The sequence below is a fragment of the Gallinula chloropus genome (assembly GCF_964237585.1).
Source record: "Gallinula chloropus genome assembly, chromosome: 6".
Lineage (NCBI taxonomy): Eukaryota > Metazoa > Chordata > Aves > Gruiformes > Rallidae > Gallinula > Gallinula chloropus.
The window spans coordinates 1,907,419-2,011,798 of record NC_140091.1 but is presented as its reverse complement, the minus strand read 5'-3'; the positions used below and the strand labels follow the sequence as shown (position 1 = coordinate 2,011,798).

General features: G+C 52.0%; 2 protein-coding genes across 3 annotated transcripts; both read left to right on the top strand.

Moving 5' to 3' along the window:
- Positions 1 to 37,110: 37,110 nt before the first annotated feature.
- AK4 (adenylate kinase 4) lies at positions 37,111 to 46,267 on the top strand (the record flags this gene model as incomplete). The annotated part of the gene is given in 5 exon segments (XM_084265918.1): positions 37,111 to 37,295; positions 42,905 to 43,022; positions 44,284 to 44,456; positions 45,194 to 45,312; positions 46,153 to 46,267. Coding segments are annotated over 5 exon segments (669 nt in total). The 5' UTR covers positions 37,111 to 37,151.
- Positions 46,268 to 63,168: 16,901 nt separating this feature from the next.
- DNAJC6 (DnaJ heat shock protein family (Hsp40) member C6) lies at positions 63,169 to 103,205 on the top strand (the record flags this gene model as incomplete). Of its 2 annotated transcripts, none has more annotated exons than XM_084265984.1 (19): positions 63,169 to 63,397; positions 77,640 to 77,790; positions 78,736 to 78,785; positions 78,892 to 79,040; positions 82,929 to 83,051; positions 85,943 to 86,076; positions 86,800 to 86,994; positions 87,759 to 87,876; positions 89,495 to 89,574; positions 89,821 to 90,018; positions 90,113 to 90,189; positions 91,503 to 91,949; positions 93,655 to 93,807; positions 95,146 to 95,214; positions 95,977 to 96,111; positions 98,024 to 98,284; positions 99,111 to 99,256; positions 101,172 to 101,348; positions 102,356 to 103,205. In XM_084265984.1, 19 exons carry the CDS (start codon positions 63,169 to 63,171, stop codon positions 102,455 to 102,457), a joined length of 2,994 nt encoding a protein of 997 aa, XP_084122110.1. In that variant the 3' UTR covers positions 102,458 to 103,205. The 2 variants fall into 2 exon arrangements, with proteins under 2 accessions (XP_084122110.1, XP_084122111.1); XM_084265985.1 differs by having other exon boundaries at positions 95,977 to 96,115; positions 98,043 to 98,284.
- Between the last annotated feature and the right edge of the window lie 1,175 nt (positions 103,206 to 104,380).

The following is a 104,380-nucleotide window of genomic DNA, read 5'->3' as shown; positions in this document are numbered from 1 at the left end:
AGGAACACCCTGATATTCTTCTAGTATCAGCTTTATCTCCCAAAGCAACTACAGCAACTGACAAATTAGTGTTTAAGTGCCAGCAGACAAGCAGCTTGTTCTGTAGGAACACCAGGCTGAGAAGAAATCTGTAAATCCAGTGGTCTCCACCACCTATTAACAGAGACACAGGCACTGCCCCAGTCTGCACATGCCCAGCCTGCTAACCTGAGCCAAGCATCCCGGTGTCTCCAGGCTCTGCAGCAGCGATCACAGATGGTTTTTCAACCAACTTAAGTTTCAACAATTATTTTCAGCAAGTTCTCCACTGAATTCCCACTGCCCCATTTAATCATGAATGCTACAGCTTGGCTCATTATGAGTAAGAGAACTGCTGGTGTGAGTCTTTTGTCAGCCATGAGCTATACCCCAGTATCGCCCCGTCAAGCAAATTAAATATTTACACTCAATTCATTCAATCTCTTGGACAAATACATAGGCTATTTTTAACTAACCAGCTAAACAGGAATAATTTTGACATGTTTACCCTGAGAATTGTGCCAACAGCAGTTCAAAGGTGGGGAGACACGTTGGTGGCTTTAGCAGCCAATGGTGACCAGTGGGATTGTCTGTCTTTTCTTGGGGAGTCCCCATTTGGGTTACAGATTTGGGAGCTCCTACCTCAGAGTGCACTATTATCCAGTTGCTGATGGTTCAGTCCCAAAATGAAGCTGCCCTTCACACTCACCCAAACCAAACAGACTCTACTACGCTTTGCATTTGACACAGAGGTGTGGCAGAGGATCTCACCTCACACAGTTTCAACCTAAGTACTTACTTCTCTGCCTAGAAAGTCTTACACCTGGTTTACCACGCCTCTTTTAACTCTTCTACAGGATTCTGGCAGGGCTGAATCTTCTCATGCTTATTCACAGTTCACTAATTGATCTTTTTAGGTAACATTTGCATGTCCTACTTCTGCAGTTGCCACCTGGTAACTCGGTGCTCTTCCCTTCAACCCCAAAACCGTCCCCCCTGGGAGCCTCACACAGTGCCTGAAAGCTGAAGAAAAGGCTGAGTAACATTTGTATTTCAGACTGCTGTGTGGCACCCCTCACAGCACACTGCAACGGTTCTCCAAAGTCAAAAGTTAAGGGAGGAATATAAACTCTTATGTTTCCAGTAGTATATCTTCATCAGGAGCATCTCTAGTGTCTTTACATGATGAGACTTCACAGGAGCTTGCTGTTTCTCAATTCCCAGCTTTGGCCAAGAGCAGGTTCATAGAAGCTCATGGCCTATTCACTTTCCATTCCAGGAATACTTTTATTCCAGTTCTCCAGAAGCACACAGAGCAGAACTGACCCTGCTGAGGTTCTTCTGAGGCTGCTCTCCCAAGAGCAGCTCTGGATGCAGGCCCACTACACTGCTGCTGTGGCTCAACACCCCACAAAACCCTGGGTCTCACTTTGCTCCCCCCTGCACTGATGAGTCCCAAGATGTCAGCTGCTCTTGTTCCAGGTCAGCCTTTCTTCCCAAGAGGCTTAGAACAAGTTATCTTGACTTCAACCTTGTGTAGCTCCAGGCCTGGAGGTTGGTGTCCCTGCCTGTGGCAGGGGGTTGGAGCTCTGTGATCCTTGGGGTCCCTTCCAACCCAGACCAGGCTGGGATTCTATGATTCTATGATTCAACAGCTCCAGAGCAGCCCCAATTCACCCACACTCAGCCAAAGAGTCTCTGGTCTGAAGGGCTGTGACCCAACCTCCCTCCCCAGCTCCAGCACCACAACAAAGCTCCAGGAACCTGGCTGTGCACTGGGAAATTCTGTTCAGGAGCAGGAAAAGCAAGTGACTTCCAGCCAGCACAGTGACTCCACTGCAGTAAACACCCCAGCCCATGGCTACAGCGGTTTCTGCAGCACCTTGGCAAGCCGTGGGGAGGGTGGGGGAGAGGCAGGGCCAGACCTGTGTAACAGCAAATCCACAAGCCACACTCTTGCACCTTTCTCTGGCTCAAGCCCAAATCCTCCCTGAGCAGCAGTAAACAGGAAGCCACCACTGAACTCCATGACACCTATGAGCACCCCAAGCAACCTCCTAAGCCTCTTCCTCCTGCCAATACCACTGTCAGCACTGGTAAAGAAGAGAATATCCCTGTCTGTAAAGAAGGGAGCTGGGGCTGCACCGTGCTGGCCATCAGAGCTGCAGGAGCTGCTGCCATCCCAGCAAGGGCAGCACCCTGAGGGCTATGGAAACCACAAGTAGGGTTTTACAATGGAAGAGCTGCCATGTGCCTATTCCACTGTGGCTAAAAACCCAGGAATATGCATTTTTAATACATTAAATCATGTCCCTCATGAAACAGACTTCCACCTGGTGAGGTAGAAAAGCACCCCGAGGTACTACCAGGCTACTCAGCACCATCCCACCTCGCCAATCCAACTGTGCCACTGCTCATCTGGTTCCAAGATCTGGCCTTGATGCCTGTTTATCCACCCAGGTGCAGATGCAATGCTGTGAATCCTGGACTGCAGCACTTCTGGAAGCATCAAGCAGAACAAGTCCCAGCATTGCTAAGACCTAAGCCAGGACTGAAGACACCACTCCTAGATCAATAAAAGAAGCTTCTACCTTCCTACAGCTTTTAACTACCTTTCCAGTAAAGGGCTCAGTACAGTAATTGTACTCAAGCATTAAAAATAGCTAAGCAGGGCTCTTGTTCAATCGTTCTCAGCGCTGACTCAAACGTGTATGACTCACCCCACATACCTCCTGCCCTACGTACGTCCCCAGTGCTTGCTCTACTCTGACTTTACGTACTGGACAACACGACTGCCAATCTGTAGACCTCCCAGACGGAGGGGTAGTGTGTGTCAATACTCACCACTAAAGCTTCACCAGAATTTTCAACACATTCCTTCAGTGGTAACTTCTAAGTAAATGATTCACGGGGTTACGCTGCAGGAGGACTGAAAGCCAGCGGTCAAAAGGGTGAGAAATTAAGGAGCTGTCATGCTTAAATAGCTCTTCAAAAGTCTGACAGGCAATTACCAAGCATCTCCCTTCAAAAAAGCCTCTGTCCCTCCTCGGTACAGACATGCTGAGCTGTCCTCTGACAGGATCATCCTCCTCGAAATCCTCCAGCTGTGTAGACAGGCTTTCTGCAGGCAGTATCTCTGCTGTTCTTTGGTCAAACCACCCCAAAATATCAGAGAAAAACCCTTCTAAAGCACGTTGTCGCCTTATTTACTGGAGTTTACAGGAACTTGTGGCCACATATAGGGAATTTCCACATAGTTCAGTTCGTTACTTTTAGGCTTCGATTGTACATTTATCATCAAAACATCAGAGGAGAATGGAAAAGCCCTTGCAAATCCTTCACAACAGACTTAATCCAGCTCATCAGATAGAATTGCAATTGTTTAATACTACTTCTACACTATAGGTGGCAATATGTGATCCTGTAGTAGCCCCCCAGAGCTATTTATGTGCTTCAAAATCCTACACACCAAAGTCTTGGCCAGATTTGCAGTAACATCCCCTGAGCCAAACAACTGAATTTGGACACTTATCCCTTAAAAGAGATAATAAAGGAAACAACAACATAGACAAAAAGGGCAGGGGGATCACTAACCTAAAGCCTTTAAGAAGAATATTCGGTGGTTTAGGGAAGTCCCAGGCTGCTGAGCGCTACATCAGCACTACTTTATTAGCTTTCTTATGCATCAGCTATTCATAGTGTTTTTTTAATCTACATTATGTTGTTCCAGCCTTAAAAATGATCACTTTCTGCTCTTCTTCGCTAGGGAAAGCACAACATGACTGGTTTGGGAGATGCTTTCTGCACAACTTAGAAGAAAGAATGGGTAAATAAATGTTGTACCCAGGCCAACTCATTTGCTTAACTATGAAAGAGCATTTGCCCACTCCAAAACTAACAAAACCCAGCAGTAATAAAGTCCCAGCTCAAACTGTCAAGTCAGCAAAACAGGAACTGTGTTCTAGAATCGGGGTTTCGTATTTCCCCTTTTCAACTTGATACCAGAACTAACAACGTATTTTGCGTCTAAGAGACCATGAGCCACCAAATCTTCTGAATTTGGGGTGTGTGTGTAAACTTTAAATCAGTTATTTGCCACAAGGACTCGGTTCTAACTTCAAGTAGCCAGTGAGAGTAACTTCACACACAGGGTCCTTCTTCTAATGCCTCTACAAACCAGAAGACACAGAGGAGTGAACGCAGCTGAAAAGGAAGGGCTACCAGGGAAGTCCTCCTTTGAACCTCTCCGATGAGAAACGAAAGACGGACGGGGTGGGGGGATAAAAGGAAGAAGAGAGGGGCAAGTTTGAGGAACTTCAAATCATACCCCTCTCCTCTGTCTTTATACCCCGTGATGAAACTGCATGTTTTACAACCATAATTCCAGAGCTGGGTTTTCAAAATGATAAACTACAGAGAAAAGAAACTTGGTAAAAAAACAGCTGGGCATTTCATGCTTCCCTCCAGGTCCACAGCCAGACCATCTGCAAACACCACAGCGCAGCTACCCCGGGGAAGAAACATGTAACTGCAGCAGGCAAAGACTTCCTACAAGTAATATTTCAGAGGGGAAAAAAAAAAAATATATATATATATATATAAATCTTTGGGAAGCAAATCTGCCTGGTAGAGCACATGCATTTCTGGAGAGAACAGTGCAAAATAAAACCTGAAGGCGCAGGGCGCGTCCGCGAGCTGCCGGGTAGGCAGCCGGGAGCTCCGCAGCCTAAGATGGCTACTCAAGGCTCGTAAAGTCATAACCATAAAAGTACTTCCTTTTTTCTGCCTTTAAAAGCAGCTTCGGAATGGAATTGTGAGTTAACACGTCAGATTCTTAACAACAAGACTTCTTTCATTATGCCATCCCAACGGACAACTAGCCCCCAGTCTTACGCTGTTTAACCCCCTGTGAAAGTCAGGGTTACACCAGGCACTCCTCATCACTCAGAGGAGCCCCGTGGATTTTAGGGGGATGAGAAGCTTCACTCCAAACCACAGCTCTCAGTCACTGTCATTGCCAGAAAGCAACGTTATCCCATGAAAAATTGACTCAAAACACCCCAAGACATGAAAAGAATTGTTCTGTTTGAGTAGTTTCAGCCTTTAGTTAAAAGGCCAGTCAAAAAACCCGATTGATTCATAGCCTGAAGTGCTGCTCCAAATTTGGGAAGCTTGCTTCTGAAGAGCATTTCAGTAAACATCAAACAAATACCAGCTACCTTAAGCAGATCTCTGTAGCAAAAGGTTAACTAGAGCCTTCAGATGCACAACCAGCTCAGGAAAAATTATCTACAAGTGACTTCCACGCTTCTTTTTGTAAAGAAAAGATCCTCATTAAATCCTGTAGTAATTTGGATGTATCACCCCTCCAGCAGTTTTCTTAAACAGTCTGCAAATCAGCATACAAACTTCAGGGAGAGGAAATACCCTGTTTTCCAAACAACTAATCCAAATCTTTCCTTGAGTCTTACAACCTGGAGATCTGGCTGTAAGGGAGCTGCACTTCTCCTTGGTGTTTACTTCTACACTGCCAAGTAAAATCAGTTCATTTTCTGAAACGACGCAAGTTGTGCTTAACCAGGAATCACAGAGCCAACCCTTGTTTTTGCATGTGCAAACTCTGTGTGTATGAGCAGCTATCTGGAATTTATAAGCTTATCTGCAGTTAAAAACAGTCTACTCCACTTCTTTGTGCCGTTGTAGACTCAGTCTTCCTATGCAACTAGAAACAAACCCATTATTGCCCTCACTCTTAAGGGGAAATAAGCTCAGAAAAACCCCAGCGCGATGTGGGTCTGCAGACCAGTAAGTCAGCAGTGCAGAACATGTCACTTCCACGTCTGTGCATCACGATGACTAACACCACCACAACCCACCCAGGGAACATCACCTCTGTATCTCCCCCAACGCCGTGCTGGAGGCTCCTGGCATCATTTCCTGAGCATCCCCAAGGATTACACAGACCATACTGGAACCCAGCCGACAATCCGATGACAGCACTCCGACCTCAGAGGCATAACGCAGGGGAAAGAGCAGGTTTCAGTGCTCCTCATTCCTTTTTCCTCCTTTCCACTCCAAACTGCATCTTACACCAGCCCTCAGGATGGGAGATCATCTCTGGAGATCTATAGAATACTTTCTGCTCTGGCAGGATCTTCACCCCCACGGAACAAGGGCGCTCACACCATGCCCGATCACTCCGCGCGGCTCCGCTCCGCTCAAACCACAGGCTCATGAGCAGCAGAAGAGGTTCTCAATAATGACTGTGAAAGAGGCTCAGGCACAACTTTATTCTTCTAAAAATGTGTGACACCTACAGTTGTGAGAACCTCAAATTTCTCATTTTCCGTTTTCTTACCAAGCTGCCACGAAACCTGACCGACTCTCAGCACCCGCTGCCTTCCAGCGTGCGACCGAGCTCTCCACCGCTTGAAAATCCGGCAGTGTGGTGGAGCAAGGCATGCAGAGAACGCTCCCAGGAACAAATTCACCTCAACTGAAGCAAAAAGGCCATGAGAGCCTCTCCCACAGAATCACCATAAGCAGGATTCCGTTCCTGACACCACCATGAGAGAGCAACCTGCGTGGCACTAGTCCCTTAGCATTCCTAACAGGGAAGCCAAAGCACACCTCCAGATTTGAGGGATTCAAAGAACTGCTCTGTGTTTTCTTCTTTGATTTCATCATGGTCTGTGGCTTTCTGATGAGGGGGAGTGAAGGGGCAGGTTCCCATCTCTTCTCTTTGGTGACTCGGGATAGAACCCAAGGGAAAGGCATGAAGCTGAGATAGGGAAAGTTTAGTTTGGATGTTAGGAAGAGGTTCTGTACTGAGAGGGGGGTCTGAACTGGCACAGGCTCCCCAGGGAAGGGGTCACAGCCCCAAGCTGGGCTGAGGGCAAGAAACATCTGGACGATGCCCTCAGTCCCTCCTCTGATTTGACTGACCCAGTGTGAAGCCAGGAGTGGGACTCTATGATCCTTACAGCTCCCTTCCAACTCAGGATAGGATTCTGTAACAACACAAAATTTGGCCTGTGTTAAACACATCAGAAATACCAGACTACTATTTTCCTTCTCCTCAAGAATTTCTGAGGGCTAATGGATCACGACCCACAGCCACTGAAATGAGGGCAGAGGATGCCATTTAGGCTGCTTTAAACTTTGTTTTCACTACTTATTATCACATACTTAGCCTAGACTCCTGAAAAATACACTGGATAATAACTCAGAAAGAGCTACCCTGTCATTTCAGCTAGGAATGATGAAAGCTGGGTTGAGAATTGCAGAAGACAAGAGCAGTGCTTTTTAAATCTTGTAGATTCTTCTCTGTTTACTGTAACATGAGACCAAACAGATGTGGCAAGGGAAACAGGACAAGCAGACCAGATATCCCAATTAAAGGCATTCCTTGCTAGCTATTATCATTTGCTTTCTTTTTTAGAGGACTGGAAGACACAAATTTAATCTGGCAAATAAATCCAGCTACAGGATGAGATCTAAAATAGGCGGATCGGGGCGTTCATCTCATTAAACCACAACTTCCATGTCACAGAACAGCTGGGACAGGAAGGGACCTCGTGTGGTGCCTTGCTCAGGGTCCAGCTGCCCCAACAGCCCTGCTTCAGTCGTGAATGTCCCCACAGACAAGGCACTCCAGAACACCCCTGGGCAGCCTGGTCCAGGGTTTGACCACCAGAAGGGTTGTCAGAACATACTCCAGCCCTTTCATCGTGAAGGAACTGTTAGCAGCATTGTTTTCTTAAGCATAAGCTGATATTCTGCCTTATAAAGAAATAAATCAGGATCAAACTCTGAGTTTTCTTTGCCTAAACCCAGCCCCTTCCACTTGGAAGATCCCAGCTATAAAATCAGCAGATGAAAGAGAAATGTGCACAGGATTATTATTGCAAAATTAATTGGCCTGAGCTCTTCCCCTCTCCTCCCCCTCACATTACTCATGCTCACACATGAAAAAGTACAGAGTTATCTTTTAAGGTCACAGCTTCTGGAAATGAACAAGATTACAGCTGAGGTTCGTCTTCCTGAATTGATTTGCATGTGAAGTAAGGAAGCTGGAGGCAGGACTCAGAATGCTAAACTCAAGCCAGGACACTACAACAGCATTTTTCTAAGGCATTGATCTCTCACAGAATGCATACTACAGCCATCACATTCAGCTTCTCCATGTCATTTGACTTCTCAGACCAGATTCCCTCCTACATTTACCCTTTGAGACATTTTACAGCTGATCCCTGATTATGGATGAGACCAAAACATGAGATGTATTTAAAAGACAGGAAGATGAGGTGCTCAGGGATACAGTTTAGTAAAGGACAGGTAAGGTTGGACTCAATGATCTCAAAGGTCTTTTCCAACCTGGAGACTGTGTGAATTTCCCCATTTTGGCACATTTTATAATGAGATCCTCATGGAGTAGACTGCCTGCTGCTCTGCAGGGCTGTGCTGTATCATCTACCCTTAAGAGAAGCTGCATTCTAAAGGGAGTCCTGAAAAATAAATCCCTGTTGACACAGACACAACATATTAAGCTGCTGCTTAAACATTTGGTCAGGGCTTAAAAATGTTATGTTGTTTGTAGGCTGTGCCTTCTACACACACCACAAGAAACCAGTACAATAGCTTTGTAGGACCGTAAGGTTGTGTTTCTTTACAAGATTAGGATCACTATGTCAGCCTTGCCTGCTAATTAAACTACTCCCAACTTTCCCTGTCTCTCACAGTAACAACAGGTTGTGAAAAACAAACACCTTGAAATGCTCTGGGAAAGCATTTCAAGATCTCCACTGCTTTTAAAAACTACTAAGCTGCATCTAAGAAAGAGGATTTTCTTTGAAAGCCTAATTCAGTTATTAGAACATACAGAACATATTAGAACCCTACAATGTTTCTAAAGTTACTCCAGCTGTGAGGAGATGCACATGCTTTGTACCAGCAGCAGAGCCTGATGAAGATACTAATGTTTTAGTGGTGGTTACCAGTCCTTGCTGGCAAAAGAAGGAAGCGTACGTGGTTCGGCTGTGGGGAGGGTGGCTGTACCTTCCAACAGATCTGGAGTAGTAAACAACCTGGGGATGTACAGGGATGGTGGCCCTGGCTGTATGTGCAGGCTGTCTTGTCCTTGAATGCAGAACTCATGCTGATCGAACTGCATGAGAAACATGAGCTGAAACTCAGGGCAAATCTCATTTCCAGCTGGAGCCACACAAAGAAGTTGGGAGTTGCAACAAAAGCCTTCGCCAGCTTCAGGAGAAGTATCAGGAGGAGATGGAGGTTTGTGGCTCAGCTGTACTTTTAAAAGGCTAAAGCTTGTAAGAAACCAAGCTCCTTGTGTAACTACTCCTCTGATACCCACTGGTTTGTGCAGAGCTGAACTCGTGCAGAGGTCTAAAGACAAACAGGAGTTAGCAGTGTACATGGACACAATCCAGCATGGCACTTTACATTGACTGCCAACCAAATTTTATCAAGATATTAAGAAACAAAGATAAAACGGTCTGAAAAGGTCCTAAGGGATTTGTTCATCAGAAAAAGGTATGAAACAATCTGTAGTCTCATCACTGGCACACAACAAGTCAGCAGAGCAGAGGGGAAGGCAACGTGCAGCTCTCGTTTTTCTCCCTGAAGAAGTGAAGTCCTACCACAGATTTATAGGTCAGCAGGTCCTGCCCTTGTAGGATTAATTAATTAATTAATTAATTCACCAAGTACAGCAAGCAGAAGGGTGGCTCTACATAAATGCATGATCTCCCCTATGAAGAGAGGCTGGAGGAGCTAGAGAAGGCTGTGGGGGGACCTCACTGCAGCCTCCCAGCCCCTGAAGGGAGCAGAGGAACAGGAGGGGAATGGGCTTGTTAAAGGGCAGAGACTGGCAGGACAAGGGGGATGGAGTGAAGCTGGAGGAGGGAAGGGGGAGAGGAGATATGAGGGGGAAGTTCTTTGCAGAGAGAGTGGTGAGGGGCTGGAAGGGGCTGCCCAGAGAGGGGGTGGGTGCCCCATCCCTGAGGGTGTTCCAGGCCAGGTTGGCTGGGGCCCTGGGCAACCTTGTGTAGCTCCAGGCCTGGAGGTTGGTGTCCCTGCCTGTGGCAGGGGGTTGGAGCTCTGTGACCCTTGGGGTCCCTTCCAACCCAGACCAGGCTGGGATTCTATGATTCATTCTATGCTCAATGACACACAATGCACATCAAGAGGTATACGCAGGGGTGCAAGTCAGGCCTGTGCACACCGGGCTGTATGAAGAAGTTCAGCATACCGGTGTTTCTTGGGCAGGATTTCCACAACACAGCGCCCAGGTCCAGCACATCCCTGCGGAAGGCAGGGGCGGGAGCTGCTGAGAAGGCTGCTGAGCACCAGGTACCCATCCGAGCGCGCTGGTTGCTCAAGCACAGGGATGACATGCCAGGGCAGGAGCAGCTTCACAAAGCGCTGGTGTGATCCGCAACGTGAAACCAGGGCCTGGGTGATACCCCAGCAGCAAGGCTTCACCTCCTCCCTCTGTGCACACACCCTAAGCCAAGAGAAACACGGGCTCATTTTTCACTTAATTCCACAGCAGACTTAGGAGAACACAGAGGTATTAGACCACTGCATTAATCACAAGGTAAACAAAGAGTAGATACTAACAAAGGGCAAGCAGTTTACCGATACACAGCCAAGCTGACGTGCCCAGCATCTCAGGTTTTAGTTGTTTCAAGGCTGTGACAGGCATTCAGGACTTTAAAGGTCTCTTCTTTTAAGCCAAGTGAGAGCTCTGGTTGCTGCTCTATCTTGCTTATATAGACAGAACTTGTGAAGTCACGTGCACAGGAAGCTGAAAGGGCTGCAAAATCCGCAGAACTTTTTTCTTTCTTTTTTTTTTTTAAATCTTGGCAGAAGATAGTTGTTGTTCTTCTGTAAAAACAAAGCCCTAAGTCAGCTATCCCTGTATATCCTTTCACTTACCACCTGTGGATCTGACAGTGAAATCAAACCCATTTTCTCCTGTATGAATCAATTCCACACTCATTTATGTATTTAATTTTTTCCCAGGATGCTGGTGGGTAAGACAAAGGCTTCCAGGTGGGAATCCCAGTTGGCAAAGCCTGTGTTAGCAACTTGCACCTATGTACAGCACGATCATCAGGCTAGGGGGAATTCTTCCATACCATCAATAAACCCAAACTCAATGTTCCATTCATGAGGGCAATGATATGGCAGCATCAACGAATGTAGAAGTTTTCTTGGCAATAGACAGCTTTGAACCTAAACAAACCAGGGATATGACAGGCTGCTTTCATAGAATCATAGACTGGTCTGGATTGGAAGGGACCCCAAGGATCACAGAGCTCCAACCCCCTGCCACAGGCAGGGACACCAACCTCCAGGCCTGGAGCTACACAAGGTTGCCCAGGGCCTCATCCAACCTGGCCCTGAACACCCCCAGGGATGGGGCACCCACCCCCTCTCTGGGCAGCCCCTTCCAGCCCCTCACCACTCTCTCTGCAAAGAACTTCCCCCCAATATCTCATCTAAACCTTCCTTTCTTTAGTTTTAATCCATTCCCCCTTGTCCTGCCAGTCTCTGCCCTTTAACAAGCTGATTCCCCTCCTGTTCCTCTGCTCCCTTCAGGGACTGGGAGGCTGCAGTGAGGTCCCCCCACAGCCTTCTCTTCTCCAGGCTGACCCAGACCAGCTCCCTCAGCCTCTCTCCCTAGGGGAGCTGCTCCAGCCCTCTGAGCATCTCCGGGGCTCCTCTGACCCCTCTCCACCAGTCCCACATCTTCTTTGTCCTGGGGCCCCCGCTCTGGCCACAGGACTCCAGCTGGGGAGGGCAGAGCAGAGAGGGACAATCCCCTCCCTGTCCCTGCTGCCACCCCTCTGCTGATGGAACCCAGGATCCCATCGCCCTTCCCAGCTGCAGGAGCCACTGCTGGCCCATGTTCAGTTTCTCATCCATCATGAGAAACTTTGCTTTCCTCTGACTATACCAGCACTTTCCTCGATCTGGATGAACTCTTGGCTACTCCCTGACTTCAGGGGACAGCCTTATTAAGAGACTTTCTAAAAATCAATACACAACAGTCAAATGAACCACACTGAAGCCATTCTCTGGCTGAGCCAGACACTAACGTTTCTAATTAAAAACACCCAGAAAAATCCCAAGGTTATAACACTTTCCAGAAGAATGTTACAGCCTGTAGACCAGTCAAACAGTCTTTGCCATAACAAATAGGAGGCAGCAAGTGTTAAGTTTTGGGATTGCAGCTGTTATTTCAGTCACAGACTCACAGAGTGTTGGGAGTTGGAAGGGACCTTGAAAGATCTTCTAGTCAAACCTCCCTGCCAGAGCAGCATCATCCAGACTAAATCACACAGGAACACATCCAGGAGGGGTTTGGGTGTCTCCAGAGGAGACATCCCTCTCTGGGCAGCCTGTCCCAGAGCTCTGTCACCCCTCACTATGAGAAAGCTTTCCCTAATGTTCACATGGAACCTCCTCTGCTCCAGCTGCACCCACAGCCCCTTGTCCTGCTGCTGCTTTCCCTGAGAAGAACCTGGCTCCATCCTCCTGACTCTCCCCCTTTACATATTAACAAACATCAATAAAGTCACCCCTCAGGCTCCTCTTCTCCAAGCTAAAGAGACCCAGCTCCCCCAGCCTCTCCTGAGAAGGAAGGGGTTCCACTCCATCATCTTCAATAACCAAACGCACCTTTCTCCTCTTCCAGCTTAAATCTTAAAACCAAGAAAGGAAGGAAGAAGATTCAAAAATAATACAGTGGAATGTGACACAAACCAACAGCAGGAAAAAGGCAGGCAGTGAATTTGTAACCTTTTATTCTCAGAGGAGAGGATAACTCCTGGTGAACAGAGAGCTCCAGCACAGGTTACAGTGATAACAGACAGACAGATACAGGTCAGGCTCCCTGACTGAGATGTCTGGTTCCTTTTGAACTTTTATACTCTCTAAATAGGTGGGCTGGGACAATTTCAAGATTATTACCATCTGTTTTGCCATACTTTGAGGAAAAGCAGACTGCAGAATGGTTCAGGAAGTGAAAGGTTCTTTCTCGTGCCTCTTCAGTAAACACGAAAGACACAGAGCACAGAAGGAAACCAAAGGAAGAGAACTGCAAATGCCAGCTGACGGTTGCTCTTCATCAAAAAACCTCAGAGCTGAGGGTGGCCACACTTTCTTTCCATGCAGGCCACCAGCAGCAGCTAAGAAGCAAGAGCTTGACATCCTAAGGACCAAAAAAAAACACCCCTAACCCATGTAAGAGAGCAAATTTAAACATAAAGCACTGAGCTTAATGCAACACTTCAGCTACACAGTACCTGTTCTTCTCCCCCCCAAACAAATACAGCTTTATAAAAAGAAACAAAACTCAGAAAAACAACACACCCCCCCCCCTAACCCCCCCAAAAAACCTAAAAAGAACCCCAGCAAACTTGCTTTGAATTTGCTGTTAAACCCTGGGGAGCACAGCCAGGTATTTACAGAGGGCAAGCAACAGGAAGTTATTTAGACAGTACAAGGCTTTTAAGGTTTGTTTTGTTTGACGTTATCTCTTTGTGCTGCTGGAGTCTCAAAACGAGCACCAGAGTGGGTTCTGCCAAATTCATTTCCTGAAGAACCCAGTCCAGACACAAACCAATTTCTCCCAAGCGTTCCCTCTCCTCCTCTCACCCCCCCCAGCCAAGTCACAGATGGAGCAGGAGCTGCTGTGTTTTCCTTCTCTGAGAGGACAGGAGTGCCCTTCCCTTCCCTGACACGAAAGGTGTAAGGGTTGTTCCCAGAACCCCTGTCTCCAGCACAGCTTGGAGCCCAGCACCAGACCTAGCTACAGCTTCCTACACTGTAGAAGACGTTTTTCCCCCCTGTTGGAAATTGCATGAGTCAATATTACCTCCAACTCAGCTTCCAGCCAGTAAAATTAAGTCATTAAAAAGATCTGAAGCGGAAAACTAATAAAGTTATTTTGACAGAATATGCCCCAGACTGAAGGGTAATTATTGCAAGTGCCGTTAATAAACTATTTCACTAGGCTGCTAAATTTCAGCTGGGCCACGTGATGGGCAATCCAGGCTCTGCTCAGTCTTCAAACAGCTGGAAACAAAACAGTCAAGGAACAGTTTAAACAGCATCTGGTGTCCAAAATTGCTCAAAGATTGCTCTATATTCATGTACTGCAGCCTTCCAGTACCCAAAGGGAACGTACAAACAGGAGGGGAATCAGCTTGTTAAAGGGCAGAGACTGGCAGGACAAGGGGGCTGGAGTGAAGCTGGAGGAGGGAAGGGGGAGAGGAGATATCTCTTTGTAGAGAGAGTGGTGAGGGGCTGGAAGGGGCTGCCCAGAGAGGGGGTGGGTGCCCCATCCCTGGGGGTGCTCAAGGCCAGGTTGGCTGGGGCCCTGGGCAACCTTGTGTAGCTCCAGGCCTGGAGGTTGGTGTCCCTGCCTGTGGCAGGGGGTTGGAGCTCTGTGATCCTTGGGGTCCCTTCCAACCCAGACCATCCCATGATTCTATGAGTGGTGCTTCCACAAGCCAGTGCCCCTCTCAGATCCACTCTGAGAACACAGGAGATGGCATACCCAGGGAATGAGCACAATTCCCTTAAGGAGTTTTCTCCTGGAAGCCCAAGGAACAGCTGTCACTTTGATTCTGGGTTCAAAGGGAATGAAGCCTTTGGGGACCTGGAAGAGAAAGCAGCACTTCCAGGAGAGAGAGAGAGGGGGGATAAATGTTTGGAAGGAAGAAGGGGGTTGTTTAGCCTTGGTCAGGCTCTGGCCAGTGACGCAGCTGAGATGAAACCACCCAACGGATGCTGAGTTACAGGCTTATCCATCCACACAGACTCCTCCTCTTCATGAACCTTCCTGTTCCCTCCTCCAGTGCTCTCACAGGCCACCAGCGCCTTGACACACGCTTCACAAGTCAGAGAACACAGCACTGAATTTGGAACTTATTAAATTCATCAGCAGACCCTCCTCCACGTCACAGAGCAACTTCAAAGCCCAAAACACTTCATAGAGCCAAGCTACTGGATAGGTGCACTTCTGATGGAGGAGTTTCTTGGAGCCAGTTGCCTTCCAAAAGCCCATTCCCTACCAGCCCTCATCACTGCCTGGGAGCTCCATAGCTACAGCAGAACAGTGACTTGGTATTTTTGGAAGGGGGTCTGTTTGCTATCAGAACTGCTGACACAGCAGAATCAATAGCAACACTGAGCTATTTTCCTATTCTTTGGTAGCTCTGACTGCCCTTGTTCCAAATTTTAACTCTTCAGGCAGGTTCCTCCTCAAATAAAACTCTCCCTATCTGCTTTTCCCCCAGCCCTGCACCACCACCTTGCTCCATAGTTTGGGATGATGTATACACCCTCCACTTTCCCATTGACTTCCACATCTTCTCCCTTCATTCCCTGCCTTACCTTCCACATCCTGCAAGGACAAAGAGAAAAAATTTGAAAGGAAAAAGAGAACAATTTGATGGGCTGGCTGATTTAAAATGTAATCATAATCACAATCACAAATCATGCCCAGAGCCATATTCACACCACCGTTATCGAACGGCTCGTAGGGTGTTGGGAGGATGGCACAAGGTAATTACAGGCAATCCAAGTGCTACAGACTGTACTTTTCCAAGCAGAAGCTGCTCATCCATTTTCCCATCACTCAGTTTCTCTCAGGGTTATGCAACTTATGCTACATTTATATAACCAGTTCCGGGGAAAAAGATAATTAATCTAGTCAGCAAAACGCTCTGAAGTTTTATAAGCCCTTCAGCATGAAGAGAAATAAGAGTCAGGACCTGTTCCTTAAAAACCCACCTGTTCTCAACGGGCCAGGAAATTAAAACCACTAAATCACACTTCCTTACTTCCCCACCCTCCAATTCTAATCAAGAGAAACTGCAACCGATTTGCCCAAGAGAACCATCACCAACGTCTTTTTCCAGTAACCCAGAATTTTTTTTACCATTGTTTCAGGGTTTTGGGTTTTTTTTTTTTAAGGAACAGATAAATGAGGAAAACAAGTACTGGATGGGGTACCTAAAACGCTGCTGAAGAGATGAAGAGACCCCTAATCTGTCACTTCTTGTTCTTATATGATGCATTAATGATGAATGGAAGTAACAATTTTGCTGCCAGACACCCCAAAATGCTATTCTTTTGAGAACCCACTCCCCTTCCTGATGAGGTTCAAGCATCTCTCTCACCCCACCAGCAAAACTGAGCATGCCAGTCCACAGAAGAGCTCAGCAGGCTCCAAGTATTAACTGCCCAGATCCTGTGCTGAGCTATAAAAGCCATTTTCCATCCATTCAACAAGTGTTTGCCATTGCCAATACCTGAAATCTAATTGCATTTTAAGTGCTTTAGAGATCTAGAGCAACACTGGAGTGTGTTTACAGGAATAACACCCCATCTTTTAGGAAAGAACAACTTGAATATCACCAGTTTGATCATCCAGAGGAAAATACTCCATGGTTTTTACTGCTGGTGGACAAGAGAGGCAGGAACCAAGACACAGCTCAAGCCTCCTCTCCATAACCCAGCTTCACAGCACACTTTCTAGGTCACAAGTTCTCCCAAGAATCTGCCTCACATCTAAACACAAGCCAGTCTCAAGGGTTTGTTTTCATGCCTAATAGCTTTAATGTCTCAAAACAATTCAAACACCTTCCTCCTAATGTAAACACAGAGCAGCTCTTTCTTGTGCAATTCATGCCCAACATAGCCCTACAGATTTCTCCACTGGGGTTTGTGCCATGTTCTGAACCTCCCTCCTTCAACACCACGTCAGGCAGCAGCGAGGTGCCAGAGGAATTCAAGGATGGATCTGCCTCTCCAAATCGAGAGAGGATGGAAAGGTAGATGGTAGGACAGAGATGAAACCTCTCTGCCCACGACAGCGGGCACCACTGTCAGGATGCTGTGGCAAGATTGTTTTTTCACCCTCTACACAAGAGAAAAAGGAAGCTGGTTTCTGTGAATTCACTCTATTATCTAGAAGACTGTGCTGCTACAGAAGTATCTGCCCAAACTTACTGAATGAGTATCACTTATTCTTCCAACTGAGAACCCTGGACTACTTCCAGCCCCCCCAAAAGAAAAGGTAAAAGAATCAAAGTTTAAATTGCAGACTCTGGTTGACTAAGAGAAAAAGGTGTTTAAAAGGCATGGTGAGTTCACCCACTGAGTCTGGCTCAGGTCCACTTCGCCTCTGTGCTCTGCAACTGATACAGGTTTGTTTTCCAAAGCTTCTGTGCTAGACATTCTCTCCAGATCTTGCTTCTCAGTTGTTTTTTAAATAAATACACTGAACAGACAAGTCAACTGGACATAGAGAAACAGCATATTCCTGAACAGTTCGAGACTTAGAGAATCTGCCTCTCAAAAAAAAAAAAAAAGGCCACTCTGAAACCAATTCTGGAAGATTTCTACAGTGCAGAGACTTCCAGGAGTTCACAAACAAAGTTTCTCCCAGTTCTGTGTTTATACTTTAGTGCAAATTTAAACCCACTCACCCTGGCTTTTTCCAAGTTTTTCACCTAACCTTTCCCAAAGGCCAAACATTAGCAGTTCTGCTCAGGACGAGCACAGTGAAGTCTCTGTTCCTTGGGGCAAACGGCTTGAACATACTTCAAGGAGTCAGATATTTCAGGATAACTGAATTTTCAACGCTGCTGCAGACGACAGCGAGAGGCTGATGGGATCTGCTGTTTGCTCGGAGGCGAGCGGCTTGTCCTTAACTGGCTGGGTGTTTCAAAGCACCTGTCTCAGCGTCACCTAGCCCAGACCCAGATCAAGGTGCAACTTCCTGTGTGTTTTAAAAACAAGTGCCAGAAGGAAATGCCTACCGCTCCCCATGTATGGTCAAAACTGCACCGAACGCTGAGCTCCAGCAGCCGTGAATGAAGAGGTACCGACCTGCACATTCTGCCCCAGAATAAAATGACAGAGAGCAAGAGTTCAGCTGGGCTAATTGACATCTCATCACTGGTGCAACGCTGGATTATTTCCACACACTCCCCAAAGACGACGACAGCAACAACAACAGCAGCAGCAGCGCCTTTTTGGCACTGCACTTATCTACAACCCAAATCTCTCTGCCTCAAAATACACCCTTCCCATCCCCAAACACCATCCCATCAGCCACAGGCTTCCCCAGAACCTTCCTCCTTCCAAGCACAGGCTCAACGTCGGGGCTTAACAGAGCCGTGTCCAGGCTCTCCTGCCCCGCCGAGCGACTGCCATGTTGCCTTTCTGCCACCGACCCGCACGCTTAGCAGCGGGGTTGGGATGCTTCAGAGCTCTGTGTCCCGGCTCTCCCCCGTGTATCACCTTTCTGTAGGCGTTTTGAAAATCCCACCTCAACAGGATTATCCCAGCAACGTAAGCGGGTTGCTTTACCACACAGACATAAGGCAGAATTACGCTTCTGGGTGTAGAGAGGAGGTGGAAAGGAGGCGCAATGTACCTGCCGGGTTAGCAGCTCGGCAGCCCTGCTCATCTTTCGGGGTATCGGACCTCCAGCCCCCCCACTGACCGGCTGTCACCAGCCTGAGGGGAAGCAACACCCACCGACAAGGGCTGGAAGGTGCCCCAAACTGTCTCTGCCCCAAACAGAGCAACACCTGCCAGACTGACAGCCAGACTCAGGCCGTTTTTCCAAGCCTCCAACTCTCCTCTCCCAGGAGCCCAGGGCAGCAGCGTCTCTAAGCAGCTCTGCTTGTCAAGGCGGCCAAGGACTCCCGAGATCTCAGCGGGGCAGTCCCAGCTCGCTCACGGGCACCACCGGGGTATTTTTTAATCTCACCGCGTTCCACCAGCCCGAGTTATTTTCATTCCGGTTCCTCTTACCGCCGAGTCCCGGACCCCCCCCCCCCCCCCCCCCCCCCCCCCCCCCCACCCACCCTCCGCCGCGGCCCCGACGGAGCCGCCGCTGGCTGAAACGTGGCTCTCGGCCCCGCTCCCCAACCCGGCCCCGCGCCCACGCCGGTCCCTCCGGGCCGAAGGGAACCCAGGCGGCTCCGCCACGGCCCAGCCCAAGCGCCGGGCCCGTCCGCCGCGGCGAACCCGGGAAGCGGCCGGCAAGGCCTCCGGGGAAAGCCCCGCGCCGGCCCCGCTCCCGGCGCGGCCATCTCGGAAGCCTCCCTCACGGGCAGCAACCGCCCACCCGCAGCCGCCTCCCCGGCTCCCCTCGGCGCGGGGCCCGGCCGGAGGGTGCGGGAGTCCCCGCTCCGGCCCCACTCACCGCTTCCGTCGCGTTTCGCCGGGCGGCAGGACGGGCACGAAGCGAGCACGGGGGGAGGCCGTGCCGCTCGGCCGCGGCCCCGCGGGGCTGGGGGGGGGGGCGGCTCGGCTCGGCTCAGCCCAGCCCGACCGGGCCCGGTGCGTACGAGAGAGAAGGAAGCCCACGGAGGTTCAGCGAAGACAGGGCGGCGGTCCCGGCGCGGCGGCGGCGGCTGCGGCGTCCTCCCCGTGGAGCATGCGCCGGGCCTGGCCCACCCGGGGGCGGTGCCTCGCCTCACCGCGGCAGCCTCCTGGGGCTGAGTGGGCGGCCGCGACCGCCCCGTCGGGCTGCGGGGCGTGTGGGCTCCGATTAGCGCCTGGGTGGGCGGCGGGAAGGGGGCCGGGCCCTCGGAGGCCGTCGAGCAGCGCGGCGGGGTGTCCGGAGCCCGCTCAGCGAGCGAGCGAGGGGGTTTCCGCCTGACCCGCCCGGGGCGAAGGGAGAGAGAGGGGGGACTAGAGCGGGAAGGCGGGGGGGGGGCAGCGGCCAGGGCGCAGCGTAGGGCGGTGACAAGGCCCCTCAGGCACCACACAGCGGGGTTGGAGGCTGGGGGGTTGCCTTCACCTCAGTGCCGAGGCTGCGGCCGGTGTTTCCCCGGTGGCCGGTGCGTGCCGTGATAATTGGCTGGACTAGCGAGTAGTTTGGATCCTCTTTCAACACCCTCCGGCCCCCTGTGCCGCCTCACGGCTGGTAAACAACTCGGGGTTCAGGGCGCAAGGAGGAAACGCGCAGGATTCTTCCGCCTGCGCCGCCATCGGCTTCTCCCTTGCGGTTTCGAACTCAAGACGGGCAGGAAGCGGCACAAGGGGAAGTCGCATCGTCAGAAAATGATTCAGTTCAATAAAGTGATTCCCCCTTTTCCCACACACCCCCCGCTCACGTATCTGGCGTCTTCTGCCGAAAGCCGAGCCGCTGGGCCGCAGCCTTTTGAGGGGAAGCGTCCTCCCTGCCACGTCCATCAAGAGAAACAGCTGAAAAAAGCGCCCTGGTAAACGTGCCTGCTCGCCATGTAGCTGTACCTTCACGTAATTCAGGCTAACCAGAGCAGGCCAGTAACATCACAAGGTTGGAAAAGCCCTTTAAGCCCATCGAGTCCAACCGTCCCTGTCCTGTGCTGCCCCAGCTCCCTGAGCACCTCATCTCCCCTCTGTTAAACACCCCAGGGCTGGGGACTCAGCCCCCTCCCTGGGCAGCCTGTGCCACAGCCCCACAACTCTGCCAGGGAAGAACTTTGCCCTCCCAGCTGAGCTGACCCTGCCCTGGGGCAGCTTGAGCCCATTGCCCCTTGTCCCACCTCCTGTCCCCTGGCTGCAGAGACCATCGCCCACCTCTCTGCACCCTCCTGGCAGGGCAGGGGAGGTGGGGAGAAGGGCTCCCCTCAGCCTCCTCTTCTCCAGGCTCAACACCCCCAGCTCCCTCAGCTGCTTCTCAGAGGATTTGCCCTCCAGCCCCTTCCCCAGCCTGGTTGCCCTTCTCTGGACTCACTCAAGGACCTCGATGTCCTTCTTATGGTGGGGAGCCAGGACTTGAGGTGCAGCCTCACCAATGCCCAGTTTTTGTCAAGGTCTTCTCACGTGTGGCAGCACAGGGATGCACAAGTCCCCTTGCTGTTACACAGTGTTTATAGGCTCTTTACAGATACCGGGTCCAGCTCATTTACCTTCTGCCTCAGCCACAGAGACCTAAACCTGTCCTCCAGAAAAGCACACCGAAGCCTTTCACCTCCCGCACGGGACCTGGCAGATGGGAGCCAGTCGCCTGTGAACACACGTGTCTGCACGTGGTTGTAGTTTACAAATGCCAGATAGAGAATCGCTGGTTATTATTTTTCCCCTCTCACAAGAGGAAATGCTCCGGCCCTTCCCCACCTGTTTCCACAGCTGCTGAGGAACCAGCAGAGCATAACTTGGATGGTTCTGCACCCTTCTTAGCTTTTTTCCCCCAGCCACGTGGCACGGTTGGGTCTGGGCTGAGAGCGCTCTGTGGGTGCGTGGGAAAGCGCTGGAGTCTCACGCTGTCTCTGGCAATCTTCACTGGGGTTAGAACAGAGCCCGAGGATGGAAGGACAGAGGTCAGACGCTGCAGATGTGGGTGGCTGTGCCACGGAGCTCAGGTCCAACCTTTTCCTGTCGCCTTGTTCCCTATCCCCCATGATCTGCCTGCAGTTGGCTGCGCTTCCACCGATAGATTTTAATTCTCACTAGCCCTTTCCACCAGTTTGCCTTTATAGTGATAAAACCCATTCTCCTCAGTGGGTTTCCATGCTCAGTAAGACACCAGACCTTTATTTATGCTTTGCTGGCAGGGCTCGTTTGCCAGCACAGCAACTGATGCTGCGAATGTCCTTAAATCCTGAAGCTCAGAGCTGCAAATCAAAGCCAAGCCGAGGAGGCGGCTGTGACGGAAGGATTGCATAAGGGGCTTAGCCTGGTCCTACGTGCGGCTGCTGCAGCTCAGAGAAGAGCAGCTTTACTTCTGCCTCCATCTAAATCGCTGCTCAGAGCCCAAGACCACGTCCAGGAATGACCCAGGCTCCCAAAGGCTACGTCCTTCAGTGAGAATTAAACTCTCACGTGCTCACACGCCTTGCTTTACAAAGTCAGGGCTGGGCTCTGCAGCACTGACAGCGTTCACCCTCCTAGCCCTGCCTGTGATGGGAGCTTTGTGCTTCTTCATTTCAGGACACTACTGTCCTTGCTAGTTGTTCTCTGACATGTAACTGGGATGAAATCAATGTGCTTCTAAAAATCGCTCCAAGAACTATGTTAATAGCAGGGGAAGATTCCCAACGTAGCCCCAGAGCGGTCTGCTTTAACCACAACATACCAGCCTATGGGAAGGATGGAATATTGTATCAAAACCTTTAAAGTAGCTTTCTCTAAGTAATTAATCACACCTATTTGTAGCTAAAGGTGTTTTCCTGCTTAGGAAGAGCCTAGGCTTGCGAAGAGCTGCAGAAGAAGCCTGTGATCCAATAGAAGTTTTTCTTTCCCCTCCAAGTATTCTACTGGGGTGCTGTGACAGGTCAGAAGAATCATTTTCTGTCTGATGTGCTTCTCTAGTTTGCAGCTCTCCAGGATGCATGGATGCCCTCCACCAAAATCTTAAAAGGAAAAAAAAAAGGCAAAATGCAGATGACTGGATGTGACCACCTTGGTATTTGTGAATTAAAGCCCAGCTAAACTCCTGAACAGAGTTAGAGGTGCCATCTTTAAATAAAGAGTAAAGATGGATGTGCAAATTACCCCTTGTCTGCTCTGCAGTTTGGTTTTTAAGCTTCCAGAAGCCAAACCTCACCCTTGTCTCTGGAAGGGTGATGTTTTCACACTACTTCAAGCAGTGGAAAGGTTTAGAAATCTTTTTCATGGTCCTTCAAGCTACAGCAAGGGGCCCTGTACATAGCAAAGGGCTTTAAATCACTGAGCCCATCACCTTGGGACTCACCAGGCCTTTACATAAAGGTGATTTAGTGCTTTATCAGTGGTTTCAGCTTGTCATTGAACTGTTCCTGGCAGTGTTTCTGGAGCCTGGTTCTTCTCATATGTACTAGTAAGAATCAGGATGAGGTCGCAGGCGCAGTGTACAACAGGCTGCTGGCTTGTCAGTGTCAGCAATTCCTTAAACTGTTGGTAGAAAGTCTTCTGAGATGAATTCTCTGGGCTCCTGGATGCTCCTGCAGAGTGTCAGGCTACGTTCAGTGCTCCTCAAATTAGCCTTTATTTTTTAAATTATTTTTTTTCCCAAAAAAAAAATTCTTCTGTTTTTATCTGCAGGGGAAAAAAAAAAGGAGTTACAAAGCAAGTAGAGCATTTTTTTTCCTTCAAGATCAACAAAACCTGATTTTTTCACCTTTTTTCTAACACCAAGAGCAGAAGCTGTTCCCAGCTGGGTTTGGTTTACCCTGTGGGTAGAGCATGGAGAGTAGCCAGGCTGGGAGGAGCAGGAGAACCCAGCTGCGGGTCAGTGCAGAGCTGGACCAGGAGAAGGGGATCACCCAGCAACAACCTTAGGTGCTCCAAACCATCTCTTGAGTGCCCAGAGTTCACCTTGCACCCTCCTCCCTGCCTTGTGTCCCCATCAGCGATGCAGAGAGCGTGGTAAGGCATGAGAGTGCCACATCTTGGAGCCTGCGAGGCCCCCGGATGCTGCAGCGCTGGGGTGGGACTCGCAACGGGAGCTGTATAAATAGATTCATGCACCAGTCCTTTCATCTGATCTGGTGCTGAATTTATCTTAAGCTTCCTGTGCTCACATAACACGCGTGAACCCGTGTTTGTGACACTGTTTGCAGAGTCCTTGCTTGGAAAAGCAAGTGAGAGAACTTATTTTGAGGCATCGGGAATGTGTGAACTGCTTCTCCATCACGACCCACTTCTAAATATGGTGCCTGACCCTTTTCTTGAGCTAAGTGGGGTCCCTAATAATGTCCACTTGGGGAAGGAGTGCTACCTCATCGCGATAGTCTGGATTTAATTAGCAAAAAAAAATAGGATTACATTTTGCCCATCCAAAGCAGTCCTTGTTCTGAAGGTGCCACAGCAGCTGGTGCTGAAAGCCAGGCTGGGGTGGGGGGGATTTCCTGAGCAGGGCTGAAGCGAGCTGGCAGAGCGGCGCGTAGGAGGTGTAACACACAGCTCCATTTCCCCACTTCCCTGGCCAGGGGGCTGGAGCCCGCTCGCTTTGCTCTGAGCTCTGGAGCGTGAAGATACTCCTGGCACGTCTCAGTCCTGCATCAGGCGTGTTCATGTTGTTGCTTGCCTTTTTTTCCCCTCTTGCCAGCTTTCTGGATCTTCACTGAATCAACAGCATTATTTGCCTTCCCCTCCCTTTGCCCCCTCCAGATTTCTCTGCTGAAAAATATACCGTAGGGTTTGCTGTTGCAAAGCAAAAACTGGGTTTAGTGTAAAGAGCTGTAGAGCAGCTGCAAAGGCACTGTTACACCAGTGCCCAGGCAGCTGGCACCCTGCAACCAGTGCTGCCTACATCTGCCTGCTTGTCTCTGCCCTGAGACGTAACGGAGCGGTGTGGTGGTGGTGATGATGACGATGGTGGCCAGCTCCACATCCCACTTCTGGCTGCCCCTCCCCTGAAGTCAGACCCAGTCAACGAGCACCTTTTTAACTGGGCGTCAAGCAGACAAATCAAATAAACAAAGGCAAAGCTGTACTGCCCAAAACCTGGTGCATTTTCTTCAGCTCATCTTCTTTCTAGCACGGCCGTCTCCAGAAGGATGACTTTGGGGGTGGCACTGTTCACAGGTACCCACTTGCTGTCTGGTTGTGACACCACCAGCGCCAGGCACACTTGCTTATAAACTATATAAACTAGCTCCATATATATATATATATTTATATATATATAAAGCAGAACCAGCTGCATGTGCAACAGTTGTCTTGAGTAAGGGCAAATCTAGCACTAACCAGATCCAGAGGTGGGACTGCTGGTGGGAGGGACGAAACAGAGCAGCGATCTCAACCAGAGCAGTAACTAAATGCTTTAGGACTACAACTACCACGTTTATCACCAAAGCATCTGGCTTTCCAGAACAACAACCAACATTGATTCACATCCCTCACGGTCCACAGGTCACAGAGCTTGTTGACATGGCTGGGGGCATTTCTCGGCTGGGTGCCCACCATCCAAGGCCAGGTGTGTATTTCTTTCAGGAAAACACACGTAACCAGGAGCACAACAGCATTTCTAAAACCTTTAATGAATCACTAGCAGCCAGGACACACAGCCCTGCTTGGACAACATCCAAAGCACATTCTGATTTTCTCATGTACACTTTTAGAAACTACATTTCCTTGGTCTATGGTTTAAAGCATCATTTGCTGTATCCCCCCCCTCCTGCTGTCATACAGGGATAAAGACTTACCGTCATGTTTCCAGGCACAGCATTGCTCAGAACGGCACAGAGGGTTCAGAAATACAACCAGGGTGGCAAACAAACTCCAAATATGTGGACTTTTTCCCAATCCCATTGAAACCAAGCAAACTGGGCTGGTTCAGCCTGGAGAAGAGAAGGCTGTGGGGGGACCTCATTGCAGCCTCCCAGTCCCTGAAGGGAACAGAGGAACAGGAGGGGAATCAGCTTGTTAAAGGGCAGAGACTGGCAGGACAAGGGGGATGGAGTGAAGCTGGAGGAGGGAAGGGTGAGAGGAGGTATTAGGGGGAAGTTCTTTGCAGAGAGAGTGGTGAGGGGCTGGAAGGGGCTGCCCAGAGAGGGGGTGGGTGCCCCATCCCTGGGGGTGTTCAAGGCCAGGTTGGCTGGGGCCCTGGGCAACCTTGTGTAGCTCCAGGCCTGGAGGTTGGTGTCCCTGCCTGTGGCAGGGGGTTGGAGCTCTGTGACCCTTGGGGTCCCTTCCAACCCATGCCATTCTATGATCTCACCAGCAGCAGCTTAGTTCCCCACCATTTACCTTTGTCCTGCCGTGCCACTTAACCACGTACATCGCGGATTCGGCAGGACCACGCGGCTGCTGCGGAGGCATAGGGGAAAACTGAAAGATGCTGGTGATCCCAGGGCCAGGCAGAGGTGAGCTTCAGGCTGGTCTCTCTCACCCTGGGCTGTGTTTAAACAGTAGAGGATAATTATTACAGTGCATGTGGATGTAACAACGTTCGCTGTGGGTTTTAAACATACCCAGAGCATTCAGGCTGTAAAATAAATCTGGTGAAAACAGCTGATGTTACCGCTGCGTCCCATGAAACCCACTGAGGTGAACAGGCAGCGTGGGGTTTTACTCCTGTTTTATGTAACTCTGTTTGTCTTCATTTCCTCTGGATTTCACATAATCCCTTTAAAAAGGCTGTGGTGTGTCTCCTTTAGCTGAGTTCAAGGGGTGAAAGAGTGAAAAATCCTCAGACTAAGGAGGAAGGAAATAGATACCATTGCTCCTCCAGCACCTCTCAGATAAAGCACCCACCGTTGACTGAGATTCAAATGAGTTTTCCCTTAATGGGGATGCAAATGCAACAGCATGGCACATTCACATCCAAAATTAATTAGGCTTCATTAGCAATAAACCTCTGGAAACTTTCATTTCCCCAGTCCCCTGGAGCACTGCAGAGCACAGCAAGGCTCTGGAGGGGCAGCATCACACGCTGCCTTCAGATGTTGTTGTTCTGCACCGGGTGGAAATTGTTCTAAACCAAACATGTGACATTTTTATCACTCTGGGAACATGAAGCCAACATGTTTAAGGAAATGGCTTGTAAATGAACTGCATCCAATCAGCATGTAACCCTGGGCACGCATCAGGAGCACTGGCACGGAGCCTCTCACGTTGTCTCTGCTGTCCCGTGCCCATCTGAACCGGCGCAGCCTTTATCAGTGTGCTTCCACGGGAAAGGTACCGACTCCTCCTCATCCTCTTCCCTCTGGGAAACTCCTGCTCCGGCGCCCTGAAGCACTGACCCCAAAGGGCAGCTCTGCCTTCACGTTTCTGTGCTCCTTCTCTGCAAGCAGCAAGACTCCTGGCCATGGAAAACAGTCACCTCTAACTTCAGAGGAACAATTAAAACTGCTGATGTTCAGACCCGTTACTGACCTCTCCTGCTCCACCACCAGCCCCTTCTCCAGGGCTCTTCCCTAGGCTACCCCCAGACCAAACCCTGCCCTTGTACGTGCAGCCCTCCACTCATTTCCTTGAGCTTTCCACCAGTCAGCCCCAGGTTGGTCCCAGCAGCAAGGATGAGACCCATGGATGATGTCTTCTTGCGTGGAGCAGCATGATGGCCTTGGGATAGCATCCACAGCTCTGCTGTCCATCCACCAACACCTCCACCAGGAATCATTTGCTCTCTCAGACTTATTTTTAGGCAGGAGGAATCTGAAGCTTGTGCAAATGTTTAAACACATGTCTCTCTTGAATTATTCAGTGTACTTTGCCTGCTTCTGGAGTTAATTAAAATTGAGGGCAGTTGATAGCAAGCTCTCATGTTCACTGTAGGGAGGAGGCAGCACACTGGCAGAGAGAGTGGTAATAAGCCCTCTCCACCCCTCTGCACCCTGAACTGATGCTGTAACTGCTGTGGTCCCTCAGCAGTACCCACCAGCAGCAGAGAACCAAACCTTCAGGAGTCTCTCTTCATTTAAGGTGCAGGGGTTCTGAAGAGCACCAGGCATTGACATGTCCCAAGCTGTGTGTGAGGCTGGTGCCTGATTGGAGAAGATTCAGGTAACCACCCAAACAAGAGCTGTTTCCCTCCTGAGCAGCATCACACCTCTTTTTTCCCTGTTCTCTGCTACAGCCAAATGAGTTTTTTCCAGTCTCAGATGCACATCCCCACGTATCAAGAACCCCTGACCATGCAGCTCTTGTCCTATTGAAGTCATAGAGTCAGTAAGTTGAAAAGACCTTTGAGATCATTGAGCCTAACTGTTCCTCTCCTATGCTAAACCAGATCCCTGAGCACCTCATCTCCCCTCTGTTAAACACCCCCAGGGCTGGGGACTCAGCCCCCTCCCTGGGCAGCCTGTTCCAATGCCCAATAACCCTTTTGGTGAAGAACTTCTTCCTAATGCCTGAGCTGACCCTGCCCTGGGGCAGCTTGAGCCCATTGCCCCTTGTCCCAGCTCCTGTCCCCTGGCTGCAGAGACCATCGCCCACCTCTCTGCACCCTCCTGGCAGGGCAGGGGAGGTGGGGAGAAGGTCTCCCCTCAGCCTCCTCTTCTCCAGGCTCAACACCCCCAGCTCCCTCAGCTGCTCCCCAGAGGATTTGCCCTCCAGCCCCTTCCCCAGCCTGGTTGCCCTTCTCTGCACTCGCTCCAGGACCTCAGTGTCCTTCTGATGGTGAGGAGCCCAGAACTGGACCCAGCACTCGAGGTGCAGCCTCACCAGTGCCCAGCCCAGGGGCACAATCCCCTCCCCAGACCTACTGGCCACACTGTTTCTGACACAAGCCAAGATGCCATTGGCTGGAAGGGGCTGCCCAGAGAGGGGGTGGGTGCCCCATCCCTGGGGGTGTCCAAGGCCAGGTTGGCTGGGGCCCTGGGCACCCTTGTGTAGCTCCAGGCCTGGAGGTTGGTGTCCCTGCCTGTGGCAGGGGGTTGGAGCTCTGTGATCCTTGGGGTCCCTTCCAACCCAGACCAGGCTGGGATTCTATGAAGGTGCTCTACCTGAGCAGTTTGTGAAGCTGGCATGCCAAGAAGATACCTCTGCACCTGATGAGAAATAACACCACATAGCTGAGCCACTAAACACTTTTGATCACATAGAGAGACTTCACCAGAGTCTTCACTAACTCAAGTTTCTTCATTCTACTTTGTCCAACAGGCTGACATTCAGACACTGCTTACCCTGACCTAACACCAAGTTAATCATCCTTACTTTGCAATACACCCAATATTTGCACATCTCAAGACACTGCAGTTAGGCTACCCCATTTAGAAAGATGTTTAATCAAGAGGGCTTGGATTAAAGTTCAAGTGCTCTGTGCTGGCCAGAGATGCTTTGAGTGAACAGTAATTACAACACAGTCTAATTCATACAGGGCACTGCTGGGCTTTGCAATGACGTCTGCATACTCGAAACTCTTTTGGGAAGGATTCTTTTCATTTAGCACAACTAAAGTGGGGCTTTTTGGTACATGTTGAGCAGTGAGGGAAGTCACAATGAAAACAAAACAAAGGCATTTTGGGAAAAGGCAACATCTTCACCTGGTTTCAAGGCTGAGTGCTAGCAGACAATGGAGGTCTTTTATCCTGCTGCTGTCAGAAGCTGATAGTGGCTGGGCAGCTTGCTCAGAGCAGAAACTTCGACCCTTAAAAGGAGGATTTGTGGACCAGAGCCAGGAAGAGAACAGCCCTTCTTGTCTGCAGCCTCGCAGCCCCGAGGAGCCGTCGCAGGAGAACTGCTGTTCTTCTCATGTGAAACGTGGACAGGAAGGCGACGGCCTCCAGATGGGAAAAGGGACTTTCCTGATGAAAGAGCCTGAGAACCACTGGGTTAGAACAAATCCATCTGGAATGACAGCTGAGACACGTCACCAGGCAACTGCTCTGCCTTGGGATCCGACCCATAAATTGCAGAAAGTTTTATCAGAAAACGGATGGTCCTCAGAGACCTTATTTCTGAGCAGAAAGTGGTGTGATGGTCGCTGCACACCTGCTGCTTACACCTCGCTTTAACAGGCTTGGTGGGAGGAAGTGCTCCTCTGCCAAAAGAGCCTTGATAGTTGTAGTGTTTGTGCATTGCAATATGTAGACATAGCAAACCCACCAGTATTTATAACTCCGTCCCACCACAGGGTCAGTAGGAAGCTACAGGAAAGAGAGATGGACTCTAAGTCTGCTGAGCTAGAGAGGGAGATAAAGGCTCCCTGTCCATCGGGTGGCAGAGGTGCTGTTTTCAGGCATGGACAGTGCTTCAGTTCCTGCCCCATGCCAGGGCTCGAAGTGGCACTTGTAACAGGAAATTTAGAATCACAATCAGAAGCCAGAGGCACATGTCACCCAGAGAAGCTCTCTGCTCTCTCTTGGTACCCGACACGTCCCGCAGGACACAGACAGCAGCAACGCTGCACGTCCCACCAAAGGAGCCGGGTCGGGCATTAACCCTCCCCCCTGACCCGAGGCTGGGGAGGTGAGGAACCTTTTCCCTTGGACCTGATCCATAACAAACCTTGTCTGTGCCTCTGGGCAGTTATCTTCTTTCCCGTGGGAAGGACAAGAACGTTTTGGGTTTCTAGCACAAGTCAGCACCTTCGGCTCTGTGCTCATCAGCGAACACCCACAGCTGTCCCCGGGGCAGCACCAGGAGGACCTGCCCAAACGCCCCACCACTTCCAGCTCCACACTCCACCAACACCTGCCTTCCCTCAGCAAAGGGGACACACCTTCCCTGAGCACCTCCTGGCTCTGAAACCAACAGCCTAAATAACTCAGACCCAGCCTTGGCCAGCCCTCAAACCCTCCCACCCACAAGATCCCACCACCCCGGCTCATCCTGTGACCCAGACAGGAGCACAGCACAGCACAGCAAGGAGGAGTTCCAGGCATGTTGCTGTCATACAGCTGTGGAACCTGCAGCTGCTGCACCACAGCAGATGACCACCCCTCCTTTATGGGATTCCTGCTCAGGTGAAGGGGTCCCTGCACGCTGCAGAGAGAAGCAGAGAGGAAGCTGAGGGTTGACTCTGCTCAGATTTTTATCTATCTAGAACTTAAACTCTCAGTAGCAGGATGTCTTTTTTATCATTTGCTGAGTTTCTAGTACAATAGAGTCCTCCTCCAGACACAGACTCGAGTCGTTATCGTAACACCAGTAATAATTTCCCCTGTTTAAGTGACGCACGCTGGCAAAATGTTCCATCACAGCTGCACAGCACCAGCCCTGTCTGGGGCCCACAGACATAGCCAGCAGCACGGTCTGGCAGAGACACTTTCTGCTCAAGATGATCAGAGAAATAACATAAACCATGTAATTGCCACCCTGGAGCAGATCAGTGGTGTAGCTAATCCCTGTCCTCACCCCAGAGCAGTGAACAGCAGCCAGGGAAGCACAGGGCAAGACCCTGGACAGTCATGAATCACCCAGTCCTGAAGGAAGAGTTTCCTGAACACTGCTGGGTTAATAACCACTTAATGGCAGCACCAGGAATAAATTGTGACCTCTGGAAGTTGCTGCATCAGCTTCCTGCCTCTGCTGCCCAAGGGCCATACGCCCTCAGGGGGAGATCTGGGGAACAGGCACATCTGCAAGTCTCTGCTTTTTTTATGCACACACCCACCCCCCTCATAACTCATGCTCCCCAAAACAACCTGGCCCATGGGCCCCCTCTGCTATCCCATCCCAGCACTGCACCCTGGCTCTACACTCCCCCACCCAGCACCACCCTCCCGCTGGGAGCTGCCACACTGGGACAGGTAAACCCTCAGCATCACAAATCAGACAGCAGGTTCAGCCAGGAGCCAGTTCCCTGAAAAACCTCGGCCTTTCTACGCCTTTTGATGAACTGGGTACAGAAATCACCCGGGAAATTTGCTGTCTCCCACTCAGCAGGGTGGAGAAGCCCCAGGCAAACCCTGTGAGGGGCTGTTCCAGCTGCATCACTAGTAACAAGCTGCGCTCGGTGCAAACGGCTGCATCACTGAGAACAGCCCAGTGAAATAACCTGCGTCCTGCCAGCTACTTCCAGGTATTGAGACACAGGGAAAATGACTTGGGAGACTAGTTAGCCAACACCACTTTAACAGCAAGTATTAAAAAAGGCTTTGTTTTCCATGCTGTGTGTTCTGGGACACAGTATTAACCACTGCCCTGCTCCTCCACTCTTTCAAACCTCACTACAAACCATTTTTGAAGCTCTCCAGAGCAGTGGATTTATCCTCCCAGGCAAAGCAGTCAATTAACAGGCAAAACCAATAAAGTGTAAGACTTTATTCAAATAAAATATAAGCTTTCTTACCCTTTTTTTCCCCCCCCATGAGAAGGGGTACAACTGAGTACACTCCACTTCAGGATGCTGCAGCGTATGTACAACAGCCCATGTGTCCCTGGGAGACAGCGAAGCTCAGATGGCTGCCATCCTTCAGTTATCACAGTACTGTACCTTTACAAGAGACAGCATCAGCACTGTGATAACTGAGCCAGGGCAGCCTGTCAGTCATTGCGGCCCATCCACAGCGGTGCCGAGCCCAGCAGGCGCATCCTCCAGTCTCCTTGTCCCACACGGGTCTCAAAAAGCCACCTCAACCCCCAAGAGATGCCCAGCTGCTGGATGAAAGGCTCAGGAATGCTTCACAGATGTGGCTTTGCATCAGAGGTTTCAGTCCAGAAAATTATGCAGGTAATTAGTGAAGTCTTAATGATCACAGTGGCTTCTGCAGCCCAGCTCAAAGTGTTTTTTCAATAGCAGCTTCTTCTGGCCAAATCCACCAACGCTGGGTTTCATGGGGAAAGGGTCACAGCCACCACTGGAGAACAGGGGTATCCCTCTCTCCCCACTAAATCCACTAGGAAGCAGCACTTGGCTTGTGCTACTCAAGCCCTGGATGTCACAACCCAGACAGTCTGTGGGTATAATGGCAGAGAGCCAGGTATGGTAATGGAGCTGCACCACGTGCGACAGCCAAGAAGCGGGATCGGTTACAGCGCGAGTACGAGGGTAGCACCACACCGTGACCAGGCTGCACACTGCACCCAGCCTGCCAGGCGTGCACCACCCCAGCACAGTGTCACAGTGCTTGTACCACACCGTGACCAGGCTGCACACTGCACCCAGCCTGCCAGGCTGGCACCACCCCAGCACAGTGTCACAGTGCTTGTACCACACCGTGACCAGGCTGCACACTGCACCCAGCCTGCCAGGCTGGCACCACCCCAGCACAATGTCACAGTGCTTGTACCACACCATGACCAGGCTGCACCCAGCCTGCCAGGCTGGCACCACCCCAGCACAGTGTCACAGTGCCTGTACCACACCGTGACCAGGCTGCACCCAGCCTGCCAGGCGTGCACCACCCCAGCACAGTGTCACAGTGCCTGTACCACACCGTGACCAGGCTGCACACTGCACCCAGCCTGCCAGGCTGGCACCACCCCAGCACAGTGTCACAGTGCCTGTACCACACCGTGACCAGGCTGCACACTGCACCCAGCCTGCCAGGCGTGCACCACCCCAGCACAATCTCACAGTGCCTGTACCACACCGTGACCAGGCTGCATGCTGCACCCAGCCTGCCAGGCGTGCACCACCCCAGCACAATGTCACAGTGCTTGGGCCACCCCAGCACAATGTCACAGTGCTTGTACCACACTGTGACCAGGCTGCACCCAGCCTGCCAGGCGTGCACCACCACAGCACAGTGTCACAGTGCTTGTATCACCCCAGCACAGTGTCACAGTGCCTGTACCACACTGTGACCAGGCTGCACCCAGCCTGCCAGGCGTGCACCACCCCAGCACAATGTCACAGTGCTTGTACCACACCGTGACCACGCTGCAGCCAGCCTGCCAGGCTGGCACCACCCCAGCACAATGTCACAGTGCTTGTACCACACTGTGACCACGCTGCAGCCAGCCTGCCAGGCTGGCACCACCCCAGCACAATGTCACAGTGCCTGTGAGCATGTTCAGCTGGGCTCAACCTGAGTTAGCACGTGTGTTTCTGGAGACGACATCGCAGGCACCCTGTTTCCTACGCTGTTACCCACTGATGGCAGCGCCCAGCTGCAGGCTCCAGGGAGGGGAAGAGGGGCCCTCAAGGCTTGAGATGCTTCAAGTACACAGCTGCCAGTTCTGTGCCATCAGGTTCAAATATAAGAAAAAGAGAAAAGTCAAGAAATAAACAATTCCACCACAAGCTACTTCAATTGTAAGCTTACATCCACCTATATTTTACATGCACACCCCCCTTTTGTGGTTTTTCTTCCCCAAAAAGACATTGCTGAGGGGATCCCAGAGCTATTTCCACACACATCCCACCCTTGGGTTAAGGGAATCACTCCGAGGTCTGAATGAGTTTAAAGAGACACAACAGTTCTACACCATGAAAGTCAACATGTCACTAAGCTCCTACAAGGAGTTTGTTTATACCAATGGACTTCACTGGTAGAAGCTGCTCTCACGTTTCTACTAGGAGGAAGCAGAAGCTCCAGCAGCAGTGTAACACTCTTAAGTAACTTACCCAGCAAGGGGCACGTCCTGAGATGGAACGGGGACTGTTTGTAAGAGAGGAAGGTGTAGCACCCCGCCGGGTCCAGCTCCCGAAACGGGGCCGTACCAGCTTGTGACTCAAGAGGGCATTGGAGAGCCAGCACACGGAGTACCCGAGGAGCAGCACGCAGTGGAAAAAGATATTTGTACGTTTTAAAACAAACTACAAACATACATTACATAAAAAAAAGGGGGGCAGTCAACAGATTATGCAATACTGACGTAGAGATGACTTCAGCATCCATCCTAAAGCTTGCAGGTTTACCCACCATGCGTGGATTAGTCATTACAGACGCTGCTGTTGCTAGGAAAGAAAACAAACAAGCAAAAAAAACTTAGTAAAAAGAAGAAAATATCCGTAAATCCTGCCCCTACAACGGTGAGTTTTGAAAAGGAAGGAAGCTGTGTGGATAATGAGCCGTTTGCTCTCACCCTGAGGTGTTTTCACACCACTGGTACTATTCCAGCAGAAAAATCCTCCTGATTTTGGTATGGCATAAACACAGGATGGGGAATCCTGTTTCTCACAGGCTGAGGGGATAAGAGAAGAATCAATACTTCACAGTCCCAGGACAGCTTGACCGTTGTCTCCAGATTTTAACCCATCCTTCAGCAGTTACTACACTGCTGTTTAAAGGGAGAATCACAGAACCACAGGGGTTGGAAGGGACCTCGAGATCATCCAGCCCAACCCCCCTACCAAAGCAGAAGACACCTGACTGCAAAGGTGAACACTTTCCCCCAACACCCTCAGGCAGGGCTGGGCTCACACACCTATTCTTAAGGCTGATGCCATTTTCTCTAGCGAGGATCCAGCTCTCAGCCCAGCGCAAATACGGCTCGTCTGCTCACACCCTCTCACCCCAGTGCAAACAGGGTTCGTCTCCTCACACCTAACACACACCTGATTGTTTTGCTTTGCTTCAGACTACAGATACACAGCCTTCAGGCAAAAAGTCTAAGCAGGCTCCCCATTATCTGAAAAAAACCCTGTTTTTAAGCAAAACCCCCATTAGCTTTGGAGCCTGGTAGACATTTTTTGTTCTCCTTATGGCTAAAACACTTGACATTTCCCTATGCTCTTAAAAAGACCCACCCAACCCTCTGGCTTCCAGTGCTTGCTTCTGAAATGAAGCCCCACACACCTGTCCAGCTGTCGGTTTGAACTCCAGCTCCAGCACCTGCCCTGCTGGGGCTGCCACCCTGGGTGCTGCTCACTTGCCTCACAGGAGCAGGCAGGATCCCCCGTGCCCCCCTGACCGCAGCCCCCAAGGCCGGCAGCTCCCCACCCCTGCACAGGCACTTTTGGGGGGTGTCAGCCGCTGTCCCACCGCCTCTGTGGATGATTGTGGGGCACACAGGCTGTCAACCCCCTTTTCCACCCCCATCAGCCTGACACTAACAACAACCGCTCTGCTGGAGCCTGAGGAGGGAAGAAAATAAAGACAGCGAGTTAGGGGTTGGGGGGTACGAGGGTCTGAGGAGCGGTGAGGCAGCGTCGGCGACGGGGGCAGCGGCTGCGAGAAGCGACGGCGCTTGGCGGGCCCGGCGGCTGCTCCCTCCCGAGCCCCCTTGGACGGCGCTTCCCCAGACGCGTTACCTGAGAGCGGGAGGGGGCAGGCGGCGGCCTTGGCAACCCAGCCGCGGGGCGCACGGGGAGGGAAGGCAGCGCCCCGACGGCAAAGCGGGGCCCTCCCCGGCCCCCGCCGCGCCGAGACACCGGGGCAGCGGCCCAGGCCCCCGCCTCGCCCTCCCCGCTCCCCTCGCCCCTCGGTCCTCCGGCCGCTCAGGGAAAGGGGGAAAAGGGGGAAAGGGGGGTAGGACGCGGTGGCCCCGCTCCTCCCGCGGTCTGGCCGGGGCCCGGCGGGCGGCCGCACCCCCGCGGCGGCAGCAGCGGCAGGCCCCGCCCGCGTAAACATCGCCGCCCGGAAAATAATAGTGCGCAACGGGGGAGCGCCGCGCCCCGGCCCCGCCGCGCAGCCCCGCCGCGCAGCCCCCCCGCTCCCCGCCCCCCCCCCCGCCGGCGGGCGGCGCCAGGCCGGGCCGGGCCGGAGCGGCAGCGGGCCGGACCCACCTGCGGGCGCGGCGCTCGGCGGGGCCGGGGGCGGCATGACGCAGCACGGGCTGGCGGCGTGAGGGCCGCCATCTTGGTGTGTTTATGGCAGCGCCGCGCGGCCATGTGACAGCCGCTTCCGGGGGCGGGGGCGGCGGCGCGCGGGCAGGGAGGGAGGGAGGGAGGGGGGCGGGCACGTACGCGCGCGCGCGCAACCCCCTCGCGGACGGGCGCGCGCGAGGAGGAGGGAAGGAGGGAAGGAGGGAGGGGGGCGCGCGCGCGCCGGGCGTCCCGCGGGGAGGGGGTGGGCGGGGGGGGGGGTGTGTCCCGAGAGCCGCGCGCGCGGCGCGGGCCGAGCCACGCGGGCAGCACCCGCGCGTCACCGCACGGGGCGCGTGGCCAGGCTGCGCGTGGGCAACCCGCCGTGCACGCGCGGGCCCGCGGGGAGCGCCGTGCGCGGGATGCGCGTGCGGGATGCGTGTCCGGGCACGCCGTGCGTGTGCAGACTGTGTGCGGGATGCGTGTGTGCACACGCCGTGCGTGTGCGGGCTGCGTGTGCAGGCTCTGTGCGCACGCCTTGCGTGTGCGGGCCGGGTGTGTGTGCGGGATGCGTGTGCGGACGGGGTTTGCAGGCTGCGTGTGCGGGCCGTGCGTTGCCTGCCCGCAGCTGCTGCCGCAGCCATCGGCCCCTGGGCTCACGGCCCGTCCCCGCACGCCCCGCAGAGCCGGCGCCGTGGCCGTGCCGTACGTGCCGCGGCCGCCCCAAGCGCCGCCGGGCCCGCCCGCTGCCTCCCTGCAGCCTCGGGGCGGGCTCCGGGCCCCCAGTGCCCGCCCCCTCTCTCTACCCAGGAGCACCGGGGCCGTGCGGGACCCGTGGGGCCGCGGGCGGGCCCGGCGCGGCTGCGGGACTACAAGTCCCAGGGTGCCGCGGCCCGAGGGGGCGGGCGGAGCTCCCCGCCGGTGCTCCCCCCGCCCTGCTGATGTGTACGGGCCGCGGCGGCGGCTGGATGCGGGGGGAGCGGCGCGGCTCGGCACGGAGCTGCGGGCGGCGGGGGGGGCCGGGGCCGTCTGACGCTCTGTGCTGCCCCGCAGGCACCCGGGCCGGGCTCCGTGCGGCCGGGCCATGGCTTCCAAGCTGCTGCGGGCGGTGGTGTTGGGCCCCCCCGGCTCCGGGAAGGGGACGGTGTGCGAGAGGATCGCCCGCAGCTTCGGGCTCCAGCACCTCTCCAGCGGCCAATTCCTACGGGAGAGCCTCGGCGGCGGTGAGTGTCCGCCCCGGCGGAGCGGGGGACCGGGGAGGGCGGAGGGGGGGATGACGCCTCCATCCCCAGGGCATCCCGAACGGGGATGGGGAAGCTCATTCATCGGCCGCTTCCTCCAGCCGGAGCTCCCGCAGCTGCCCGGTACAAGCGGGGTCGGCACCCGCCGTGGTGCTGCGGTAGCATCATCCCCGTGCTGGGGGGCGGGGGGGGGGGTGCAGATCTGCAGGAGCCCCGGTGAGTGACCCCCCAGCCCCCGGTCGCACACCGACGGCTACCGGCTGGCCTGTGGTTAATAACTTCGTCCTGCCACAGGTTGCTGCATGGGAAGGGGGTGGGAGCCGCGAAGGGGTGGGCGGCACATGGACAAAATGTGGGTGCATCTCCCACGGTGGGAGGGATGGGTGGGGGACCTGCCTTGGTCCACAGGGGAACCCACGCAAGGGAACATCGCTGTGGGTGGCAGGGTGCTGTGGGGTGCCACGGGGTGCCGGCGCGTGTCCCCTGCTCCTTCCAGAAAGCAGGAGGCAGAGGAGGTGGGTGGCAGCACCCACCCCGCACAGAGCACCCCCCTCCCGACCCAACATTTAGGGCTTGAGGCAGAGAGTGCAGCGGGGGCAGCCCATGGGGCAGGGTGATCCTGCCCATGGGAACAGGGCTCCATCTCCACTGTGACATCCAGGCCCAAAGCCCCTGGGGAACTGACTGTCTTCCCCATGTTTGCCCTGCCTGGAGCAGTATTGGCAACTGGTGGGATGCTCCGTGGCTGGTGGGATGCTCCACGGCCCCGCTGAGGCTTGGGAGCGAGTGTGCTGCACCCCACCTTGTGCTCCAGCTCTTGGGCAATCCCAGTGTAGTATTTTTTTGTCCCCCAAACAGTTCCTTCTCTCTCCTGAAGTGCGAAAGCCTGGCCCGGAGGGGAAGCTGACTCACGGGGCAGAGGAACGGTAAAACAGCAAAACAACCCAGAGAGAACCCAGAGGAGGTTTTTCCCTTTGCAGGAGAGTAACAGAGCAGTGGGAGGGGAGAAAAAGAGAGAGAGTAAAATTTGGGGAGAGCCGAGTCCTCCAGCAAGGGTGCAGCTGTGCTGCTGGTCACTCGTTTAAAAATACCCAGATTTCCTTTTATAAATATAAAGGACAATAATATTTCCTTTGGAGAGAGAAAGTCCCCATGGCTGCTTTGGCTGAGGCTCAGAGGGGCTGGGTGGAAAGCCAGCAGAGGCGCAGCAAGGAGCGTGGCGCTGCCGTCAGCCTGCGTGCCCACCCAGGGCCTGGACAAGGGGCTTCCCTGGGGTTTATATCCTGTCGAGCTTCTCTGGGGACACCGGGGAAGGGAGAAGGGGCTGTGAGTGGAGCCAGATGAAGGCGTTTCCCAAAGGGTGCGGGGTGAGGGCGGTTTGGGTACGGTGGGTGTGCCATCCAGGTCCCACCGCGGACGCGGGCAGGGGCCGCAGCGCTGGGCGAGCTGCGTGCAGCTGGTTGCTGGTTTCTCTTGCTGTTTGCTTTGGACAAGCTGCTGCACGCCGGCGCTGCGGTGTGCCAGCTCCGGGGGGGAACTAGGTGGAAGTAGAATCTCCAGCTCAGTTTTATCATCTGCGCCACTGGCTTGGTGTTTTCGGGGAGCTGGGGCCCTCGGGAACGAGCAGACCCGTTACAAGGCCATCCCAAAGGCACCCTCCGGCCCTGGGGGTTGGGAGTCTTCCAAGGACAGCAGGCAGGCTGGGGTGCACAGGGGATTTTCCTGCTTGGAAAGGGCCCTCTGAAGAGTTTGGAATACTCAGGGGCTGTGTTTTTGGCACTGGGCAGGGGTGCTGGAGGGTGGCGAGCGATTTCCTTGGCCAGTACCTGCCCCGGTGCCCAGGGGGATTGTCTCCGGTGTTGGCAGCATCCCGAGGTCTTCACAGGGCACAGCAGTTAATTTGTAACAGGGCTTAATTTCCTTCCCAAGTGACTTTGGCCAAGGGTCTGTGTCCCCCCCGAGACATGTGGGTCACCTGTCTCCTCACTGTGCTTCCTGATGTCCTGCCAGCAGGGATGGGCTGAGGGTCCTGGGTTCCCAAGACTGGGGTGTTGCAGCCTAACTGGGGTGCAGTCAGCATCCCATTAACCATCCGGTGATTCCCCTCTCTGTTAACTCCAGATCGTGCTGCCAGAGCCTAAATCCAGTGTTGTTCCACGGGACAGAAAGTCCAGGGTTGCTGTGTGGGGTCTGGAGGTGGCCACGCGCAGTGTTTGGGAACAGCCTCTCCCCCTGCCTGGTCCTGGGAGGCTGTTTTGCCCTTGGTGGAGGGGGACGTCCCTCAGGGGTGGATCTCAGCATTGCTTTGATGAGGAGGGATCGGGGGGCTCCTTGGGAGCCCCCCCAGAGCCTGGACTCCTGTGCATTCAAGGGTGGATTGAACTCAGGGTCGTTAGATTAATGGGATTGAGCCATGGAGCTGAGCACTGCACGAGCACCCACTGCCCGTCCTGCTCAAGCACCACCTAAGCAGCCCCTTGCTACCTGTAGTAATCACAGAGCAACCCCTCTCTGCACCCAGCCATAGCAAAGGGGGGTTATTTTGGTGCTCACATAGGCACCGTGCAGCACAACAGGGGTGAGCCCCAGCTCCTCGCTGGGGGCAACCAGCATCATCCACCCTGCTTGGGAAGGGCTGCCCAAATCCTGCTCCCCTTCAGCTGGGGAGCGCTGTGTGGAGCAGGTTGAGCTTTCAGGGCTGGGAAAAGGAGGGTGAATGTAAAAGTTTGGAGGTGAAGGCCAACCTGAGGAAACCCCAGGGGAGCAGGGCTGTGCTGCAGGCAGGATGTGCTCTGGCACATCCTGGAGGTTGGGGGTCCCGGGTCCAGGCAGCTCTGCAGGTCCTGCATGCAAAACAGGTGCCTGTTCCTCCATGGTGAGAGGAGGGGTGGTGGTGCCAGGATGAGCAGGGAGGGAGAGGAGGGTCAGCAGTACCTGTTGGGAGGCTGTTGGCACACTGTGCTGGTGCACACTTCCCTGTGCTAGGACACATCCCCCGTGCTGGGGAGCACAGGGGAGCATCAGCATCCCTGGCAGCAGAGTTATCCATCCTCTGCCCGTATCGGGGCCGTGGGAGAACAGCATCCTCCGCGGTGCAGGCCTGTGGGCTGCCACTTGTGTTTGCAGATTTCAGAGCTGTGGCTGGGTGGATTGGGGGTTTGCAGTGCCAGGCCCAGCTCCAGCAGCCCTGCCGAGCAGCAGCCGGTCCCGTGGATGCCCTCAGAGCGGCCGCAGGACCTTCTGGTGCAGCTCCAGCCTCGTCGCCGCGGGGCTCTGCCCCACGGGGTAGGGGGGAGCAGCCTCCCATTCCCCTCTGGCAACGTGCAGACCATGTGAATGAATATTACAAGCTGTAGTCAGATGGGATGATACTTATGCAGGTCTCCACACCGGTTGCATAAGACACCAGGCGTTATTTCCATCCCTGTGTCCTTTGCTTTCCCAGGCAGGAGGAGCTGCCAGCGGCCCTGCCTGCTTGTGGGCAGCAGCAAGAACACTTGGCACTGGAGAAATAAAGGTGTTCTCTGCTCCTGCTGCCTGGCAGCCACCCTGCTCCGAGCAAAGAGCTGCTCAGCGGGGCGAGCCCTGACGCCTTCATGGAGCGGAGGGAGGGGGACGCAGGTCACAGTCCCCGTGATGACTCAGCCCCGCAGGACGGTGACTCAGCGCCTGCTGCCTGCCCCATTTCAGGTGGCAGGTTTCCAACTGGGGAGCGTGGCTCTGCTGGCAGCCCCCATCTGCCCCAGTGTCCTGCCAGGCATCCTCTGTGGGTCGTTTTGGGAGGTTCCCTGTGCTCACCCTGACCCTTGTGGGGTGACCCATGCAGGCTGCATCAGGTTCCCATGTTGGCTCAGATGGAGCTTCTCCACAAAGCATCTTGCCAAAAAACAGCCCCTCCTGCAGCTCAGGAATGACGCCCATGGCTGGGTGCACACGCCTGGCCTGGAAATCCAGAGCCTGCCTCCAACTGCAGGACCCTGGGGGGCAGTTTAGAGAGGACTCCTACTTCTGGGAGGGCTGAAACGTGCTGTCCTCACCAGAAACCTTGCAAACACTGATTGGAGGGTCATTCATTCCTGGTGACAAATGCTATTGCAGCTGTGGTGGGACGTGAGCAGAGGAGGTGGTGGGTCTGGGTCCAGGGGGAGCTGGATGGGGACTGGGCACATGCCCCATGGGCACGTGGGGCTGAAGCAGGATGGGGACCGGGCACACACCACAGCAGAGGATATCTGTGCTGCCCAAACCATTTCGTTCTGCCTCTGAGCAGCTAGAAGAAAACTGCAGGCAAGAAGCAGCTCAACTGGTTGCATCTCTCCTTGAAGTCACACCTGCTTTACCCCAGCTGCAGTAAAAACAGAAGTGGGGTAACCCCCCCGTTATGGGGGGCTGCTGGGGTGATGCCAGGCTGGAGGTGGATCCAGACATGGTGTTACCTGTGTGCAAACCCCCGCTGGCTTCTCCCCCAGCTCAGTCATGTTCTCAGGGATGTGATTGTGGAAATCATTTCCTTACCTGAGCGTATCTGGAGCCTTAAAAGCTCCTTGGGTGCTTTGAAGCCGTCTGCTGCTTCCAGAAGCTTTGAGGTTGGCTGGTGGTGCCAGTTTGCTCACACAGTGGTGAGTTTGCACAGCCACAGGCAGCTTGTGAGCGATGAGACCGGCTTTTCCCCATGGTGCCTGCATGTGGGAACCTTGTGCCTGTGGCCCAGATGCCACCAGAACTGCAGGCATCCCCCAGGGTTTTGCTGGAAACCCCTAAGGCACCAGACGAGCCCCTGCAGCAGTGCTTCAGTGCCTGTAGGAATTGGCATCATTAGCATCCTGTGTTTGGCACTGATGAGCCGGGTGTGAGATGGGTGAGGGGCTGGAAGGGGCTGCCCAGAGAGGGGGTGGGTGCCCCATCCCTGGGGGTGTTCAAGGCCAGGTTGGCTGGGGCCCTGGGCAACCTTGTGTAGCTCCAGGGCTGGAGGTTGGTGTCCCTGCCTGTGGCAGGGGGTTGGAGCTCTGGGACCCTTGGGGTCCCTTCCAACCCAGACCAGGCTGGGATTCTATGGGGGCCAGATCTGCTCTCCAGGATGCTGGAGTGACCGTCCCGCCGCATCCCTTGGCGCTGCTCTACGTCTCCATGACGTGGACTGTCCACACCAGCATCACAGAATCACAAGGTTGGAAAAGACCTTTAAAATCATCAAGTCCAGCCCTTCCCATCCTGTGACCACATCTGTGCCCACACTGGTGCCTTTCTCCAGAACCAAAGGAGCTCCACACCTCACCCATGGTGCACACGCGTGTCCATCGCGTGCCCCTTGCTGCCAGCATCCAGCTGCCAGGGCTGTGAGGGCTCAGCTGGTGCTCACCCTGTTCCTACTCAGGTATTCCAGGCATCTCCATTTCAGCAGCACCAAAAGGACCCCTGGCCCCTGGCTGCCAGGAGCAGCAGCTTGGAGCAGAGTGATGCTCCTGGATGAGTAGCTTGGGAGGACAGGCAGAATTTGAGGGGGAGGGATGATTTTTTAAGCAGAAATGTCATGGGGTGGGGTTTTTTTTTGGTTTTTTGAAGGTTTTGTGGTATTTTTTTCTTCTCTTGAACAGAAGTTGGTGTCTTGGCAAAGCAGTACCTTGAGAGAGGCCTTCTGGTGCCCGACCACGTCATCACGCGCGTGATGATGACGGAGCTGGAGAAGCGGCGTGAGCAGCCCTGGCTGCTTGATGGTGAGTGTGCTGCCAGCGTTCCCTCTGCATGGGAAAATCCCACCTTCCCCCGCTCAAAACATCCCTTTGCTACTCATGGTTTGGCAGCATCAGGAGAGAGAAAAGCCCGGAGGTGTCTTCAGTGGTGGTGGGAGGAGAGGGAGGAGCTGACGTGCTGGTGGAGGCATCTGCCCCGGGGTCTGTCTCGCTCTGTCCCCCCCGAGCAGCCCCACGTGCTGTGCAGCTGAGCCTCTGGCAAAGGTGCCCCTGGTCCTTCCCTTCCAGGCAGGGAAGGAGATGGGTGGAGCCCAGGAGTGGAGTGGGGCTGGCAGCAAGCTGGGAAAAACCTCTCGCCGCCTCCGCAGGCGTGTGATGGAGCTGCTCATCCCAAGCCCAGAAGCCACCCGAGGTGTGGGTGGAGAAGACACCTGGTGATGCCAATGCCAGCAGCCCTGGTGCATCGCTGCTGGTGGCCTGGGGGCTGCTGAGGACCGACAGCAGCTCTAAAGAGCTGCTTTGGGGTTGGTCAGGGGACAGGACAGGGCTCAGCAGGGGGTGCTTACCTGTGGTGTTGGACAGGTGTGATAGATGGGGACGAGTGGCCGTGGCTGGTGGGGGGGCAGAAACCCTCCCTTGCCCACCTGCTGAAGCTCTGAGAGGGGCATAGAGAAGACCGAGGGAGTTGAGTGATAAGAGGCTTTCAGAGAGCTCTCAGGCTCTCTGTGGTTCCCAGCTAGCACAAGTCTGTGGTTTAGTGCCATGGGCTGGAGGGTGGCTGGGTCTGGACTTGGTCCCCCATCCTCCTGAGCCCACCCCTCAGGGATTTATAAGTCATCCCCCCTCCATCTTCTCTGTACAAACCATTTTACTGCAGCATCCTTTATGCCTTCTGTGCGTTCCTCACCCCTTGCACAGCATTCCATTCCCTTCAGCTTTTCCTCCAGCATTCCAGCATTTATCCCTGTTTTGCTGCTGCCTGTGCCCTCTTACCCACCTCCAGCCCCACCAAGGGGACACCAGCCCTGCTCCAGCCCCAGCTTCCCAAGGAATAACGAGCCCACAGCGACCCACGTGTTGTATTCCAGGAGCCAGCACTGCAGGAGCTATTTTTTCTTGCAGCCATATGGTGGATGCCCATCTTTCACAGCCTGGGTGCGACAGCGAGGAGCCGCCGCGCTGCCCTAGCTCTGGGGATGGGTGGGTTTGGATCCCTGGGTGCTGCTTTCCCCCCCCCCTTCCTCTCCTCTCATGCCAGCCCCCCTCTGCTGCTGTACTTGCACAGGTTTCCCTCGGACGCTGGGGCAAGCTGAGGCACTGGACAGGATCTGCGAGCTGGACGTGGTGATCAGCTTGAACATCCCCTTCGAGACGCTGAAGGATCGTCTGAGCGCCCGCTGGGTGCACCCCGGCAGCGGGAGGGTCTACAACATGGACTTCAACCCCCCCCACGTCCACGTAAGAGCCCGGCCAGGGGCAGCTCGTGGAGGGAAGAGATGGGAGAAACCTTTCTCTGCCCAAGCTGGGGCAGCTCCCCTAGGGAGAGAGGCTGAGGGAGGTGGGCTGGGTCAGCCTGGAGAAGAGAAGGCTGTGGGGGGACCTCACTGCAGCCTCCCAGTCCCTGAAGGGAGCAGAGGAACAGGAGGGGAATCGGCTTGTTAAAGGGCAGAGACTGGCAGGACAAGGGGGCTGGAGTGAAGCTGGAGGAGGGAAGGGGGAGAGGAGATATCAGTTTTTTCCAGAGAGAGTGGTGAGGGGCTGGAAGGGGCTGCCCAGAGAGGGGGTGGGTGCCCCATCCCTGGGGGTGTCCAAGGCCAGGTTGGATGGGGCCCTGGGCAACCTTGTGTAGCTCCAGGCCTGGAGGTTGGTGTCCCTGCCTGTGGCAGGGGGTTGGAGCTCTGGGACCCTTGGGGTCCCTTCCAACCCAGACCAGGCTGGGATTCTGTGATTCTATGAGTGTGTAAAAAAGCATTGGGGAAGAAATCCTGGGTGGTGAGAGCACTGGAGGGCTCTGCCTGAAGGAGCTGGGCTAAATGTTAATGAGGAGAATGGGATTTATCCTGAACGCTGTCCAAGGATGCTCGATGGCTGTGGGGCAGGATGAGGTATTTGGAGGCAGTTGTGTGGCAGGGAGCTGCAGTGTGGGTGGTGGGGCTGGGGGCTGCATCCCCTTGATGGTGTTTGCCCTCCCACAGGGTGTTGATGACCTGACAGGCGAGCCGCTGGTCCAGCGTGAGGATGACAAACCCGAGGCTGTTGCTGCCAGGCTGAGGAAATACAAAGATGCTGCAAAGCCAGTGATGGAGCTGTACAAGTGAGTTGGGCTGTACCCATTAACCACAGTGTGCCCCTAAAAGCAGGCATGGGGGCTGTTCCCATAGCTGCTCCCATGCCCACATCCCCCCAGCATCCCCCCAGCATCCCCTCAGCATCCCCCCAGCATCCATTCCCACAGCATCCCCCCAGCCCACAGAGCCCCAGCACAGACCAACTCACCTGCCCCACGCTCTGCTGATCCAGGGCAGTACATGCTGAGCTGTCACCCTGCAAAACCTCAGGGGTTTTTTGGGTCCCAAGGGGTTTAGGTGAAGCACAGGGTGACTGGCAGGAGGGCAGGAGGAGGGGGAGCCCCCAGGGCTGGCTGGGATGGGGGTGCTGTGAGCGCAGCCGTGATGCTGGGCTCGTCCCTTCTGTGCTGCTGGTAGTTTGGGGCAGTTGTCCCCTGGCCCACTGGGGAACAGATGGATCACTGTAGTGGGTGAAATCCGCTGCTGGAGGAGGGTGAGTGCCTGGGAGCACTTGTAAGAGCCGAGGTGGTGCGTGGGGAGGCCCAAAGCGGTCTCCTATGGGAGGGGGGAGAATTGGGGCCCTGATTTTCCTGCTGGCTTAAGCACATGACTGATTTATGTCTCTGAAGTGCTTTAGAGGGCGAGTGGTGTTCAGGGGTAGGAGGATGAGCCCTTCTGGGTGATGGGATCATCTGTGGTGTACGGCTTTGGCCTCTCCATGTGCTGAGCTCCTCCCAGCAAACACCCTTCACCCCCTTTATCCCCCTCCTCGTGCCCAAAACCCTGTCAGTGAGCTTCCAGCCTGGCCAGGCTGTCCTCAGGACCAGCAATTCTCCAGTACTGACCTCTCCTTCCATCTCTGCCAGGAGCAGGGGCATCCTTCACTCCTTCTCGGGGACAGAGACCAACAAGATCTGGCCCTACGTGTACACCCTGCTTTCCAGCAAGATCCCACCCGTTCTCTCAGATGAGGAGAACTGAGCAGCTCGTGCCAAGGCCCAGGAGCCAACGTTGTCATGGGTTTGGTTTCTCTGCCTGGTGCTGGGTGCTCAGATCAGCCCATCGTGTGGTACCTCAAGCCCCTTCCCTGGGTGACGTGGGGTGGGTACCCGGTTCCAGCTGGCGTCAGGGTGGAAAGATCTTTGCTTATGAGGTCCAGTCTGCTAGGATAAGGGTTTTTCTTTTCTCTTCTGAGGCTACAAAGCATTCCTGCCTAGGGTCCAAGGACGCACAGGGTCATGATCATACCAGGTTTACACAGCTTGCATTGACATCCTCACCGCCCCTGTCTCCATCCCAAACTACAACACCCATCCCCTTGCCCTGCAGCACCCTTCCCCATGGGCTGCTCTCTAGGTTAGGGTCGTTTGCTGATTTCTAGAAATTATTTTCCATTCGATTTCTCTCTCAGAGAAATGAAGCTGTAAGAGCAAGGCTTAGCCCAGTGGGGCATGGAGAACATGTACACTGTGGGGCTTGGAAATGTGAGGGCCACATTTCCAGTATGAGTACACTCATGCTCCTTGGGTGGAGAGGGATGAAACCCCTGTTAGTTAGGACAAGCTGCTGTACAGCAGGATTCCAGGGGGTGCTGTGACGCTGCTGTGCTGGTGCTGAGCTGCACTCCCTTTATGCTTACCTTGTCTGTAGGTGTTGTTACCAGACACAGTCATGTTCCAAGAGCTTCTCCCAAAGATTTCTTTTAATGTGTGCTGTTCTTGGGGGGAGAAATCCAGTCATTCCATCTTCTGTGCTGCCTTTGTCCCTGAGGTCCCCCCTGGAGATGGGGGTGTTCCCTAAGCAGGTCCCACTGCAGCATCCCTGGCAGAAGCATCTTCTTCCCTGGGAACCTCCAGAGGGATGAGAGCCTTCCCTTACTTTGGATGCAGACAGGGGCTGCTGAGGGCTGTGCCCAGGCATTTCCCCAACATTTACAGTGTCACCCAAGTGTGTCACCCCTCTTCTCATGTGCAGGAGCTTTGGGGTCAGATGGAGGGGCTGTGCTCAAACTGGAAGTGCTGCAACCCGCTTTGGTGGTGGGATGCAGTACCTAAGCACTGGGGATGCTCCTTTTGTCTCCTTGAGTTGCCTTATTTTATAGACTACATATTTAAGAAATAAAAAAAAAAGCAAGATGTGTATTTTTAAAGATTTTAAACAAAAAAGCCCACCCCAAAAAGCCCCCAACCCCCAAAACCCCACTGAATTGTAGGGACTTGGGAACACTGCAGGAAGCTGCTTGTGTTCACAGAGCGTGCTGCTGCCTGCCACGCTGGGCTCAGCAGGGGGCAGAAAAGCTGCCCCTGCCCAGCACCCATTAGATTAATTAGAGCAGCCAGGGCCAAGGTTCTGTGCTGAAACACTGCTGGGTTTAGTTTTGCTTGGGGAGCGGCCCCACGGCAGGGGAGGGGGAGCTGACTGCCTGTTTTAGGGGTGCCTGTGAAACTTCGGGGCATCCCCGGGGGTCTCTGATCCCTGCTGAGCCCCCTGCATCCTCCAAAGGAGCCCCTTGATGCTCTCTCCATCAGAGGCAGCTTGGCCCCATTCTCTCCTGGAAATGAAGCCAGAAGGCATCAGGCATCAGCTGAGCGAGGTCCTTGCCCATGTGCTGCCTGCTCTGCATCCCACTCTCCATGGGAATTTCCTGGGTGGGAGCAGAGGGACCCCCTGGTTTCACTGCTGTCCCTGGGGCCCTTTCCATCCCAGAGTTCCCAGGCTGGGAGGACACAAACCTCCCACCCTGTAAGAAAGATCTGAGGCTTTCCCACGCCCCTCTGATGGAGGTCAGGGCTGGTTTCAAACACAAAGCTAGCAACAGCCCAAACTTGTGTGCTGATTTCTTCCTAAACACCGTTGGGCAGGAGGGGAGGGGGTGTTGGGATGGGGATTATTTTGGTTTTTAGGCTCTAAAAGCAGCCTGGTTATGGTGGGCAGCTCTGCCAGGGCTGAGTGCCAGGCAGGGGGGGCTGCTCCCCTCTTTCCCTTGCCCAGCTCCTGCGTCTCATCCTCTGCTGCTGCAGAACACCCCCAGCAGAGCCTTGTCCCCACACCCCCCAGCAGCCACACAGGGCTTGCAGATGCCTTTGCCCCAGGAGAGCTGCCTGAGTGCTTGTTTGAAGGTCTTCAAGCCCTGTGGTAGATGTAGAGACCCCAACTCCACACGCATCCAGCCCCTGGGGTGGCTTCTTCTCCGGTGGGCGTCGTGGGGTGCGTTCCCATGGACCAAACACCAGCAGGGGTGAGGTCCCAGAGTGAGATGTGTCCCTCACCTTCTCCTTGCCATGCTCCCCTTTGGTACTTTACTGTGAATCTCAACGTCTTTTCTAACACAACAGCAATTTTGTACCGACCCCAGATACTGTGTGGTGGGAGGAGGGGGGGTGCCCCCCCCCCCTTTCCCCCCGGGCGCCGCTGGCATGTCATGCTGAGTCTTTTCTCCTGGAGTTTCCTCCCCGTGAATCCCTGCAGCTGTGTTACTGCTCTAAAGATGTAAATAAATTCCTTTTTTCTCCTGCTTATCCCTGTGCTGGAGGTGTCTGTGTGTGTGTGTGCTGGACTCCATCCTGCTGACAGCTCAGCCCCACGCTGAGGAGACAGAGGAAGGGGGAAGAGGAGGAGTCGGAGCATCCCCACTTCAACACAGGAGGAAATCCCTCAGTGAAGGGGGTTGCCCAGGTTTTGAGCTGGGGCACAATGCTGCTGGGTGGGTCCTGTCTTACTGCCAACTCCATCTCAGGAGGCCCCAGCTGGAGTCCTGTGTCCAGAGCTGGGGCCCCAGTACAAGGAAGATGTGGGACTGGTGGAGAGGGGTCAGAGGAGCCCCGGAGATGCTCAGAGGGCTGGAGCAGCTCCCCTAGGGAGAGAGGCTGAGGGAGCTGGGCTGGGTCAGCCTGGAGAAGAGAAGGCTGGGGGGGGACCTCACTGCAGCCTCCCAGTCCCTGAAGGGACCCCAGGAACAGGAGGGGAATCAGCTTGTTAAAGGGCAGAGACTGGCAGGACAAGGGGGCTGGAGTGAAGCTGGAGGAGGGAAGGGGGAGAGGAGAGATTGGGGGGAAGCTCTTTACAGAAAGAGTGTTGAGGGGCTGGAACAGGCTGCCCAGAGAGGGGGTGGGTGCCCCGTCCCTGGGGGTGTTCAAGGCCAGGTTGGCTGGGGCCCTGGGCAACCTTGTGTAGCTCCAGGCCTGGAGGTTGGTGTCCCTGCCTGTGGCAGGGGGTTGGAGCTCTGGGACCCTTGGGGTCCCTCCCAACCCAGACCAGTCTATGGTTCTATGATTTGATGTAATCCAAAATACTGGTGAAGAAGCTGGTTGCTCCTGGCCCCATCCCTGTTGCACGTGAAATGGTTTTATCTTCCCATTTAACTTCCCCCAACAGAAGCCCCCAGGGAACACAAGGCTCCAGCTATTGCCTGTGCCCCAGGTAATCCATCCCATGCTTTCTGGCTGAGGGAATTCCCAGCAGGAAGCTGAAGTGGCTCCCCCATCACCACCAGCTTGCAGATCCAACAGCTTCTATTCCCAAATAGCAGCTTGGGGCCCTCTGTTCCCTGTTGAGAGTAAGCAGGGACTCGGGAATTATTAGGAGAAATGGAAAAAAAAGGGTGCTAAGCAGTGAAACTACTGCCTGAGAGGTGAGGAAGAGGAGGGGCTGAGGGGCAGCCTGGGCACCTGTGGGGGAAGGGGTCTAATCCAGCAGGAGGGGTGTGGGTGATGCCAGAGGCCATCCAGAGGTGGGAAAGGGATGTTTCCCTCTGTGCAGCTCTGTCCCAGGGTGCAGGGGCAGGGAAAGACCAGGAGGAAAAGCTGCATAAGCTGGAAAATGAACTCGGTCTAACAGCAAATATCTGGAGGTCAAAAAGCAGAGGGACCTGTGAGGAGTCCCAAAATCAAGGTGAGACCCAAGCCCTGGCTGTCCCTGAGGGCCATCGGGGGAGCTGGGGTGGCATGAGGGTCAGTGTCCCTGTTCCTGCAGCCAGCACGTGCTGGGGTGCCTCTGGGTGCCCCAAACTGGGGCTTGGAGGGTTCTCCCCAGCCAAGGGGGAATCACAGACTCATAGAATCTCCTGGGTTGAAAAAGACCCTTGAGATCATCAAGTCCAACCACAGCCTAACCCTGCCCAGCCCACCTCCAGACCATGTCCCTGAGCACCTCATCTCCCCTCTGTTCAACACCCCCAGGGCTGGGGACTCAGCCCCCTCCCTGGGCAGCCTGTGCCACAGCCCCACAACTCTGCCAGGGAAGAACTTTGCCCTCCCAGCTGAGCTGACCCTGCCCTGGGGCAGCTTGAGCCCATTGCCCCTTGTCCCCTCTCCTGTCCCCTGGCTGCAGAGACCATCGCCCACCTCTCTGCACCCTCCTGGCAGGGCAGGGGAGGTGGGGAGAAGGTCTCCCCTCAGCCTCCTCTTCTCCAGGCTCAACCCCCCAGCTCCCTTGACACGCTGCATCCCCTCTGTGAACAACCAAAGGGTTTAACCTGCTCCCAAAAGCACCAAAAAAAAAAAAAAAACAAAACCCCAGGAGAGGGGAAAAAAATGAAGAAAAATGAATAATAAAAATAAAAAAATAATAATAAAAAGCAAAGAGGTAGGAGGGTGCTGAGGTTTGCAGCTGCCAGCTCAGCCCTGCAGACTCCAGATCCCACTCCACGCCACATTTTAGAAGATGTGATATGTCTGCCTCCATCCTCAGCCTTCCCTGAGCCTCCGTAATCCCAAATATAACCCGGCAGGGCCCGGAGCGGCGCGCAGTCCCCAGGCAGCTGCGCCCCAGCCCCCGGCACAGCATCGCCCCGGGCGCCGGCGCTGCCGCCGGGTGCCGGGCGGGGGGACGGGGCCGGGGCCGGACCCGCCGCTGCCCCTGTGGCCGCAGCCGCCGGAGGAGGATGCGGGTATCCGAACGGCAAGGTAAGGGGAGCTTGGCTTTTGGGGGGGGCTGCGATTCCGTACGGGAAGGCTGTTTACGGGGGATTTGTGCTGAGTAACCACACGCCGGGCTCCTGCGGCTCGGGATGGAGCGGATTCCCACCCGCTGCCAGGGAAGGATTTGGGCTGCAAACCGGCTGCTCCGGGCAACGCGGCATGTTTTTGCTGGCTGGTGGGCAAGTTGAAGGGGTGAAACCCCGGCTGGGTACCCCTGGGCACGCAGCGTTCAGCATCCCTGAGCTGCCTCCCACCCTGCTAACTCCGGCCAGAACAGCAGCAGCTCTTCCCCCAGCCCCAAACCCCCCCCTGCTTGTGAATTGTTGGGACTGGGAAAGCTACTGAGGCATCCTGCCTTCGGTGAGGAGAAACTGGGTGGTTTTTCAGGCTTTAAATACTAATTGTAGCTCACATCTGAACGTAGCTGTGCTGGCTGGCTGCGTGGGGATGTAGATGCTGCCAGGAGACACCAGCATCCAGCCCCTTGCAGCGCATCCTCTGCGAAGCTGACCTTCAAACCCCCCCTCTTATTACACCAAGACACACACACAGCTGCATCCCCTTTAAAAACCCACTTCAGGCCAGGGAAGAGCATGAAAAAAAACCCCAAATAAAATCAAAATGCAGCTAAATGCCTGCACCATTGCCCTGGCTCCAGCCCTAACCAGGTGCTGTGGCGTGGGGGGGTGGTGGTGGGGGGGTAGCTGCTCCCCATGGTGCTGCAGGTTATCCCCCTCAGCATCACCTCAGGGTAGCTGTGACTTTAATTCAGGAAATATTCAAAGTCTTGCTAATGTATTTGCTGCTGTCCTTACCATCAGCTTATTTTGGATACTGCCAAGCCCAGGAGGAGGAGGAGGAGGAGGGGGGGGGGGGGGAGGAGAAAGGTGAGGAATATTTTGGACAGGTCCTCAAGGTCTGCAAACTATAGACTTCATTCACCTTCTGCATTCAGGACCAGGGCCTCCATCTTCTGATATCCCTCTGCCCAGGGATTTCTCTTAGTCACAGCCTTCCCCAAGGGGAGGGGGAAAAAAACCCCCATAAAATGAGAGAAATAAACCCAAACCAGCGTACCAAGGAATTCAGATGGCACAGGCAGCAAGGAGCCAGCCCAGGCTGCACTATATTTAGCTGGCCACGACACAGCCAGCTTGTTTATGGTCCCAGCAACCCTCCCAGCTGATAGATGCAGCATTTCGGGGCGGCCGCAGCCCTTAAGGAGGAACCACGTTCCCGTCCTTGAGCGCCAACGTTCAGTTGCTGACCCAACTAATCCTGCTCATGGCCAGCTTTGCCCTGCTGTGGATTAATCCTGGGGCCTCCCACTGCCTTGCTGGGGCTTTTTTTTATTTTTTTGGGGGTGGGATTTGCTAAAATCCAGCCTGCTGCTAGAATATGGTGGCAGAACTCCAGGGAGCTGCATGGGAAAGGGGATATCTGGATGGATGGCAGAGGTGGAGGGTTTGGCACCCAGCTGGGTTTTGGGATGAGAATTGGGCTGACCAAGCTTGTGGGCTCAGTGCTAACACTGTGGGGTGTTGTTTTACAGCACCCCCAGCTGAAATTGGCCTTGCCAAGGGGATTAGCATCAGCAGCATGTGAGGGATGTAGCAAAGGATACAACCCCAGCGTCCCTAACAGACAGCTGGCCCCAAAGGGGTGGCTGCTCCTCTCCTGGGATGCTCTGGAGATGGGGAGGTGTCTGAAACCACCACAGAGCTGCTCCCAGGGGGTGTGTGTGAGGGGTTGGTTTTTTGCTGAGCGTGTGGCATCCTGTGGTGAGTAGATCTGGAGGAGGAAAATCTCCAGCTGTGTGGAACGTGGGTCTGGGAATCCCAGCTGTGCCCATGCCAGCCTGAGATTCCCATCCACCCTGAAAATCAGATTATAGATGCTTTTACAGGGCTGGATAAAGCAGCCCTGGAACCTCTCAACATTAAAGCACTCCAAAGAGACATTTTAATATTATTTAGACTAAATGGTATATCATATTGGGAGTTCTTACAGTGCTTTAGATGGGAAGAGTGTACGAGGCCCCGTTGTGACAGGCCCTGGAAGCAAGACATGGGTTTCTTTCTCCCAAGCTCTTGTGTTCAGCAACCAGAAGCAACAAGGATGGGAATTGGTACCTTCTGCATCCTTGAGTCACGGCTGGGAGGCAGAGAGATGGAGAAGCTGGGTGTGCACTACCAAACCAAGCAGGGACACTGAGGCAGGAGCCAGAATTTTCTCCAAAACCTCCAAAATGGGGATTTTACCAGGTGGGAAACTTGGGGAGTTTATTCCCTTCCCCAGACCACGTTCAGAAGCAAAAGAAAAATTAAAAAAACCCCACCCAAACCTTCAAATTCCTTTGTCCAAGGGACAGTTTTCATGGAAAACTTTAGAGAAAGAGCAATTTGCTCTCTGGCTAGCACAGGTTCCTCTGCAGCACGATGCCTGTCTGCATGGCCCCGTGCCCTGGGCACTTTGCTGAGGCACCGTGGGGTAGGATGGGGGATGCAGGCAGGCTCCCCAACTCCACACCCATTTACTCCTGGGGTTAATTTTCCACCCTGACAGATATTTTTCCTTTTATTAGGTATTTAAGGTGAAACACCATCCCCACAAAGCTCCCAGCCTGGGAGCCACACGGCGTAATTATTTTCAAGCCACGTGGTACAGGCTGTACCTCCCCTATGGAGAGAGGCTGAGGGAGCTGGGCTGGGTCAGCCTGGAGAAGAGAAGGCTGTGGGGGGACCTCACTGCAGCCTTCCAGTCCCTGAAGGGACCCCAGGAACAGGAGGGGAATCAGCTTGTTAAAGGGCAGAGACTGGCAGGACAAGGGCGATGGAGTGAAGCTTGGGGTTCCTTCCAACCCAGACCAGGCTGGGATTCTGTGATTCTATTACTGGCCATGGCACTGGTAATTTCTGAGTTAATATACATGATGGTAAATTCTTTCCTGCCCTAAAATGTATCAACAACCTGAGCTGGGTCTGTGTTGGGCCGTGAGCTTCCCCCAGCCCCATCCCCTGCCCCTCGCTCGGGGCTGGTTGCAGCCTGGGCAGAGCATCCCAGGGAGCAGGGCAGCTCAGGAGGCATGGCTGAGAGAGGGAGATTGCTTTGGAGCCTTTCTGCTGAGTCAAGCAGCCTTCATCAGGATGTTCATGGAGCTTTTCTATTGCCTGGTGTGGTGCAGGCATCCCAGTGATGCGTTCCCAGGCCAGCAACCAGGCTCTGGGGTCCACAAGAGGCCAACTCTGTCAGCAAGGTAGGAAATTTGAAGTGGGGTTTGTTACCTTTTGTGGTGTAAATGGGTCACCAGGAGAAGGATGAGGGCATTTGTACCCAGCCTTGCTCCCTGCCTTGCTCAAAGGGGCTCTAACATCTCCAGGGACCAGACTTACGGCTCCTCTACCACTGAATGTACATCCTGCATCCCAAGTCATGATGTCCTGCTGCAAGCTGCTCCCACACTGACACAGCTGGGGGGGGTCTCTGCCCTGGAGTTACATCCCAGCTCTTCTTCCAAAGCTGCAGAGTGCTGTGTGGGTTGCAACCAGCATCGTGGGAGAGAGCGTATGCGGCCTCGCAGAGTCTGCCTGGGTATTACCTTGGAAATGCTGAGCAGTTAGAAATCTGAACCCAAACCATGTCTGCTAGGGGGGATGCAGGACCTGGAAGCCAGCAGATGCTGTGAGCTGAGACAGGCATCGTTTTTAATGCCTGAAGAAGCAGCCAGAACACCCAGGCTCTGATCACAGCATCTTCCCTGGTAGGATTCAGGAAGAAGTAGGGTACCAAGACCTGTAAGAGGGTTGGATCGCTTCAGTGGGGGTGTGCTGGGCTCCTGGTTAATGACTACAGAGTTCTGAACTCGTGCCCTTCATTTTGTGTGGGGGAGCCCTGGGACAGGCTGCCCAGGGGGTGTGGAGTCTCCTTCTCTGGAGAGATTCCAGCCCTGACCTGTCCTAGGGACCCTGCTTGGGCAGGGGGTTGGACCCCATGGGCTCTGGAGGCCCCTTCCAGCCCCTGTGATCTGTGGTTCTGGCAGAGATTACACACCCATGGATTTCACAGGCTTTGGGAGGGCCCTGCCCAGATTTCTCTTGGCATTCAGCCACTGACTGTGTACGGGGGAGCAAAGAGCAAAGAATTCCTTCCTAAAAACACCTCCCCAGCTGCCCTCCTGCAGCTGACAGCTGTTCCCCTCAGCCTGTCCCTCTCTGCCCTTGACACCAGCCCCTCCCCAGCTCTCCAGTGTTCTGATTTTCCCTAAACACCTGATTTTTGCCTGAGGGGCTGTACACACAGCCACACAGCCTCCCACCTCCCACCAGCCTGCAGGCTGGGGACTTCCTGAGCGGGCAGTGTCGCAGCCCAGTTTAACAGCCCCCTATGGATGTGTTTTTCCCAGCCCTTTCCCCACTCTCCCTGTGAATCCTGTGCCTTTTCAGCCCCCTGCAGCAGGCTCTGGCGAGCAGCCCCGCGCTGCCCAGGAGCCAGCCGAGCCCACGGGTGCCATGCTTGGGCTGAACCAAGCCGTGCTTCAGCACATCCAGAGGCTTAACGGGGTGTGCTGCCTCAGGGAGGAAAGGAAAGGGGGGGAAGGAAGGTAGGAATGGAGGCAGACAGGAGCCCCAGAGTCACTGGAAAACCAGAGAGTGACCAGGCCCAGCGGTGCGTCCCCATCGACTCGGGGGATAAGCAGAGCTGAGCGTGGCCGGTGGGTTTGGCACAGGACAGGCTCCAGGCTTCCTCTGGTGAAGGCAGGCAAAGGTTTGGCTGATCACACACTCACAGAGCGCTGAGGGTTGGGAGGGACCTCGAAAGCTCATCTAGTCCAATCCCCCCTGCCAGAGCAGCATCACCCAGACTAAATCCCACAGGAATGTATCCAGGAGGGGTTTGGATGTCTCCAGAGAAGGAGACTCCCCAGTCTCTGTGGACAGCCTGTCCCAGGGCTCTGTCACCCTCACAGGGACAAAGTTCCTCCTGACATCCCCATGGACCCTTCTCTGCTCCAGCTGCACCCGCTGCCCCTTGTCCTGTCGCTGCCACCCCTGAGCAGAGCCTGGCTCCAGCCTCCTGACTCTCCCTCTTTACATATTGATAAATATTAATAGGGTCACCCCTCAGGCTCCTCCAAGCTAAAGAGGCCCAACTGATGAGGTTAAGGATTATTTTCATTGACTCTGAAACTCAGGACCACTTCAGCTTTCCATTAGAGATGAGGTTGTCAGGACTGGCTGACTTGGGAACTCCTGAATGTCAGGGGCAGAGGGGGGGTAACAGAGGCTTAGATCATTTGACCTCTCTCTCTCTCTCTCCCCCTGCCTGGATCCCTCCCCAAACCAGCCCTGTTTTCCCATGGCACCCTGCATCCCACGCTGGTACATCCCTGTGCACCCACTGCTCATAGGCAGGCTGAGACAGCTCTGTGTTTCTCCATCAACCACAGGCATGGCCAGTGCCTCACCCAGAGAGAGGAACCACACAGCTTCCCTTGGCACTGGGCCACGTGCCCCTCATTTATCCTCAGCACAGGTCCTGCTTTGGAATCACACTCCTGGCTCTGTACCAAGAGCCTGTACCCAGTTTGCTGTCAGGAGCCCGTTCCTAGAGCTGTGCATGGCCACCAATGCTCCCAGCCAGCCTGTGGCACCACTGGAGCACTGAATGCAGCCTCCAGATGGGAGGACAAGAGGTGTTGCCCTTGCTGTGCAGGTCACATACATCCCCAAGTCATTTGTGCTCCACCCACATCTCAGAGAATCATAGAATCATAGAATCCCAGACTGGTCTGGGTTGGGAGGGACCCCAAGGGTCACAGAGCTCCAACCCCCTGCCACAGGCAGGGACACCAACTTCCAGCCCTGGAGCTACACAAGGTTGCCCAGGGCCCCAGCCAACCTGGCCTTGGACACCCCCAGGGATGGGGAATCTACTACCTCTCTGGGCAGCCCCTTCCAGCCCCTGAAGGTGAACAGGTGGAAATGTGAAGAGCTGGTTCTGTCAGAGCAGGAGTTGCAGCAGGATGGCTTCTGGGGCTTTGCTTTCTCAGCTCTCACTGCTGCTGTGATGAACTGTTGGGGGAAAAAAAAAACCCTTACATATCATCCCTGATAACCTCAACACCTTCAGAGCCTGGTGCCTACACATAGAACACAAGAGTGATGGGAAGGCTCCTAGGAGAGGGCAGGTAGGACTCAATCAAGGCATTCCCAGACTGGGCATCTGGCTAATTTTGAGGGAATGATTGTTTAGAAGATGCTGGTTTTTTCCTAAGGTAGCCCCAGAGATGAGTTGCAAGGTAAAGCCTTTGGCTGCACGTGTGAAAGTTGGTTTGTGGTCTCTTGTAAAGGCTGACACTGTATTGACAGCTGCTGTGTGATGGGAAGGCAGGAGGAGGGATTTGGGTTCTGGTTGTCTTAGGGCAGGAAGCAAAGCCCAAAGTGGGCTGTCACTTGGCCTCCTGATGACCTCAGCTCATCTCTGAGTCAGCAGCTTGTAAAAAATACCTTCAAAATAGTATGGAAAAGAACAACAAAAATATATGTTCCACCTCTCCTGAGGTGGAATTGTTTGGCTCTCACCACAGCTTTGCTTTTGTTCCTTCAGCAGGAGGGAAATGCAACACTCCTTGGTACTCATGGGTGGCAAGAGCCAGGTGAGCTGAATGGAGAGCAGCAGAGCACTTTCCAGAGGCTAATTCACCTGATGCTGCATGGCCTAAGCCTTTGAGATCTTTCCTTAAGGCCAAAATAAGAGAAAATGTAAGCTCTTCTATCTCTGTGACCCACAACATGTTGGTGTCAGTCCTTACAGTTCATCAGTTGCTCACTGGTGGTAACTGGGGTGGTCCTAGCCCAGGCTGGCTGCAATCTATTCAATCAGCTTTGCTTCATCAGGGTTAACAGTGGCTCTTACTTAAAGTGTTGGCAGCTGTGGGGGGTCTTGAGCATCCTGGGGATGGAGATGGTGGTGCTCCTGCTCTCTGAAGAGGTGGGTGGCAGGGCAAACCCTTCTCCTGGGGGCATAGGAAGTGGGTACTGGTCAGAGTGAAGCTGCTATGGTGTGGGGCTGGGAGGAAAATCCTGAGGGAGAAAGTGTGGTGATGCTCTTTCTTTCCTGCTGGGAGAGTGTAGTGGGTGTTGGGGTGAGAGCTGGTCTCTGTGGAGCTGGGTTTTCTGTGCCTGGGGGGGCTGAGGGGCTGTGAGCCCTGTTGCTCAGAGTGGTGGCTGGGGAAGGGCTGGGGCTTAGGCTGGGTCTGGGTTTCCATCAGAACCTGCTGCTTCTGGGGTAAATGCAGTGCTAAAGCAGGTGCAGTTGGCAGTTCTGTGCCAAATTGATTCATTTCTGGGGCAGGAGAGGTGCCTGTATTGCCCCAAATTGTTAATTATCACCTAGCTGAATGTCACAATCCCAAGTGATGCCTTGATGCTGGGGAGGTAAGGGGATGGCTGTGCTGCAGGTCTGTGCCCTAAGCAAGCACACAGAGCTGGGCTTGTCTGGCTCTCTTTTCAGACCATCAAGAGTTTATCAAACTGCTTCAATTCCTACAGGTGTTTAAGGCTCCTTCTGCTGGCAGGGTGGCTCAGAGCACAGCTCAGACCCTCCTGAAGGTGGGGATGTGTGATGGGGCGGGTTATTGGGTTGCTAAATAGGTCTCCAGGATGTAACTGTGGCTGAATGAATCTGAGGGTAGGCTGAAAGAACTGGGCTGTTCAGCCTGGAGAAGAGAAGCCTGAGAGGGGATCTGATCAGTGTTTATCAATAGCTGAAGGGTGGGACACAGGGGGCCATGGGCAGCCTCTGCTCAGTGTCTGTGGGGACAGGACAAGGGGCGATGGGCTCAAGCTGGAGCACAGGGAGTTCCCCCCCAATGTGGGGAAGAACTTCTTCCCAGTGAGGGTGAGGGAGCCCTGGGACAGGCTGCCCAGGGGGTGTGGAGTCTCCTTCACTGGAGAGATTCCAGCCCTGACCTGTCCCAGGGACCCTGCTTGGGCAGGGGGTTGGACTGATGGGCTCTGGAGGTCCCTTCCAACCCCTGAATGCCATGGCTGCTCTGTGTAAGGTCTCTGGAAGGGGGAGGAAAGTTAGAGCTTGTCTGGGTTTGTTTGGGTTGGGTGGTTTTTTGTTCCTTTAGTCTGTTTTATAGAGCCTGCTTACAGGCAGCCTCAGCTGAGGAGTTGCTGTTACTGATCAAACAGCCCATGAAAGGTTATTGGATTAGGGTTTGAGTGCTCTGAAAAGGTAAAAAGCAAGAACATGAATCCTCTAGAGGGTCTTTTGGTGGCTCCTGCAAGGAGTGAGCTGTGTGTGAGCGTGAGATGGGCCAGAGGACAGTAGTTACTGTTGCTTGGGCTGTGGAGAAGCCCACAGCGTAGCTACTACGTCCCACTTACTCCCCTGCAGAAACCCTTTGTGCAGGGGGAGCTCACTCTTCACAATGGAGTAACTTTGGGAAGAGATGTTCAGCATATTGAGTTTTAAAGGTGCTGCTCCAGATAGTAACTGAACTTTCAAGCTCTGGTTGGACTTCTCACAACGCTCCACGGGCTGAGTTACTCTGTGAAGAATTAGGAGTAGAATATTCCCTCCTTAACTGCTCATCTTGTTGGAGAGGTGGAAAGAATGAGGTTGTACCTTGGTGTAGCTGGTGCTTGGTTACAACTACGAAAAGAGACTTGACCCAGGAGAGGCTGCAACCCAGACAGAGCAAAGCCCACAGAGACAGAAGCTGGCAAATCAATTGACTCTTCCAAGGTCAGTGACAGGGAGAGAGTTTGAATCTCAAATATTGAGCAACACACAGTCCTTAGTATGTCATCAACATCTCCCACAGCCCTAATGGCACCTGCCAGCCTGATCATTCATGAGGAATACAGACACCTAGATTATTCCTTAGTATCATTAGCCACCACTCAATAGATACTCCAGGAGCCTTTCTAAGTAGCTCCATCTTCTTTACTCTCATTTTTGAAAGTCATGTGCAATTTCACATGTTACTTGATTTTTTGGGGGGGTTTCTACACACAGAGCAATTATGTGGCCCTTCATCAGCCCAATTTAAGGGTGAACTGGGGGAGAATTACTTTATATGTTCCCTTGAGCTGAGCTTCCCATAGGGCTGGAAAATGCAGCTTCAACAGAACCCCACACAACATCCTTCCCTAATCCCATTTCTGTGTGTGTAATGATGGTAATTACAAGCAAGGATGAGACTTTGAAGTCTGTTTCCTCCTCCCTCCTGTCTTGAGATCCCCTGGGGAGGCTGTGCTGTCCCTGCTCCCTGCCTTGATGCTTTGCAGAATCCTCTCTGTCCAGGCTGGGAGCTTCAGGCTATGGTGGTGGGTCCCCTTTGACACTCCTCAGAGGGAAAGCAAGCTATGATCCCCCCAACCCTGTGAAAAATGGGGAAAGAAATGAATTAATAGTGGATTTAATAAGGAAGGTTTGTGGGTTTTTTCTTTCTAAGTATGACTTTGCCCACCACAGACACAACAGAGGCATCAACACTGGGTAGGAACTCTACAACTCCTTGAAAGGAGGTTGTAGCCAGGTGGGTGTTGCTCTCTCTTTCCCAAGTAACAGGATGAGAGGAAACAACCTGAAGTTGTGGCAGGGGAGGTTTAGGTTGGATATTAGGAAAAATGTCTTCGCTGCAAGGGTTGTCAAGCACTGGAACAGGCTGCCCATGGAAGTGGCACAGCCCCCATCCCTGGGGGGGTTAGAAGATGCGTGGATGTGGTGTGTAGGGATGTGGTTTAGTGGTGGGCTTGGCAGTGCTGGGTTTATGGTTGGACTCGGTGAACTTCAAGGTCTCCTCCAACCTCAGTGATGCCCTGAAGCGTTGAGCCAAAGATGTGCTGGGAGGCTCCAGTGAGCAGCAGCAACGGGACTGTGCCTGGGAAGGAAAAACTCTGTCCCTGCTCTGGTGCTTGGAGAAGGAGGAGCTGTAATTGCTGCCAGAGTGAACCTCTCCTCTCACTTGTGCCCTCTTCCCATCAGAACACCTTCAGTAGGGCTTTCCTTTTGCTGCCTAAGGCAGGCAGACCCTCGCTGCTCACCAGTGAGAGATGACTTCTGGCTTTAGGATATGAAGCTTTGTCTAAGCTGAGCTGCTTGAATCGCTGGATGAAGGCAGCAGAGCAGGTGAGAGGCTGTGGGTGATGGTTTAAGATGGAGATAGGCTGAGTAGGGTGCTGTGTGGTGCCAGGTTCTCCAGGCCTTCACCCAAGAGCCTGATTCCTTGTGTTTGGGTGGGCTGGGAGAGTCTAACAGATGTGATTCCTAGTAGAAACACCTGCACTTCTCTTTCTTTCCTTCTCAAGTTGCTGCATATGGAAGCTGAGAGGGAGGGGGACCTGTTCCTACTGGCAACACTGCAACCCCCATGTCACTCCACACAGAGCGATGTATTGAGAGCTGAGTGAGGGTGGGGTAGAGAACACCACTCTAACCTTGGGCTGGAGCTGTTACCCCTGTCCCCTGCAAGCTGTTGGTGTCAGGCCAGCCCATTTCAGTTTGCTGCCTGTAAATCTGCCTGGATTTTCCTGAGGAAATTCTGGGTCACAGCTGTACCTTGTCTGCACCCTAACATGAAGCCGTGGGGGTGTTATAAACCATGGCATGTGGCAAGGTGGTCTGGCTCTGCCAGATGCCTGCTGCCCCACAGCTCTAAGCAGGAGAGTTTAAGCCACCTGTGTTTCCAGTTACAGTTACTGGTGCAGAAGTGCTTACTGGTGGTGTTTCAGAAGCAAACCCAGGCTGGTTTATTTCCTAGCTGAGTACTATGCAGCCTTTCTGTGAGAGGGCGAAGGTGCACTTGTGTCTGGGTGCTGTGGCTTCTTTTTGCCTTTGTTCTTCCTTAAATTAAACACAAACCCATTCAGAGGAGTTTAACAGTGGTCCTTTCCTTTGGAGCATCCCTCAGGTCCCCTGCTCCACCTAAAATAAACTCATCATCTACTAGCCATGGCCACCAGACACGTGGAGTGAGGTATGGTGTCACTGGCTGTCCAAAGGCACGCTGTGTCTTGGTCTAAAGCTTGTTTCTGTGTGAAAACACTGGCCAAAATGGCTCATTGATTCGTGGCGGTGGTTCTTCAGCTGGGTACCACAACTTTTAAGCCAGCAGTTGTAGGGGCAGAGGGTTGGGATGCTGATGCATCCCTCTGTGACACAGGGGCGGTGGTCCAGGACCCCTGAGCCCTGCCAGCCTGGGTCCAGGACCCCTCTGTTTGCTGACAGTGTTAGGCTGAGCTGGAGATGCTGTGAGGCTCTGGAGGCTCAGTGCAGAGCTGCTGTGCCATCCCTGCCTCCCCAGGCTGCAGCACGGGCTGTGCCAGCCCTTCGCTGGGTGACCTTGGCCCGTTCCCAAGGAACGCACCTTCCCTGGCGGGACAGGAAGGTTTTAGGGCTGGTTATTGTTTCCAGAGCCCCTCCGTGGCAGCTGCACAGCCCAGCCCAACGAGCATTTAATGGCCTTTTTCGGGAGCGGGACGCGTCCCCCCGCGCCCACCGTGACCAGCCCCGGGAAGGGAACGCTGGAGACCCGGCGCCTCTTGCTAACTAATGGCTGGTGGCATGTCGGGGACGGACACACACGCCTTGGGACCCTCCCCGAGCCTGCTCAGGGCCCTTCCAGCGCCTGGTCACCCCCCGCCCCCGGCGCGCAGCTTCCCCCCGCGGCCCGAGCCCGCCCGTGCGGGCTGCGGCCTCCGCGACTGCTTCCGGGCCCCGGAGGGGCGGGACGGGGCGGCACCGGCTGCGGGGAAGGGAAAAGGGGGAGGGAGGGGGGTGTGTGTGTGTGTGTTGGGAGCGGGGAGAAGGCGGCCGCCCCGTCCCGCCCTTCCCCTCCCCTCGGGGCGGCCGGAGCGCTCGTCTTCCCCCCCCTTCTCCCCCCCTCCATCCCTTCCCTTCCCCTCCCCTCCTGCCCGCGGCGTCAGCGGAGCTTCTCCGCCCGGCTCGCCCATGAGCCTGCTCGGGAGCTACCGGAAAAAGCCGGGCAGTGATGGCTACGAATCGTTGCAGCTGGTGGACAGCGGCGCTGACGGAGGCGGAGGAGGGGGCAAGCCCGGGGCCAGCGCGGCGGGGGCGGGCGGCCGGAGCCCGGCGCGGCACCAGCCGCCGCCGCCGCAGCACCAGCAGCAGCCGCAGCAGCAGCAGCGCGCCGAGGCCGCCAGCACCATGGACAGCTCAGGTAGGGCCGGGCCGCCGCCTCCGTGGGGCGGGGTGGGGGCAGCCGGGGGGTCTGGGGTCTGTCTGTCTTTTTGGGGGGGGGGGTGTCAGTCAGCCGGGGGGTGGGGAGCGCTTGCGGCCGGGGACAATAGCGGCCCCTTTGTCCGGGCGCGGGCGGTGGGATGGAGGAAATCCGGAGGGGAGGGGGTGTGGGGGGGTGGGGGGGGCGGGGGGTAGTGCCGCAGGAGCCAGCGGCCGGTGTGTCCACGCCTGCTTCGAGCCCCGCAGAGGGAAAGGGCTGTCCTGGAGCTCCAATGAACGCCGGATGGGGTGCTTTGGGACCTTTCCCCAACTGACTTCTCTCCTGGAATCATGGGTGCTTTGTATTTCCCCTTCTTTCCCCCCTCTAAACAGTGCCCCTCAAACTAAACTGGATTAATTCGGAGAGATGATGTGCTGCCTGCACCATTTATTGGCCTTTTCTTGTTTAAATCGGGGAGTAGGGGACCAGATGGCCTTTGTGAGTGGTAATGGGGTAGAGAGAGCTCTTCGCTTCTAAATGACAGGCAGAGATTCACCTGGATCACCAGTAATCACCAGTACCCATCTGATGGCTTTTAAGGCAGGCAGAGATTCACCTGGATCACCAGTAATCACCAGTACCCATCTGATGGCTTTTAAGGCAGGCAGAGATTCACCTGGATCACCAGTAATCACCAGTACCCATCTGATGGCTCATAATGAGCTGGCTCTGGTTCTGGTTGGTTTGGTGTGCCCACCACAACGAGCACCTCCAGCCTTTGCAGGGAACTTCTGCAGCTCGAACTTGTGCAGAGAAATACCCTGTTAGTTGTGGGGGCTGCACCTCCTGCCTGCCTGTTATAGAGGGGCTGGGGGGGGGTCTCGCAGCAAGACCTGTACTGCTCTCTGAAGGAAAGGGCTGGGCCCATGGCACTCACAGGCACTTAAAACACATCACCTTTGTTCTGAGGTGGGAACCCCTTCTCCAAGGGGAAAAACCCCTAAGGACTGATGGGGCAGGGACAGTCTTACCTGGGCTCTTATTTTTCCTTCACGTTTCCTCTGATGTAATGACTCATGTTTTCCTTCCCCCCCCCCCCCCCCCCCTCCTTCTTTTACCATCTGAATTAGCTTTCAAGAATTCTTTTGGAGGTTGGCTTTGTATTTTTTTAAACTCCTGGGCTTTAAATCCCCCTTGAATTGGCTGCTATGACACCTCTGCCACAGTTGCTTGCGGTGGCACTGTGTGTCTGTAGGTTCTTACTCACCGTAGGCTGAACAGTGATCGGGATTCTCACCTCACAGTCAGGCACTGTGGTCAGTTTAATGCCTGGCATTAAAGCCATTACCCAAAGGACTTCCCTAGAACTCCAGGAACCGAAGGCTTTGGTGCTGTGGAAGGTGGAGTTCGCACCCAGCCAGGCGTGGGAGCGTGCCGCAGCTCGTGTCAAGTCATGGCTTTTGTCTGGCTGCTGGTACAATCCTCCTGCTCGGCTGCCTCAAGCCAGCCTGCTCCCTGCTGAGGGAGAAAACTGCTCCCAGGCAGCTGGACAATCCCTTATTTATGGCTTTTGTGCAGAATTCAGCTCTGAGGGTTGGTGAAGGCATCCCCGAGCGTTAATCACATTAAAGCCCTCCGTCAGTAAGGGGATGTTCTCCCCTTAAACACATGGGCTGGACCCCAGGCCAGCTCTGGGGTTTGGAAGTGAATGGTTAGGAGATGGTCATTAATCAGTTTACGCTTGTTAGCTCATTGTGGTGCTCTCACTGCCTGTGCTTTACAGGCACTACAAATGACACAACTGATTCTGAGGCAACAACGAGCCCCAGACCTTCATATAGCCCTTGAATTGAGTTTATAGGATCTATTTTTTGAACACTTTATCCCTTTATTAAGGGCACGTTGGTGGGTGCTTCTGAATCCTCACACCAAACTAAAAAAATATCTGTATTGAGTGTGATGCTGTGTCCTAAACCCCAAGGTCCATATTGTACCTGCCCTGTTCATTGAGCACTTTATGCCCATAAATTCCTTTATTTCCACCTGCCCATCACAAAGCCATTTTTCTTTGCCAGGTATGAAGCTACAGAAGCTTAAAGAACCAGACCCACTCCTTGGGTGTGCCTGTGGTTTCTAGTGATGTGATAACTGAAGCTGCTCGTGAGTTGTGGGATGTGATTTATCTGTTATCTGTAGTGCAGGGTGAGGATGGATAGCTGGTGGGGGGGAGGGAATGAAGGAGCACTGTAAGAGAAAGATGGAAAATCAGGTACCAGGGGTTTTGGCTTAGTGGGAGCAAGGAAAAAAACCCATACCCCACCTTCTGTGTTTTAATTAGAGAGCATATTCATATTGGAAATATTTGAGGCTCTTCCCACTAACAATGCCAAAGTCTAAATCCCCAAGATGGGCAGTGGTGGAGCACATTTCACTTGGTGGGGTGGGACAGATCTGAATTCCTCAGGAAGGAGCAAGGTTAGATAAATAGGTGAAGGGGCTGGGTTGTGCTGCTGGGTTTTGGTGGGGCCAGGGAGCTTCTCCTCTCTGTAATTAGGTGGCAGACCCTGAAGGTGAAAGCCTTTGGGTGCCCTGGCCAAGTCAGGGCTTGTTATCTACCTCCAGACCTGCCTTAAGACTCTGTTTGTCTTTTCCTGAGGTCCAACCCCACGTCTCTCCTGGCAGTTTGGGACACGGGGTGCGGATGGGGGGTTTGTCTGTCTGGCAGGGTTCCTGCTGCACCTGAGCTGAACACCTCTGGGGGTGGTTAAATGGCATCTGGGATGGAGTTAAACAGTTGGAGAACCAAACCCCCTTCTCTCCCTGTGTGTGAAGTTTCACCCACACCAGGGCAGTGTGCTCTGGGCAGAGCAAACAGCCCAGATGTGTGTGTAGGTTGGTAGGAAGCAATGACACAAGGTAGAGGGGTGAGGATTTGTGCTGAGAGCACAAGTTCTGGGGCAAATCACCGCTGTGTTTGCTGTTGCTGCAAAGATGCTAACTCATGTGAGCTGGGGAAGTGGGGGCCCTTTGGGTTTTTCTCTTAATTTAGGGGGGAAATGGATTCAAAGCTTTAGATCTGAAAGTGCTGAGTCTTAATGTGAGCGTGTGATCTCACAAACAGCTTCTTGCAGTGAGAACGACCAGCGGGTTCAGCTTTGCTCTGACTTCTGAGTCCTTGGGATTATTGGTTTGAGTTTTCTGGGGACTGGTTTTGCTTAGTGCCAGAGTAAAACCAAAGACAGAACCTGTGATGTCAAGTGCCTCCCTCCTAGACTTGGGTTTAGCTCAAAGGAGCCAAGAGGAGAAACTTCATGTCAGGTAGGGCGGCCCAGTCACTGCTGGTATCTGGTGATGCTTCTCTGATGACCTTGTCTTTGGTTGCTTTAAGCTTTGTCAGACTTAAACCAGTCAGGATGGAGCATGGGTCAGTGTGTGGTTTAGACCTCAGGTTTACAGCACACAGTGTGGTTTGTGGCTGAAGTTCTGTGCTGCTGTGGGTGGTTTGAGCTGCTGAGTGCTCAGCTCCTGATGTAATGTCTTAAATGACTCCACCAGAAGATGCTAGGTGCTGTACAGTAACATTACTTCATCTGGAATGTCATGTGTGGGGCTGGGCTCCCCAGGTCAAGGAGGACAGGGTGCTGCTGGAGAGAGGACAGCAAAGGGCTACGGAGAGGCTGAGGGGACCAGAGAGGCTGAGGGACTCGGGGCTGCTCAGCCCGGAGAAGAGGAGACTGAGGGGGATCTTCTCAGTGCTGAGCAACCCCTGAGGGGTGGGCTCAGGAGGAGGGGTCAGGCTGTGTTCAGGGGGGCCCAGGGACAGGACAAGGGGCTGTGGGCACAAACTTGAATATAGGAAGTTCCACCTCAACATGAGGAGGAACTTCTGTGCTGGGAGGGTGGCAGAGCCCTGGGCTCTGGGTTGCAGGGGTGTGTCTCCATCTCTGGAGACTCCATCAAAACCTGCCTGGATGCTGTCCTGTGCAACTTGCTGTAGGTGATGCTGCTTTGGGTGGGGGGAGGGTTGGACTAGGTGATCTCCAGAGGTCCCTTCCAACCCTCATCCTTCTGTGATACAATGTCTAAAGGCAGCTACATGTTACTGCCAGCTGCCCCAGGAAATCTGAGGGACTTGGGTCATAAGCTTGGGGATGGAGGGACGGGGAGGGACTTGATCTGAGTCTGGCAGGACAGGAAACACTGGGTTCAAAAACACTAATTCTGAGAAGAGCATCTCCATCATGCTCCTGTCCCCTCTCTATTTCTAAGCTGCCAAAGGTGCTCCCAGGATGAGAAGCAGGCAGTGAAGAAGCAATTTATTCAGGTCTTTGCTGTGGCATTCAGTAAGGGTTTCCTGGAAGAAAAGGCTCTAGGAAATAAGATAGAAGAGTAACAGCAAGGATAGATGTTATGGAAGGAAAGAAGGAAGGAAAAAAGGAAGGAAAGCCCCACCCTCTTTCTCTGCTCTTCTGTGGTGGTTATAAACTTAGTGAATCCACAAAAGAGCTTTCCAGCACTCCAGGGACAGACCTGTGCTGCGTGTGTCCTCCAGTGGAGCAACAGGGAAAGAAAAGCACATGACCTGGCTTGTGGGGGGTCAGAGTTGGGATTTTACTCTCACAAACATGATCCCTCATACCCTGGCGATCCCTTTTCACTGAGTCAGAAGAGAGACATCTCCGTGTCGCTGGCACGGGGACAAAGACCGGCGCTGACAATGTTGTCTTGTATTCTCTCCTAGCTGCGTCTCCAAAGGGGGGAGGTTGGGTTTAATAACCCTTTTGTTTGGTGTTTTTTTGGGGCACTTGAATGGTTTGGTGTTGGCAGTCGAGCTTTTTTCTCTCTTTCTTCTCTTTTTTTTTTTGGTGTTTGCTGTTGTTTTGACAGGGAGGAGGAGAGGAGGGGATGTCCCTCAGCTTTTAAAGACCAATTTCAGGGCTTGTGTTAGTAATTGGGTGTTGCAGCCCCATGTGTGGTTTGTAGTGTGAGCTGCAGGAGGGGGAATGTGTAACAACTGAAACGTGTCTGGCACAGGGATCGTCCCCACATCACTACCCTCCTAAAAAGGGAAGCAAACCCCCCTTTTTGTGAAAAAAGTATTGCTCAGTCGGTGATCAAGCAGCATCCTTTAGTTACTGTTTCTCAAGCAAAAGCAGCAATATTAATTCTCCAAATCTCCATGAAGTTACATTTAGGCAGCCTCAAACAAGCCTTCAGATGATAAGCCTTGGGCTCATATGTATTATTTCCAGTGCTTTATCCTAGGAAAACCCACAAGGAAGTCACAGAGTCACCAGGTTGGAAAAGCCCTTTAAGCTCATCGAGTCCAACCGTCCCTGTCCTGTGCTGACCCAGCTCCCTGAGCACCTCATCTCCCCTCTGTTCAACACCCCCAGGGCTGGGGACTCAGCCCCCTCCCTGGGCAGCCTGTGCCACAGCCCCACAACTCTGCCAGGGAAGAACTTTGCCCTCCCAGCTGAGCTGACCCTGCCCTGGGGCAGCTTGAGCCCATTGCCCCTTGTCCCATCTCCTGTCCCACTCCCTGGGAGTGGGAGTCCTGGAGCCTCTCTACTCTATAGCATGCTCCCTGGAGGAAGGGGTGTGGGGGACCATTCCCCAGCCCCCCCACCCAGAAAGGGGCTGTAACTCCTGGTGGGAGGGGGAATACAGCTGTTCCTCTAGCTGTGCCCTGATGAGCCTTTATCTTGCATTAGGTGGCTCTTTGGCTCGTGGGGCATCTCCTCCTGCTTCCCTGTGGCCTCAGAGAGCCCAAACATCTTCACAGCCTGACCTCTAACTTCCCTTTGTCCATGCTGAGGTCATTCCCAGGGGCTTTAACCTCCTTTCTTGCAGATTACCCTCACTAAAGCAGCCTTACACTCAACAACTCCCCCTGTGTGATTTAAAGCATCAGGGCAAGTGAAACCTGGGGCCGGGGGTCTCGGTGCTGACATTCCCAAACGGTAGGAGCCTGTCCTGCTGCTGTCTGTCCCACAGCTCTGCTCTGCACCTGTTCTGCTGTTTATTTTTACAGGATATCTGTGCTCAGCCTTGTAGGGAGCCCAACTCCACCAGGAATCTGGGACAGCGGTGGAGGAGGGGACGGATAAGGCTGGTGGCACAAAAACATCAAACCAGTCTGCAGGGGCTGGGTGAATCTGGGGAACTTCCCAAGTAGTTTCCACAGGTAGAAACACTCTCCTTTCCTGCAAGTGCCCCTCTCTCACTGCCAAGTTTCCTCCCCAGCCCCTTTGCAAACCAGTGCTCGGCGCCTGTTCAACAGTTGATGTAACTGTGACCCATGGGTCATATGATCTAAGGGGGGATGTAATAGCATCAGTGTTTTAGAGTCTTTGCTTAAGTGTGATGTAGCTCAGCTGTCCAGGAGAGTGAGGGCTATGTGCTAGAAGGAATGGTTGGGGAGGGTTTGGCTTCAGGGTGCTGAGGCTGCTTCATGTGTCAGCTGTGTTTTAAGAGCCCATTCAGATCTAAATGCTATCGATTATCAGGGGGAGCCACCTGCACTTGGCAATACCTGCCATCTCTCCCCCTTGAAATGGGAGTGCAAACTCTTCCAGTAGTGTCTGCAAATTGATTTGTAGTCCCCTGGAAGGCAAAGTGCTGGAAATGGAAGGTAGAGACAGTGTGGGGAATGGCAGGAGCTGTGGATGCTGAATGGTACCCACAGATGCTGAGGGTACCCAGGGATGCTGAATGGTACCCACAGATGCTGAGGGTACCCAGGGATGCTGAATGGTACCCACGGATGCTGAATGGTACCCACGGATGCTGAATGGTACCCACGGATGCTGAATGGTACCCACGGATGCTGAATGGTACCCACGGATGCTGAATGGTACCCACAGATGCTGAGGGTACCCACGGATGCTGAATGGTACCCACAGATGCTGAGGGTACCCACGGATGCTGAATGGTACCCACAGATGCTGAAGGGTACCCACGGATGCTTAGGGTACCCAGGGCTGCTCTGCTTGTCCCAGATCAGTTTGGCTGGCTGTTTTTCCCACACATACACCCCTCCATGTGATGTACCTATATAAGGATGCTCTCTGGTAGCAGGGGTGCCTGCAGCAGGGCTGCTTCCCCTCTCTGCTGTGTGGGTTCTCATGCAGTGCCAAGGTGAAGCCTGTAGATACAATGAGGGCCACAGCACCTTGGCTTTATGTCCCTTAACCCTGGTGTGAAATCCACCCCGTGTTACACAGGCTTTGCTGGGAGAGCTGCGTGCGGGAGGAACGTGAGCTGGCGGGGCTGCTGGGGGGAGGAGGCAGAAGCACAAATAGCATCATTTTTTGCTGAGTGTTCCTTAAAAACAATCCAGGCTTTGTTGCTGAAGCCACAACAACAGCAGCTCAACTTCTCTCAGATCAGGGACCTTGAAAAGGGCCCTTTCTGCCAGGGCACAGGCAGCCTCCACCACATCCCTTGCTTCCCTTTCATGCCATGCCCTGGTGATAATCTGGGGGGGGGGAACAACAGGCAAACAACCCTCCTCCTCCCCCAAAGCACTTTGGGGATGGGGAAGGCTGTGGTGAGCAGCTGAAAAGCTTCCAGAAATGTGGAATTTGGGGTATTTAAGCTGCAGCTTAACAATTCCTTGCTCGTGATAATGTCAGGCTCTCCTGGCAGGGTAGAGAGAAAATACTCCCAAATTAACCCCTTGGTTTGGGAGGGAGGGAGATGAAAGCTTTAATCCTTTTCTAAAGAATAGTGGTGAGGAGAGGGGAAGGTTTTGCTCTTGCCTTACTCCATCTCTAGAGGAAACACAGGCAGCAGCTCCCCAAGCATAAAAAACCCAATTATAAATACTAGTTTGACATTGAAGATGCCATTACGTATAGTCTGGGCAGGCTGAGGTAAACCTGCTTCCTTTCCTGGGGTTTCATGTCTGCTTTTGGTCTGCCCTTTGCAGGCAAAGAGGCTCTGCTGAATCTTGTGCAGTTAACATACGGAACGTGGCTCTTTGCTGCCCCAGCTTCAATATCTAGAGGTCTTGCTTTGACCTCCCTGCTCTCCAGCTAAGGATTGCTTGATCAGCATAAATATTCAGTCTGAGGCTGGCTTAAATGCCTTTTAAATGCCAGCTCATTTCCCTCTTAATTCCCTGGAGAGGTGGAACTCATGCCCCGTGGTTTGTAGGGTTTGTGGGTCGCTGGAGGAGGGGCTGGTGCTTAGAAACCACTCCCCAACCCACCCCCTCCACCCCTCCGAGGTAGATGAAGCCCTTGATGTGTGGATCTGGCAGAGAAAGCTCCCAAAGTGGGTGTTTCTGGCTTGTCCCACCAGTGAGCATCCCCATCAGGGGATGGGGTGGGGTGGTACCCTCTGCTGCCGGCTCCTCCATCGCTGCTGGTGGGGTGGCTGGTGCCCCACCACGCAGGGTGGCTCTTCACTTGCCCCTTGCCACCCCAAATCTCAGCCTTTAAACAGCACTGGCTGGGCTGTCCTTGCTTTTGGCACCAGGCACCAAGGCAGCTTGTGGGACTGCAGCAAGAGGGGTTGAGGTGAGTGAGTGGTCCTTCGTGGGGGTGCAAGAGGAGGGGGGATTTCCCTCCTCATTTCCCATCACTCTGGTGTAACGCCTGTGCCTTTGGTGGGCAGGTGATGGGGGGGCAGTGAGCAGAGGAACCATCCCTGCACAGAGCATGTCCTTCTGCTCTTCCCATCTGCAGCTGTGTGCCTGCTGTGGTGGGACGTGTCTGTAGGGACATGGCACTTGTTATGCAGTCCTGGGAGAAGTTCTCCTCCTGCACAGCAAGTTCTTTTCCTGATACTCTGTAGGATTAACTACAGAGCAAAGGGAGAGCCCAAGTGTGTGAACTGAGATTTCTATGTGCTGTGTAGCACAGGCTCCTTCAGCTGTAATCTGTCTGGAGAAATCCCACTCTTTGGCTGCTGATGAGAAAGGACTGTGATGGGAGCACTACTGTATCCTGTGTTCTGGTTTGGTGAGGAGATGGTGCAGGGTGTTGCTTTATCAGGTGACTGCTGGAGGTTTATTCTGAATAGTCTTGGAGCAGGTTTTAAATCAGAGCAAATGCCTTCAGCCAGAGCAAATAGAGACATCACCTTGTAAACTGAATGGGTAAGTCATCTCTTTTTCTTGCCACTCCATTGACTTGAAGGACTTTGGTGAGGAGATCATTGTCCCCACCACCTGATGGAGTGATTCAGGAGGAGCTGTCCCACATGTCTCAGGCATGCTTTGCAGGGCACGTCCATCTCAGGCTTTGCAGGGCACGTGCAGCAGTGAAACTGCTGTGTGAAAAGTGCCTTTCCTAGGAAATGGGAAGGTTGTGGTGAGCGAACGGTCCCTCTGAAACCTGTGCTACAGATACAGGTCAGAAGCGCGTCTCTGAACTGCTTCTCTGAAGCCTTTCAGGGAATATCCAGTAACTGGGTTAATAAAGAGTGCTTGTGTGTAAGGAGCAGGATGCAGCTCGTGTACATAGAGACTAATTTGGAGGGCAAATCCTCAGAGGAGCGGCTGAGGGAGCTGGGGGTGTTGAGCCTGGAGAAGAGGAGGCTGAGGGGAGCCCTTCTCCCCACCTCCCCTGCCCTGCCAGGAGGGTGCAGAGAGGTGGGCGATGGTCTCTGCAGCCAGGGGACAGGAGATGGGACAAGGGGCAATGGGCTCAAGCTGCCCCAGGGCAGGGTCAGCTCAGCTGGGAGGGCAAAGTTCTTCCCTGGCAGAGTTGTGGGGCTGTGGCACAGGCTGCCCAGGGAGGGGGCTGAGTCCCCAGCCCTGGGTGTGTTTAACAGAGGGGAGATGAGATGCTCAGGGATCTGGGTCAGCACAGGACAGGGATGGTTGGACTCGATGTGCTTGAAGGTCTTTCCCAACCTGGTGATTCTGTGATTCTGCATGGTGAGACTCAGACAGCAGCTCCAAGCCATGGTCAATGTTACCTGGGCTGCCCCGTGATAATGTGTTGGGCTCTGAGCTGCACCACAGGCTGCTGGGCTGGTTCTGGCTGGGATAGAGTTAATTTCATTTGCAGCAGCTCATCCAGGCCTGTGTCCTGGACTTGTGCTGGAGACAGGGTTGGTAACCCAGGGCTGTGAAACCAGGACAGTTGCTCACTTGCAGCACACTCTGTACACAGGTGACCTCCTGTTTCTGCTGGAGCAGAAGATGCTTTTGGAGTGTGGGGCCTGTGAGTGTTAATTTTGGCTGTGGCATGAGCAGATGTGTGGTGGGCTGGATGGGCTGCCATGTGCCCTGGGTACTTTGTTGCCTTTGTGGTAAAGGAGAGAACTGTTTCTCTCTCCTGAATTTTACCACCCAGTGCTGCTAAGGAAGATCTTTCTGAGCAGGGAAATGCCATTGCACCACAACCCCAATATCCTGACCAAGCTCCTGGCGATCACCCTATCTGCATGCTGACACCTGAACCTCCTCTTAGGAGCTCCAAGAGGGAGCAACGATGGGATCATCCCTCCAGGCTCAGCAGGAGTCTTCCATCCTTCTACCTTCCTCTGCTTGAGGGAAAAAACTCAACTGCTCTTTTCTCTGTATGTGTATATTGAAGCAAAGCAAACCTGTGGAGAGAGCTGTCTCTGAGCATGAGTCAGGACAGCAGTAGGTGATGCCTGGCCAGATGGCTGATTTCCATGGGAGATGTGTGGAATTTGGGCCTTAGCCCTCCCCATCCTGTCTCCCTTGTTCTGATGGATGCTGTGCATGGCCCAGGGATCCACAGCTGCCCTTTGGGAAGGTCTGCACTAGCTCTGAAGGTCTCTGTTTAGGAAAAGGACTCAGACCAGAACTGGTTTACTCAGCAAAAAAACTGCAGAGGAAGGCTGCCTTTTTAATCAGAAATGTTCTGGCTCTTCCTGTGAGCATCTCCATCTATTGTCGGGTTCTTCCATTAATGCATCGCCCCTTTCTGCTCCCATCTACATCTTCACGCTCTGGAGGAGATGCTGCCCTGCAGAGGAGCCTTTGAACGTTATTTATTGTGTTCTATAATGAAGAGTCTGTGGAGCCTGTATCGTCCCTGGTAGCTGCAAAAGATTCTGTGTCAGCACTGAGGATGCTGCTCTGACCCTGAGCAGCCGAGTGCTGCTGCGTCGTGGGCTTCCCCGGTCGCTTCTCAGTGTTCCCAGGAACACTGGCCCCACCTTGAGTCTTCAATACCAGTTTTGTGCTCTGGGTTAAGTAGCACCAGCTGGCATTTCTTCATTAGGGTGGCAGCAGGGACAGGGAGGGGATTGTCCCTCTCTGCTCTGCCCTCCCCAGCTGGAGTCCTGTGTCCAGAGCTGGGGCCCCAGGACAAGGAAGACTGGTGGAGAGGGGTCAGAGGAGCCATGGAGATGCTCAGAGGGCTGGAGCAGCTCCCCTAGGGAGAGAGGCTGAGGGAGCTGGGCTGGGTCAGCCTGGAGAAGAGAAGGCTGTGGGGGGACCTCACTGCAGCCTCCCAGTCCCTGAAGGGACCCCAGGAACAGGAGGGGAATCAGCTTGTTAAAGGGCAGAGACTGGCAGGACAAGGGGCTGGAGTGAAGCTGGAGGAGGGAAGGGGGAGAGGAGAGATTGGGGGGAAGTTCTTTGCAGAGAGAGTGGTGAGGGGCTGGAAGGGGCTGCCCAGAGAGGGGGTGGGTGCCCCATCCCTGGGGGTGTTCAAGGCCAGGTTGGCTGGGGCCCTGGGCAACCTTGTGTAGCTCCAGGCCTGGAGGTTGGTGTCCCTGCCTGTGGCAGGGGGTTGGAGCTCTGTGATCCTTGGGGTCCCTTCCAACCCAGACCAGGCTGGGATTCTGTGATTAGCCATCCTTACTGGCTCTGGTTTAGAGTCCATCGTAAACCTGGAATTAATTGCTGCTGCTTTTAGAAATATAGTGACATTTTTATCCTCTCTCCATATAATAGGAGAAAAATATTCTGGTTTTCCCATACTCTGGGAGCTTTTCCATAGCTCTCCTTACAGCACTTCCAACAATAAAATTCATCCAGTACCGTTGGTCCTCTGATCCCTTGGCTTCCCTTTTCTTGTTCCAAGCTTCTACCTTCCTGCTTCCTTTCTTTTAAAAGCTGACCTGCAGAACTGAAAGCACCTTTTGAACGTTACCTCCTCCATCCCCTCCTGGCTCTCCTTGCACAAAGAGATAGGAAAGCAAAAGTTTTGGAGGAGAGCTCATATGCTGATTCCAGACTTGGAAGCCAATGAGCTACTTTGATTTAGGAATAAAAAAAAAAGGAAAGAAAGAAACAAATCATACTTGAAGCAGATGCTTATAAGTGGTTTGGCAGAAAAAATATTCCTGGGCCTTGAGAAGACATCTGTTCTGAAGCAAGCAGAATGCAGAGGAGAAAATACAGCCTCTAATTTTACTGGTCTAGGACAGGGATCATGTGCATGTAGATTGTGACCACATCAGAGTGCATTAAGCACCCCCTGTGCATGAGGGAATAAGCAGCATCACTGTACCAACAGAGTATCCAGTTTAAAAATGCATATTATATTTATTGATAGCTGACTCCAGGTCAGGAGGAGCGAATGGCAGTTAAATGGGCTTGTTAATCCACAGAGTAAATCAGGAGGAACTTCTTTAGATGTAGGTTTGTTCATGTTTCTTTATAGCCTGAATACCTCTGGAGTATTTCTTCTGGTAGTGATGATGATGATGATGATGATGTGAGCAGTATTTCAGTGGCGTGTCTCCAACACGGTTCATGGATGTGCTGTAGGACCAGAAAAGTGCTGGCTGTAAGGTCTCCTCCTAAAATACATAAGGAACTCTGGCAATGCCACCAGCCTGTCTTACCCATGATAAATCTTCCCCATTTCTGGGTGCTGGAGTAATTAACAATGACCAGCATGTTCACTTTACAGTTGAGCTGTCCCACGGCTCTACAAGAAGACAAATGTTCTGGGGTGCTCTGGGACAGGCAGCTCTTAGCAGGTGCCATCCTAACTGTGGGACTCCCTGAGAGCTTGACATGCATTTACAGAGGTTGCTGGCTGCTGGAGTTGCTGTGCTAGAGGATCTCAGTCTTCTGACTAGTCTGACTCACCAAGGTAACAAATATATAATCACATAAACATGGCTGAGGTTTGCTGAGATCCAAATAGTCGAGGGACAGAGAACAGAAAGTGATTTAAGTAGTTGGGAGCCTCATTTGTAGCTAATAAGTAAGTTTAAATGATTTTGCCAGGTTTGTGCCCAACAGTTCAACTCTGCAGTAAAACTAAACCATGTCTGCAGCCAATTTATTGCACTTCTACTTTTAACACAGCCCAGCTGTAGTAACAAAGGGGTCCTTGCTTAAGGCAGTGCAATAGTTACTCTATTACACCTGTAAAATGCAAATGCTCAGTGTGCAGGGGCATCATCACAGCCCACCCAAATAACACCTTCAGGGGCTCCTGCTCTGTGTTAGTCTCCCGTTGGCTTTGCAGTGTTGAGCTGTTTCAAGCTGTGAAGGGAAAGCTTAGCAGAGAGGTCAGCCCTGCTTGAGCCTTAGTGATGTGCTGAGTCCTGTACTAAGGCTGCAAACGTAAAATTTTCAGCTGTGAATAAGAACCTTCTTGGGCATTTGTAACTCCTGAGCTTCCTTTCTTACTAAAACCCAGACTTCTGTCTCCTTCCACTTGAGCAAATCCAGCTGGACTCAAAATCCCTCTCATAGCCTGGAGGTTGGTGGCCCTGCCTGTGGCAGGGGGATTGGGACTCTATGGTCCTTGGGGTCCCTTCCAACCCAGACCATGCTGTGATTCTATGACTTCTCCTAGATCCATAGAAGTTGATAGTCCTAAGACAACCTTTGCTCACTGAGCTGCAGTCAGACTGGCAGCTGTGTGCCACTTCAGCTGAAGAGCTCTTGTTTGTACAAGTGTCTTCATCTTGCCCCTTTGAAGGGTGAGGGTGAAGGTGGTTGTTGATTTGGGCTTGGTTCTGATCAGCACACTACCTGCATGCTGAAGAGCTGTTCTTGTTTTGGGTTAGGAGGTGGGGGAGCTTCTGTGTTGGCTGTCCACTCAGTACCAGTACTGAAGTCAACACATGTACAACACTGAGAGTCAGTGACTGTTTCTGAGCCCAGCCAGCAAGAACGTGTCATCACTCATCTCTGGGAGATTATGACTTCGAAATTACTTTCCCCCTACACTTGACATGCAGCAGAGCACGTGGATGTGTTTGGTCTGAACGGAACAGAGGGTTTGTTGGCTCTGTGGGTTTGTTCCAAGTCAGTGACACTGGCTTTGGTTTTGTCTACTCAAAGGTGCCTCATCACCAGACATGGAGTCCAGTTACGGAGGAGGCTTGTTAGATATGGTGAAAGGAGGAGCAGGGAGACTCTTCAGCAACCTGAAGGATAACCTGAAGGACACCCTGAAAGATACATCCTCAAAGGTCATGCAGTCTGTTGCCAGGTATGGTCCAGCTGAATCTCCCCAACGTGGGTAAAATCACTAACTGCAAAGTGCTGGTGTGAGCTGCACTCTTGGCTAGGGCAGCACAGCTTCCAGCTAACCTGGGTGACAACCTCAAGTGAATCTTCTGATTGCCTCATAACTGGTATTTGGCCTTGAGGAATCAAAAAAACCCATAGTAAAAAGTCTGAGCTTCATAGTGAGTATCAGCATCTTGAAATCTGGAAAAGATCCCCCTGGTGAAAGTAGAGGGTTGGACTCGATGATCTTAAAGGTCTTTTCCAACCTACTCATTCTGTCAAGTGGAGCACTTGGTCTCCAATTCCTTCACTGACCCCTGTGGGGCTCTTCTCAGCCACCACTTAAGTGTTTTGTCACCAAAAATTGGCTCGTGTCACACGCCTTCCCCGTGCTGTGGGAGGAGGCTCTGCTTGCTAGTACAGCCATTGGCTTTGCTATGGCCACTTCTGAGCAGAAGAGCTGGGGTGAGCCTGCTTTGGTTATGGCTGCTGGGGTCACTCCCTGTGCTCAGCACCCTCCCTGCCTCTGGGTGATACAGGGCTGCGATAAATGAAGGGAACTTAATGCAGCCAAGGCCTCAGAGGCTTTGAGGGATCTGCAAAGTGCCAAGCTACTAGAGGCTTCTCTTGAAAACTGGCACTGCAAATTAATGACAGAAGGGAAAAGGGACCTCTCTCTTGCAAGCTTCTGCATCCAGCTAATTGCTTGTGTAGAAGGCAAGGCTGGGTCGCTGCCTGCAGGAAGCTGTTTGCACCCTCCTCTTAAGGCATAATGACAAAGTATAAAGAATGGGGTTTAAGGTCGTCCTTTCCTTGTGTCCTAAGCAGGTTTTTTGTGGGAAAACATTCTTCTCCTGCTTCCTCTCGTTTGCTGCCTGCCATAAACATGTTCATAATGCCTGTCTCCTCCTTTGTCTCCTTCCAGTTACACCAAGGGAGAGCTAGATATTTCATACATTACCTCAAGAATCATAGGTAAGTGCTGCTTGTTGGAGGAATAAAACCTGTAGCAGCCCAGGGCTGAGAAATCCATAAACTCATCCTGGTGCGTGCTCAGCCTGGCTCCTTCTCCCATTCCCAGTGATGTCTTTCCCGGCGGAAGGCGTCGAGCTGGGGTTCAGGAACCACATTGAAGATGTAAGGACGTTTCTGGATTCCAGGCATCCCGACCACTACACCGTCTTCAACCTGTCACCCAAGTACTATCGCAGTGCCAAGTTTCACAACAGGGTGAGTGTCTTCTCAGAGGTCATCGAGACCAGGGGGTGAAACTCCTTGGGGAAAGGGGCACGGGGTCTTGTTTCTGGCTGTCCTGAGCAGAATGTAAGGAGATGAAAAAGGAATTATAGGTGTTTCTAAGCTGCTGTGGTTGTTGCTGGGTTTTAGCTGATGCCTGGGACCATGAGGATTAAAGAGCTGAAAGTTCAATGTGTAATACTTGTGTTAGGAGCCTATGAGAGCGTGTGGCATCACACTGAGTTGTGCCAGTGCTGCTCTTGGCCCCTTCATAGCTGCTGCATTGAAATGAGGAGTCAAATGAGAGTGTTTTGAGAGAAATTACCAGTCAAGGAAGGTAGATTATTTCCATGTTGAGCAGTCATGCTTTAATCGAGCAGGAGCCCTTAGCAGTGAAGAACAGGGCTGGAAACCAGATCTGAGGGGTGTTCTGGCTCTTCCATTGGCATGTGGCTTTAAAAAGCCAGCTGCTGCTCTCTGCCCCAGTTTCCTGTACTAAAACCAGAACAGCATACGGTAGCCTTGCAAGGCTCTGCTTCACCAATGGCTTTCAGAGGAAATCTCCATGAAATACTATGTTGAAATGCAGGATTAGATCTAATCTTTCAGAAAACTTCCTGGTCTTTCCCTCTCCCACCAGCGAGTGATGATTTTTTCCCCTTTAATTTCTTATTTTTCCTTGTTTTCAACAAAAAGGCACCAGCAGTTGCCAAAGCTTCATCCTCCTTTTGGGTAAGGGAGTCTCATGCTGCATATAAGCCTCATTTCGTTTTGATCTGAGGTATAACTGGATCCATCTTCAGCAATTGCTTTGCTCACTAGGAGTCACTCACACTTGAAGGGAACTTCTCAGTGGCAATCAGTGACCAGCCATGGCTTCAAATAGGAGTAAATCAACGAGAAGGACTAATTAAAAGACATTGAGGGCTCTGCATCTTCTGTCTCCTGTGGTTCTGGCTGCATCACTGGTGGTGGGAGGAGAAAGGCAGATCTACTTTTGAAAGCCCAGCATTAAACTTCTCTTGGTGTCTTGCTTGACCTGGCTGTAACTCCTCCTGTGCTGTGCTCTGTCTCCTACCCTACCCAGTGGCCAGGCAGATGACTTTGTGTGGGGCACTCAAAGCATGACTGGGTGCTCTGTAAGCTATCACCTTGACACACAGAGGAAGAAAATGATGCATCTCTTATTAAAATGTTGTGCTTTCAGGTTATGGGCCAGGTAATACCAACTCCAGGTATTTTTCAGGAAAATGAGATGTGCAGAACAGAATATGTGGGATCAGGTGGAACCTGAAGCAATCATAAATATGAGGTTTAACTTCATGTGTTTTGGGAAAAAAGCCTTAACAGGCTATCAAGGAGGTGAAAGCACATTAAGGGTATTTTCTGGATGAAGATGCCAGATGAGCTGAAGTTTTAAGATGCAGATTTGTTCTCAGGAATTGAAAAGCCTTTCACTTCAGTCTTTTTTACAACTGATGTGGCTGCCTGGGGCACAAAGCCCCAAGTGCCCAACCTACTGAGGAGCAGAGGGAACTGTGAACACCAAAACCTGCTACTCAAATCTGTTGGTGCTCTGTTTTTCCTCCCTGCTCTGCCAGTCTGGACAGAGAGGAGACCTCTTGGTTGCTTGAGGAAGTGAGGGCAGTTTGAAAACATAACTCAGATACAGTGTCAACCCCCCACTTCAGAGTCCCTGAAGGGTCATGCTCTTGGGGCTGTTTACTGCTCAATAAAACAAGCTCTGGCTGCTTGTTTCCAAAGCTCCAGGAGAATTCCTGTCACTTTTCTGTAAGGTTGTCTTTCTTGAGTGGTGGTGAGGTGATGTTTGAAATAAATGAAATGCTACATAGTGTGTGTTTAACTTCCTAATTACGAACCAGCAGGCAGAGGTGTAATTACAGGCAAAGTAAATATGTAATTATGGACAGTTGGGAAACGTATGTTATTTAATTGATAATGATAATGGCTTTCCCAGATGCTGGACAGTGTGTGGTCATCAGGTCTGTTCAGAAGTTCGTCAGTGGAAAGGTCACTGGTCATGTTAATTTTAGCAGCCACTTGGAATCTGAGCTGTGTTTTAGGGATCTAATTGTGAATAGAGCTTGTGCCCCCAGAAACCTGGTGAAGAATTATTTGGGGATTGGAAGGAGAGGACTTCTGCTTGATGTGGAAAATATAAAATGATTGGCATGATGATATAGTATTTTATATTATAAATCATCTTATGTGTTGCTCGTGGCGTTGGTGCTCTGGCTTTAGAGAAGATTAAAATCCATGTTTATCATGGCTCTGTAATTCAGATCTTATGATGGTCTGGTGAGTGTGGTGGCATGCACCCTGTCAGGTCTGTGCAGCAGAAAGCTGACAGGGGTCATCCCCACACCAGGGGTTCCACACAGTGAACCTTTGAGTGGTTTGTGCCCCTCAGCCCTTCCTGAAAATGCCCTGGAAAGGTGGAGGGGAAAATCAAGCGTGTACAACAGGAGCAAGGAGAGAAAATGCAGCTCTCAAGACAAGGGAAGATGGGGCTTGAGGACAATCTGTAGAGAGGGGAAACAGGGAGAGGTTGTTCTCTGCCTTCCAAAGCTTGAGCATGGATTGACTTGTTGGGTAGCTTCTGCTGTGCAAGCCTGCACTCGCTCACCAAGTGCACAGCTGAATTCCAGGTGACTCTGGAGATCAAATACTCTCAAAAGGAATTAGACAAATACCTCATTAGATACTAGATTTGACAGAAATCCTGCAGCAGAGGTCTGCCAGCTGAGAGAGACTGGCAGGAGGATGGGTGAGCTATGGTTGGGCAGTGCTTGCTCAGTCCCAGTGTCCCCTGGTGTCATTGGAGATGGTGCTGGAGACAGAACATGGCTTGGTGGTTCCCTGGTTTGAGTTGGGGTTCCTGTTCTGCTGCCAGGTGTTGTGCAGGTGTGTGCAAGAGGGAACCTTAAATACAAGATTTATGTAACCTGGAGCTCTTCCTTCCTCTGAATGGTGAAAACAGTCACGGATGGAAATCCTGTGGCTGTGCAAGAGCAGCTGGGCAAGCCATCTCCTCCATGCCCCTGGTTCTCATTAAGCAGGATCCGATCCTTTGTTGGAGGACAGGCCTCGTGGTTCCCCTTTAAATGTCTCCTAGCCAGAAATGCCTTTAGGAAAGGAAAAGAAAAAGATATTTCAATTAAACCCAGATGAAATGGGGATGTGTGCAGAAGGCTATTTGATGTGCTGTTTGAGACTGCAAGGCCTGTTCCTGAGAGGAGTGTTATGACTCAGAACTAGTACATGGTGAATAGTGAAGACGTACTTTGGGATTCGTGTGTTTTCAGTTCTAAGAAGCCATTCATTCTTCTGGCTCATACAAACCCCACTTCCTCAGATATGATTGATTTATTCTTTCTTTCCTTTAGCACAAGTTCCCCTTTCATCAGCCTGATATCTGTCAGCTAGGGCTTGCCAGTCCTGTGACACAACATGACAGAACAACAGACGCACAGTAGCCTTTGAACACCAGAGCCACGGATTTTAGGGACAGGCTGTACACAGGCTTTGGGCACAGCAGAAGTCCATGTGCTGCTGTGAGGGTGGGGTGTTATGACAGGCTCAAGATAATCTGACTTGGAATGTCAAGGTTTTTAACTGCACAGGCAGTGACGATGCATTGATGTTATGTTCTTTAACTGAGGAGTCTGTTTGGTTTGTCTCCTCCTTATTCGTGACAGTTGCAGAGCAGAATTATGCATGAGAAGAGATGGAGTAGGTTTCAAGCACGTAACTCTAGGTTGTAAGCGAGTAGTATGCTTCTTGGCAGAAAGTGCTTGTGAAAACATGTGTTGCTTGATGCTGTTATGAAGCTGCCTGTTGTTTGCTGTGCGATTCCTGTAGGTCTCCGAATGTAGCTGGCCGGTGCGACAGGCGCCCAGCCTGCACAACCTCTACGCTGTCTGCAAGAACATGCACAACTGGCTGCAGCAGAACCCCAAAAACGTGTGTGTCATCCACTGCATGGTGAGTACACCCGAAAGGAGCCCCATTTTTAGACCTATGACTCTTAAGTCGTACTGTACGTTGCGTGACTGGAGCCTGTGTACAAGGATGGTGACCATTTCTAATCCGAAAAGAAATGTAATAATAACCAAACCCCTTCAAAAAAAGGTTTGAAGTTCACCCAAGCTTGTCAGCCTGCTATGGATTTGCACGTTATTGTAAGTAGTTGCAGGACAAAACACAGCCTCTGGACTGGAGGTTGCTGATGGTGGCTGGGGACAAAGACATAGTGTGCTGTTGAGCTGTGAAACAGAGATTGTTAAAGCCTCCCAAGGTCAGTACTTGTCAGGTCTGGCTGAAGAAGTAGGTTTGTGTTCTGCTCCTCTTTGTGCATGTGCACACAGGCTGAAATGGTCAGTAAATCCCCTGTAAGGCTTATTTGATGCTGAGCCATTTGCAGATAGGATGGATGTGTGAGTAGTGTGATTCCGTGTGACTAATCATAGAAAATCACAGAATCACTTTGGTTGGAAGAGACCTTTAAAATCATCGAGTCCAACCACAGCCTAACCCTGCCTGGTCCACTTCCAGACCGTGTCCTCAAGCCAACTAAATCACTAACTCGTGGTTTACCCCATAAAACCTTTCACACTGACAGCCATGCCCAAAAGGAGAGGTCTGGTCTGCTCCTGGAGCCTAAATGAAATTCAGGAGGCTGTCAGCTCTGATCAGCACAAACTGGAAGGAGTCTGGGAAAGGACTGATCCCCAGTTGCACAGACCTTCCGTGCGAGTTGGGCACTTCTGCCTTGCACAGGGCAGGATATAAACATTCCGTTCTAGCAGAGATGAAGATGTGCTTGATGCCTCCAGTCCTGGAAATGTAGCTCAAGAATCAAGTTCCTTTACTGTCCTCTGAGCAATGACTGTCTGAGTAATGCTGTGAAGGGCAGGGAGTCCTTTTTAACGCTGTCCAAGGAGTCTGCAGAACCCCACTTGGTTTGTATGAACCTGAGAGGTCTGTTCAGAGCAACTGGTGGGGGCTAAACCTTAAAAAAAGCAAATAGCCTGTTAAGCTGGAGCATCTGCTCAGGCTTAGCAAGTTTCTGGGGTAAGCTCTAGTGTGGCAAATCCTACAGTATGGCTGGAGTGTCTAAAAGGTGCCTGAAATAAGTCACTGCAAGGGGCCTGTATCACTTCTGACCTGTGTTTCGGGCTTCCAGGGTGGCTGCCTGCCTGGGGTGTAGCAGGTTTCTTGCTCCTCCCTTGTAAAGGAGCCCTGGCTGCTGGGATCTTCTGTCACCTGCTGAGAAGCTGGTGATGAGCTGGGTGGCAGGGCACTCTGACAGCACTGAGCAGGCTCTGGTACCCTGTGCCATGAATGTGCAGGCATCAGACCCAGGTTTTGGTGGAAGCTGGTGGAAGGGCTTTTTTTCTTTTCCCTTGGCTCAGCAGAGTCAGGGTCCACATAGCTGATCACCTTGTGTGTTCCTGGGCACAGCACTGGGGACACTTTGATTTCTCTATTGCTCTTTCTGTATTTTTCATCCTTTTCTATCAGTCTGACTCTGCAAACACCCTTCCCTTCCTTATCAGCTTCAGTAAAATGCAGATTAGCTCGGGAGCAGTCTGTAGCCTGAAGGCTGTAGAGCTGTTTGGGGGAGGGAGCCTTGGGCTGGAATTTTCCTGTTTGCTTGTGAACCCTCCTAGGTTAAATTTCTGTGAGATGACTGCCTGCAGCTGCAGGATGAGTGTACTCTGACCTCTGTGGCCAGTTCCAGACCAACGTTTGTAAGAGTGATAATGTTACAGCTCCGTGAAACACCAACATTTACAGACAAAATGTACTTCTGGGTTTTCAAAACAAATCTGAGCTGTCTTCAGCTTTGGCTGCTGACTGGATCTTATCTGAGCTTTGATCCAGGCCAGTGCCACTCACTGAAGTCCAAGGTGTTAAACATCTCAGTGCTGGAAACTCCTTGTTCATGTGCAGTCTCATTCAACCTGGGCAGGCTGGAGAGCTGGGCAGTAAGAAACCCAAGTGAGGTTCAACAAAAGCAAGTGTAGAGTGACACCTGGGAAGGAATAACTGCTGGAATCAGGACAGGCTGGGGGTGACCTGCTGGAGAGGAGCTCTGCGGAGAAGGACCTGGGGGTGCTGGTAGATGACAGGGTGGCTGTGAGCCAGCAGTGTGCCCTGGGGCTGAGAGAGACAATGGGATCCTGGGGGGAATCAGGAGGAGTGTGGGCAGCAGGTCACAGGAGGGGATCCTCCCCCTCTGCTCTGCCCTGCTCAGGCCCCACCTGGAGTGTTGTGTCCAGTGCTGGGCTCCCTGAGATCAAACAGCCAGGGATCTCCTGGAGAGAGTCCAGAGGAGGGACAGAGATGCTGAAGGGCCTGGAGCATCTCCCCTGGGAGGAAAGGCTGAGGGAGCTGGGGCTGTTCAGCCTGCAGAGAAGAAGCCTGAGAGGGGATCTGATCAGTGTTTATCAATAGCTGAAGGGTGGGACATAGGGGGCCATGGGCAGCCTCTGCTCAGTGTCTGTGGGGACAGGACAAGGGGTGATGGGCTCAAGTTGGAGCACAGGGAGTTCCCCCCCAATCTGGGGAAGAACTTCTTCCCAGTGAGGGTGAGGGAGCCCTGGGACAGGCTGCCCAGGGGGTGTGGAGTCTCCTTCTCTGGAGAGATTCCAGACCCAGCTGGATGCCAACCTGTGCAATATGAGCAGGAGAGCTGCTTTGGCAGGGGGTTGAACCTGTTGAGCTCTCAAGGTCCCTTCCAACCCCTGTGATTCTGTGATTCCTACTCACATTATTTTATGTGATTTAAGGGAGAGTGGTGAAATTCAAAGGATGTCTCTGAAGTACTTATGTGTCACTTCTTTTTCTCCCCCCATCTCTTCCTGTAACAGGATGGCCGTGCGGCCTCAGCCGTCCTGGTCAGCGCGATGTTCTGTTTCTGTCACCTCTTCTCCAACCCAGGCCCTGCTATGCAGCTGCTGAACACAAAGAGACCTGGAATCGTGCTGTGGCCATCTCACAGGAGGTAGAGTATCCCGGCTCACCGCGACTCAAGCGAGTTCTGTGCCTCACTCCAAACTGCCCGAGCAGTACTCACACATAAGCTGTCATACTTGGCTTTGACAGGTCTTAGCTGATGCTTTTGGCCACTTCCATTTTACCCACACTATTTAACAGCCACAGGGGAGCAAAATCAAATGTTACAACAGCTTTGCTCACTAATTTGGGGGAGCTGTAGTTGCTGGGTGTATCCTTCTCCCTGCATCAACTTCATCCTTGCCAGGAGTTTAGGCACTGTAAAAATGTTTTTTATACAGTTTCCATTAAGCAGAGGAAAAATCAGAGCAAGCCAAAGATAGTGCTCTGTGTGATGTAATAATAATGATTCTTTGGTACATGATGAACAAAGTAGCTCATCTCCTTTGTACATGTAAAATGGGAGGCAAACTTCTACCAGTAAACCAGAAAACACATTGCTGGGTACTTTCTGTCCTGAAAGGTGAGGACAAATGATGCTCAGCCCAGAGCTCAATGCCAACCTCCTTCCTCTTGAGCTCCAGTTATGTAATTAAACAGAAATGGGAGCGTAGATATTGTGTGGCTGCAAGGAAGCTGGAGTACCTGGAAACTCCAGCCCTCGAGTGTGAAAGATTGCGTGTTCACTGGATTTCATGGTAGACTTTGAGTACAGAATGAGTATTAGTCACCTGGGATGGAGAGTTTAGTAATGGCTTTTCTCTGTCTGCAGGTACATAGGGTACATCTGTGACCTAATAGCAGACAAACCCGTCATTCCTCACTGCAAACCACTCACTATCAAGTCAGTCACCCTCAGCCCAGTCCCCTGTTTCAACAAGCAGCGAAACGGCTGCCGGCCCTTCTGCGACATTCTCAGTGGAGAAACCAGGATCCTCACCACTTCCCAGGAGTATGAAAGGATGAAGTGAGTTCCTGTTCCCTCCTCCCATCCTGAGGAGCGTAACCCAAAGAGGCTTTTGTTTTGCTGTGCCTGATAAGGAGCGTGTGTATTAATTAAAGGTAGTGCTTAGTGTTGAAATAAACTGCCAAGAATGAGCCTGAAGTTGTCGTGAGGAGGGATGCCGTCACAGAGGTGGTTCAGTGCTGTGTTGGGTTTCCCCTGTGGAACATTTCTGTTTCAACTGACCACAGAGGCTGAGGGAGCTGGGCTGGGTCAGCCTGGAGAAGAGAAGGCTGTGGGGGGACCTCACTGCAGCCTCCCAGTCCCTGAAGGGACCCCAGGAACAGGAGGGGAATCAGCTTGTTAAAGGGCAGAGACTGGCAGGACAAGGGGGCTGGAGTGAAGCTGGAGGAGGGAAGGGGGAGAAGAGAGATTGGGGGGAAGCTCTTTGCAGAGAGAGTGGTGAGGGGCTGGAAGGGGCTGCCCAGAGAGGGGGTGGGTGCCCCATCCCTGGGGGTGTTGAAGGCCAGGTTGGCTGGGGCCCTGGGCAACCTTGTGTAGCTCCAGGCCTGGAGGTTGGTGTCCCTGCCTGTGGCAGGGGGTTGGAGCTCTGTGACCCTTGGGGTCCCTTCCAACCCAGACCAGGCTGGGATTCTATGACAGCTCTGAATGCACCTTCTGTTTGTTCCGCCTGGGCGAGATGACATCTTTCACGCTGACGTTTTCGATGGTTGGTAATGGTGATGTGGAAGGGAGCTTACTTGGATTTCCTTCTCTTCCCCTCAAAGAGAATATCGTGTGCAAGAAGGGAAAGTCCTAATTCCACTGGGAGCCACTGTCCACGGAGATGTCGTTGTTTCTGTCTACCACATGAGGTCGACCATTGGGGGACGCCTTCAAGCAAAAGTAGGAGCTTGTGCAACTTCTCTTGTACAGTAGAGACAACTCAGCTAGCTAAGAGCTGGCCAAATATAGAGTCTAAGAATACCCATGGCATTTGTGATGAAAGCTTCCTTACTTGACAGCAGACATAACACAAGTTTGAGCAGTGCCAGGTGACAAAAAAGAACTCTCTATGGAGAAGTCCATGATGCTGCTGGTATCTCTTTATGGAGATGGTGTCTACTGATAGGGTGTAGGATCCTTCCAGCTGATGTAGAAGACAGAAACCATTGCTCAGTAACCAGCTCAGGGCAAAATACCACCAAAACCTCTCCATATGTGCTCTGAGAACATGGAAGACTTTCTTCTGCTCAAATCAGAATGACTTGCTTAGCTATTGCTTCTGCACAGTGTCTCTCTTGCCTGCTCTAGAGCAGCCTTCACCTGTAGGGCATGAGGGAAAAAGGCACTTGGTGTGGTTGGTCACTGGGATAGGAAAGACCACTTAAGCTGCAGTCTGGTCAGAGAGCTGCCCTCTTCATAGCCAAAAAAGCCTCTTAACACAAGCAGACCAAAGAAATAGGAGAGTGGGGAGAGGGCAGTGGAGCGCTGGGGTGAGCACACCCTGATGTCCCACTTGCACCACACAGTAGCAGTGCTGAGAGGGCGGGTATGTATGAGTTTAGGCTGTTCCAGGCTCAGACTGACTGGGAAGCACTGTTCCCTGGCTCCTGTGATACCAGCAGAGGAGTCTGGAGACACAGTCTGTGCAGATGAGGGAACTTGGCTCTGCAGATAGTCTGTGGCTGCCATACACCAAGTTGCTCTATCAACCTTTGTAGTGATGAGGGTTAATTGGCTCACTCAGAGAAATCCCCTGTTCAAATTGTAGGGACTTCAAGCACAAAAAGTGAGAGAAGAACCAAGTTTTGTCCCACCTGCTTTGAGCAGCACCTCATTTGCTCCCTGCAGATGGGTGCTGGTCAGGCACAACACTTCCCAGACTCTCACCACCAGCTGGGTCTGGTGCCTACATTCTCCTACTGTTCTACTTTATCCAGTGATGCTTTAATCAAAAATCTCAATATTTTTTCCCAATAACATGTTTGAAACTTGAATATTCAAGTTGCAGAGTGTCTAATTTATGTTTTTCACCTCTCAGTTTGTTATTGGTGCTGTTTGCTGTATAGATGCCACTTTACTGACACCTCTACTGCAAGTGAAATGGTCTTAGATTTTCCTGGCAGTTAGAATCCTGTTGCTCCAATGTATCCAGTGGAAACAGATACCGGTCTCATTGAACTGCTAAAGTGCTGAGTAGATCCCAGAAGTACAGACAAGCAAGGAAAGAAGGGATGTTCCTGAAGGCTGAGAAGGGGCTCTGCTGTATGGAGGCAGCAGGGTTTAGGGCAGGTGGGAATGTCTGGGTTTGGGAAGGAGAAGCTCTGCTTTCTGTGGAACAAGCAGAATGAATCAGCTCATATAACAGATGTGATTAGTCTATCCAGTAAGTGGTAGTAAGGTAGACTTGAGTAACTGTGTGCACTGCAACTTAATATTTTAACACTTCATGAATTTAAGCACTTGTCCAGCCTGGTGCTCTGTGTTTGATTGGTTTGGGGGTTGTGTTTTTTTTTTTCAGATGACCAACACACAAATATTCCAAATTCAATTTCACACTGGATTCATAGCCCTGGGGACAACCACCCTAAAATTCACCAAGTGAGTATTTTACACTGAATGTTAGTCAAACCTGAAGCATAAAAGACTTATGAAGGCTGAAGGGGAATAATCTCAGGTGAAATGGCTTATCTTGGGATGGGAATGGTTGGACTTGATCTTAAAGGTCTTTTCCAACCTTGTGATTCTCTGAAATGTGGAAATCTGTGTGTGTGCCTATATCGAAAGACTTTATAGAGCTTGAAACATCCTTTCCTTTTTAACCAAACAACTCTCGTCCCTGTTCAGGCCTGAACTGGATGCCTGTGACTCTCCAGACAAATATCCCCAGCTCTTTCATGTTATCCTGGAGATAGAAATACAGTCTGCTGACAGGCAAACAGAATTAACTCCCCCATGGGAGAACTTCACGACGAAAGACATCAACCCAACCATTCTCTTCTCCTCTCACCAGGAGCACCAGGACACCCTTGCTTTGGCAGGTGAGTGCTGTGAAGATCTATTTAATTTGCATGTTTACCTGCATGCTGAACTTTGTTTTGCTTCATTTTATTTATCTGGTGCTCTGTACTGCAGGTAGAGGTCCCACTGATTCACCCCAGGATAACATAAGGAGCGTCGGGCAGAGCGCGTTCTTCTCATCCCTTAGCTGGCAAGGTACGTGGGCTTGGTCTTCCCAGCAAAATCTGCTTCAAACAAGACAGACAACTGGGTTTTCCCCCCCTCCTTGAGCAGTGAGTGGTGCTGAAGGATCTGATTGTCACGTGCCTTGCCCATCAGATCACAGTGTATTGCTGGTGGCACCCTGACACTGCAATCAAGAAGGAATTAATTTCCTACAACGTCCTCTTCAAACGTTGCCATAGATGGCAACCACGGCGTCGTTCTAGTGTGAAGCTTTGCCCTAGGCCTACTTGGTGCTAAAACCAATTTTAAGCTGCTGTTTCCTGAAGTTGCACTTTATATAAAGTGCCATGAGAGCGTAGCACTGGGAGTGTTTGTCTGTGAGGCAATTTCATCCTGCTGAACCCTTGAAAATCTCATGGTGCTGCTGAGTGCACCACGTTAGGCAGGAGCCTGGTGCAAGAGATGCTCATGTAAGCAGCTGGGAGGGTGTTATGTCCCTGCTCCTTTACAATGAGCCTTGTTTGGTCTGGATTCTGAGGTACTGGGGGATCATCCTGGATGCTTGGTTCTGACCCAGAAACTGGGTACCTGTTTGTATCTGCGGGTGTTTCGCTTATCAGGCAGTTAACCCCTGATCAATAAAACCAGCTCCTCAGGATACAGGCCAGAAAAGACTTTATTCTTTGTTAACTTTTGCAAAGGCCCTGGTCAGGCCCCACCTGGAGTGTTGTGTCCAGTGCTGGGCTCCCTGGGATCAAACAGCCAGGGATCTCCTGGAGAGAGTCCAGAGGAGGGACAGAGATGCTGAAGGGCCTGGAGCATCTCCCCTGGGAGGAAAGGCTGAGGGAGCTGGGGCTGTTCAGCCTGCAGAGAAGAAGCCTGAGAGGGGATCTGATCAGTGTTTATCAATAGCTGAAGGGTGGGACACAGGGGGACATGGGCAGCCTCTGCTCAGTGTCTGTGGGGACAGGACAAGGGGCGATGGGCTCAAGCTGGAGCACAGGGAGTTCCCCCCCAATGTGGGGAAGAACTTCTTCCCAGTGAGGGTGAGGGAGCCCTGGGACAGGCTGCCCAGGGGGTGTGGAGTCTCCTTCTCTGGAGAGATTCAAAACCCATCTGGACATGGACCTGTGCAATATGAGCTGGGGAGCTGCTTTGGCAGGGGGTTGAACCTGATGATCTCTCGAGGTCCCTTCCAACCCTTGTGATTCTGTGATTTTAAGATTTAAAATCCAACAAAACACCCCTGTGGTTTCCTCAGTAGCTTTTTGTTCTGCATGTGAAGTGATTTCTGTGATGCCAAAACTAACAGTTGCCTAATTTTATTTTTAATCATCATTTAGATCAGAAATCTGACAAAAGTAGCTCTCACCCCACCTCAGAGGATCGAGCAGCGTTGGTGCATGAGGAAAGCGAACAGTCAGATGACGAACTCTTGTCCCTTTCCAGTCAGCACAGTAATGCCAGCGGTGACAAGCCTCACGGGACACCAAAACACAGCAAAAAGCAGCAAGAACCTCCAGCACCACCTCCACCTGAAGATGTGGACCTGCTGGGCCTGGATGGTAGCCCTATGAGCAAGAGTTTTCCCTCGCAGCCCACTGCTGCCCCCTCTAACTCGGACTTGCTGAATGATTTGTTTGGGGTTGGTGGGCCGGGCCCCCAGACTCAAAGTGGACAGCCTGCTGCTGAGGAGGTCTTCCACGTGGGGGGACCTGGATCTGTGCAGTCAACGCCTCGGCGTTCCGCAGCTTCGGCGTCCCCATCCCCGTCCCCGAGGGTAGGAGAAGGTAATAGTGGCCATGCCTACTGTGTGAGCTGGGGCACGTGCTTTGAGAGTCCCACCTGGGTGAGCTGCTCTGGGCTGTTGGACTCCTCTTGGGTACACTCATTTCATGAAAATGAGGAGCTGCAAGGGATCCCAAGAGGCCAGATGGCTCTACCGTGAGTTGGTGCATCTTCACAGTCAAGAACATGAACCAGATGATCTAATTTGTTCACTAAAGCCTCTACTGGGGCTCACCCAAGTGTTTGACTGGCTCTTTAAGTTGAGCACCACTGGAGATCATCAGCTTTGCTCTTACTATGTGTTCAATAACACATAGAGGAGAATATGTATTAATTCTTTTAAAAAAAAGAAGCCTCTCAGGTTTTGGGTAGGTTGATAGGAGTTTGAATTTAATTCCTCTCTTAACTTCAGAGCTATGGTACTGATGCTGGCCTATGAAATGTGGCTGCACAGTTCTGTTTCTGATCTCTCTGAAGACAAGACAGGCCATACAAGATCATCTCTTATTTCTTCAAAGGCAGGCTGAGATCAGGCTGGCAGAAAGAGTGGCCCCATAGATATCAGGAAGAGGGATCTTTTAGAGACTTTAGCAACTCAAGGAGAGCAATTGAAGCAGGTGAAGAGCCCAATCCAAGCTGTTCAGACTCACTGAGAGCCTCAGAAATAGATGGTCAGTGTTGTCCCAGGCGAGATGTGAGCAAGTGATTGGCTCTGAAAACAGGTCCCTGTGCACCGCCCAGCGCTGCGCAGCCTCCCCATGTTTGGTTTGGCCTCATCCCGCAGGTTGCAGTTAGAGAGCTGGCACTGTCAATGTGTACCTGATTCCCAGAGCACAGTATGCTTACTAAACTCCTCCTCAGCAACTAACAGCTTCAGGCATTTGCAGTGCCTGCCAACTTTCTTGGACAAGAAACGGTGTTTTTGTTAAGGAGGCGCAGGCCTGGGCGCTGCGGGGCTGATGCTGGTGGCACCTGCCACAAGATGGCCACACAGCCAACTTCTGAAGGTTCTTCTGGAGTCCTCCTTTCTTGGATAGAATAAAAAACCCTGTGGGTGTGGAGAGGTTTGTCTGCTAGTACAGTCAAAGGACAGATTTGCCTATGGTGTTTCTCAAAGCGAAAGGGACAGGACCAGTTATCATCTCCTTGTAGCAAGACTTGGAAGGGAAGGAGGATTTGGCTTGGGGGCTGGACACAGGTCAGGGGAGAAGAATGTGGGTTTCAGTGGAAGAAATTGGTTCATCTTGGGTTCATCATGCTCCTCACCAGGCAGAAGTGCAGTAACAGCACCAAGAACAGATTTCTGGATATTGCTGCTGAGCAGCATAACAACAGGAGTTGCATGATGCTGCTTTGCAGAGGCCGCCTTGGTGCTTGAAAGGGAGAAGAAAGCTATTGCACAGCTAAATTGTCCCAAGCCAGGAAAGCAAGAAAAAGACCTTGCAAAATAAGTGAAGACTAGTTAATTTACTGAGTATCCTAAACAATGAGTAGCATCACTAACAAAGCATAGCGGTGAGTTGCCATAACCAAGGTGCATGGTGCTCTGTCCCCTGGCATCTGACTAGGGCACTGGCACTTTCCAGATGCCATCTCCTGAGTTGGTATCTGCAGCTATGAGGTTTTCTCTGCACACCAGTGCCTTTTCCCTGAAGCACATTCATTGTACAAGTTAATGATTTAGTTTTCTCAAACATGTTTTTACAGCAGCTGCCTTTGATCCATTTGGAAGTAGCCCTAAGCAAACTGGTCCAGACCTCCTGGGTTCCTTTCTTGGTTCATCAGCTGTCCCTGGGGATCCTTTCCTTCAAGCAACAAGAAGTCCTTCACCAACTGTGCACAGCGATCCCTTCCACATGGGTAAGGAAGTGAAGGTCTTCTGGTGTCTTTAAGCAAGCATGGAGCGCTGCTTTTCAATAGCAGGAGAGCTGCAAAGCACAAAGTGATGCTCAGCATAGAATGACTCCAAACCACAGAAACCCCACTGAACAGGAAGGAGTGTTTTGTGTCTAGACTTAAAGCATGCTCATAATTTGCAGCGTGGTGGGATGAGACTTGTTTTGCTCATGCCTTATACTTAATTAATAAGCTATTTGTATACAAGAAAAGAAAAGAGACCGTGGAGAATGTCTCCCTGCGTGTTCCTGTGGTTATGAGGGCTCGTTTGAACCAAACTACCATTAATTGAGATAAATAGAGCATGGCATATTAAGCCTGCTAGAGAAAACATGTCCTTTGGTGATTTTTAGTTACAGACATCTGTTTTCTTTAGATCTGAAGGTAATCCTGGCCAAAATCACAGCTGAATTTGACTCTTATTGGAAGAGAAGGATTATTTTTTTTCTTAATTGAACTTTTTTTCTTCTCTTGCTTTGTTGGAAATGTCCTTTAGTTGTCCCCTTCTCCCCCCAGTGCCAAAATGCAATGTTTTAACCTTCTCTGAAACGCATTCAGATATGAATTTGTTTGTGTCATCATCTAATGCTTGTTCCCTGGGGTAAAACAGCCTCGTTGGAAAACCAAACTGGCAAAGGAGGGAACTGGTATGCTGCTGGCACCGCTCCTGTCCTTGCTTTGCCCAGCTTGGGTGTTGGCCATTAAGTCTGCAAATAAGATGGTTGGGTCACACTTGGAGGTGGCTGCACTAATGAGAGAATTTAAATTGTATCCTGGCATGATGAGGTATTAAATTACAGTACTAGTGTCTCTGGATAATGAACTGCTTGGCAGGGCGAGCTGCATAGCTGCACAGGCTTTATTTGATACAGGGGTAAAGGAAGGACTGTGTGTTTTCCTTCTGGTTTACTTCTGTGTGGGCTGTTTTGCTGTCTTTTGGTGTCTCTTTTCCTCTGTCCTTGCCCTTTGCATGTAGAATATCTCCTTGGGTTGAGATGTGTTTAGAAACACTAACCCACCTGCATTATTCTGGTGGTAAGGCTTTTATAAACAAGCATATAAAAGCTTCTGACCAAAGCCACCATCAAATGAATGCTGAAAATCCCCATCCTTCCCTGCTTAGCTCTGTCCAGTATGGGATGAGAAATAAAGGTGAAATTTGTAATGGGGAGAAGTTCACTGCTCATGAGCAAATGGTAGGTGAACACAGGACTCTCACTCCTGCTTGCTTTCCCTAGGGGCTGTGTTATGTTGTTTGTGCTCTGTGTGTTTGAGATATTTATGTGTAATCATTCTGCTCAGCTTCTAGCACACCAACCGTTTCCATACAACCAGATGTTTCCGGTGGTTGGGATTGGCCCAACAAACCAGGTACGTATCCTAAAAACCCAGGACACTTAACTAGAGCCCCTTCAGGAGCCCTGAGGGAGGAGATGCAGATGGAAGATGCTACCAGCAACTGTAGACAACGGTTTCTGCTGCTTGGGACTTTGGCTAAGCCAACAAAACTTCAATCCAGGTGTTAGCCTGTCTCATCTCAGTGGCAGCAGGTATGCTGCCTGTTGTCCTGGTCTCCCAGTCATCCAAGTGAGGATTTGGCTAGAGACTACCAAACTCTTTCTGTTCAAACATCTGGGTGTCCTTCCTCAAGAAACCAGGGCCTGCAGTGGGACAGGAGCTCAATGAGGGTGTAAATACTTGTGTTTCGTGCTGGTGTAGAACCAAGAGGAGGACCTGGGAGGTGTTACATGTTCCTGGGATGCTGCTGAACAACAGCGTGATTCTTTCTAATCTTGAGGAGTGTGTATGTCCTACCACAAGTTGCTTCCCGAAGCCTTCTAGTTCTTAAAATAAAGGCTTCTAGTTCTTAATTTACCCATTTGTCACAATTACTCTGTCACTGCAGACAGTCTGGGGAACAGTTTTGTTGCTGAGTCTAATTGTGAGTGGGTGTGCGGCTCGTCTGGGCCAACGCGGAGTTGGAACTGCTTAGGAGACTGACAATAGTGCACTTAATTTTAACAGCAGCCTTCTAACATCATGAGAGCTGCACTTACTTGAAATGGGGATAAAAAATGAGTTATTTTTTCTTTTTTCTCTCTCTTTTTTTATTCTTTCTTCCCCCTATTTAAGGTGGCCTAGGTATGGGAAGCAAGTCAGCTGCCACCAGTCCTACTGGATCCCTCCACAGCACTCCCACTCATCAGCCTAAACCCCAAACACTGGATCCCTTTGCTGATCTGGGGACTCTTGGAGCAAGTTTAGCAGGTTTGTATCCCTTATTAAAAAATAAAAATAAACTGACCCAGCTCTGTTTTAGAGGAATAGGACGAAGAGCCTGGTGTGTGGCAGAGCTCTGAGGGCCCTCTCAGCTCTACCAGCATGCCAGTGCTGCTTTACAGCCTTCCTTCTGCCTGATTCTCTGTAAGCCCACACAAATCTGTGCTTCTCCTGCTCCTCAATCAAAAAAGCTGCTAGCAACTTGTTGGCACCTCAGTGGGCTATACAGATTGCAGAGCGTGGCTCCCAAGTCTAAAGAGTCTCTGGCTAAGGATGCTCTGTGTTTAACTCTGACTGCAGAACCATTGCTACAGACCTTGGAGCAGCGCCTGAGAACAGCCTTTGGCTCTTCAAAACCCCTGGGGTCCTTGAGCAATTGTTTCCTTCTAGACCTGACTCATTTTTGTCTTTTGTGAGGAAACCTGTGGAACCTCACTAATCCGCCCCTAACTTGCAGTACTGTCCAAAGGTGGAGTCTGAACCCATTTTGATTTCCACTTGGCTACAAAGGGCTGCTCACTTGACTGCTTAAACAAACATTTTCTCCTTGTTTTACCCCAGAAAATGACCAGCAGACTCTCAACCCCTGTGTTAAAAAAGCTGGTTCTGGTAAATTATTGAAGTTTTCCTTAAAACCCAGCATTTCAGCTTCTCTGTCCCTGGCAAAGAGGTTTTTGTCTTCCCTTTGTCGCTGCCCCCAGCTCTTTGCAGGCTCTGTGGTTTTAGCTGATGTTTGTTTTCTCCTTTGCGTCAGTACCAGCATGGTTCTGGAATTAGGTTTCCCAGTTCCCTCTGCTGGATCACTGGCTGCTCTGCAGGAGCAAAATAAAAAGCGTGCCAAGACCATTTCAGAGCTGCAGAGGTGCTTTTAAAACATGCATTCTGTAGCACAGATACAGGGCTTAAAAACAAATGATTTGGCATCCACAGGATATTTAACCACGTTTTTGTTGTTCATGACCAAGTCAAAAACACATCACCCTCTTTCCATGACGCGTTTCAGAGCCCAAAGTTGAGTGAAGCCCCTCTGCTCTGGAGCCAGGCTGGGAGAGCTGGGCTGGCTCAGCTGGGAGAGGAGAAGCTGCTGCTGGGGAGAGCTCTGAGCCCTTTCCCATCCCTCACAGGGCTCCAAGAGAGTTGGAGAGGGGCTGGTGCTGAGGACAGGGAGGGCCAGGCCCAGGGGAATGGCCTTCAGCTGCAGGAGGGGGAGGGAGAGGGGCTGGGAGGCAGAGATCCTTCCTGGGGAGGGGGGAGGCCCTGGCACAGGGTGCCCAGAGAAGATGGGCCTCCCCCTGGATCCCTGGCAGGGTTCAAGGCTGGGTTGGATGAGGCTTGGAGCACCCTGAGCTGGCGGGGAGTTGCAACAAGATGAGCTTTGAGGTCCCTTCGAACCCAAACCAGTCTGGGATTCTAGGATGTCAGCCTGAAGTAATAAAGCATTAGCACAGTGTACCTCCCACCACAAACTAAGCCAGAGAAGCATCTCCTAAATAAGATGCTGAAACACACAACTCTGGGGGATGGCTTTATGGCAGCACAGCAGGAGGAGATACTATCAATGTGCATCAACTCAACGTTGCCACCGTAACACCCAGGAGCTGTGCTTCCCTGTTAGCTGCAGGCAGCTTTCTCTGTGTTTCCAGGATGAGCTGCTACTCCAGTTCCTGTGCAATCCTCAAAGGCAGGTGCTGTGCCTGAAGCAGCTCACAGAACAGCGACAGGGAAGTCGAAGGGCTTTGCTTGGTGTTGCAAACCCAAGTTTGTAGCAGAGCTGAAGGTAGAAACCAGCTTCCTGGTGTGTGTGTGTGTGGGGGGGGGGGATCTTATTCAGGTTCCCTTTTCAGAAGGCAAGTCCTGTTTGTTGATGCACGCTGTCACCTCTCTCTCCCCTACCATGCAGGTGGCCCTTCCTTTGCCAGTAAACCAACCACGCCAACCGGCATGGGCGGAGGATTCCCCCCCTCGCCTCAGAAACCCTCTCCCCAGCCCATGGGCGGCGGTGGTTGGCAGCAAGGAGCAGGCTACGGCTGGCAGCAGGCCCAGCCCAAGGCCCAGCCAAGCATGCCGCACGCCTCGCCCCAGAACAAGCCCAATTACAACGTGAGCTTCTCAGCCATGCCCGGGGCACAGAACGAGCGTGGAAAAGGACCAGCCAACGTTGGTAAGCATCCAAGGGGATGGCTCCTTCTAACAGTGCTTTAATGCTCAAACACAGTAAGAGGTTGTGGTCTAAGCAAGAAAGCCCTGATGATAGGTTGATGTTGAGTTCAACGCCAGCTGGCCTGTCCTAGACTCTAATATTTAGGAAATCTGGTATTCCAAACAGTCTTTAATAGAATTATTATGCAATTATATATTAGTAGTAGTAGTAGTATAGAAAGTAACATTAGCCCATAGCTCTTCTGTGAGAACCTGCACACCCATCAGCACTGGGAAATAGTTACAGTGATTTGTGTCCAGTGCTGGGCTCCCTGGGATAAAACAGCCAGGGATCTCTTGGAGAGAGTCCAGAGGGCCTGGAGCATCTCCCCTGTGAGGAAAGGCTGAGGGACCTGGGGCTGTTCAGCCTGCAGAGAAGCAGCCTGAGAGGGGATCTGATCAGTGTTTATCAATAGCTGAAGGGTGGGAGACAGGGGGACATGGGCAGCCTCTGCTCAGTGTCTGTGGGGACAGGACAAGGGGCGATGGGCTCAAGCTGGAGCACGGGGCAAGAACTTCTTCCTGGTGAGGGAACCCTGGGACAGGCTGCCCAGGGGGTGTGGAGTCTCCTTCTCTGGAGAGATTCCAGCCCCATCTGGACACCACCCTGTGTGCCCTGTCCTAGGGACCCTGCTTTGGCAGGGGGTTGGACCCGATGAGCTCTGGAGGCCCCTTCCAACCCCTAAAATTCTCTGAGTCTGTGCAGTTTGTGGGGTGGCTTGGGTGGAAAAGGAGTGTTAAATAAACCTGTATTTCAGGAATGCCTTTGAATCTTTTTGTTTTTCAAGATTCAAAACCCAAAGTGTCTGCAGATTTTGAAGATCTATTATCTGGTCAAGGCTTTAATGCTCACAAGGACAAGAAGGGCCCCAAAACAATAGCTGAGATGAGAAAAGAAGAAATGGCTAAAGAGATGGACCCTGAAAAACTAAAAGTAAGCAATATTTTTATTTGTGCTCTTACAATAATTCATCGTGTCTTTCACTCTCATCATGCTGGAGGCTGCTTGAAATATTGTCCCTGGAAAGTGGAGGGTGCAGTAAGCCACCATCTATCCTGTGTGTGAGGTGGCTGAGCAAGTCTTTCAGATCATGTAGTGCCAGAATGGAGCCTCCATAGCGTTGTTGGGTCCTAAGGACCGTGTGCTACCTCTCATGCTTGCTCTCCATAAAGTAGGTGTCTAAACTTCATAGCATCATCCATCGCTGTGCCCCCCAGTCGTGGTCAGTGAGCTAATGGGAGCAGAAAGACAAAGTCATAAACTGCAGGTGATGGGGAATATCTGGAAGAATTTCCACTATCTCCTCAGAAGGAGAGATGCTACTTAGGAAAGGTGGTGAGTTTGTGAAAACTCTGTTCTGAAAATAGCTTCTCACAAACCAGCCAGAGAAAAGAGCAGTGGCCCTCCAGCTCTGCCAGTCCTTCTGCCAAACATGGGTTTTGGTGAAATCAGGGATGTTCTGCACATGAGATTGCTTCAGGGCAGACAGTGAGAACTTCCCACCCTTTTTAAAAGATGTGAACTTTTGGAGATGTGAACTTCCTTTGGAATAAGGTTCAAAACTCCATGGTTACATTTCTGTCCTAAATGGCAGCTTGTTCAGCCTTACTATCAGGGCTGCTGGTCTTCCACATCACTCCAGCCCTGATTAGCAGGCATGGCTACCTGAACTAATCCTCTGCTTCGTTAATCTTGCCTGCTTTGGAATTTTCTCATCTCACCTCAATAAATTCCCAAACTACAGATTTATTATGGAGGGAATTCAGTCTGTCCTGCTCTATATTTGAAATATGAACCTACAAATTATAATTGCAGAAGGATACAGAGAGGAGAGGAAAAGTCCAAGCAAAAGTCAAGAAAATGTCTAGAAAACCAAATGTTTGGGTTTTTTTTAAATTATTATTTTTCTAATCTTGTGGAAAGGCTTAACTTTTGGAAAGCGTGTGCCAGCGACCACACTGGCCATGGATGTTAGCCACTTGTAACGAAGCTGCACAGCCTTCAGGCCATCAAGCAGCCAATGTTTTTCCCAATCCATGAGCTATACAACTCCAGCAATTCCTGTGGTATTGCTTCATGTGTGCAACATCCTGCCCCAGCACCCAGCAAACCGAAGCACGCAGCTGATTATCCCTTCCCAACACGATTCCCTTCTCTGATGTGTTTTATTTCATTGAGTTGCTTCTTCAGCCTGGAACTGTTAAATCTATTTACACTTGGGTTTTCATGTTGCCTTCCCTTTCCTCAGCCCTCTCCCCAGCTGTAAGTTGAGAACCACTAAGGAGGACTACATCATCTAGGAAAGTGCTCTACCTGTTGGTTTATTTGACTGCTGGGTTGCAGGTAGCAGAGAGGCACATGCAGAGAATTGAGGCTTCTGACTTAGAGCTTAGAAAAGATTTGCATTGAAACCAAGCATCAACATGAGTCTTTAGAAGACTTAACTCCAGAGATGCACAAAGAAGTCTTAACTTTAGAGATGCACAAAGGATACACATCCACAGCAGAGCTTACTTTAGGTGTGCAGTTAAGCTAGCTGAAGAGCTTCACAGTTATACATTTCATTTATCTTTCAACTGTTGCATTTAATGACTGTTCTCAAGTGGTACCACCTCTGTGTTTTTAGCAGGGGTCTTGCTTGATCTTAGGTCTGTCTTAAATTTCAAGCAGTGGTATAAAAATTAATGACAAAGTAGAGACTGACAAATATCTTCTAGGGTTTTTCTAAAGCTTGGGAAGAAATGTAAGACACTCATTGAAGAATCATTTGCTATTCAAATGAAGAAGGTTTTTCCTACTGGAATACCTAATGTAAGGCATAAATTGAGACTCATGTTTTCTTCTCCAGGTCCTGGAGTGGATTGAAGGGAAGGAGAGAAATATAAGAGCCCTGCTGTCCACAATGCATACGGTCTTATGGGCAGGGGAGACCAAGTGGAAACCTGTTAGTATGGCAGATCTTGTCACACCAGAGCAAGTGAAGAAGGTCTACCGGCGGGCAGTGCTTGTCGTGCATCCTGACAAGGTAAGGCTGTCCTTAGTTTTGCATTGTTCAGGAACTGTTGCTGCTCTCTTAATTATAAAAGCACTAAATGTGATTGCTGAATTTATTGGTGCAAACAGCTTTGTATGAAGTAGTTCAGTGCTTTTGCCAGTTTCTGAATGGTGAGGACTCAAACCCTTTCTGGCTCTGAGACTTTGTGTGGTACGTGCTGCTCCAAGCAACACAGATTCAGATCTTCAGCTTTTGCCACTCTCGCTTTGACTCTAAGCCATCCTGGTAGGGAGTAACAGTCCAGAATACTGTGCCTTCTAAAGGAGATGAGGGCATGAGAAAGGCCTATGAAAGGACAAGGGTCTTCAAATCAAACTTCTGAAATGGAAGAATCAGGTTACCTGATTATTCAACTTGTGGCTTGTGATCTCTCTGCTTACGCTTGCCAAGCAGAGAGCAACGATGCTATCTGGGATGGCATCAAGGATACCACTCCTGTGGCGATGCTGAGGCTTCTGCTTTTAATGAAACTGGTGCCCTGAAAGTTTCAGGGCAGTGGGCAAGGCGTGGGAAGATGATGTGGGCTGCCCAGAGGCTTGCAGGAATACTGCTTTTATCAAGGAACCATGTCAGGCAGCAGTGTTTTCCCTTCACTGCTGGCAAAACGCCTCTTGCAAAGATAAGGTTTTTGCACTGCAGTGCTTTATCACTGGAGTGTGGGCAGCAGGTCACAGGAGGGGATCCTCCCCCTCTGCTCTGTCCTGATCAGGCCCCTCTGGAGGTCCCTTCCAACCTCTTGTGATTCTATGATTCTATGATCACACTCGGGGTGGGGGGGGTATCAGCTCTGAGGAGCTGAAACACCAAGAAATTCTTAAGCTGGAAACAAGGTAAGAAGCCCTCAACAGTGGCTTGTTCCTGTCAAGGGATAAGTGGAAATCATTCATGGAAAGGTGACAATAAATGCTTGAGAACTTGTCAACTTCTGGTAGTCTGATTTGGTAGATCTGATATCCCTCTCTCTCTTTTTATTCCAGGCTACTGGGCAGCCATATGAACAATATGCAAAGATGATATTTATGGAGCTGAACGATGCCTGGTCAGAATTTGAAAACCAAGGACAAAAACCCTTGTATTAGGTACTTTCTCAGTCTCCACTACAGACCTGTGCTAGTGCTTATATAGTCTCTTGTCAGAAATGTCACAGATGAACCAAACTCTGACTGGAAATTCAGAAGTTTTGTAAAACTCAGAGCCTAATACTTATCATGAAGAAGAAGAGAAAGGTTTCCTTATACTTGTAGCATGAATCCTGAGCTCAGAGGAACTCTAGCCACCTGGCTTGCAGTGCCAGAGCCACGGGGTTACAGTTTCTTGCACCTTTTGTATTTTTCTTTGGATTCCAGAGGGGTGAGAGAGGGGAAAGGTGGAATCATTCTGTCTCTGACACAGTGTAGCTGGTGAATTTCCTACTCTTTTTTCTTTTTTTTTTTTTTTTGTTGGTGTGTGTGTGGTATGGCAACACTTCAGTTGAGTTCACTAACTGGTGGTGGAGCCCAAAACTTTGATGTACTTTCTTCCTAGGTTTGGATCAAACTTCATCCACTTTAAGTGCTCCTATGTGGTTTAGGCACACTTCTAACAGTCACCATTTGCTGCTTAATTGTTCCTGCAGTGTAGTAACGCCTGAGTAGAGAAAAAGCTGACTCCTGGGTTTAGATCAGTGTGGCAGCTGACTGCTGCTTTGTGCATTAATACTGTACTTCACCTCACAGTCCAGCAGTGAAACGTGCAGAAGGAATTCCTCAGCGTTAAGAGCAAGAGGCTGTCTTTGAAAGCAAATAGAAAATAACTGATCTTAAAGAGCACCTTGTTGGTTCTTAAAACAGCAGCTCGGGGGGAATAGGGGATTGTAGGGAGGGTGATGGGGGGGAAAGGGTGAGCCCACATTTGCCAAAGTAAAGAATAAGCATGTACTGCATTTCCCATGAAGTTTTCATCTATAGCTTCAAACCATCAAACAAAAAAAATATTGACAAGCTATAACTCTGCTGCAAAGTTCTAGAAACTTCCCAGTCTATAGGTAATGCTTCCCCTCCTGAGGATTCAGAAGACTTTTCCCAGCCCCCTTGTATCACCTCTATGCCTTTATCAGCTCCAGAGCACTTGCCAAGGGCTCTTGGCAGGATGCAACCTGTTGCAACTTCACTTCTCAGACCATGGAACACAAGCTGTCCTGTAGGCATCTGTGGCCCAGGTCTGATTTTTGAGGTAAATACAGTGCAAATTGATTATCTTAAAAGTTTATATTGGACCAAAGCAATAATATCACAAGGAAAAAATCTCTGATGCTAAAGCTGAAGCATCTTTCCTAGGTAAACAAGTTAGGTTCTTCACCCCAAATTCTGGCATTCTCCTTTTGTAGAATAACTAAAGCTAGCAGTTTCTTTACCAACATGTTGCATCTCTATTTGAGCTTTGAAAGGGCAGGTGTATTCAGAAGATGGGCAGGAAATCATTTGTATTTGCTGCTCGAGGAAAAGGTTGCCATCCAATGTGGGTCTTTAAAGCTGGTGGTTTTTAAAGACAATCCACTTGTTGTTGCACTTACATTTTCAAGTGGCAAACCTTTTACTGCAAAGACAGTGTGTCAAAGTACACTGCTTTCTGTATAAAAGTCATGTTTTTGTTGTATTGGTCCATTATTTACTACCATTAATTGAAAATGTGAAGCCAACACATAGGTCTCCTTTTATATAAAAGACCTTAAGATAATAGTAACAAACTGGATGTTATTTATTAATGTTTTGATCCAGTATGTGCTTGTCTTATTTAAAGAGATAACTGGAATGTGAATCATGTTCCTGTGATTTGTTGGTTTATTGTTTCTCATTCACATTTGTAGATATTGTGACCTATGCCTATATAATAAAAAGGATCTCATTACTATAACGTACTTTTTTTAATGATGAAAACTACATTAGCTTTGTATCACGTTTGTCATGGCACATAACTCTGGATACGTTCACAAAATACAACTCCATCCTTAAACTTTATCTACC